The sequence below is a fragment of the Parasteatoda tepidariorum genome, chromosome 3, assembly GCF_982258835.1.
Source record: "Parasteatoda tepidariorum strain Cologne lab strain chromosome 3, Ptep-v5.0, whole genome shotgun sequence".
Lineage (NCBI taxonomy): Eukaryota > Metazoa > Arthropoda > Arachnida > Araneae > Theridiidae > Parasteatoda > Parasteatoda tepidariorum.
In genome coordinates this window covers 39715939-39860117 of record NC_141757.1, presented here as the reverse complement: position 1 = coordinate 39860117, position 144179 = coordinate 39715939, and the positions used below count along the sequence as shown (strand labels likewise).

At 28.8% G+C, this 144179-nt stretch overlaps 2 protein-coding genes and 1 non-coding gene across 5 annotated transcripts; 2 read left to right on the top strand and 1 right to left on the bottom strand.

The window, feature by feature from the left end:
- Positions 1–42422: 42422 nt before the first annotated feature.
- Positions 42423–42494, bottom strand: TRNAP-UGG (transfer RNA proline (anticodon UGG)). The gene has a single exon. It is a non-coding gene; the product is annotated as a tRNA-Pro (tRNA).
- An 18079-nt stretch (positions 42495–60573) lies between these two features.
- On the top strand, positions 60574–78514 carry LOC107440569 (putative polypeptide N-acetylgalactosaminyltransferase 9). The gene is made up of 12 exons (XM_043041372.3): positions 60574–60819; positions 62687–63170; positions 65758–65924; positions 66744–66908; positions 67920–68133; positions 70192–70309; positions 71655–71840; positions 73112–73129; positions 73817–73945; positions 76334–76444; positions 76648–76776; positions 78231–78514. Exons 2-12 carry the CDS (start codon positions 62743–62745, stop codon positions 78372–78374), a joined length of 1809 nt encoding a protein of 602 aa, XP_042897306.2. The 5' UTR covers positions 60574–60819; positions 62687–62742; the 3' UTR covers positions 78375–78514.
- A 1745-nt stretch (positions 78515–80259) lies between these two features.
- LOC107443565 (putative polypeptide N-acetylgalactosaminyltransferase 9) lies at positions 80260–101166 on the top strand. Of its 3 annotated transcripts, none has more exons than XM_087159128.1 (12): positions 80260–80397; positions 81723–81817; positions 83850–84016; positions 85052–85216; positions 90343–90556; positions 91517–91634; positions 93351–93536; positions 93659–93676; positions 96336–96464; positions 97461–97571; positions 98545–98673; positions 99844–101166. In XM_087159128.1, exons 2-12 carry the CDS (start codon positions 81750–81752, stop codon positions 99991–99993), a joined length of 1455 nt encoding a protein of 484 aa, XP_087015254.1. In that variant the 5' UTR covers positions 80260–80397; positions 81723–81749; the 3' UTR covers positions 99994–101166. The 3 variants fall into 3 exon arrangements, with proteins under 3 accessions (XP_087015254.1, XP_042897307.2, XP_087015253.1); XM_043041373.3 differs by having other exon boundaries at positions 81723–82207; XM_087159127.1 differs by having other exon boundaries at positions 80294–80397; positions 81723–82154.
- Positions 101167–144179: the final 43013 nt, after the last annotated feature.

Here is a 144179-nt window from a genome sequence, read left to right as displayed (position 1 = left end):
AAGATAAATGTTATCATATTATTATGATGCTAATATGATCATATGATCATCACGCATAGTGAAAAAAATAATTTTGTTTATCGTATATTCATGATATCATAATCTTTTCATGGATATAATAACCCTCTCCAAATAAAAATTTTAATTGTTTGTATTTATTCTTAAAATGAATATTTAATCTATATAGCATCGATTTCTTCCATTTCAAATATTTCTTTCATCACAAATAAGCATCCAATATTCCAAGAAATCCTCTTTTCTACTCGTTACCAAACCCAAACATTTTCTTATTCAGTTAATCTTGTTCTTACGTGATATCCTTCGTTTAGCAAGGGAAAAAAACTCCTGGAACTTAACAGACTGTTCTAATACTTTTCTACCAGGAATTACAGAAATGCTGGGTCAATGTTGCTAAAAAAATCCACAGAGATACACAAAGTTATATGATTCCCACTCTGATAAAACTAAAACTGAACCAATATACCTTTCTAACCACAATGTAACACCTGCTGCCGAACAAGTTGATGAGAATAGTAACAGTAAATTCTTACATTGTTTGTAACTAAAAGTGTAGACTTATTCAGCGATTTGTTACTATTTGTTTTACAAACCATAGTTTTAGCAAATTGTCTTGAATAAGTGTTTTCAAAATATGCAAGTACTATCATAATTTACTTCTCTCATAGATTTATTCGGGAACATTAAAAGTTACGAATTTATGATAAATATAAAAAGACAATTGCCTTTGAAAATATTTGATAAATGTCAAATGTCGGAATTTGCTGCTAATATGGCATCCCTCTTTGATTATCCTCAGGGATGTTTCCCAGACAGTCGCCAATAGCCCATTGTGCTGCTCTAGTGTGACGTAAATGAACAACAACAACAACGACATCCCTCTTTGAAATTCAAATGTATAAAACAGCTATAAATAGTGATGTAGTACACTCTAGATTTTAATACTTTATATTTCCCACTCATTTTTTGTTTATTCTATTTTTTTGTGTAGAGAAATTTAATCCTTATGAGAATCATTAGACTGCCAAACTCATTTAAAGCAATAGATATTGAAATATTTATGAAGCTTTTATTTTTTATATTAGATATTTTTATTTATCTTACAAAAGAACAGTTTCTCAGCACTTTAATGCGTATCAGGTATATTGACAGCGCGAAATATAAAATTTCTATGCTTAGAAAAAATTATGGCCTCAACTACTAGAATATTGCAAAATTTACCATGTTTCTGAATCTAACGAAACACAAAGAAAGCTCGGTAATTTTACCGAAGTTCTTTGGTTATGATTTTGTTAAAATGAACAATAAAATATGATTTTATAATTTTGTAAGGGATGATAAAATATGATAACTGTAACTTTATTCTGATACCTTAGAGCATGGCATAAAAACCATTTATATGGTTAAATTTATTTTAAATTTTGTATTTTTTACTAGAATTGTGACGAAAACAAAAACCGATACCGTTTGAACGAAAAAATAATTACCAGATGAGTGGCTTAAATACCGTATATTCTGTTTTCATTAGTCAAAAATGTTTTTTTCCCTTTTCATCTTTTACTAGAAATGACATTATTACAGATTACCGTAGTTACCAGATTTTTTTTCCGCGTGCAATTACTAGATTTAATCAGCAAATAACTATTTACATGACACTATATTTCCTGTTGTGGAATTTTAGTTTCTCCATAAAGCATCACAATCCTTATAATTCGGGGTTTACATACGTCAGAATAAGCTCTAAAGTTGAAATTCATAAATCAAATAAATATTTTCTCTCGTCTAAGAGAAGTTTTTCCTGACCAAAGAAATTAAGTTTCTATAAGACTCTCCAAAAATTATTTTTGCAGATAGTTGTGGTTCATCACAATGTTTTGTGCGAAAAATTATTAGTGAAGTATTCATTGCACGAAGGAGTTTCTTTAGTCGTGTTTATAGTTTTGATAATTTAAGGATAAAGTTTTTATGTGTTTAGTTAATTAGAAACTAATTTTTTTTAATGAATTCCACCTCAAACACTCTCAGAAATAAAACTCTCAATGTTGACGATACAGCAATCGTTACGCTGTATTTCGTAAACTTTGAGAATCATTTCGTCACAAAATAAAGTGATTTGTAATGAAGCGCGAACTCTCAATCATATGACGAATGTTATCTCGACTTGAAGTGTCATCGTTGTGAAATTGTGGTAGAATCTAACCGGAGTGAAGGAACTAGAATAAAGACTGGACAATCAAAAATAATTCGACAAAATAAACTAGCCGACTGCATGGTGGTCAAGGATTTGACCTTGTACCAGAAAGATCCCGGGTTTGAAGGTTAGCATCTCACTTCAGGCAATGGTGTAATTTATCTCCTTGTCCTTTTTGGGTTCTTGAGGTGACTTTGTGCAAGTACCCACGAAAGAATGATTAATGGAAAAGTTAGTACATGAGGTACTTTCTTTTTATTTTGGAAAAACATAAAATAACGAAATATTTCTTTAATTTTAACGAAATTCGTTTCCTTGAAGAAGCGACGATAGTTATTTAGACACTTTGACAAAACCTTTGTTTGAAGCATATACCGAGATTTTGAGGTGAGTTGGGTTCTTGAGGTGACTTTGTACAAGTACCCACGAAAGAATGATTAATGGAAAAATTAGTACATGAGGTACTTTCTTTTTATTTTGGAAAAAACATAAAATGACGAAGTATTTCTTTAATTTTAGCGAAATTCGTTTCCTTGAAGAAACGACGATAGTTATTCAGACACTTTGACAAAACTTTTGTTTGAAGCATATACCGCGATTCCGGTTCGACAAAAACGAAGAAGGTTTCGTAATATTTGACTATAAATTTTTTACAGTTAACTAAAGCTGAATTAATAACATAGATACTGTAAAACTTGAATAGATATGAGTAAAAAACAATGCAATTTTTAATTAAATTTGCTAACAATAAACGCGTTAAAAATATAAACTTATTAAAAGCATAATGACAGCGGTATTCATTCAAACACAAATTCAGATTTCTAATAAATATTGAAAAATGGACGGTAAAATAGCACTGAACATTTACTTCATAAATTCAAATTGGAAAAGCGCACAGTGGAGCTATAACCAAATTTGTATTTAGTAAATTAGTAAAAACACAAAATTACTTAATGATAAAAATAGATAAAAATGAAATATAATTGTGTGTTTGCGGAACAGTACTTCATCAGGGGACAATAATAAACCCAAACACACAATTATATTTTATTTTTATCTATTTTCATTATTAAGTAATTTGGCATTCATTATTAATTTAAATAAACTTTGTCCTTATAAACAGAAATACTATATTCCTTTTAGAAGAATCATTCGTGAACTATTCTATTTTTCTCAAAAAGCTCCAAGTTTCATCGAAAAAAATTTGCGCAGTATTTAGATCATAATATAACCTAATTTAGCGCATAAAATCTGATGACGATTAATCCGTACCCTTTAATAAAAATTTATATTTCCATCTTTTACGTAATTAGGCTTAAATAAGCGCTGTAAGTAAGGAATCTAATCATTAAAAATATGTAAAAAATGTTTACCAAGTTTCTTTAATGAACGGGCACAAAAAATATGGAGTAACCAAATCACTCCGGAACCTTTTATCTTAATGACTTTTTTCTTAAATGAGGCTTCCAAGCTAATTATTTCATTTTTTTCCACGCAAATGGTTCCTGTTCAAGAATTATGACGTGCATCAGGGAAAAAAAGAGACGAAGGTTAATATTTGGTGAATCTGGCTAAAGTAATAGTTTATCTTCTTCTCTTCACTTCTCACCAAGTGAATTATACTTTAATTTGATTTTCAAAAGATTAAAAATCTAGGAGTGAAATCTTTTTAATATTTTGTATTTTTCTAATTCATTTTTGCTTTGTTTCAATCTTTATAAATCACGTTGATATTTGAAATAAATTTTGCATGGAATTCCGTATTTTAAAAATTCACTGACTTATAGGGTTAACTCATCCCTTCCACCGTTAAAAACCCGTTACAAAACCTGTTTCACAGATTTGAGATGTAAGATCTTGGTAGCTTATAACTACATGTAGAATTATGGTGTTTATTTATGTAATATTTGTAATGAGTAATACGTTTAGGAAATATTTTAGCCAATTTTTATGAAAGAAATGGAACTTTTTAAATGCTTGTCGTAATTTCATTTTAATATTCTTTGTATAAATATTCCATTATATGATAAAACAAGGTATATTTTAAGATTTAAATTGCTTCTTTTTAGTTTATTTTTATGAGAAATTATTGCAATAAAAATTGAAAAACTGTTCTAAGAAATTTTTTGGAACAATAGACTTCATTGAGAATTCATTAGCTCCAGAAAAATCAATTGATGGATGCAAACTTTTTCCAATAATAACAAAATAAAATCAGTACTTCAGTTTAACTTCTTCAGTGTGTCTATGCTATACATCTTAGTTATGGAAAATTACAACTTGTATTTGTTATTTCCTCATTAGAAAAAACTATTAAAAACATAAAGTGTATAATATTTGACTGTATATGTAAATTCAAATTTTATTTATTATGAAGTCTATAATAATTGACTTTAAGTAAATCTTTATTTTCAAGCTTACTTGTGACTTGCTTTTGAAATTTTGTTTTACACTAAATAAAATTTTAGAGCATATGCCTAGATAGATTGCGCTTGTTTAGATCTTAATCAGCCTTCAATTAGCCCATATATGTTTTCATTGGTTATCAGCAATTCATGGTGTTCTCTTTCCTTTCAATGATAACCAAATTACAATTCGCATACACTTCAAAGACAAAGAGTGTTTAAAAAAACATTGAGTTATAAAAATGAGTTGTTCAAATGAAAAGAAAACGCATTTGATAGAATTAGAACTAGAGTAGCCATATTTACTAATACTGGTTATAAAAGAAATACACCATAGCAACCAGCATATAACTGACTAACCTGTCTCTGCCAGAGTATTTAAAGCGAATGTAAATGATGCGTTCAAAATGATGCATTTCAATGTGAAGTAATTCACATTTTAATGGGAGAAAGGGATTGCAATATTCCTTTACTAAGGTCAGAATTTATTGACTGCAAAGATGTCACGAAATCGTATCTTTTCAATGGCTTTTAATGACTTCCTCATCAGAAGCAATGGAATTTCAAAGCTCTTGCTTGTCCTGGGTCTTCGTAAATCTAATACCGATGCACGCCATTCAAAAAAATCTTCTATTCACAATCATTTGTTCACAGATATTTGAGCTAGGCAATTATCCCCGTAGACAGCAAAAATTTGACGATAAATTTCCATTCTGCAACTAAAAATCATGCTATGGTGATCTGAATAAAATGCAATATTTTGTTCTTGACGCATCCAATTTTTGAATGACTTTACATTCACTTTATATGCTCTCTTACCATTTAATCAGCCATTAGTAAAATGCAATCTGAGGTGCACATATCTTATCATTATTTATACTTTTAAAGAATGCGCTATGGCAGTTAATGAACTTTACTACAGTCATGCGTTTCTTTTCTTATTCAGGAGACCTCAATATTTATATTTTAGTTGAAATACCAAGAGTACTGCTAAATGATGACTTATATAAAAAATGCACAACTACAAGTTTGGAATTTATATAGCATTAAATTTTCAAAAGACTTTTACTTGAAGACAATTGATTAGAACAATTACATTTTCTTGAGAATATATCTCTATGACTCTATGCTGTCTCTAAGACAAAATCCGTCACTATTTATTTAATTTAAACCTAAGAATTTTACCCCATAAAAAGATTTATCACGCATAGAAAAGTGAACTTAAACTCTAATATTAATACAACCCAAAAATGAGAAATCCCACATTTTTCAAAGTAATTTCTGTAAAATATTTAAAATCATGGTAAGTAATAACCGTTATAATTTTAAGTTGGGAATGAAGTATTTAATACTCTGGTGACAGTATCTGCGAATAGAAAATAATCTGCGAATAACAACTAACGGAATTGACAGATAAAACTCAAGTAAAAAATAACTAATTGAATGAAGCTAACTTAATATAAATTTAGTTCATAAATGTTGGATGACAATCTGATCTCAATACATTTAATTAGAACCAGAAGAAAAGAGAGATTATATTAAATGAGTTTGAAAAAAAGTCACTAAATGATATCTTGAGAGTCGCAACTCTTATGAACATTAATTTAATTTCAAATACTAGCCAATTTGTCCAATTTAATAGTCTAGTAAAAATTGTATCATTTTATTTTGGCAATGTGATTATTCTTGTCTATTTTTTCTTATCCTTCTTCACTCAAGTACAGTGCATATACATTAATACCCCTCTTCATAATATATTCTTTCATTCAATTATAATACACATACGTTGAAATTATTTCCCTTCTTCGAATTGCAATGCATATGCATTGATATCTTCTTTCACAATATCTTCTTTCTTTCAACATTGATCACTCATTCTTGTAATTTCTTTTCTGTAAGTTTCCTTAAGTTTCTGTAAGTTTCTGTAAGTTTCTGTAAGTTCTTCTTGTAAGTTCTGGAGGGACGACAGGTAATGAAGAAATGAACAGGAATAAAATGGAGAGCCTTGAATTAATTTATTGCTTATTGTTTATTAAAAAGGATTTATCTTATATAATTTTGAAGAATTTCCTATATTCAAAACTATTACAACAAAGACAAATGCAGGGCTATTTCTCTTACATTCAAGTTAATCTGAAAACATTTTGAAACTGTGACAGCTTCTGCAAATCATTTGTTTAGAATAACTAGCAGAAGAATGTTGAATAATCTTATTAATGAAGTTCTGTAGCAAATCATTTGTGAGATGGAAAATGTTCGAAAAAGAAAAAGGTATTTTCAAAAGAGTTCAGGATTCCAAGCAACACATTTCAAACAATTCTGAAATAAAAAAGCAACTCACAATCATTTCTTGCTGTGGTTAATTTAAGAAATGTGCAGAAAATTCAACACTTATCTTAAACAACCAAGTATGAGTGTTTTTAAAACGATAATTTTTTACAAAAAGTAATATTTTTTAAAGGATTTCTTTTTAAAGAGGCTTGTAAAAAAATAATATTTTTTCGTTCTGTTGCAATATTTTTAACAATTCAAAATTTCGATATTTTGGATTTTTTTTTCTTTCTCTCTTTTCAAGTTTGATATATCGAGGTTTGATTTTATTAATACTCATTCACCTTACGTGGTAAAAACTCATAAATCAATGACATCAATATTATTTAAAATTACACAATCATTATCAAAACTTATGGCATATTAGTTAAAATATTGTTCTCTTTACTGAAGTAGGAGATAACGAAATTCCATTTTACTAACATAATGCCTATTTAACTTACGAGGTGAAAAAAAACATTAATCAATGAAATTGGTATTAATTAAACTTACACGATCATGCACAAAGCTGAAAGGCATGTACCGACATAATTTAAAATATATGAAAAAATTATATTTAAAAAATCATTTGTCTTTCCCAGTGACATTACTCTTCGAAGTTGAGGAAAACGCTTTTTCAGAACTTGATCTTTTTAAAAAAGATTAACTAAAACGTGGACTATTGTTCAGATAGACTTTCTTGACACCAGAAATGCATCATTGATCAACACAAGCAGCGTATTGTAAAGATTTACACTGTTAGAATTGCCATTCTGAAATTACGGTAAAATAGCCGGAAGCAGTCTGTCTATCCAATTAACATCAAATAATGCGGTAAAGAACATTTTTTACCTTTACGGTTTTAAAACCGTTTTTTCCCCGTCTTAGAATTTCCATTCTGAAATTACGGTAAAATAGCAGGAAGCAGTCTGTCTATCCAATTAACATCAAAGTTTGCGGTAAAGAACATTTTTTACCTTTACGGTTTTAAAACCGTTTTTTTCCCCGTCTTATGCCTGTTTTTAGGCAGTGGGGGTGCGATAATTCCTTTTTCTCAGTGGCGCCATCTGTGGCCAGGAATTCGACCTCTGCCACGCCATTCACACAACCACGACCCGCTTATAGGGCGGGTCACATTCACACACAAAGGAGAAAGGACATGGAACACACAGAGAGAAAAAAAAACATCCATGCCTTGCCCGGGATTCGAACCCAGAACCTTTCTGATGCAAGGAAAGTTCCCTGCCCCCTACACAGACCGGTCGGCTTTGAAACCGTTGACGAGTAGTATAGTTAAAAAACCATGAATACAAAACTATACGCTTTTTTACCATTTAAAACTAGCATGGTTTCAAAACCATGAAAAATAATTCTAACTTTACATTGGAGATACACTATTATGACACTGCCATCTATGCTTGAATGAGAGTAGGTATTCAAACACTCCAGGATCATAAATTGGGGAGTACAGCACATTAGATACTCTTCATATGTTAAAGGGAATATTTTGGTGCCAACTCTGGAACTCGCACCCCATTTCTATCGGTAATGAGATTCACAGATTAGCCCTCTCGACCATAACATGTACCATCATATACATGTACCCACTAAGTTTCTTCATTCGGTCAGTCTAATTAATGCGTTAAGATTCTGGTTGTTTAGCTGTATTAAGTGAATACGGTTAATAAACGGTTTTCTTATAGTTTACAGTTTGAATATCATGTTATTTTATGGCTATTTGATTGTTTCATTTGAATATGTTACGTTTAGAGAAATTGCTATTTAATCATTTTTCCCCGAGAATTTTCGAAAATTGAAACGCAAGCAGATTTCCCCATGAAATGGCACAGAATATGTAGTTTCTTTTTTTTTAATTTCATCCATAGTTGACTTTACATTAATTAGGCTTATGAAAAAATGTTTTAAATGCATAAATGAAAAAAAGCGTAGTTTCATGTTGTTTCTAAAATAATAATTCAGTGAAATTTGTTCAAACTGCTATTCAAAATGATTTTACTTTTGCTTATTTGATATAACATAGAATAAAAATATTTGCTAAAAAACGTGCGGTGAAATCATGACTTTGGTTAAATACAGCAATCGAAAACATCATCGATGTTTTCTAAATAATCAAAATAAAATAGTCGTCAGCAGTGTAACAAGTCCGTTTGAAGCAGTTCTTACAAGTCCGTTATGAATGAATAAATTAAAATGTTTGAATGACTTTCTGAATTGGGAACTAAAATTTTTACCTGCATCTGCTGCCTATGTTTCAGGATCCTATAATAAATTATTCTGGAGCTATAAGATACACACACAGATTTTTTTAGCACTAAAAATGTATTAAAAAATAATATAAGCAGAATTAGTAATGCAGCCCAATAAAAAAAAATAAAAAAGGGATAACTAGCTTTAATATATAATAAGTAAATGCATTTCTTAAAAAGAACTATTTTTTCATAACAGCAACTTTAAAATATGTACACTGATGTCAAGTAATGGAAGGCATTCAAAGCGCTAAAAGCGAAATTTTTAGATTGATAAAACTACTTAATACTAAAGTTTGGAAAAGCTTTATTAAGTTTTGAGTGACAGATGCAAATAAAATGCCGGAGGAGAAATATTTTCATAAGAAAAATGTCTTCGAAAAGTTTAAACAGTAATAACAGAACATCATTTAAACAAACTGTTTTTTATAAATAAAATAGCGAACGTGAAGTAATTTTTGAACATGCCTGTGTCTTTGTTATTAAAATTAAGCTTATTTGCATTTAAAAGAAATTGAGCTAGCCCTCTAGGTAAAAATTTTTTATTCTAACTGTCGTTGTTGCCATTTACATCCCAGGTAATCAACCCAAATTAAATTTTTTTTTTCAAAGTTTACTTAGTACTATTTTTTTTTGATAAGGAACGGATTTTAAATATATGTATATAAGTTCAAAATGAAGATAAAACAAAGAAAAATTAAAGACATATGAAAAAAAAGGGGGGGGGGAAATAATAAGTTATTTTTATTTATTTTTACTTTTTGTGTTTTTATTTCTTGTAATTTTTGTAAAAAAATTTCTTGAGTGCTATAATTATTGTATTGTTATCACTATTGTATTAATATATTGCGCTTAAACTTATCGGTCAGCTCAGTAAATCTACTATTCGATACGGGCGGTATTCCCTATTCGATGGTGGATACAACATCAGGTTGTGGACTCATAGGTTCCGGGTTTGATCCCAGCCATCATTGAGGAACAACTTTCACACGCTACATCTACAACGAAAAATAATTTCTCTCACTCCGCGACATATGGAAGCACTACTGTACATTTCGTTTCACGATTGCCTTGATTCGACAAATAAATTCCCAATATTTAAGATAGCATAAAAACACACTCTGACAAACATAATGCTTTAAGGCCAATGGCAATATGTTTTACAAAAAGAAATTTACAGGCAGACCTTTTTATCGTGATTGTGAATTTACAGGCATACTTTATTCAGGGTCAATAATTTGAGCACTTTTTAAGGATGATTTATTTTTCATTCCTTTTGATCTGGTCCACGTTTCAACAGAAGGTTTCTTTGTGTGCGTGGCTTATTCCTCAAGGTCTAGCTGTAAGCTAGTCCATGTCCAGGAGATCGTGAAGCCTCAAAACGCCATAGACAATAAATGTTGTAGTTTTAAGTAGGTTTCTATTAATTTTCAGTGCGTAGTGATTTTTAATTTATCTTAAATGCTAATTTTGTGACATCCTTTTTTAAGTATTGAAATTTTTCTAAGAAACTATTGAATCAATTTTCAGTTAATGTTCAGTCATATTAAAATACTTAAAGAAGTTTCATAGAAAATGTAAAAATTAATTTTCTGTAATTGGATTTAAAGTTTTAGATTTTTGTGCCAAAAAATTTGACTTTTAAAGTAAAGAAAAGTCATTTATCGGAAAAAGCATCCTAAAAATATTCACTATATCGAAATAAACAAACTATATTGAATTTATGTTTTTCACTGAAAATCTACCTTGAAAGGTTCTATAAAACTTGAAAAAAATATTATCCAAAATTACGAGTGAAAAAAAAGTTTTTAAAATCTTCATCATTTTTCACTGGTACGAGGGTTGCTATTTATATTTCTATCTTAATAGTGAAAAAACAAATATGTAGGATCAAAATTGGTTTTATTGTTTTTCAAAATATTCTCCATGATGATCAATACACTTTTGCATGCGTTTGAACCAATTTTCAAAGCACTTTTTCCAGTCCGATTGAGGTAACTCCAAAACATGCGTTTTGAATGCATCTACCGCTTCTTCGGGGGTCGAAAATCGTTGTCCACGTAATTTATTTTTGATGTGTGGGAATAAGAAGAAGTCATAGGGTGCCAAATCAGGGCTGTACGGTGGATGACCCATCGGTTCGATCTTTCGCTCCGTCAGAAATGTCTTTGTTTGAGTCAATGTGTGAGAGCTCGTATTGTCATGATGAAGAATGATTCGCCTGTTCTTCTGCTTTTTTCGAATTTCTCCGATGACTTCTGGCAAACAAATGGTCGTGTACCATTCAGAATTGACCATCCTGCGTTGCTCTAACGCCACTGTTGCCACATGACCGTTAATGCCGAAGAAACAGGCAATCATTTGTTTCGATGTGCTTCTTCCTCGAACAACTTTCGTTGGTTTTGCCTCTTCTTGGAAGACCCATACAGTTGATTGCTGTTTTGTTTCCGGCTCATATGCATAGATCCATGATTCGTCACCTGTGTAGAAGTTATACACAGCCTTTGATGTACCTTGAACGTATTTTTCCAGCATTTCCTTGCACCAATCGACACGAGGCTTTCTTTGAGCGTTTGTCAGATTATGCAGGATCCAACGCGAAATTTTTTTTTACGCCAAATGTTCATGCAATATTTTATTGATGCTAGTCATACTATTGTCCAAAGACGCCTCTATCTCACGGTATGTCACATGACGATCTTGCTTTATCAGTTCACGCACAGCATCGATCTTTTCTGGCACAACAGCGGATTTTGGACGACCTGCACGGGATTCGTCCTGGATCGAACATCGACCACGATTAAATTCGTTATACCAATTTTTACAGTGCTGTAGGATGGTGCTTTATCACTGAATAAAGAATTAAGTTCATCGAAGCACTCTTGTCTTGACAATCCACGTCGAAAGTTATGAAAAATAGTGGCACGAAAATGTTCACGATTCAATTCCATTTTTTGAAAGAGAAGAACTTTTCAATTTACGGTCAACAACACAAATGAAGCTATAATGGTAAATCGTCTGCTGAATTTATGTTTAAAAATATCAAACTTTCGATTAAAGTCGTCTGCGGTCACCTAGCAACACTTACTGTTGCCAAGGCCAGAAATATAAATAGCAACCCTCGTATACAAATGTTACCATTAAGAAATTCTGATGGTGTTGTTATAAAAAATGTAATATGTGTATCGTAAAAGACATGACAACAACTTCTGGACAGTTGTATATTATTAAAAATGCGGTAATAATATATAAATTGATATAACATAGAATAAAAATATTTGCTAAAAAACGTGCGGTGAAATCATGACTTTGGTTAAATACAGCAATCGAAAACATCATCGATGTTTTCTAAATAATCAAAATAAAATAGTCGTCAGCAGTGTAACAAGTCCGTTTGAAGCAGTTCTTACAAGTCCGTTATGAATGAATAAATTAAAATGTTTGAATGACTTTCTGAATTGGGAACTAAAATTTTTACCTGCATCTGCTGCCTATGTTTCAGGATCCTATAATAAATTATTCTGGAGCTATAAGATACACACACAGATTTTTTTAGCACTAAAAATGTATTAAAAAATAATATAAGCAGAATTAGTAATGCAGCCCAATAAAAAAAAATAAAAAAGGGATAACTAGCTTTAATATATAATAAGTAAATGCATTTTTTAAAAAGAACTATTTTTTCATAACAGCAACTTTAAAATATGTATACTGATGTCAAGTAATTGAAGGCATTCAAAGCGCTAAAAGCGAAATTTTTAGATTGATAAAACTACTTAATACTAAAGTTTGGAAAAGCTTTATTAAGTTTTGAGTGACAGATGCAAATAAAATGCCGGAGGAGAAATATTTTCATAAGAAAAATGTCTTCGAAAAGTTTAAACAGTAATAACAGAACATCATTTAAACAAACTGTTTTTTATAAATAAAATAGCGAACGTGAAGTAATTTTTGAACATGCCTGTGTCTTTGTTATTAAAATTAAGCTTATTTGCATTTAAAAGAAATTGAGCTAGCCCTCTAGGTAAAAATTTTTTATTCTAACTGTCGTTGTTGCCATTTACATCCCAGGTAATCAACCCAAATTAAATTTTTTTTTTCAAAGTTTACTTAGTACTATTTTTTTTTGATAAGGAACGGATTTTAAATATATGTATATAAGTTCAAAATGAAGATAAAACAAAGAAAAATTAAAGACATATGAAAAAAAAGGGGGGGGGGAAATAATAAGTTATTTTTATTTATTTTTACTTTTTGTGTTTTTATTTCTTGTAATTTTTGTAAAAAAATTTCTTGAGTGCTATAATTATTGTATTGTTATCACTATTGTATTAATATATATTGCTTTGGCTTTATTGATACAATATCAGAAAGCACTCTGTTTTGCGGATATAATCGTGTGGGCTGATGAAAAGATTATTTTTTTTCCGGTTTTTTTAAATAAAATTTAATCCTTTTTTTTTAAACTGCTGTTTGTTATTTTCTACTTATTATTTCCCCCCTTTTTTTCTTCATATGTCTATAATTTTTCTTTGTTTTATCTTTATTTTGAACTTATCTAATGAGTTTGGTTTACTTCCAGCTTAAGCGCAATAATTGAGACTCATCGTTTTTCTTAACATTTTTCGTGTTTTCTTGTATTTATATATATATATATATATATATATATATATATATATATATATATATATATATATATATATATATATATATATATATATATATATATATATATATATATATATATATATATATATATATATATATATATTGTTACTGTGACATATTTTTTTTTCAGTTTATTTTGCAGTTAGGCTTCCTCATCTCTGAAGTTAATTTCATACTAAGAGTTTAAACTGAAACCTTAAACAACATTTTAATTACAAACAAAACAAAGACCATCATGATTCTCAAATAATTTTTTTGTCTAAACTTCTAAAGAATAATAAAATGTTGAGGAATTAAATTAAAATAATAGATTATTTAATAATTCTAGAAATATTTCAATTTAAAACAACATTTTTAACTAAAGCCATATGAAAAAACTTAATTGATAGTGACTAATGAAAATGCAAAAAAATATGCTTTTTTGTTTTGCATGAAAAAGTACATTATTTCTAATAAAAAAAATTTTTACGACTCTTTGATTTAATTGGAGGTAAATAAATTAAAAATTATTCTGAAAATATATTAATTTATTCCTAAAAATTAGAAATGATAAATGTTTTAAGCATTAAGTAGATTCAGAACAATGACCGAAAAAATAATTTTTTATATTTGTGATGCGAGCATTGGAAAATGAAATGAAAGGGACTTATGGTATAATATTTTATTTAATGTATAATACAATTTAATTGTCCGGAGAAATTACTGGATCAATTAAAAAAAGGCCATTTTCTATACTTTGAAAATAAATAAACAATAAATTTGTATAATTTATTGTTTATTTATGCAGCCAGCTCTCTTATTTGAGAAAAAAAAACAGTGCTTGTATTTTTAATAAATATCAGTGAAACTAATGGAGTTTGCGCTTAAACTTATCGGTCAGCTCAGTAAATCTACTATTCGATACGGGCGGTATTCCCTATTCGATGGTGGATACAACATCAGGTTGTGGACTCATAGGTTCCGGGTTTGATCCCAGCCATCATTGAGGAACAACTTTCACACGCTACATCTACAACGAAAAATAATTTCTCTCACTCCGCGACATATGGAAGCACTACTGTACATTTCGTTTCACGATTGCCTTGATTCGACAAATAAATTCCCAATATTTAAGATAGCATAAAAACACACTCTGACAAACATAATGCTTTAAGGCCAATGGCAATATGTTTTACAAAAAGAAATTTACAGGCAGACCTTTTTATCGTGATTGTGAATTTACAGGCATACTTTATTCAGGGTCAATAATTTGAGCACTTTTTAAGGATGATTTATTTTTCATTCCTTTTGATCTGGTCCACGTTTCAACAGAAGGTTTCTTTGTGTGCGTGGCTTATTCCTCAAGGTCTAGCTGTAAGCTAGTCCATGTCCAGGAGATCGTGAAGCCTCAAAACGCCATAGACAATAAATGTTGTAGTTTTAAGTAGGTTTCTATTAATTTTCAGTGCGTAGTGATTTTTAATTTATCTTAAATGCTAATTTTGTGACATCCTTTTTTAAGTATTGAAATTTTTCTAAGAAACTATTGAATCAATTTTCAGTTAATGTTCAGTCATATTAAAATACTTAAAGAAGTTTCATAGAAAATGTAAAAATTAATTTTCTGTAATTGGATTTAAAGTTTTAGATTTTTGTGCCAAAAAATTTGACTTTTAAAGTAAAGAAAAGTCATTTATCGGAAAAAGCATCCTAAAAATATTCACTATATCGAAATAAACAAACTATATTGAATTTATGTTTTTCACTGAAAATCTACCTTGAAAGGTTCTATAAAACTTGAAAAAAATATTATCCAAAATTACGAGTGAAAAAAAAGTTTTTAAAATCTTCATCATTTTTCACTGGTACGAGGGTTGCTATTTATATTTCTATCTTAATAGTGAAAAAACAAATATGTAGGATCAAAATTGGTTTTATTGTTTTTCAAAATATTCTCCATGATGATCAATACACTTTTGCATGCGTTTGAACCAATTTTCAAAGCACTTTTTCCAGTCCGATTGAGGTAACTCCAAAACATGCGTTTTGAATGCATCTACCGCTTCTTCGGGGGTCGAAAATCGTTGTCCACGTAATTTATTTTTGATGTGTGGGAATAAGAAGAAGTCATAGGGTGCCAAATCAGGGCTGTACGGTGGATGACCCATCGGTTCGATCTTTCGCTCCGTCAGAAATGTCTTTGTTTGAGTCAATGTGTGAGAGCTCGTATTGTCATGATGAAGAATGATTCGCCTGTTCTTCTGCTTTTTTCGAATTTCTCCGATGACTTCTGGCAAACAAATGGTCGTGTACCATTCAGAATTGACCATCCTGCGTTGCTCTAACGCCACTGTTGCCACATGACCGTTAATGCCGAAGAAACAGGCAATCATTTGTTTCGATGTGCTTCTTCCTCGAACAACTTTCGTTGGTTTTGCCTCTTCTTGGAAGACCCATACAGTTGATTGCTGTTTTGTTTCCGGCTCATATGCATAGATCCATGATTCGTCACCTGTGTAGAAGTTATACACAGCCTTTGATGTACCTTGAACGTATTTTTCCAGCATTTCCTTGCACCAATCGACACGAGGCTTTCTTTGAGCGTTTGTCAGATTATGCAGGATCCAACGCGAAATTTTTTTTTACGCCAAATGTTCATGCAATATTTTATTGATGCTAGTCATACTATTGTCCAAAGACGCCTCTATCTCACGGTATGTCACATGACGATCTTGCTTTATCAGTTCACGCACAGCATCGATCTTTTCTGGCACAACAGCGGATTTTGGACGACCTGCACGGGATTCGTCCTGGATCGAACATCGACCACGATTAAATTCGTTATACCAATTTTTACAGTGCTGTAGGATGGTGCTTTATCACTGAATAAAGAATTAAGTTCATCGAAGCACTCTTGTCTTGACAATCCACGTCGAAAGTTATGAAAAATAGTGGCACGAAAATGTTCACGATTCAATTCCATTTTTTGAAAGAGAAGAACTTTTCAATTTACGGTCAACAACACAAATGAAGCTATAATGGTAAATCGTCTGCTGAATTTATGTTTAAAAATATCAAACTTTCGATTAAAGTCGTCTGCGGTCACCTAGCAACACTTACTGTTGCCAAGGCCAGAAATATAAATAGCAACCCTCGTATACAAATGTTACCATTAAGAAATTCTGATGGTGTTGTTATAAAAAATGTAATATGTGTATCGTAAAAGACATGACAACAACTTCTGGACAGTTGTATATTATTAAAAATGCGGTAATAATATATAAATTGATATAACATAGAATAAAAATATTTGCTAAAAAACGTGCGGTGAAATCATGACTTTGGTTAAATACAGCAATCGAAAACATCATCGATGTTTTCTAAATAATCAAAATAAAATAGTCGTCAGCAGTGTAACAAGTCCGTTTGAAGCAGTTCTTACAAGTCCGTTATGAATGAATAAATTAAAATGTTTGAATGACTTTCTGAATTGGGAACTAAAATTTTTACCTGCATCTGCTGCCTATGTTTCAGGATCCTATAATAAATTATTCTGGAGCTATAAGATACACACACAGATTTTTTTAGCACTAAAAATGTATTAAAAAATAATATAAGCAGAATTAGTAATGCAGCCCAATAAAAAAAAATAAAAAAGGGATAACTAGCTTTAATATATAATAAGTAAATGCATTTTTTAAAAAGAACTATTTTTTCATAACAGCAACTTTAAAATATGTATACTGATGTCAAGTAATTGAAGGCATTCAAAGCGCTAAAAGCGAAATTTTTAGATTGATAAAACTACTTAATACTAAAGTTTGGAAAAGCTTTATTAAGTTTTGAGTGACAGATGCAAATAAAATGCCGGAGGAGAAATATTTTCATAAGAAAAATGTCTTCGAAAAGTTTAAACAGTAATAACAGAACATCATTTAAACAAACTGTTTTTTATAAATAAAATAGCGAACGTGAAGTAATTTTTGAACATGCCTGTGTCTTTGTTATTAAAATTAAGCTTATTTGCATTTAAAAGAAATTGAGCTAGCCCTCTAGGTAAAAATTTTTTATTCTAACTGTCGTTGTTGCCATTTACATCCCAGGTAATCAACCCAAATTAAATTTTTTTTTTCAAAGTTTACTTAGTACTATTTTTTTTTGATAAGGAACGGATTTTAAATATATGTATATAAGTTCAAAATGAAGATAAAACAAAGAAAAATTAAAGACATATGAAAAAAAAGGGGGGGGGAAATAATAAGTTATTTTTATTTATTTTTACTTTTTGTGTTTTTATTTCTTGTAATTTTTGTAAAAAAATTTCTTGAGTGCTATAATTATTGTATTGTTATCACTATTGTATTAATATATATTGCTTTGGCTTTATTGATACAATATCAGAAAGCACTCTGTTTTGCGGATATAATCGTGTGGGCTGATGAAAAGATTATTTTTTTTCCGGTTTTTTTAAATAAAATTTAATCCTTTTTTTTAAAACTGCTGTTTGTTATTTTCTACTTATTATTTCCCCCCTTTTTTTCTTCATATGTCTATAATTTTTCTTTGTTTTATCTTCATTTTGAACTTATCTAATGAGTTTGGTTTACTTCCAGCTTAAGCGCAATAATTGAGACTCATCGTTTTTCTTAACATTTTTCGTGTTTTCTTGTATTTATATATATATATATATATATATATATATATATATATATATATATATATATATATATATATATATATATATATATATATATATATATATATATATATATATATATATATATATATATATATATATATATATATATATATATATTGTTACTGTGACATATTTTTTTTCAGTTTATTTTGCAGTTAGGCTTCCTCATCTCTGAAGTTAATTTCATACTAAGAGTTTAAACTGAAACCTTAAACAACATTTTAATTACAAACAAAACAAAGACCATCATGATTCTCAAATAATTTTTTTGTCTAAACTTCTAAAGAATAATAAAATGTTGAGGAATTAAATTAAAATAATAGATTATTTAATAATTCTAGAAATATTTCAATTTAAAACAACATTTTTAACTAAAGCCATATGAAAAAACTTAATTGATAGTGACTAATGAAAATGCAAAAAAATATGCTTTTTTGTTTTGCATGAAAAAGTACATTATTTCTAATAAAAAAAATTTTTACGACTCTTTGATTTAATTGGAGGTAAATAAATTAAAAATTATTCTGAAAATATATTAATTTATTCCTAAAAATTAGAAATGATAAATGTTTTAAGCATTAAGTAGATTCAGAACAATGACCGAAAAAATAATTTTTTATATTTGTGATGCGAGCATTGGAAAATGAAATGAAAGGGACTTATGGTATAATATTTTATTTAATGTATAATACAATTTAATTGTCCGGAGAAATTACTGGATCAATTAAAAAAAGGCCATTTTCTATACTTTGAAAATAAATAAACAATAAATTTGTATAATTTATTGTTTATTTATGCAGCCAGCTCTCTTATTTGAGAAAAAAAAACAGTGCTTGTATTTTTAATAAATATCAGTGAAGCTAATGGAGTTTGCGCTTAAACTTATCGGTCAGCTCAGTAAATCTACTATTCGATACGGGCGGTATTCCCTATTCGATGGTGGATACAACATCAGGTTGTGGACTCATAGGTTCCGGGTTTGATCCCAGCCATCATTGAGGAACAACTTTCACACGCTACATCTACAACGAAAAATAATTTCTCTCACTCCGCGACATATGGAAGCACTACTGTACATTTCGTTTCACGATTGCTTGATTCGACAAATAAATTCCCAATATTTAAGATAGCATAAAAACACACTCTGACAAACATAATGCTTTAAGGCCAATGGCAATATGTTTTACAAAAAGAAATTTACAGGCAGACCTTTTTATCGTGATTGTGAATTTACAGGCATACTTTATTCAGGGTCAATAATTTGAGCACTTTTTAAGGATGATTTATTTTTCATTCCTTTTGATCTGGTCCACGTTTCAACAGAAGGTTTCTTTGTGTGCGTGGCTTATTCCTCAAGGTCTAGCTGTAAGCTAGTCCATGTCCAGGAGATCGTGAAGCCTCAAAACGCCATAGACAATAAATGTTGTAGTTTTAAGTAGGTTTCTATTAATTTTCAGTGCGTAGTGATTTTTAATTTATCTTAAATGCTAATTTTGTGACATCCTTTTTTAAGTATTGAAATTTTTCTAAGAAACTATTGAATCAATTTTCAGTTAATGTTCAGTCATATTAAAATACTTAAAGAAGTTTCATAGAAAATGTAAAAATTAATTTTCTGTAATTGGATTTAAAGTTTTAGATTTTTGTGCCAAAAAATTTGACTTTTAAAGTAAAGAAAAGTCATTTATCGGAAAAAGCATCCTAAAAATATTCACTATATCGAAATAAACAAACTATATTGAATTTATGTTTTTCACTGAAAATCTACCTTGAAAGGTTCTATAGAACTTGAAAAAAATATTATCCAAAATTACGAGTGAAAAAAAAGTTTTTAAAATCTTCATCATTTTTCACTGGTACGAGGGTTGCTATTTATATTTCTATCTTAATAGTGAAAAAACAAATATGTAGGATCAAAATTGGTTTTATTGTTTTTCAAAATATTCTCCATGATGATCAATACACTTTTGCATGCGTTTGAACCAATTTTCAAAGCACTTTTTCCAGTCCGATTGAGGTAACTCCAAAACATGCGTTTTGAATGCATCTACCGCTTCTTCGGGGGTCGAAAATCGTTGTCCACGTAATTTATTTTTGATGTGTGGGAATAAGAAGAAGTCATTGGGTGCCAAATCAGGGCTGTACGGTGGATGACCCATCGGTTCGATCTTTCGCTCCGTCAGAAATGTCTTTGTTTGAGTCAATCTGTGAGAGCTCGTATTGTCATGATGAAGAATGATTCGCCTGTTCTTCTGCTTTTTTCGAATTTCTCCGATGACTTCTGGCAAACAAATGGTCGTGTACCATTCAGAATTGACCGTCCTGCGTTGCTCTAACGCCACTGTTGCCACATGACCGTTAATGCCGAAGAAACAGGCAATCATTTGTTTCGATGTGCTTCTTCCTCGAACAACTTTCGTTGGTTTTGCCTCTTCTTGGAAGACCCATACAGTTGATTGCTGTTTTGTTTCCGGCTCATATGCATAGATCCATGATTCGTCACCTGTGTAGAAGTTATACACAGCCTTTGATGTACCTTGAACGTATTTTTCCAGCATTTCCTTGCACCAATCGACACGAGGCTTTCTTTGAGCGTTTGTCAGATTATGCAGGATCCAACGCGAAATTTTTTTTTACGCCAAATGTTCATGCAATATTTTATTGATGCTAGTCATACTATTGTCCAAAGACGCCTCTATCTCACGGTATGTCACATGACGATCTTGCTTTATCAGTTCACGCACAGCATCGATCTTTTCTGGCACAACAGCGGATTTTGGACGACCTGCACGGGATTCGTCCTGGATCGAACATCGACCACGATTAAATTCGTTATACCAATTTTTACAGTGCTGTAGGATGGTGCTTTATCACTGAATAAAGAATTAAGTTCATCGAAGCACTCTTGTCTTGACAATCCACGTCGAAAGTTATGAAAAATAGTGGCACGAAAATGTTCACGATTCAATTCCATTTTTTGAAAGAGAAGAACTTTTCAATTTACGGTCAACAACACAAATGAAGCTATAATGGTAAATCGTCTGCTGAATTTATGTTTAAAAATATCAAACTTTCGATTAAAGTCGTCTGCGGTCACCTAGCAACACTTACTGTTGCCAAGGCCAGAAATATAAATAGCAACCCTCGTATACAAATGTTACCATTAAGAAATTCTGATGGTGTTGTTATAAAAAATGTAATATGTGTATCGTAAAAGACATGACAACAACTTCTGGACAGTTGTATATTATTAATTGAAAAATTGAGAATTACTTTCGGTTTATTTTAATATTATCAGAAATTTTGACAATTTTATAAAATTGTTAAATTCGACAGAATGGAAAGTTTAGTTACTGGAATGTAATTCGTCGAATAACATTTTGGTGCTTTGGACAGCCGCGTATTCACTTTCCCTTTATTTAATCTTCTTAAAATACTATTTTTTCATAATTAGAACCTTAAAACATTGTACTTTCTGTTCTAGAAACTGTCTTTTAATAAGTAGGACACAAAGAAAAATCACTTTAAATTTCTTAGAATTTCTAAAAAAATTTTTTTTTTCAGACGGACAGCAAATGACATACAAATATGCAAATTACCCAAGTATGAAGCTAATTAAGAGAATTTTGAAAACCTTTTGATACTCAGCATTAGTTGTAATCAAATTATACTCATTCCGTGATACATGTTTATCATATCTCAGAGAATTACATATTTTCCAGATTTTAAATATTAATTGCCGATTTTGTTTAGCTCTTTTAAAATCAATCCCTTGAACCCTTAAAACCGATTGCTCTTTAGTACAAAATAGTCTCATTATCTGGTCAAAAGATGTCTAATAATGTGCTATTTGCTTTTTTTAACATTAAATACCAAATTATCTGTTTTTTATTAAATGGTTTTATGTTTTCTAATACTTAAAAAATTTAGAAATCGTCTTAAAATGTTTAAGTCTTTATTATCGAAACCAACAATTTTTTACTGAGAAATTTTAACTGTAAAAACTTATTAATTTTAGCTTGTTCATACTTTGGGAGTTTTAAAAATAAGCTCCTCTAAAATATTGAAAATTTATAAACGCTATTCAAAACATTAAAATTTAAAACTATTTTTTGTCGATTACAAGAGCATAAATGAATGCAAGAAACAATCAAGTTGAAGCCGGTTTTGATTATAAACAAATGAGATAAACAAATACACAGAATTTAAAAGAACTTTTTTCTTAATTTAGTTTCGTTATTTGAAAAAAGATGTAAAAATATTTCTTAAAAGAATGAAGAAAACAAATGTTTTTTTTCATGGCATATTACCTAATTAGTCTATAATTGCTTAATACATCGATTTAGTTAATTATGCAAATAGTTAATTAACAAACCTTTTTCACTCTCTGTCAACAATCTTTTTTTTCTTTTAGAAACCATACTCAAAGCAATAATTCGCATTTTTTAAGCTCATTTTTGTTACTCCATTTTCCTGATTAAAGTTCGAAAAATACGAAATTTAATTACGGTTGTTTTTATCTGATTAAAGTTATTTTTTTATCTGAACAAAGCATTAAACTGAAGCAAGAATCAAGTTCCACACTCAAATGAAAAAAAAATCACTTTTAATTCAGTGCATTAATTCTAATTCAGTGCATTAAATGAGTTTTATAATCTTGGATGTTGGTTATGTAATGTCAGTTAATTCAATGAGCAAACTTAGACAATCAAATAATGGAACGCGAATTCTATATTTTTGAGTAGTTTCTTTAAAAGTCATAATGAAGTTTTTAAGTTAAAATTCATTTTCAAAAACTGTTTATGATGATTTAATAAATGAAGGGTCCAGAGAAACAGTTTAGAGTAAAGAATTTTAACAATTTCTTAGAATTTATCCCTCATCTCATATACAAAACACACAGAAACAAAATAACGTAGCTGTTTATAGCGCAGTCATTTACTTCTGCTGAACACTCTCTATCTTTCTGCTGATAGAGGGCGCTATTTGTGTTCTAGGAAAAGAGGGAGAAAGAGAGAGAAGTGCTAAACATTTTGGCAAATCATTTATTACATATTTATTATCATAAGCCATAAAAACGTTCAAAACTTGCTTTAAACCTTACTACGGTGTCAAATTAAAAACAAGAAACTGAAATTCTATTTTTGCATTTACTTTGGTCTTCAAAAGATAACTCAGCATACATTTTGCCATACATGTATGGCAAAATTTTGCCATACATATATGGCAAAAGTGTATGGCAAAATTTTACCAAAGTCAAAACCCCATAGGAATATCCTACGGCATTTTTTTACGGCAAACCTATGGCAAATTTTCCTAAGAGGCTATCCAAGACAACATGATATCTGATGGTATTCAGATACCGGAAATTTCAGAGATATATTTTATTGTACACAAACGTACAAAACGTACGTTTATTGTGCAATTACGTACAAATCACCTTTACCGTTTCCCGGCAAACGCATAAAAATATGTCATTAGCCACTATGCCATTTGTGCCCTTTGAGAAATGATAATTCCATATAATTAAAGATTAATAAATAGTATGATTAAATATTTAGGAATCGAATCACTGATATTCTGTTATTCTAATACCGACAATTCCACAGCTAAATCTTTGTACTGAAAAAGATTGCTGATCCATATGATTGAACGTTAATCAGTGTCTTGTAAATTAGTTCATTGATATTATTACTTACTAGTACCAGAAATTCCGTAGATTAATTACTGTACCTTACGAGATCGTGATTCCATATATTTAAATGATAATTAAAAATTGTATTAATTGTTCATATTATTTCTGGAACCAAAATTTCCATAGTTAAATTCTTGCTACAAAAGATGTTGCAAATTCATGTCATTAAAAGTGAATGACAGTTTTATAATATGATTCAGGACAATTTTATATTTCCATAGATATATTTTATAGCTATCCAAGACAATGTGATTTTTAATGGTATTTTGACACCAGAAGTTTCATAGATATATTTTATTGCTATCCGAGAGAATGTGATTTCAGATTGTATTCTTATACCAGATATATTTTATTTTTGATATTCTGATACCATAGATAAATTTTATTGCTGTCCAAGAGAATGTGGTTGCAGATGGTTAGAGGTACACCAGAGTTTTAAAAATTGATTCAAGAGTGTTTATATTTTATAATACCAGAAATTGCATGTCCAAAGGGATTTTATGCTGATTTGATTAAGTAATGCTTACTGTTTCTATTTTCCTTCCGTAATTTTCTTCTTAGTAAAGTATGTGTGAAAATTACTATTTTTTTCTATTTCTTAATTTATTAAAAAATAAGTACAATCTTTGTACTATAATTTTACCAAGCGTAACTCCAAACTTCCAAATTAACCCAAAACTAGTAAGTAAACGCTGAATCTGTAAGCTAACGCTGAACTAAAAAACTCGTTCACGAAAAGTTAGGACATAATTTATTTAGAATGATTAAAAGTGCCCTTTTTTAATGAACATTGTTTTTTTTTTAACAAAAACTTCATATTAATTTAGTTTATTTATTGTGTTTTTTAAAATTAAGCAATTAGTAAGAAAATGAAAAAGTGTATCAAATCCAAATTTCCTTTTTTCTCGTGAATAGCAAAGAATTTCTATTTTTAAAAACCTTTTAAGGTCATATTTGCAATTTGAAAAGCTTGATAAAATTTTGAATTCATTCTCTAAGATAACTAAACTAAAATCTCTAAAACACGAGTCGAGAACTATATAAAAAGTCTAGTTTTTCGTAAAGCTAAAACTGAAAAGGAAGTAATCTAAATATTGTTTTTTGAAGAAAAAAAAGTTACCTTTTTCAAAAGTCATTTTCTGTCAAGTTCAATAGAAACATTCATTTTTAGCAAAACTTATAAAAGTCTTCTCCATAAATAATTATTAAAACCTAAAAATAAATGCAAACGCCATTAGAAATATTCATGAAATATGCGTGGCCAAAAATAACTGTTGCTAAATTGCTTAAAGAGCAAAAACTAATGAAGCTAATTCCATTATATTTAGGTAAGCAAAAATCGTTTTTGTAACTGGCAGAAGTGGAATCATTCTTTCTGTCTCTAACGACATAAATAAAGAAACAATTCAGATAGACACTCTGCAGAAACCATTTCCCGAGTTATGATCCTAAATGGAATTCCTTCTTAAATGGCTCTTCTGGGTAATATTAATCCTCATTAGTTTTCTCTTAAAGCAACTCGGGAGCAATTAGTCAATTTTATTGCTTCATTTGTTACTTATATTAAGAGATTTCTCTGACTGTTTGAGTTGTTTCATTTTGTCTTTCAAATAAGTATTGATTCTAGAAAAAGTCTATATTTTGACATGTTCATTTAACGAACGTGTTTGAGTTTCGTTTTCTTTTCACTAAAACGTGCATGAAAATATTTTATTTTTAAGTACAAGGGGATTTTATGGATAAAGTTTAGTGTTTAAAATCAAACTGCTAGAAATGAATGTGTTAAATATTTTTCAACTTTGTAGCCAAGTATGCTGTACCTTGATGAGAATAATTTAAAAGTTTGATTGCAAAAGTATAAAATTTTTGTACAAAAAAGTGAGAAAATAAATAAAAATTAATTAGCATATTCTGAGAAATTATACCTTTTAAAAAAGATAGGCGTTTAACAATATTTGTATGGAAGTGCTTTTATTTTCAGAAAAGGATACACTGAAAGAAATATTCTTGCAAATTTACTGTACTCTAAGGTAATGACATTTCTGATAAAAAAAAATAAAAACAACATAATTCTGATTAATAAAATCAAAATTTACGGTACGAGTCAATTATGGTAATTTTTCCGATTTATGAAAATGGTTTACCGTAAATTCTGATTTTCAAAATTACAAAACATATTTATTGAAAATGAAAAACTGAAAGCTAAATTTAACCAAAGGAATGGTTTTTAAACTATGAATGCATCATGATAAAATTACCAAATTTTATCGCACATATATACAAACTATATTTAATATGAAATACAAAATTAAAAATAAATTGAACCGAATGACTGGTTTTATTTCCTGTTCTAAGGTATCATGATAAAATTTCAAAAATTTGCCACATTTCCAAATTTTGTAACACACATTTTGTACACATATATGCAAATATTTCATAATTAAGTTTACTATAATTGCAACCAAAGTCCTTTGGTAAAAATTACACAGCTTTTTGGTAATTCCACATAGCTAGAAACACGGTAAATTTTACGGTATTCCGGTAGTTTTGAACATATTTTTTTCATAGTTTTTTATAAAAGTGAAGAAGTGTTTGCTCGGTTCGACTTAGAGTTTATACATAAACAATTTGATATAGGAATTTCGCGATGGTATTGATAACAATTAAATCGGATTAATGTATCTTTAAAATCAGCATCTCTTTATAATTTCTATATATTTTATTAATTTAAAACAAATAAACTTTATTATATTTAGTCACATATCGTAGTAATAAAATGCTTACTTTTATGTTTTTTTCATCAAGGTTTACTCTTAATTCCTTTATCAAGTTAGTAATCGTAAAAATTTTTTAATTACTCATTATATTTCAGTTACAAACTCATTAAGAGATATAGGGGTTGGACAAAATAATAGAAACACTTTGTTACTAGCGCATTTTTCTACATTTCTCAACAAATGCTTAGAGAATCTGTTTATAAATTTAGAAGTTTCTAGACCAACCAATTTCTCATATATATTAATGAAAATGAAACCTTTTTGACCTTTGAGGGACCAACAATAAACTACAAAGGGAAAAAATAATTTTGAACAAAATATGCCAAAAATGTAGTAATAAACTTGTAACTCATAACTTTTATTTTGGTTATTATATACATTAACTGCACTAAATATCTTAAATATAGCTTAAATACTAATGGAAATATAGACATTTTTATAAAAAATTTAAGTTTTTTGTCTTATGTTTTTTTGTTGTTGCTATAACTGTAAAAATGTTCAATAAAACCAAACAAAACTTTTGGATCAATTTAAAATTGATTACAAAATTATTGCTTTAAAATTTGAGAAAATTTTTTTAAAAACTGATCAAGATAATGTAGTTTAATGTAGTTTCTTTATACTGCGCATGCGCGGACAAAAATTAATTCTTAATATCTTAAAAATTGAAAAAGTTTCAAGCAATTTCCTAAGTAGTTACCTTATTTTTTAAAAGAAAGTTCAAAGTGATAAGGGGTTTTCCCAAATTTTATTTTGTACTTTTAATAAAGATATATTAAAAATGACATTGGCATTTTTGGGGATCATCCCTTATAAAAGTGTCTTTTTTTCGCATGTTTTATCTCGTTATGCCATCGCACTTTGTTGTCCGGATTATTATTAAATGAGTATTTTTATTTGTTAATAAATCTTGTTTAATAGCAGAAAAGGAAATTTGTGGAAAAACCCTTATTATTTTGAGTTTTCTTTTAGAAAGTAAGAAAACTACTTAGAAACTTGCTTCAAATTTTTTAATTTTTTTCGATAGATATTCATATCGGAATTTTTCATTTGTCGCCAAATAGGATTCACTACAAAATTAAGAAAAAAAAATTTAATTTTTTCCTCGCATGCGCAGTATCAAAGAATTACTTGGTTGGTTTTAATCCATATCTTGCGCAGTTTTTAACGAAAGTTTCTCACATTTTAAAGCAGGAATTTTTAAATCAATTTTAAGTTGGTCCAAAAGTTTTGTTTAATTTTATTCAATATTTTCAAAGTCATATAAAAAAAAATTATTTCCACATTTTTCGGTATAGTGTGTTCGAAATAATTTTTTCAGTTTGTAATTTATTGTCGGTCCCTCAAACCTCAAAAAGCTTTAAACTTCATTGATATGTATGAGAAATTGAACGATTTAAACACTTCTAAATTTATAAATTGATTCTCTAAGTATTTTGTGAGAAATATCAAAAAAAATGTATCAGTATCGAAGTTCTTTCATTAACCCCTGTATACTTAAAACGCGTATCCAAAGCAGTGATGTATGAGAATAGTTCTTAACACCTGTTTCACCGCATATCATAGATAAATCTGATTTCATTTTTTTACTTTTAACTTTAAAAAAATCAAATTTTAACAAACATTATAAATTCTAAGTTTCAGGTTCTAAAAATATAAAATATATATATTTCGTTTTACTAATATTAAATTTTATTAATTTAATAAAACTTGTCTCCTATAAAAACCCAGTTTTTAAGATACTATAAGAAAGTTTTTTTAATATAAAAAAAGACTACTTTATGGCAGATCAGTTCCTTGGAATTCCGTTTTAAACAATTTCCAGTCGAGTGCTAAATTGTCTTTTTATCGGTTGATTTCATTCTAGTATGAGCCTGAATGAACATTGTTCAACCAAGCATATGTCGGTATAAAGGATTCGTGGCAGTCTAAAATGGCCAGCGACATCATTATAGTGACTATTTCTCGATATGTTATATGCTTTACATGTATTTCGCTAATATTTCAATTTTTTTTCTTACATTAAATGCTCAATGCGAACAATTTAAAGTGCAAAATAATTTAGTGCGTATCGACTATATTTGGAAGAATAAAAACTGTTAGGAAAATTTTCAATAATCTTGAGATTTTTTTTTCCTTCTGCTATTATTTAATTGGTTTTTATAATCAATGTAAAAAACAAGAACATTAGTAGATTTTTCTTTATGAAAACATTTACCATACATAGTTTTTAAAAATTAAGTAATAATAAATGGAACCCAATTATCATTGTTTCTTCTTTTCTGCTTTGCTTAGATTGAGGCAAACACGGAGAGAAAAAATTCTGGTAAAATTACCGTACTCTATGGTAATGACATTTCTAGCTAAAACAACCTTAGTTATGGTAATAAACCCGAAAATATACGGTTTTAAACCATTCATTTAGTGATTTTTCAATTTATATGGTAAAGGTTTACCGGAAAGTTTGGTTTTCAAAATTAAAGCTCTTATTATCATATATTTAGTGCAAATAAAAAATAAGAAGAAAGTAAATTTAACTGAGTAAATAGTTTTTATATCATGAACTAAGATATTGTTAAAATTGGCAAATTTTACATTTGCTAAATTTTTTCTCTTATCATAAAATTATATTTTATTGTAAATTTTACCGAAATCCTAATCAAAACCCTTCTGTAAAAATTACTGTTCTTTTCCTTAAAGCCAGAAAAGAGTAAAATTTTACCATATTCTGGTAGACTTGACCATATTTCTTTTCTTTGTGTATGAATATTTTTAAAAAAAAATATGTTGCACTGAAATTGTGTAAAATGGGCAGCCTAGATTTTGCTAAAAGCACAAAAATATCCAGTTATAACCGAAGATCCTTTATTCATAGATTTATTTTTTAAAAAGGTAATACAGGGTGGAGAATAACTTAAAATGTTAAATATACTTTAAAGAACGCAATAAAAAACCTGAAATAATCTCTAACAAATTATATAAATTATGGTTCCATACTGAACAAAACCCTAGCTTTTTAATGAATTTAGTTTAAATAATGTTTCAAGGAAAAGGAATTTCCGTATTTGATTGTAATATTTCCGTTAATTTGTTCATAAGTCATAAAGAGTCTATAAATCAATACAGACGAAATGTATGATTTTTCAGTTATTTCTAAAAAAATCAAATTAATTTTTTACATTATTATAGTAATCAATATGAACAGTGTGCAAAAACATAAATAAATAAACTGACCACTATGAATAATTTTTGATCTAATGATCGGGTCTTCACATTCTAGAACTCAATCTTGATGATTCGAAAGGCTGATCTCAAATACTAATGCTAGTTAATTAGTGCAGATTTTTTAAGTTAAAAAAATTAGACTCTAAAACGTACTTTCTCTGAATAAATATGCCATTTTTTTCGACAGATTCAGATTTCTGACAAGAAAAATAGAAAGGTTTGCCGCCCTTATGGAGAGATTTTCTGAATAGTTTTGTCAGGAGAGTGATTCAAAGTTTGGACCTCTGGATGTTAATTTTACTATTTGCATATTTCACCATATCTCGAGAACTTTTTAAGCGAATAGAAATTGTTTTAACAGAATTGTAAAAAACGTTTATTTAAAGATAATTTCATGCAAAATACATAACTTTTAGCAAATTTTTATTCATTTTTCTCATTTTAACAATTGCAGTACAATTTTCAAATCATTTTAAAGAATGTAATTTTAAATGGCGAAAGGCAAAATTTCAATGAAATCGCTCGTATCGTAATGAAACATATCGCTTCTTTGTATCTCTTCGAAATCGTATTTGAAACATATCGCTTCTTAAAAATTTAATTTCTCAGGAACTATTCCATAAATTTTGTCTCAAATTTTCTATTTTGTTATACCAAATTGCATTCTCTTAAAAGCTGTAGAAAACATACCTAAAAATAATTTTTTTTTCAATTGTTATTAAGTAAAATAATAAAAAATATATAAAATTTACAGAAAGTTACTTTTTGCACAGAATTACTTTTAGATAAATGGATTTTATAATTGTGTGCAATTTTTTTAATTCCCTAAGAAGTTCTCGGAAATACTCAAAAAGTAAAATTAACATTAAGGGGTCCAAATTTATGACAGTTCTCCTGACCAAACTGCTGGGACCATATTTCCCAGACTGTAGCTACCGAAATCAGAAATCCAAATCGCTCAACAACAAAAAAAATATCGCCACGTAAGTTATCGTATTATTTAGAGAAATTACGTTTTCGTGACTGATTTCGTAACTTAAAATATCGTCTGAGCTAATTAATTAGCATATTTGAGGGCACAACTTCGAATCATTAAGATTGAGTCCTAGGATGTGAAGAGCCGATCGGAAGATATTCAGAGTGATCCGTTTTTTATTTTGTACACTTTACACTGAAACAATGGATGGTAAAAACTACCGGAATAAGACAAAATTCACAATTTCTGCTTTGGGAACAGCAGAAAATTTAGTAATTTTTACCGAAGCGCTTTGGTAATGATTTTAGTAAAATTGACATAATATATAATGTTTGTGTCTATATATGAATATAATATACATACATATATTGAAATATGTATTTATAATATGTGTTAAGTTTTAGAAAATGTGGTAAAATTTAGTAATTTTATCACGATAACTTAGAGCATGACTTTTCTGTTTTGTGTTTTTACTAAATATGAACTATAATTTTGAAAATCTGAATTTCAATTGTATACCTTTACTATATGAATAGAAAAATTTCCAAATGAATAATTTAAATACCCTATATTTTAGTTTTATTATCAGAATTCTTACATTTTATCAGAAATGTCTTTCCCATATAGTGCGGTAATTATATGAGATATTGTTTCTCCGTGTATTTGGCCGAGCAATGTGCACAATCGAGGAAAAACCTACTTCGGGAAGCAAAACCTTCAACATGATATTTTAAATGGCATTTTTAAACGCATTAAATAAAATTTCATGTGTTACAGATTTTATATTTTTACTTATATTTTATTTTATTTAAAAAAATAATTAGTTACATTCTTTAGAACTTTTCTTGCATTTTCTTTGATACTATAGCAAAAATCGATATATAGGGGAGAGTGGGGTCAATTGTAACAGGGTACGATTGTAACAGAGCAAAAATTTCGAGTGTCGGGTTCTAGATTTGGTTCCTAAGTGGCGCACAAGGTGTATTTATTAAATCTACCTCTACACCCCGGTGGCAACCATATTTATGTACTTTTGAAAGAGTTACATCACAAAAGATATTTTCACGCTACGTAAGTACTTTTTTGGGTATTTGAATATTATATTGTAACAAAGTAATTTTGTTTAAACAAATAAAAATTATTAACCGGATATGTAAGCGGACACCTTATTTAACATTTCAAATAAAAAATTAGTTTTGTTAATTAGCTAGCATTGTTTTTAACAAATGAAGCTGAAATGGCGTCTTGGGGACGATTGTAACAATAAGTAAAGAGACGATTGTAACAGCTGAAAATAAATAATCTTTTGTTTACAAACCATTACTTAACTCTTTAAGAACCACCAATAGTTTCCTATATCATTTATATTATGTTGCATGTGCATTATTTTATTTGTTACCTTTCACAGCATGAATTAAAATTTTTAATCCCTTAAAATTAAAAGTTTAACCCTTTAGGTCTCTGCTCATTATTATTTTTACTCCTAAAATGTAACTACTATTTCGATCAATGAAAAAATATATATCAAAACTATGATAATACATGTAATTAACTATGTTTTAGTTGAATCTATGAACTGTTACAATTGACCCCGTAAGTGGGGACAATTGTAACAAGTGCACGACTGTCAAAAATTGTTAAAAACTAATGTAATAACACTTAAAATTAGGTATTTACTTTTTTTTCTAGTAGAGGATAGTCTACTTTACTCCTCTCTCAATTAATACTAATACTGCATTGGATTTTTTGTTAGTTAAAAATAGTTAAGTGAAAAATGTTACAATTAGCCCCACTCTCCCATACTTCGTAAAATAAAAGTCAATTGCAGTGATTTAAAAGAAATTAACAGGTATTATTGACTGAAACAAAGAAAATAAAAGCTAACAAACCAATAATTAAATTCAATCCATAAAATCCTATTAATGTTTACTTTGTACTTGAAAAATTTAAAGCTATTTTTCGAGTAAATAAGGAAATTCAGATGAATGCTTCAATTTATTTTATTTCTTTAAGGTTGAAGATATTGAAACTTTTGACGCATGAAGATGAAGTGATATCAGACGTGGAAGAGACTGTGAAAATATCAAACAATAATCTTGAAAATTTAATATTAGACTTCTATACTTCAATTTTTCCCCAGACAAAAAAGAATACATTTTATCCTTCTAAAATATATATTCAAAATTTTCGGAGAGTTTTTCAGATTTTTTTTCATTTATTGTTTTTCACGAAAGTATGAACAAATATTTGTGCTTCTCTTTCCTATGTATTTCGTATATTTTCAAGATTGAACAAAAAAAGTATTAGTAAATATATATCAGATATATTTCTAGAACAGGTCAAAATTGAGTTTAGAATCTAATATATTTATTTTGAAGTAGACTCTCATAATTAAGAAGAATTTTTTTCTGTTTAACTATATTGCCGCTAGTTTAATAATTATAATAATAATAGTAATAATAATATTATATATATATATATATATATATATATATATATATATATATATATATATATATATATAGTTTATCAACTGTTAATCGAATTCGGCAAATTTTTTTTTGCCATATAGAATTTTTTTTATAGTGGCCTAACGTGTATACCTTAAATGGACAGATTCTTTTAAAAATTCTAATAATTCAATTAACTTTCTATGTACTCAATGTTCAAAACTTTATTCACTTAAAATTTTTTTACAGATTTGAAACACAAGACATCTCTCAACGTTTGGCATTCTTGTACATAAATTTAAAGAAACTCATCTTGTTGTAGGTCTACTCCTAGCCTTTTTATAAACTCATTTCTTCTTATGTGCATTGTAATTCTTTTGCAATACTCGTTTCCCCATCTGCATTTTCATTAGTTTTTTTAAAATTCCCAAATTTAGAGTATTCTCAATATTCGTAAATTTTTTTGTGAATGAATCATTAATTTCATACTTTACAATTGTTCTGAAGAGTATGCGGACTTCTGCAATTCAAAAGAGAGAAAAAAACGAAGAAAAAACAATAACTTAAAGTTAAAAAAAAATAATTCTCAATCTGGATACAAAACAAGTAGGAAAAGCTTTAAAATATGTTGTTAATGTACATGGTTATAGAAGAACGAGAAAAAGTGTCAGAAATTTTACCAAAAATATGGAAAGGTATTAAAATAATATTTATTTCCGCTGAAATAATTCCATTATTCACTATACTTAGTTGTTTTACCCTCCCAATTTAGTAAGAAAAAGAGACATTCAAGTTTTTCGAAATTTTCTTCAATTTGGCGAAAACGTTTCCTGGTATATGCTCCGAGCAGACATTTCGTCAAAATGACGAAGTAACTGTCTAAACTCCTTCGAGGGAAATTTCGTCAAAAGTATAGAAATGTTTTGTCATTTTGTTTTCTTTTCCAAAAGAAAAACACCACGCGGCCTTATGGTATCTAACGGGCGGTATAGTTGATTATTTCTCCGAAGGCACCATACAGGAGAATCAATGATGCCCCAACTACGCAACAACAGATGGAGGAAAAAAAACATCCGTGTCCAAAGTCGGATTCAAACTCGAGATCTTCTTCATATGAGGCCAACTAATTGACATCATATTGGCCAGTGTGCTTGTTTCGTCACTCTAGTTTTGATCTTCTAGCCTTGATTCCAGTTAAAAATCTTCCATAATGCACTGCGATGAGGTTCTGAGTTTAAGAAGCAATTTCGCCTTACATTTGAGAGTTCGCATTTCGTCACAAATCAGATAATTTCAAGGCGAAAATTTTCTCAAAATTAACGAAATACAGCTGAAGGATTTCTGAATAACCGAAGCGTGAGTTTTATTTCTATTGATTAAATTGGCTTGTTATTTAATCTGAGTGTGGGAGGAGCAATGGAAATACATAAGAAAAAAATACTTCAAAAGTTAACCGATAAATTGCGCTGTACACGTCATGAGGTGTTTCAAAAGGGTGTTTAAAAAAGATGTAAGGTCAGTTCGTCGTGCTGCATCTTACAATATTTTTGTTACTTATTAAATGCATTTCTATTTAAATTCAAATATTTGATAATTCCAATACTTCTATACCAACCTTATACAATGAACAGAAGAAAAACAAGCTATTTGAATGCATTCTAAAAATATGCATAAAGCGGAAGTTTGAGAATTTCACTTATTCCATCTTATTCTCAATCTCATTTTCTATTAAAAAAAATAAGTCAATACACTTTAAATTGATAATTTTAACTACATACAGTACCGCTCAAAAGTATCAGTACACCTAGAAACTTATAAAAAAATGGCAAAATTCAAAGTGTCATAACTTCTTTAAAAATGATCAAAAATGCTTCTGCTTTAGCTCATTTTGAAGCTTAAAATCTCTACTTTTATGTACTTTTATTGTTTTTAATTAATATATTTTGCAACTATGTACAATTACACTCTAAACAATCGTAGAAAATTGTATTAATTTTTTGTGAAGTTTGACGCGATGTACGGGCACAAAGGGGTTAGATATTGTTAATTTTTATTATACCATTGAAAAATTTGTTCTTTTAGCTTTCATTTAAAAAGAAAATTCTAAAAAAACATGTTTTTTGACGAAATTATTGTCAAATAAAAAAAAAGTTTTTTTTCTAGAATTTAATGATGTTTCAGCAATTATAATGAATTTTAGTGTAATTATAATATGATATGAAAATTTTGTAATTAAAATAAATTAAAATTTAATATTTCTCGATAATATTATTTCATAATTTATCATAACAATTTTAACTTTTTTTTTGGAAAATATAATAATTAAATAAGAATCAACGTTTACAATTTAATATTTTGAAATTTATTTCTTCGTATTTTTCTCAGAAAAAATTTGAAAACAAAAATGTATGTACATTTTTGTACATTTTTATTTTAATTAAAAAATTTTCATATCATATTATAATTACACTAAAATTCATTATAATTGATGAAAAATCATTAAATTCTGAAAAAAAACTTTTATTTTTATTTGACAATAACTTCGTCAAAAAACATGTTTTTTTGGAATTTTTTGAAAGCTAAAAGTCCAAATTTTTCAATGGCATAATACAAATTAACAATATCTAACCTCTTTGTGCCCGTACATCGCGTCAAACTTCACAAAAATTTAATGCAATTTTCTATGATTGTTTAGAGTGCAATTGTACGTAGTTGCAAACTATATTAATTAAAAACAAATAGAGTACATAAAAGTAGAGATTTTAAGCTTCAAAATGAGCTAAAGCAGAAGCATTTTTAATCATTTTTAAAGAAGTTATGACACTTTGAATTTTGCCATTTTTTTATAAGTTTCTAGGTGTACTGATACTTTTGAGCGGTACTGTACATACATGGAACTATTTTGCATCGAGATACTTAAGTTTATAGATTTTCTGTAAGAAACTTTAAATTTTAATAATGAGTTCCAACAAATTTAAACTTCTTGCGATCTATATATGTAGGAAAAATGAAAATAGGCTGTTGTTCTGAGAGGGAAAAGTGAGTGATGTCGTGAGTTGTTGTGTGATGAAGTACCTTTCAACAGCAGTAAACGTATCTCAGGTAGCTAATTGGAGATTTTCCTTTCATAAGACAGTCACTCCCTGAAGTCAAATGAATCATGCAGTAAAATGTATAAAAGGGTTAGGGCGGCTTCAGGTGATTCAGTCCATTTTCACACTCATGAGTTCAGCATCATTTATATTTAATGCTGCAAGACGAAACATTTCATAACGAAATATTTATGGGTATTGTAATAATTTCTTAGATTAGAGATTCCCAATTTTTTGTAGTTACGGAACATTAAACAATCGAACGTCTTTTGTCGGAACCCTAATTTTTAAAAAGCATTCATTAGCAGACACAAATATGCTAATAAAAAAGCTAATTATTGCATTAACATTTAATATGCATGAAATTTTTTCATTAGTTTATAAATTAACCTTTAAAATTTGTTTTTATGTCAGATTGTTGAATTCACAAGTCTGCAGTGGCGGTTACGTTTTTGCTGTATAATTTAAGACTAGTAGTGCTTACCGAATACATAGAAATTGAATAAAATAAGCTGAATTATGGTTCTTAAAAAAGAACTGTTATACACTGTGAGAATGGTTACCAGAGTAAAATTTTTCTGTAACCATGAACTCGTTTATTTTCTTTTGAATTCCAAAACAGGATGTAAAGCTCATGCAATCATTTGTAAATGCATATTCTTTTTAGTAGTTTATTCAATAGATTGTTATTAAAAACTATATATACACCAAAGAGCCATTACATTATGACCACCCTCCATCTATAACAATGGGCTCGCCCAGGTTTTCTTGGTTTCCCGTCCAGGAACAATGTTTTCATGGGGCACATTAGGACCCATAATCCTCATAGAACAATCCCTGACATCTGTAAGCTACTTGAACATAGTTACAGACCAGGTTCACCCATTCATGGCAACAGTTTTTCCTGCGGGGGATGGTGTTTACCAACAGGATAATGCACCATGTCATAAGGGTCGAATCGTCATGGATTGGTTCGAGAAACATTCCAGTGACTTTCAAGTCATGTCTTGGCCCCCAAATTCACCTTACCTTAATCCAATAGAGCATTTGTGGTCCTACTTGGAAAACCAAATTCGTACTGCCACGCTACCCCCTCGCAATGTGAGGGAATTGCAGGACCAGTTGGTGAGCGCTTGGTACCAGATACGTCAGACTACCTATCAGCACCTTGTGGAATCAATGCCACGGCGGGTGCTAACAGTTTTGAGGGCTAAAGGTGATCCTACATGTTATTAGTAGGGTGGTCATAATGTAATGGCTCTTCGGTGCATAGATTAAAATTTACTTTTACGTAAACAATTTCATAAAAATAACCTTAATATTAAATAAGTAATAGATTATTGGCTGGTTACGAACCTAACACAGGCTTAAAAAAATCTTAAAATCCTAACTCACGAAACCCCTGCCACCTTCCTATGGAACTATACCATTCTACGGAACACTATTTGAGAACCGATGCCTTAGATAATTCTTATAATATATTTTAGCATTTAATAAATATAATAATTCCTATGATTAAGTTTTACGAAATTATTTGATAGAATTATCATCATTTTATTAAAAATGATAAAACGATTAGGATTTCCAACATCTTCTTTTAAACTCAATATTATTTTTCATAGAAATTATACTTCAATCTATATTTTTATATTTTCATATACAAATTAAAAAATTACATAATAATCATGTCTCAATGTAAAATCCTTTAAAACTAAATAATAAGCTCTAATAAATGTAAATGTCTTTCTGTGTTAATCTCTAGTCTATATTTGTTAGGAAAAGAAAAATGGATTGTTGTGGCTGTTGTTCCAAGAGGGCAGTGAGAATGACATTTTGAGTTGTGGTGTGATAAAGTACCTATCGGCAGCAGTAAACGTGTCTCAGGTGGCTAATTAGAGATTTTCCTTTCAGAAGACAGTCATTCCCAGAAGCCATATGAATCATGCAATGAAATAGGTAAAAGAGTTACGACGGCTGTAGATGATTCATCGCATTTTCACACTGATGAGTTCTGCATCACGTATATGGAAATAAATATTTGATGCTTCCAAAGCGAAACATTTTATTACGACATATTTATAGACATTGCTTTAATTTCTTTTTCAATGTTAATAAGAAATAAGAGATTTGTATGAATATATTAAATGTTTAATTTCATTACGATATATTTAGAGATATTGCATTAATTTCTTTTTCATTGTTAATAAGAAATAAGAGATTTTTATGAATATATAAAATGTTTAATTTCATTACATGTTTATAGAAATTGCATTAATTTAATTTTCATTGTTTATTAGAAATAGGAGATTTTCATGAATATATTTTTAATTTCATTGCGACATATTTATGGACATTGCATTAAATTTTTTTTCATTGCTTATACGAAAAAAAAGATTTTTATGAATACAATAAATATTTTATGATTAATTTCGTCTGAAATTTTAATAAGAATTGTTAATATTTTTGAGTAATAAAATTGTAATAAACGAAAGATTTATTTTTATTTATTTATTTCTCTTTCATTATTTTTGATAAATATATGCGTTATTCTATATCAGGTAGAGAATAAGAACTTACAATTTTACATAGTTCTTTTAGGAATATGATAGGATTTTTTAATATAATTGCACTTTGCATTAAAGTATTTTAGAGAAAAATGCATAGTTATAAAATATTTTTGAAACTAATGTATTAGTTAATTTATGCGTTGAGTGAGGGACAAACAATAGTATCGCTCACATGCAATATTTTTAAGTAATAAGCGAACTACAGTTCATTTTCCTATAATAGCTTAAGTAATAGCTTAAGTTTTTAGTAATAAGCGAACTACATTCATTTTATAGAAATATAAATACTTTACTGAAATTAATAATACTTTAAAGCAGCATTTTCTTTTATGCTGTATTTAACTGTATGGTTAATTTTTTTCGGAATTATTAAGGGGAAGCAACATAGAAAAATTTCAAAAAATTGAAAAGAAAATGTATTACATTTTCCGATAGTTTATCTTTTTAAGATTATTTTATCGAAATATAGAATTGATTTTAGTAAAAATGTAAAAGTAACAATATAATATTATATATTGGTGTTATATATTGGTATTATATATTGCATTTTATATTGGGTTAGGTAATTTCAATATCATACATATTTATGCAATACATTATTGATCACATAATTTTAAAGGCAAATTGCTTGAAACTATGTATATCTTACTTGCTGTTTATCTAATTAGAACTATTTTTAAATGATTTACGAAAAATTTTCTCTCCATGTTCACAATAAATACAGTTTTCATTACATGTAAAATTTTTTTAAATGGGTTGGCTAGTTATGGATAATCTACGAAATTATAACTTATTTCATGTCATTTTTTAAACTTTTTTTCAAAACACTACCATTTTATGAAAAAAAATGTTTTTTGAAAATCCTACATACCACAAAAATCACATTCATGTAGTTTGAAAAAATACAAACGGAATCAATTCGGATGATTTTTTTAAAAAAATTTATGAATACAAGTGACAGAAATTTTTTAAAACAAAAATAAGTTGTAAACATTGCGCTATATAAGCATTTTTTTTAAAAAATTTTATATTTGGAATATGATAAAATAATTATTAAAAAATGTACAATGCGATGAAAAAATGTAATAAAGGAATTAATCACAACCAATGTAGTATATATAAAAAATGTATTGACTACAATCGTAATCCTTCTTTTTTTTTTAAAGGCTTCTATTGTGCTGTTTCCTCTTATCATGCAAATATATGAGCATTATATTAACATGATAAACAATTTTGTCTTGTAATACTTCTTAGAAGCAAAAAGCGTTAAAATTGGCATTAAAATAATAAGTTTGCATAGCTGGATAATTATGTGAAGAACAGATTTGCCACTTATATGGAAGTATGTTTTTATTAGTATAGTGTTTGTCTCTTAATAACATGTATCTACATTAAAATAAATGTTACATGAAGCTTTGTTTACTTTTTTAATAAATTAATCCCATTAATTATTAACTTATTGCATAATTAACGACCTCAATTACAGATATACCAAATTTTCCGATTTAATCCCAATCGAATTTTATGCAATATTGTGTCATGAATATCTAAAACTTAAGATTGTTTTTACCAAGCAAGAAATATCGCTAATGCACAGGTAATGTAGGAAACTTTACTGTCTTTGAATGTGAGTTTCCCAGTTCAAAAACTAATCATGGTATCAACACATTCTTTTATTCAATTTACTTAAGTTCCTTCTCGTGAAAATAAGAAACTCTTAAGGATCTGATTTATTTTTCTGATTCAAAGAAAAAAGCACCAAAATTAAGTTGCTAAATAGTAAACCTTTTAAATTGCCTCATTTAATATTTATTTGACTAAATATTTAAAACTCGGCTAAATATTTTGAGCATTATTGGGGAGGCAGTGATTAGTTTAATTTTAGTATTTCGTTCTGGTAGCATTATTATAGTATTAAGCTTACTTTTGGCCGTTGCAGATACATTTTAATTTGTATGTGATGTAAGAATATTATCCCAGAAAGGAGCATCAAATTCTTTTTAGATAAAATTTATTTTTTAAGTAAATATTATATAGAATATGGCCACATTCAAAAATATAAAAATAAAGAAAAGAAGTCCATTAAGAGAATCAAGATAATAATTCTCTCAACATCGAGAATTTCTGTTACGATAGAAAGATAAGTATTCAACGGTTGGGACTTAAAAGCCCAAGGATCCCCCCCCCCCCAGTTACCAATAATTCCAAATTGAAAGTAAATGAATTGTTTCCAACGGACAGTTAGGAACATGCGAAGAGATCCATGTTTTAGCGATTTATCGAAAGATATTGTAGCCAAAAATGAAGCCAAGCCCCCATAATCAATATTAAATTTGAATATAATTTGGCAAAAGTGATTCACCGAAAAAGACTGTGAGAATTAGTATAACCATGTAAGTGAAACATTTCTGCGGTAAGAAGTAAGTAATAAACAGTTATAAATAGATTTTTGTTTTCGATTTAGTCGCGACAGTGAATTAATGAGTCTTACATTAGTATTAAAATAAAAAGTTAGCCGTTACATTGATTGTTAAGAAAGTAATAAAATATATATTTTATACAATCTTTTTGCAAATTGAAATAAAAATTAAATAATTGGTTTAATTTAATTAAAATTCGGTTAAGAATGATTAAAAAAATTAGTTTAAGAAATTAAAGAAATTTTAAAAGCTGGGAGATATATGTGTAATGCCTATTGTGACATCACATATACCACGGCTGGACACACAAAAGAAATATGTAATATTTTATTTTAATTAAATTTATGGATCTTCTCCGTGTTACAAAAAAAAATTTTATGCAATAGATTTTTGTTCTCGATTTAGTCGCGACAGTGAATTAATGAGTCTTATATTAGTAATGAAATAAAAAAATTAGCCGTTACATTGATTGTTAAGAAAATATATAATGACTATTGTGGCGTTGCAATTATTATTTTAAATTTGATTAATAATATGTTATCAAACATTTAAATATATCAATTATTTTCATTACATTTATTTGTGGGGAAAAATATTTAAATCTAATATTTCATTTTTAAACTTACTTCTAATTATTTTCTGTTTATTTGTGGAATCAAATTCTGACAAAATTAATTCTCCGCGGGCCCGGCCGGGATTTGAACCCGGGACCTCTCGCACCCAAAGCGAGAATCATACCCCTAGACCACCGAGCCACAGCTGTATTCGAATAAACACAAACAAGGCAGATAACAGAAAAGCTTTCAAAAAAATAATTTTTAGGTCTCCTGATTCAACAAACTAGTTTTACAATCGAAGCAGAATGAAAGCAATCTAAAGATCACATTTTGTGTGTGCTATATTTTTATTCTCATTATTTTTATCCTAATCATTCCGTGTGCTGATTTTTTAATACAATTAAGGCTATAATTATTTAAAATTAATATAAAGAATTTAAATCAGTTCAGTCATGCCAGAAAGTTAATTACATATACAAAAAAGGTGAATCATTGAAATATCTGAAAATTTTATGATATAAGTTCTTATTAGAAAAATTTATTTCTTACTAATCATTTATCCAAATATAAGATCAAATAAGGTAGAATAAGGGGTTTGATCATGTTGGATAATCAGTAACTAAAAAAACAACCTTTTTTAACATCGTTTACTTAAAAATATTATTAAAAAAGTAATTTTTTTGATGCTGTTATTTTTCAATTTATTCCTTTTGAAAGTATTGGAGCAAATTTTAATTTTTTCCTCAATTTTAATTTCTTATATAATTTTTACGACACCATGACCTTACTGCTAATTGTATAATTTTCAATATCAGTTTTAAAATATTTGTAAAAAAGTAAGTCCTGATGAGAAAAAAATTCTTTAGGGAATATTTTTATTGAAATCAAATTTATTCGTAAAAAAGTAAATCTTGATGAGAAAAAAAATACTTTAGGGAATATTTTTATTGAAATTAAATTAAGTGTAGTGTTAATTATTATAAAAATATTTAATGTTTTCCTGTCTTGCGAATCGATTATAATAAAAAAATATGCTTTGAAAAAATGTCGTCAGAATTCTTTTCTTACTAACAGTGTTATTAACAGTAGATAAAACAATTAAAAAGATAAACAAGCTACCTCTTTAAAAAGGAATAGTGTTTTTAATATTTTATTTCAAAGGGTATATGTTTAATTGTAAATAATGTAAAAAAAAGTATTTCCAATGTAAATAAAATATTAATAATTAGTACTTGTATGTTCCACCAAGGAATTAGTTTAAATATTTCATTGTTTTTTAAACAGTGTTGAAAGAAGCTATTGTGTATACTTTATTAACACTATATTTATTAATAACATATTTAGATACATTATCGTAATCAATATGCATAAAAACTGATTTTCGAGATAACTTCTTCTTCTTCTTCTCATTGGCACGACAGCCCAGGATGGACCTCGACCTTCTCAACAAGCCAATGCCAAGACATTCTTCCCTTAGCCAAGGTTCTTCTTCTCAAGATAACTAGAAGAAACAAAGTCGTGCTAAATTTGTTGTTACTTTTCGTGTAATTTGGTAGAAATATTTTTACAGTTTATAGGTTAAACATGATTATTTATTTAATTAAAAAGAACAGAAAAAAATATTTGCTGTTTACATTAGAAAAAAAAAGTATGGGTGAAGTAGTAAACTTTCGTGCTCCTGGCTCAGTTGACACATCGAAAAGCTAGGAATCTTTTACCCAGGTGCTTCGGTTATGATCATGGTAAAATTAACAATGAAATATGATTTCATAATAAATCATAAATTTTAAAATATTTGGGAAATTTTAATAATTTTCCTTAAGAACATGAGATAAAAACCATTACGTTTTAAAGAGATAAATAATTTTCTGTAAATTTAAAAACAAATATAAAATGAGCACGTTTAATTTGTTATAGATTTCAAAATCAGTATTGAATAATAATAGAATCCAGAACCACATAATCTTTGGTATTGTACTATTATTTTAAGCATTATTGCATTAAATTATTTTCTCATAATGGACACAAACATAAAGCACCATGTTATTAAATAATAGTATGGTATTAAAAAAGACTTAGCACCCACATAAAGTTTGAACTAGTGATCGGATCTTCCTGTACTAGGAGATTGAATTTTAATTGTTTAATGGGGTACTCTCATATATGCTTTTGTATCAATATCGTCTTAGAGCAGACGATTTTTCAAACTACATAATCAGACACAAAAATATAATTCTTTGAATGCTTGCATTTTAAAAAAAAATCAGATTTGGAATTCTGACCATCATAATGTAAGGGTAGTTACAGTCTGGCGAATATGGTTGCTGTGGTTTAATCGGTGGAGTGGTTGAAATTTATGTGATTTTAATATCACTTTTTGCCCATTTCGCCATATTTCCGGAACATCCTAAGCTAATCTAAAAGTTTTTGTACGCTATTATGGAATCTGTTTATTTTGTTTGCACAGATCTATGGATAAACAAATTTTATAGATGAGAGCAATTTTTTTTATTTGTTTAAAAAGTTCTCGAGATATGACGAAATACGCAAAATGTAAAATTAACATTAACGGGTCGAAAATTTCAACCGCTCTCCTGACAAAATTGTTGGGACCATACTTCTCAGTTTGAGACTATCCTACCTCTTATTATTTGAAGGCTAGAAATCCAAATCAGTTGAAAAAAAGGCATTGTTTTTATTAAAAAGAAGATGTGGTTTGTCAAAGCCATTTAAATTGAGTTTTAGTATGTTTTGATAATACAGGGTGTTCCATTTCCTTCCCTTTATTTATTAATTCGTCTGCGCCTTAATCAGAATTTTGTTTTTCGATTTTCATTTTTAAAGCGTTGTTCTATCTATGGAAGGGATAACGGCAAGGAAGCGGCAACCATGCATTCGAAACACTTTATGAATTTCATGTAATGTTGTATAACTTGTACGTATTGCTGTAAAAGCCACAGAGCATTCAAAAACTACGAAAAAAGATCTGAGAAACTTTACAAACAGTATTTCTCACTCCGATTAAAAAAAAAGGAAGTAAAAAAATGTATTTTAGGGTACTAAAGTTAATATTTAAGCAAGAAAAAAAAATTATTCAACTCTAGCGAATAAATTAAAGGGGTTATGGCACATTATACAGAGAGGAGTTGAAAAAACATTCTTAAAGTCATCTTCAAATTCAATACGAATATCAAACTGGTTTAGAAGGTTTCACCTTATCAGTGATTCGCACGGGAGTTCACCGGTTAACAGAATAATTACTATTACGTTCTGTTTCGATGTATAATTTTCTTAACCTATTACTAAATGTAGATTATTATAACCTTAAAATAATTTTCTTAAAGATGAAAAATATTAATACATCTTTCAAATATGGTAAAAATAAGCATGATTACAGAAATATTTATCTTTTTCTATAGTCTTCTTTGATCATGATCTTTTAAAATACTTACTATCACAATGGAACTAGCTAGTATACAGGTGTATGCAAGTATCGCGCGACTGCCAGTGCAATTTTCGTCGTTACTCCTCTGATGGGATGGCAAATTGTAAAGAGAACTTAATTAGCTTAGACTTAATTTTTTACTGCGAGTCTCATAATTAGATATTGAAATTCTTTCTCACAAGCAGTTTTTTTTTACCTTAAAACTGTTATTTCCAACTGTTTTCTTTAGAATATATTTAATTAACTACTCTCCTTTTTCTTAAAGAAAAAGTGATTAATTTAGGAATATAAGTTCTTTTTGCGTTGTATTGCTCAATGGATATCCATTTCTTCTTTTTTAAAATGTAAATGAATCTTTCTGAGCAAAACGAAGAGCTGATAACCGTTAATTAAAATGAAGCAATTTTTTTTTTCAAAAAAGGAAAGATATGTGAGACTAAATATTATTTTACACTTTAACGTAACTAATGTGAGGAATATTAAACAAAACATTATAAAATGAAAATGAAAGTGCTTTAAATTTCTATACAGATTACAGTTTTTCTCACTGTACCATTTTTCAATTTTAATATTAAATTTCTTAATTTATCTGATATAAAAGCATGTTTAATGTAAAATAAATGTTTGCGAGTTAAAATAATTACTTACTTATATTTTACATAATCATTGAAATAAACGCTGAATTCTTTTAAAATGAGATTGTAAGCTATTCAATTTCGTATTTTACATAGACGCACTAAATTAAACAAACTATTTACCGTGACTATGCATTAAAAGTACAAGACCATGTTTTATTGCGCTTATTTGAATTATGTTACGTTGAACACAAATCACTCCATCTACAAAATCACTGTTTTATTACATTATTGGGAGTACAAATTAATTCGGTTCGTTTTTTTGTGATCAAAAATGCATTTATTTTAGACCAAAATGAATGAACAGATTAATAAAATTACTGTACATCGCTGGCTACTACTTTTTCCCACCTCTCGGGCAATTTTCGAATTCCATCTCAAAAAAATGTCTCGTCTTTTGAGGCTATCCAAGTAAGGAGCCAAATTTCGATTTCTGCTAAAGAAGTGAACTGGTGACCTGCCAAATCGTACTGCATCCGTCGGAACAACCAGTAATCAGAAGGAGCAATGTCCAAAGAATACAGTGGATGCAGTAAAATGTTCCACTTGAGCGTTTCAATATAATTTTTTACGACTTTCGAGACATCAGGCCAACCGTTGTTATGCAAAAGAATAACTTAGTCATGTCTTTGCTCGTATTCCAGCCGTTTTTCTCGTAATGCACGACTCAAACGAATCAATTGTAGCTTATACCGATCCCCCGTAATGGAATCACCAGGTTATAGCAGCTCATAGAATACAAAACTATTCATCATTCTTGAAACGTTGAAACCATTCCCTACATGATTTATCAGTTGGAGCATATTCACCATAAACTTGTACAAGCATTCGATGCACTTTTCTTCCAATTAAAGCAGAAACATAAAACCTCCCGCAAGTGGTGCTTCGTTACCACAAAATTTGATATATTCAACAAAGTAAAAAACAGGGTTTTGGTATGAAACTCAAAGTTATATAAACTGAGTATTATTGACAGATGTTTAATCTCTCAAAATCGGGATTGAATAATTGAGATGTAGAATCTCTCAAAATCGGCTGTCACTATATAGCATTCATAACACCAGAGCCATCTTTTAAAAACGGACTGAACTATTTTGTACTCCCAATAAAATTAAACTTTTTTTAGAATACGTAAGGTATATTTTATTCATATTAAAAACGGAATAAGTATAATATTAGAGATCACCCCGGCCTGTTTCACTTGATTCTCAAAGTCTGATTAATGAAAAAGAACGTAAATATGGAAAGTAAATTAAAGGCACAATAAAATCAAGAAAATATAGCTATCATTTTTCCTTGAACTCGTTACACTTTTAGGCACACACCATGAAATGGTCTGGATGATATTCTTCTGGACAGTTGAATATGTGTAACCTTTATTAGAATGAACTGTATTTTCCTTTGTAAATGTTTATTCCATTAGTATTTCTATATCCATTTATGGAATATGATTTGATTCCTTTAACATTTTAATTCTTATGATCACATAGTTAAAATAATACTATTTCTTTTATATTAGGATTATAAATGAAGTGAAATTTTATAATTAATTTATATACATATTTAGCTAAATCAAATTCTTCTTCGAAATTATCTAGTTATATGTATCAAATAACAAAATGTTTAAATTTGATTGACAGCATTTATAATCATGAACTGTAATTTATGACAGCTTCATTATAGTAAGATATATAATTTATGTTACATTTAAGTGCCCAGATTTCTTTTATTTTTCTAATTTATCGTAACTATGATCTAGCTGTTAAAAATTTGGTTCAGTCGTGTTTTGTTATGGCTAGTTTTAAGAGAGTCTTGTACCTTGGATCAATTGAAACTTCATATTTTTTATACTATAAGTAATAATTCAAATTTTTTCGAAATTTTGTGGTAGATATATCATACGTATGCTTCTTAAAATATTTTTTTATGTAAATGAATTCTATAAGAACTTCATAAAAGTATTATTCAAAAAATACTTCAAAAATATTAAGAATGGAAAATTGGTCATGGAGACAACATAATGTTCCTTGCATCCTCTTATGGATACCTTGGATCATCGGATGTAACCCCTTAGATAATAGTTTGAGATAAATTCTCTTAAATTCAGCTACTTGAAATTTGATATTTATGAAGCTATAACTTTTTTCAAGTAGCTTGCAAAGATGAAATTAATCATAAATGTAATATCAAGGAATATTTCATCAGAATATTTAAAAAAATTACAGTTTTATAAAGAACATAAAGAAATTACATATTGTGTTTTGCAAGTTAAGAAGAAGAAGTATATTTCTGTTAACTGGGCTAGTTACCCATACCTTAAGCAAATTTAAGAGTCGAAACAGAGACCTGTCAAAAATAAAGGGATTTGGAATTTTTAAAGCCAAACAAAAATAAATTATTTCACCTAATAAAAGATTGAATATTATTTTTTTTAAGAAATGATATTTTGGTACTCATCTACATTAGTTCTGATTTTAAATGTTGTTGTTTCTAATGACACTTGGATAATCCAAGCTGGCCAGCTATTGACCTTTTGAAAATTAAGTCAGGAAGATACGTCTTTTTGATAAGAGAATACCGTAAGGATGAAAGTATGTCTTTGCTCAGAGCCCCGCGGATAGATGGCAGCACCAGTTATTTGTGCTGTCACTTCCTCAACATAGATTTGAAAGGGAATGGAATTTTCTCCAAATCACAGTACCGTTGGTACTGCTCATTGACCGATCACAGGACTTCCATACATTCCAGAACTTTCATCAACCACATATTTTACGAGCACGTGTATCGCATGTACTCGGTGGGTCTCAGTGGAGTTGAGAAACAAACACGGGCCGGTTCAGGACCGGAGTGTGATTTTCGAACCACTAGGCCACCACTTTCTAGTGGCAAGTACTATAGGACAATCAAATCTAAGTACTATAGAGTTTTATTTACCATTTAATTTGTTTGAAAAATTAAACAGCAATTAAAAACCATAAACAAAAAGTTTTCTAGCACATGAATGGAAAAGCTGAAACAATTACCAACACAGCCGATAGTAGTTGTTGTTGCATCAACTATATATAATGAATGCAAAATCTCTGTTCTGAGTAGGGCTGTTAATTAAACTGGTCTACAGCAAATGCGGATCAAGGTAGGCAATCTATAATATTTTCCTAAAATATAATATTTCCCAATTCTTCCCTATTCCCAAAAACATAAAATATACAACTCTAAACTTTCATAATAAAAGGGCTTTAAAACACCCAACAGATTTATTTCCAAATTTGTCTGGAAATAATATTAGAGAATTGCATTCTTCAATATTTATTCTTCTCAGTAGTAGGCATACAAGGATATCTCACAGGAATGGTGTTGAAGAGAATTATTAGTTTTATCTAAAGTATTTGTTAGACAAATAACATTAAGTATCTTCACTGTAAATAGCTTTATCTAAATCCTTGAATTCCTGTAGGAAAAAATCCGATCTAAAGTACAAAATAAATGTTTGTTTTTGTCTTATGGATTTGTGTAAGAAGTCGAAAGAAAATAAAAAGATTAGGCTCCGGCTAAGTATGTACAAAATGAAGCAAATAAATATTTCTTCTGAGGTTTTTGGAAAAATTAATGTCTCGTGAGAAGTGAAAATTCAATTTAATTTATGTTAACTTAGAGTTTTAAATGTAAGTAATTGTACGGAGATTTTAAAATCGTTTTTCTTTTGCTATTTAACTAATTTTACATAATTTTTCAAAGTTGTAATTTAAAATTGCTTAAGTGAAATTATGTAAAAAATTGTTTTACCTGTAGTTCAACTGAAAATTATTTTAGCAAATAATAAAATAATAAATAATTAGAAAAAAAGTATTTATTATGCCTAATTATAATTGCAAGAAAAAATTATTCGACTATCTAATTTATACGACTATCTAATCTAAATTATTTGACTAATTCCAGAGAGTTGGCAAAGTTAGCATAAAGAAGCCCAAGCTTTCTATTGCACTCCTGACTGAGCTATTGGGACCATATGATCTAGATTACTTTTACTCCCTTCATTTTGTTGGTTAAAATTTCTAATCCGTTTATTCAGTAAAAATAGATCTTTGATTTTGAATCCGAAAATCAATTGATAGCAGGCACTGAATAATTAGAATGTTTGTGGTTTTCCATTTAAAACTTTAAGATTGGCAGTTAATTCCTGAAAATTTATTCATTAGAATGCAAGTTATTGAGGGAGATGTATTATTCTTTATTTTGCTATCCTTTGGAGTAAATGTATTTTTATTCATAGAAATAAATAAATCAAAAATAAAACTTTCATTTCTGATAATTCAGCAATCCTTGAGCTATATTTTGTTAATTTTGAGAATTGCTTCGCCACGTGATCTGTATATCTCATGAAATCATATGTTTCGTGTGCTTCATCACGTGAATTGTGTAGAAACGGTTGTTGTAGTAGTTAATTTACGTCACACTAGAGCTGCACAATGGGCTATTGGTGATGGTCTGGGAAACATCCCTGAGGATGATCCGAAGACATGCCATCACAATTTTGATTCTCTGCAGAGGGGATGGCGCCCCCGCTTCGGCAGCCCAACGACCTGCACGCGAAGTCGAGCACTTTACGGTAGAACAGTTTAACGAGAACCAATACCGCACACCCTCGGTCCCTACGCAGACTGATCCAAGTGGTCACCCATCCGCACACTGACCGCCGCCAGTGATGCTTGACTTCGGTGATCCGCTGGGAACCGTGTCTTAGCGATCAGTCCACTGCAGGACCATTTTGACGAATCTAGGATGAAGATTAAACGATCGAAAATATAGTGGCGAAATAAACAGACCGGATTCTATGGTGGTCAAGGAGTTGGCCTCGCCACAGAAATATTTGGGATTCAGATCCCGCTTCGGGCATAGGTGTAAGTTGTCTCTTTGTTCCATTTGTCATGATATATGGTGTCCACGATAAAGTGATTAGAAAAGTTAGATAAATTAGCACTGCGAGGTTTTCTTTCGAAAAAAAATAGAATGACAAAAAAATTTCTTTACTATAGATGGAATTAATTTCCTCAAAGAAGTAACAATGGTTATTTCGTCACTTTGACAAAATGTTCACTCGGAGCATATACCAGGAAACGGCATCGTCGAAAACAAAGAGAGTTTCCTGAAATTTGAGTATATCCATATTTTTACAATGTATATCTGCTTTCGTTACTTAAAATATCGCCTGTGCAGATATTTTAGCATATTTTAATATTTCATAGAAATCGCATTCATTAAAGTAAACAGTACGAATATTTTTTTTAGTTTTTGAAATCTGTGTATAGATTAAAAAAGGGACACGTGTTTTTCTTTTTTATATTATTTGAATGTAAGTTATTCATAATTTATGTAAATAATTATTTGCAAAGTAAATGAGTTTTGTTTTAATGTTTTTAACAGAAAATAGAAACTTTAGTTAAAAAATAAAATCTTTTGAAAAAAAAAAATCTAGAGTTAAAATAAAATAGTACCGTGCTTCTATAAAACACTAACTTTCTAGAAATTACTTTAACTCTTCTTAGACAGTTTGTTAGAAATAACACATTTAAGAGATGCACTGTTAAAAGTAAAGTGGAAAAAGAACATTTTTTGTTTTGTTTACACTTTAACAAATTGTTGAGAGAACTTTGTTTGATTTTTAAAGTGTTTACTAACATTTAGAAACGAAAAAAAAAAACACTAAAACAGAAGGATTTAAAAAAAAGGAATGTTTCTAAAAACTAAAAAGTAAAAATAATAAAATATAGTCTGCTTTCAATTTTCAAGTACCTTTTTTGGCATAACTAAAACAGCTAATAGAAGTTTATCTGATTATTTTTTTGAATAAAAGTGCTATATATAAAATGAAGAATTTTAAACAACGTATTCATAGCGTAAAAAATAACGAAAATCATCAATCATAAAAATAATATTAATTATTAAATGCAGTTACAGTCTGAGGCTAAATTATTAGACGCACTATAGGATTCTATGCGAAATCACAATTACAAAGGGATACTATACAGCATCATTGTTTTTACTAAAACAGTTAGTAGAAGCTTATACGAGTATTTTTTGAATAAAACAGTTATATATAATAAAACAGTTTTATATAATATAGAATTTTAAAGAACGTATTCACAGTGTAAGAAATAATGAAAATCATCAATCATAAAAATAATATTAATTATTAAATGCAGTTACAGTCTGAGGCTAAATTATTAGACGCACTATAGGATTCTATGCGAAATCACAATTACAAAGGGAGACTATACAGCATCATTGTTTTTACTAAAACAGTTAGTAGAAGCTTATACGAGTATTTTTTGAATAAAACAGTTATATATAATAAAACAGTTTTATATAATATAGAATTTTAAAGAACGTATTCACAGTGTAAGAAATAATGAAAATCATCAATCATAAAAATAATATTAATTATTAAATGCAGCTACAGTCACAGGTCAAATTATTAGACGTACTATGGGATTCTATGGAAAATCACAATTACCAAGGGATACTATACAGCATCATTGTTTTTACTAAAACAGTTAATAGAAGTTTATACAAGTATTTTTTGAATAAAACAGCAATATATATAATGAAGAATTTTAAAGAACGTATTCATAGAGTAAAAAATAATGAAAATCATCAATCATAAAAATAATATAAATTATTAAATGCAGCTACAGTCACAGGTCAAATTATTAGACATACTATGGGATTCTATGGAAAATCACAATTACCAAGGGATACTATACAGCATCATTGCTTTTACGCTGCTGAAACCAGTTTACACGTGATATGTTCGTGCTTCAATTGGTTAACATTGCAATGCAATACGTTGAAAATAAATACAAGTAGGAAGTATGTAAAAAATCTATTACATGTGTGTTTAAATGTAAAAGTATTGCATATAAACTCATGCAAGACATGTAATTATTGAAGCACTACAGTGCGTCGAATAATTTGGTCTAATTATTATGATACACTAATATAATATCTGAAAAAATAAATATTCTATATTTATACAATACATCGTCTAATTTATCCAATTGCCGAATTTATATTTTATACAGTCCAATTTAACCAATTGATACACGAACGTAAACAAATCGGTTTTAGTCATGTAAAAACATTTAAGTTGTATAGTATCACCTGTTAATTAAGATTTTATATAGAATCTTATAGTGCGTCGAATAATTTGTCCAGGGATGTCAGCTGAATCAATTCTTTTTTTAAAAAAATGTTGAAATTATTATTAAAATGTATTCAGAACATGGATCTAAGTCAAATGTTTGATATACCATAACTATTGTAGAGATTCATTTAAATCTTAGCAGCAGATTACAGGTTCTGTCAGAAAACGTTTTCCACTGGCAATGGCATAGGGCAAAATTTGGAAATTTCCCTACTGACCAATGGTCAATTGTCGCAATCTTATAGGAAACATAACAATAAGAAGAAACAAGCGTGAAATAAAACAATTTTTATAATATTAAACAAATTTTGCATTAATTTCATACTTTTCTTAAAGAAAAAATACTGAAATGTACTCTTCCGACAAAAAAAGGGATGAGTAGGTGGCAAGCGGCAGACAGATTTTTTAATCACTCCTTACGTTTAGTCGCCCTGTGGACAGTGGCGACTGTTAATTTTTCCATATGGGCTATCTTCAATAGAATATGTGACACCTGCTGCATATCATTAGATCGACCCGAAATCGATCATAAAGTCGTCCCGAACGCTGATTGTCATTGGAGAATTGTCATCTGTTGAAAATGCATTTTTTACTCATTGCATATGATAATCTCATTATCTTGAGGCAGTTGAACATAATTATTAACTAAACATTATGTTTATCCGTTTGAACACTTTTAGTTACTGCTACTTCCCTTTCTCATTACATATGACACCCTATATCAGACTAATACACTTTGGTATCACGAATTCCTTGATAAATGCCGTATTTTGCGCATGAATTTTATGTATAAGATTGAACTAGACAATACTGTATAATAAAAGTGTGTGAAAAATGAACAAAATGAAAAAATGAACCATTTATGGTGAATTTATACTCGGTTTGAGAATGTTTTCTACTCTCGATTCGTATATGGTGATTCATTTTTAATTTTGGAAGGATTTTCTACCCTTGTTTTGTAAAGACAGATTCAATTTCGATACAAAAAGGGTTGTTTATTGAAGCTTAATGCGAATCATAGAGCGTGAACTTTCCTCGTAAGAAGGCTGTGGCAAACTTCAGACTCTCAACAGGCCGTGACTGCTTGGCAGAGCACCTCAACAGAATAGGTATCCTTTCATCTAGTGAGTGCCAAATCTGCAATTCGGGAACCATGAACTCAGACCACTTGCTTATACGCCCTTTACTGGACAAACAATCGCAAGAGCGGGGTGATCTCTGTAAACTTCACTGGGATGCCAGAGATTACATGAACTCTTTGTAAAGACTACTCCTCATTCTTCACTGTATGTATACTTATTTTTTCTTACTTTAATTTTATCTATGTGTTCTTTTTGTGCTAATATGCGTCTGTCATGTGTTTTCTTTGTTTGCTATTGTAATTTTGCTCCATTTTACTCCTTGTTTATGTCCACTTAAAGTTGAACATTGTATATGGATTAATATTTCCAATAAAGCCATATGTAGCAACATAGAGGGTAAACTAGTATAGGTAAATTTAACATTGTCTCAAGCTTGCATAGTTTAATTGCTAATCATTTATAAACCTCATGTTTGTGGTAGAGGTTGCTGTTGCATTAAAATCAATGCTATCTGGGATGCACCCTTTGACGATAACAATATTCACACTATATTTAAAGTTAGCATATGTATTGATTTTATAAGCAAGAAGGTATCACATATTGCCATTGATAAAGTTTTTAATAGAATTTATACAAATAAATCTGAAAAGGAGAAATGCAGGGTATGTGCTAGGAAGCTTACATACATCCATCATCGATTTTCGATGAATAAACTTGCTCTTTTTTTCGGTCCATGCATTAGCTTCGTCACACCCCAGAGATTTCCGGAGAAAAGAAAACTAGCTAGAAAGAAATGAAAAGAAAGAAGTTTAAGAACTTTTAGAAAAATAGGAATCTATATATTTACTGGCTGCCAGGTATTTTATGACGAGTGACGAGGAAAAGGAAATGGCTGCAATCTATGAAGCGTCCGATTGTCTCCCATCTAAAAGTATATCTGAGGATTTTCAAAGAAAGACCATTAAAGATTTTCTTATTTTTCTCTTGAATTCTTGCAATAACAATCTTTTCACAAATCATTATTCAACCTCTCAATTTTTTATTAAATTCGTATATCTTATATTAAAAAAAATCATGCCATATTTCAAGTTTAATCGATTGTATCTCAGTTAATTTAAAGTTAGTTTTGTAATACAAAAAAAAAAAAAAAAAAAAAAACTCTTCATTTAGCTAGGAAAAATCTTTCGCAATAGATAAGCCAACACAGCATCACAAGCATTTATTTCAATGAGGGTCTTATGGAGTTTGTAATTTTTATGTCGATTATATCGATTATGTCGATATGACGATTATGGAATAACGATTCTACGTGAAGATACTGAATTGAGATTTTGGATATACAGTATTTAGGAGAAAACTTGTTAAAACAAATGAAAACGGAGAATATTTTTCTAACTACATTAATGATTTTCGAAATGACTGATTGTCTAAACCAGGGGTGAGCAACCTTTTTAATCAACGGGCCAATTAAAATTTTAAAATTTTTCGGCGGGCCGAACATAAAGTAATACTTATTAATAATTTACAAAACTTTATTTATAATAAACATTAGAATAAAAAAATATATAATTTAAAAAAAGTTAAGATTTCATATACAAATTTTAAGGCAAAATAAAAACAAACAAGAAAAGAATAATAAAACGAATTTACTTGAAATTTTTAATGAGAAATTTGGCACTGTTTTTTCGATACAAGCTGATCAATATCAGCCGGAATTAATGAGGTAGCTACACGTACGCAGCTTTCTAATAGTGCATCACTGAGTCTTGATCGGTGGTCATTTTTGATTAATTTCACGGTTGAAAATAATTGTTCCCAAACATACGTACTTCCGGACAGAAACATCATTTGCTTTGCATTTCTCAGGGCTCACATACGATTTATAAAAATTTTCTATGTTTACTGAGAAAAATAAATTTTTTAAATCGGTATTATTCTGCATGTCAATCACTTTCATTTGAAAGTCTTCATTCCATTTGCAAGTATCCATATCGATATTAAATGGCGAGGAAAACAATTTCATGGAAACCACTGTCTTCTCAGCTTTGAACGTTTGGAATCTTAATTGAAATTCGTTGATTAAAATGTCCATATATTGCGCGTATTTTTGAGAAGTAGTAACGTTTTCTTTTTTTAAATGTGAAAAGTGAGACACATTATTCTGCAAAAGATGCTGTTTCCACAATTTTAATTCGCGCTCAAAGCCCTGAATTTTATCATACAAATCGTGAATAAACTGTCCTTTGCCTTGAAGTTCCACATTAAGATCATTGAGATGCTGAGTCATGTCGATAAGAAACCCAAAATCGTCACAAAAAATTGTTTCGGTTTAGTATGTACTACCATTTTATTATAATTAATTTTATAACAATACGATGGGCGAAAGTCGATTAAATAAATTCAATTTTAGAAATGCTTGGCGGGCCGCATAAACATGTTTAAAGGGCCGCAAGTGGCCCGCGGTCCGCGTGTCGCTCACTCCTGGTCTAAACTGAAGGTTTATTTTACGACAATGTAACAGATTATGCATTTGAATAACGGAAAATCTGATAAAAAAACCAATTAGTATTAAATAAAAACAACTCAAAAGTAAATCTAAATTAAATCTTTCCTTTTTAGCATTTGAATAACGGACAATCTGATAAAAAAAAACAATTAGTATTAAATAAAAACAACTCAAAAGTAAATTTAAATTAAATCTTTCTTTTCAGCGAGACTTATATTTTTATTTTTGTTATGATCTCCAAAAATAGAACAATTTAAATGGTTATACTGATTTGTATAGAATCATTCCTCTAACGCTAATAATCCCTTGTGATGAAAAATAGATAATTAGATAATGCATTATGTACATTGCGGAAAGTAAAAAACGGGCCACCTTTTGATGTAATGATCGGATCTTCACGTTTTAGGACGCAATTTTAATGGTCGAAGGGGAAATTTCAGATATGCTAATTCATTAGTGAAGACGATATTTTAAGTTACGAAATTGGACGCAAAAAGGATTTTCTCCAAATCAACAAGCCTATTTAGCGAGGGGTTTGGATTTCTAATCCCCAAATTAGGCTATATGTCCCTGTATGCGTAATATAGGAAATACGGTTTCAATAGTATGGTCAGAAGAGAGGCCGTAAATTTTGAATCCTTAATGTTAATTTGAATTTTTTGCGCATTTCGCCATGTCTCGAGAAATTTTTAAGCGTATTAGACTAGACTTTTTGAATAAAATTATAAAATTTGCTTGTCCAAAGTAATTCTTTTTCAAAAGATAACTTTTAATAAATATTTATTATTTTATTTAATATTAGTCAAAAATTTTTGAAATGTTAAGTATAAAATTTTTTACATCATTACGAAGAATATATTTTAATTTATTTCTGAGAAATAAAATTTTCAAAATACGAATTTTTTGAAAATTTGATTGCTTCAGATTCAACCGATTTCACTGAAATGTTGTATTCCTCCATGCAAAATTATATTCTCTAAAATAATATAAGAAATAGTATACCTTTAAAATTCAAATCTGTTTCGACGATCATCAAATGAAATAAAAAAAAGCAATAAATATGTACTAAAAATTATTTTTTGCTTGAAATGATCTTTGGATAAATGAATTTCCACAATTCTGTGCAAAAATATTGTGAAATGCCGAAAAAGTAAAATTAGCATTAAGGGGTTCAAGCTTTGGACAGCTCGCCTTACCAAACTTTTGGGACCATATTTCCAAGATTGCGGCTATCATCTATGTTTTGTGGGTCAGAAATCCGTATCCGAAGATAGAAAGGTATGTTGATTGCGAGAAAACTTGTTTTTGTTCCTGATTTCGTAACTTAAATTATCTTCTGCGCTACTTAATTAGAATATTTGAATTCACCCTTCTTGAACCATTAAGATTAAGTTATAGAACGTGATTGAGTTACAGAGCGTGATTGAATTATAGAACGTGATTGAGTTACAGAACATGTCCGTTACTTAATTTTGCGCAAAGTACTTGAAACCAAACAATAGTTTTAATTTTTTTTACAAAATCACCTTTACTTGTGCAAAATAATATATTTTGTAAAATAGAAGTATTTTAGCAATGCCGCTATACTAAAAACAAAATGTAAAAATTCTAAAAAAAAACGAACTGAATTCTATAGGTTTGTTCCATTAAAACATGTTTAAACAACCGAAAAGAAAGTCCTCCATTTAACTCTTTGCTTATTTTTCTGAAAAAAGTATATTTTGATAAAATAAATAACCTGGATATTTCCTTCAAATTTAAATATATTAAATGATTAAAAATAAAGTTAGAATTTTCGAATCTAATAAATTCAGAAATATCTGCTATAGAAACTGATTATTTATTTTCTGAAACTGATTATAACTTCAGCTAATGTTTACTTTATATTCTTAAAAAGCATCATTCTTCATAAAATGTTGAATTTGAATAAAATTATTTTGTTTAGCAAAGAGTTCATAAATAATTTTTTTAGTAGACATATGTATTTCGAAACTTAAATATTTTTCATAAATTATCTCTGAAGATCAAAAGTGCACAATGTAATCTAATTAAAAGGGGAATAAATATTTTTCCAGTGAAATTCATTGTTTAAATGTACTTATTTTTCAAACAAATAAGTAAACAAGATTTTAGCTAACATTTTTATATCTATGAAGTATATGAATTAAATTTCAGTTTAAAATTATTGCAAAGAAAAAAATCCATATCAAATTACGTTAAACAGTACTGGTACCCTGGATGCAGCATCAGTAAGCCCATTTTTACCTTTATCTCTTATCCTACAATTTTTAAAGTAATGTGTATTTAATTGTAGTGATTCAGTGATTTCAAAGTAAAAATGGATTCCATAATGGATATTCCAATAATGGATATCATAATGGATATTCCAATAAAAATTGGTTCTTCCTCAGGAATGGGTTTTACTGTACTGAGTTCTGGTATCCTTAGTATTAGTGATTTGTACCGTAATTTGAAGTATTTTTACCAAATTAAAAACATAAACTAATCATTTCATTACATAAAAACTTCATTAACTTCAAAAGTTCTTTCCTTCAAGTGCTCGAAATTAGGCACCAATTGTCCAGATTCACTAGACTCAGTTAATGGTTATGTTTCTTTTTTCAAAACAGATTTAAAAGAGAAAATGCGAAGCTGCTAACCGAAAAATGGAAAAAAAATTTCACATTATTAGTTATATTTTTCTTAGTTTCTTGGGTTTATTCATTTAATGAAATAATCATTGTTCATTCTTTGTCTTTTAACATTGCATATCATACTTACTCTGTAAAACAAAATTCCAGATGCAATTATGATAAAAAGTACCGGCACTTCGAATGCCGGTACGTTTACCGTAAAATCTATTTTTCCTGAGCATGTTACGGGACAAAATTTCTGATATATCGTAGTTTCTATAGTAATATGATCGTAAAATCACTGAATAGCTATAATTAAACAATTGTTACTGTAAGATTTACCGTATAATATTTTACAGAATAAAAGGAATTTAACGGTAAGATGGATTTTACGGATGATGCACCCTATGTACTTTATTCCGTAATTTGATCTGGAGCTTTTTGCAGTGCCAGCAGTTTGGAATGTATGTAATTATTTCAGACTTTGCCAGATGATTAACAGCTTTGAATGCAATCTCGGGTATACTTTACAAGTAATATATAAAATAAGTATCTAATTAAATTTTATATTAGTTATTTCGTGGTTTCTGATTAGTGTAAAATAATGACTTATTTTCATAAAGATATGAAAGGCACAAACATTCTACTGAACTCGCATTTTAAGTAAATTAAGCTAATTTTCTTTTTCGCCAAGAAACCTCTCATCGGTTTCATTGACGTGGCTTAGATGACATCACAGACCAAAAATATGATTTGAATTTATCAAATGTCTGATCCATTTATAAAGGTTATTTTGAACTAAAAACATTAAGAAGATTATATAGCCAACTGAACAAATATGCAGTTCGATTAATTGCCAATAACATGATGAAACAGCAACAACGGTGTCGTAAATTTTTGCTTTGCGTATACTTTCTAGTTTTTAGTCTTTTAAAAATGAGGAAACACTGGCAAGTAAATTAAAATGAAAATAAATCTATAATTAGATATTAAACTTTAGATTATAATTAAAGTAAATCTGGTAAGTTTTTTTTTATTTTCTTCATTCTAATTTTAGTTTCTGTATTTTGTGTTCTGTCTTAAATGCATGCCTGAAAAATGTTTCACTATGATATAAGAATTGAAGGACTTGAGACAATATAATGACAAGCCACGTATTCAAAGTAATCGAGTGATTCTGATGAAAAGATGCTTTGAATTTGCTTGCACGTGTTAATATATGTTGCGTTATGTGCTGTTATTTAGTGTAAATTGCGGAATCTTGCAAAATTCCTATCTCAAAATAATATTAAGGAACACTTTTCTGTAAAATTCTAATGTTAAAATGAAACGTGTGGCATATCACTACACGCACTTCAATTATATATACCTGCAGAGTAAAACAGCCTAGAATAAACACAATTTGTTCATTTTAGTAATTGGATTTTTAAAATTTTTTATAAAATATTCTCGTGTTAGCATAATACATTAAATTTACATTTTGCATACTATGTTTCATATACGAGAAAAAAGCGCATAAATCTTCACTACTATTTAAGTTTTGTTTTAATTCTATTTTATATGCTGTATTTCCATATGCTTATCATATGCATTATATGCTTTACATCTTACTGTATTTGTGAAGAGATGTTTTGCCTCCTTCCAAGTCTCATCAATTGCGTTTCGTTCATTTATAACCTTCATCTGGCAAGTTATCTTAGGCCTCCCTCTTTTTCTTTTGCCTTGTGGGTTCCATTAAAAAATATGTTTTTTTTTTCAATTTTTTTCAGATGTGCAGAGAATATGACCTATACAATTATGTTTATGGTTCTTAATTTAAAGTTTTATCAATAATTCAAATTTCATGCTTAATTTTAAGTTTTTATTTCAAGTAAACTTCTGCATTTTGTAAGAACTTCTTTGTTATAAATTGTATGTATGGCATAGATAAATTATTCTTAAAACGTTGTTGATGTAAATTTATCTAATTTTTGTTTTGAATGCGCTAACGTTGAAAGCTTTACTTTGAAACATATACTACATATTATCAAATATTCAATTATAGTATTATATTATAATTAGTATAAAATATTTAGGCTTCACAGATAGATATTTCGGTACATCTAGATATCTAGGTATATCTAGGATGGAAGAAAAGGCTAAGGAAACTTGATTGTACAAGGTATATATTGCAATGTTATTGACATTACTAAAGCTATCGGTGTCTTTCTGTCAAGCGATTTATTTTTTAAAGCGGAATTGCAAAAGAAAAACTACCATACCTTATTATATGTAATCAAGTCATCGAACTAAAGTAAAAAATAGCCCATTGTAAGATAATAATCTGAAATAATAGAGTATTCTTTTTAGTTTTTTAATTATTTTTCAATTTCGAAAATAAATTTATGGATGAATATACACGTGAAATTAGTTGAAAAAATACCCTCTAAACATCATCTTGCATAACAAATTATGAAGATATTTTTCAATAGCAAATAAAATGCTGAATTTCAAAAAGAAACAAATTTATTCCAGTTATTGTAGCTATTATAATTTTTTTGTTGTTGTAAAAACACCATTTCTTGGTAAAATGCTTTGATTGCGGTCTTAAAAATTAAATTATTTTAGAACAACTAGAGGAAAGGCACTGAATTTAAGAAAGCAGTGTTAATATCACTTTTCCCCATGCCTCCAGGAAAGAATCTGGTTAAGCATTGAACGATTCCTCTAAACATTCACTGCATAAAAATTTGTAATATAAAACAGACATGATACTTAGTATATTTTTATACTATATTAGTATATTTTTATATTATATTAGTATATTTATAGTATATTAGTATATTCATATTTTTTATAATGTTTATTATAATACATAGAACTATTTATATTTTCTGAAATTTTTTCAGAAGTACTCTAAAAACCATAAACACCAGAATTTGCAACACTTAACTAAAATAACGAAATGATTTGCCACCAAAGAAGGAAAGCATTTTTCATCAAATCTGTATTATGCATCGCATTGGTGTGGTTAACTGTTATGATTCTATTGCATCTCTCCAGATTCATTTTTGGAAATAGCAAGGATGAGGTTCCTATTGTCAGTTACTTTGACCCATATTCAAATATAAAAGACATGTTCGGTGGCGAGAAGAAACCGGAATTTGCACCACTTCATATCGATGCTCCACATTGGAAAGTTATGGCCCAACAAATGATAAACTTACCTGGATTCGGCTTAGCAGGGGAATATGGAATACCAGTTGTTTTTGAAAATCTTACAAGAGAGGAAGAAGCTACCAAAGCTGCTGGATGGGACTTACACGCTTTTAATCAGTTTGCCAGTGATAAAATTTCCTTGCATCGTCATTTACCGGATGTGAGACCAGAAGGGTAAGTTATATTGTCAATGAATTTAAAATTGCCAAGTTACTATGGATAAAGTAAATAAGGAGGTCATTTTCTTCATACATTAAACTATTTGCGATGACTACCATGGTTGTTTTCGTTTTCAATCAGAGTCAGGGTTGGATATGGGAGGATTTACTGTCCTGTTATATATATATATATATATATATACATATATATATATATATATATATATATATATATATATATATATATATATATATATATATATATATATATATATATATATATATATATATATATATATATATATATATATATATATATATATAAATACAAGAAAACACGAAGAAAGTTAAGAAAAAGAATCTGGCAATCTTTCTGCGAAAACATTTTTAAGTCATTCTTGAAAAATTTCCGTCCATGTAGGTTGATCTGATTTCGCTACTCTCTTTATAGTCCATTTTACAGTTTTTTCTTTTTATTTTATTTTATTTTCTGTTTTTACATGTTATTCTTACTTATTTTTACTTTTTGTGTTCCATTTTATTTGTTGTAATTTTTATAAAAAAATGTTTTGAGTGCTCCTCACACTATTGTATTTATATATTTTGCTTTGGTTTTATTGATACAATATCAGAAAGCACTCTGTTTTGCGGATATAATCGTATGGGCTGATGAAAAGATTATATTTTTTTTTCCGGTTTTTTAAATAAAATTTAATCCTTTTTTTTAATTTTTTTATTTAAAAAAATTGTCGTTTGTTATTTTTTTACTTATTATTCCCCCCCCCTTTTTTTTCATGTGTCTATAATTTTTCTTTGCTTTATTCTTCATTTTGAACTTATATATATATATATATATATATATATATTCAATTTTTCATTTTAATACTATCAAATAATATTTATATATATTTCTTTAAAAATTTTTTAAGAAACTCCAGCTTTGTTTGAAATAATCTATGTTACTCTGGTCATTATAAGTAGAGCATTTTATTGAAATTGTGTAATTGAATTAAATCTATCTAATTATAATAAAGCTTTTCAAATTATTTTAATGCAAGATTTAATGTACTAAAAATTGTTGGTTCTTAACTGGCATTAAATTTATAATTTTGCAGTGGCCGAAAATTCGTGTTATCATGCGTTATATATTTGTAAGACATGTATTTATGCATTAAATATAATAGCTTATAGTAGTTGCGTTTAGAATTTTAAGTGATGTAAATATTTTTAAAGCAATATGTTTGGGATAATATAGTAAGACTATTTTGAACAGTAAATCTCACAAGCTCTGTTCAAAATGGGCTTAAGATTTCCAAACTTCAAATTCACTAACAGGATATTTTTTTTTCAAATTTGATTCTTATAAATTTTGCATTAAGTACTTGTTTATTTCCTTTTCATTCAAATTTTAAGAAAGGCAGGGTGTGGTAATTATTTGGTTCATAATAAACACACTTATTCTCAAACGTATCTCTAAGGTGATTCTCTTAATATTTGGAAGAAATGAGACAAGTTTATTTAATTTTTCATTAATCCATTCGTTTTCAACAATTAATTTAATGAACGCAATCGTAAGAATAATTCTTTTTTTTTTACTTTGAACCATTTCGATAGTAGATTATTGGTGCTTAGGATATTTAATTGCCAAATTGTTTGAAGACTAACATTTTCTAGTTCAACCATGTCTAGAGTATTTCAATAGCGCCTACTATTTATCAGTGATCGAAAGTTTCCAATCAGGACTTAACTCATGATGGCTATTGACACAATCAATTAAAAACAACCACAAGACTATCTATAGATTAAGTTACTACAATGGTATTTTGTGCACATAAATAAGTTACAACGTAACTTATAATACATTTTCTATACTTCTTTATGTTCGACGCTTAGGACAGTGAATTTCTCTAGGGGTATTGTCCAGTGTATGGTGATAGTTTTCGAGCAATGTGGAAGACAAGTAGAGATTAGGCAGCAAGTAGAGCAAAATGTGAATAGCGTTGAAAGAATGAATATAGCTAGCGTAATAGCTATGTACGTAATGTATGCACTTACAATAGTACATAGCGAGCCGTGTAATTGGTTGTTAGTGAAGTCGAAAACATTAGTTCAAACTTTCACCGATTTCAATCATGGTTCTAGTCATAGAATCAATAAACCGTGCTACGCTCTTTCAACTGAATGGACTTCGGGAACCGTTAATCGAACCAATTATCAACTGATATCCCCAATTGAAACTCACATTGAAAGATTCGCATTGAAAAATAATAACGTAGGATATCATATCGGTAGCCGTTAGAGCTGCGATGTGTTTAATGTAAGATTAAATAGTACAAAATAAAATTTATTAAACCTTGATTGCCTAACATGTTAAAGAAGGTATTATAAATATCGCCAATAGCTTTGATAACTTTATAAGTGGCAAGCGAGCAAATCGAATTTAGATTTTGGAGAGATATTAATAAAGTCGACTTTGGGATTAGCTAACAGTAATTAACAGAGGTGGAGCTCTCTTGTACTGATTACAACTATTTTATATATTATATATTAATGAAGTATGTATTATGTATTATATATTAATGAAGTATGCGTGTATCTTGCAGATGCGCGAATGAACTTTACAATCGAAATCTTCCTAGAACAAGTGTCATCGTTTGCTTTCACAACGAGGCGTGGAGTGTTCTAATGCGAACAGTGCACAGCATTCTCGATAGAACACCCTCTAATCTTCTCGAAGAAATTATTCTCGTAGATGACTTTTCTGATTTACGTAAGTCATTCTTTCTCATATTTTTCATATTTAAATTGACTTGCTAATATATTTATGAGAGTTTGCTTTAAAAATTTCAGAAAAGATCTATCGGAGTAAAGGGCAGAGTTTATGTTTAAAACTATTTTACATATCATTACCAGAAAATTTATAGGCCAAATACTATAAGTTTTATCAATTTTGTTTCTAAATTTACAATGTTTAGACGCTTTAATTGCAATGCTCTGTTTTCATATTTCTGGGAGTTTTGAAGTCCTTCATTGTAATTATTTTTAATTTTATTTTATACATAATTAAATAAAATTTTGCATTGCATTAGGTATATAATGTATACAAATTTTCACTAGTAGAAAAAAGAATTTTCATTAATATTTTTAGCAACATTTTTTACAAAGTGCTTAAACATAATTAGTAATGACTTAAATATAAATAAACAATTTTTGCATTGTTTCTAATTAAACTAATTAACTGTGTAATTTCTCTAGAAAGCAGACATTAAAAGCTGTTAAAATTCTCAGAAATTAATATTTGTATTAATTAATCAGAGAAAATTTTAAATTTTTTGACTAAATTGCCCCAATATAACAATTTGGAAGTGCTTAAATTCATTTACTAAATTATTCACAACAATACAATAAATGATAAGAGTAATTTATTTAGGGACATTTAAAAAAATTTAATTCAGCAGCGCATGCATCTTTCGATATTAAACTCTATCCGGAAAGTCAAATTTTATTACATGCTATTTCGCTGTGATACATTATATTCTAAAACTCATTGCTTATAGCATGCATTTAATAACATCTATTTACTTTACAGCTCATTTGAAAAGAGAATTAGAGGACGCTTTATCGCCATTGGTCAAAGTAAAGCTTATAAGGGCGACTAAAAGAGAAGGCCTCATACGAGCTCGGTTAATGGGTGCAAATATTGCCAAAGGACCAGTGCTGACCTTTTTAGACTCACACTGCGAGTGTGCACATGGTAAAACTTCACGCATTCCTCTTTTTTTTCTGTCTATCCAACTTTCTTTTCTATCAAATGTTTTTTGAATGCCAGCAAACTTAACAAAATTGAAAAACTTTTTAAACTTTTTTGCTAAAACACCATATAGCTGGACTATAATAATCTAATAAGTTTATAAAAAAACGCACGTTGCATTGGAAAGTTTTCCACTTGCCAATGGTCAGTTTTGAAGCATTTTTAATAGTGGCCACTTTTTCACATGTGGCCAATTTTTGTTATGCATAAAAAAAGCATGAGAAGAATTTTTTTATGCATAAAATATTGATTTTTCCCTACCTGTTAAAATGATAATACTTATACTAATATGAAAAGCACTTGTGGAGATTGGGTAAAAATTATGGAAAGCAAAAGTGGAGATTGGGTGAGAATTGGAAGATAATTTTTTAATCACCATTTCGTCGTCATATATTTCGTCGTCTTGTGGCTGCACTGCAGGTAAAGGGTAAAATTAAGAGTAATGACCCTTAATTATGCCCTTTATTAAGTTGATTTCCAGAGGGGGAGGTTCGATTAAATCCATAATGTTTACTTTATAAAATTAAGCCAAAAGTTTTACTTAATTTATCTTTTTTCTCTATTTATTTTCATATTTTCAACGTCACCCATTTAATACAAGATAAAGGTCTTCCATATAGTAGATATTTGTGTAATTTATATCATATTACCACTAAATTATTTTATAGCAGTTTTCCACTAAATTATTCTATAACAGAGAAATTCATCAGTAGAATTACAGATGTACATCTTTAAAATAATAATTATTAGCTAATTAAGAAAAGTGATTTCCATAATGAAATGCAATCTAAATAAAATTACGATATATATATATATATATATATATATATATATATATATATATATATATATATATATATATATATATATATATATATATATATATATATATATATATATATATATATATATATATATATATATATATATATATATATATTTCTCTTTTATTAGGATGGTTAGAGCCCCTTCTTCAACGGATTTATGATAGTCCCACTGCTGTCGTTGCTCCAGTAATTGACATTATTGATGATAGTACTTTTCAATATAACTTTCGAGAAACAGATGACTTTGGAGTTGGAGGATTCAACTGGGATTTACAATTCGATTGGCACGTAATGCCTGACACAGAAGTTGCACGGAGAAAGCATCCTTGGGATCCAGTAAGGTGATAATATTCTACCCCAATATAAGTAATTAATATAACTTACATAATAATGTTAAGTGATATTTGTCTTCATGACATTCATAAAATGAAATAGTAATTGTATATTTTGAAGATCAATTGTACAATACAAAATTATTTTCTGTGTATTTATCCGATATGTTAATAATATTCTACATCAATATAAGTCATTAGAATGATCCTAAAAACTAGTTTTTGCAAAATTTCTTTTTTAGAAAACTATAAAACTAGCCATGCGATTGATATTGTCATGTATAAATGGTGCAATCAAAACACTTTAAAAATAAGGTTCTCATCTTGGAAATTAGTAGTACAATACTAAGCTGTTTTCTATGCATTTGTACAGTAAGCTGACAATATTATTCACCAAAAAAAGTAGTTGAAATTCCATGCAAATTACTTTAAGAAATTCTTCTTTTTTAGGAGAATATTAAACAAGCAATTGGATTTTTAATCTTGAGTATAAATATTTTCACCTGTCTTCTCGAATATTGAAGACAAAATATTTTTCGTAAAGTTATACTAGCTTGAATTTGAGCTAAATATTTTTTTATCAGATTTGCTACAGTTTCTATTGCATTCATAGTTTCAATTAACGATCTTCCACAATTAAAATCTGCAGTTCTTTCAGTAGCACATTTATCAATGTTTGTAAGTTTAACAGCGCAAAGCGTGTGTAGTATGTGGACTTTCAATAAACTAAATTTGGCACTTGAATGACTAATTTTTCTTGTTTACCTGCTTCACATCAATTTAGTAATCCAATGGAAATTTTATTCACCAATTTTTCCTTACTTTCAATCGTGTTTTCTGAATACAGCACGATATTCAAACGCTGATTCGTTTCTCCTGTAAGATTGCTAAATGCTGCATTGTTTAAAGTTAGAAATGGTGAGTTACCATAAACTAGTTTAATGAGCAATATTCCTTTATTAAAGGACGTCTTAAAGAGAGAGAAAAAAATAAAATAAATGTTTATCAATTTTAAACCTTCATGTTATTACTATCTTGCTATCGTTGCTAGAACCGAGCCAGTTAGAGAAAAAATGTGCAATTTTATGTTACATTGGTACTTTTGTCAAATATAAATTGAACCAATCAGCATAATATAATAAACGAATATTTTCAAGATATCTCCATTCGAGGCGGTATTGCTACGAAATCAACATTTCCTGGAAATACTCAATAGTACACACAAGCAGCAAAATAACTTGGGCCCTCATTGGACCATTATTCACGAATCTCAGCTCAATAAGAGTTCAAAGAGCCGTTATTTTTCCGATATTGGTCCAATATAGAATTGTCTGATTCATAGATATTTTATAGCATGATTCAGCCAATACCGGTCCTATATAGAGTAGTCATATTCACTCGATATTTCATATCCATTATTCAACCGATATCAATCTTATATAGATTAGTTCGATTAAACTAATATTTTATTGCCACTATTTAACCAATGTCGGTCCTAGAATAGTCCGATTCTCCCAACATGTTACAGCCATTATTTAGCCAATATCAGCCCTATATAAAATTGACTGTTTCAATTGATATGTTATAGCCATTATTCAACCAATGACGACCCTATTAAGAATTGTAGAATTCTCACGAATTTTTATAGTCATTTTAGCCAAAGTAGGTTCGATATCAAATGTTCTGATTCCCCCGCTATTTTAAAGCCATTTGTCAACCTATATCAGTCCTGTACAGAATTGTTCGATTCAACCGATATTTTATAGTCACAATACAACCAATATATGCGTTATATAGAATTGACAAATTTAGACTTCATTTTTAGCCCCTATTTTGTCAACTTAGGCTCTATATAAAATTGTGTGATTCATCCGATATTTCATAACTATTATTCAGTCAATATAGGCACTACATAGAACTGCTCGATTCACTGATTTATGCTTTTAAAATCACACAATACAAGATGCTGAAAACGCAATCGTTTGAATTTTAAATATGCAAAGGTAAATTACATATTCAAAGAGCATTAATCTATTCCTAAATTTTAAGTGAAATAATATTTTTCAGGACTCCTACAGTTGCTGGAGGTCTTTTTTCCGTCAGTAAAGAATATTTCGACAGAATAGGAAGATATGACGATGGTTTTGATATATGGGGTGGAGAAAACTTAGAGCTTTCCTTTAAAGTAAGCAAAAATTCAATTCTTCTTTTTTATAACTTTTTATTTATTTATTTATTTTATTTATTTTTAATTATTCAGAGTTTGGAAGTTTTAAAAATATTAAATCAATATTAAATTGAAATATTTAGGTACTCAAAACCATTATGTAGATCAAACTTGTTTTCTTCCTCACAAGATGTTAACTTTTTTTTCGGTTTCCGTCCAAGTTACTATATTATAGCACATAAAATGTAAGAAAACTAATCTGGTATGACTATAAAGTTATACTTAATACCATATTTGACTTAATCAAAAGAAATTTGGAACTTCTGTCATATTATTGCTCAACCAAGAGACAGGAAATGGGACTTGGGAAGTTAAACTGGTTCTAATTGACATCTTATCAATCTTCATCCATTATTACGAAACTAAGGATAAACAGATGGAAGTTAGTTGATAAATCTGGTTCTAATTAACATCTTAACTACTTCTAATACATTCCGTAATGAAGTTTAAAAATAATTATAATTGATTGACACTTTATTTCCACGGTATATAATATTATCGTGTAATCAAATATATGAAAAATCAACTTGTGAGAGAATATGCAAATTCTTAACTCCGTATTATCGCACAATTAAAATCAAATATGATTTGTAACTTAAAGAATATTAGGTATAATTTAATATTCATTTTCTAGTCCGACTTTTCTAGTTTTTTTGATCATTAAATCTGTTACTCTATTTAATGTTATTTGATTTCATACTTTATAACAATAAATAAAGTCAGAAACGTATTTAGTGAAACTTTCAAAGTGGATACCATTTTGTAAGCGAAAAAGTTAAAATGATTGAGGAGGTATTTGAACTGAATTGAATCGTCAAATTTTTCCAACTTAAAAAAATTTAAAATCATCAAACATAAATTGCATTAATTTTATTTTATTTAAAAAAAACTGTAATTTAACTATTATCTGAAGCTGACCAGCCTGTTTAGGTGTCAGGTAATTGGTCTTGCTTCAGACGGGTTCTGGGTTCGAGTGCCGGGCAAGACATGGATGTTCTTTCTTTCTCTGTGCTATCAGTCCTTACTGTGGGAGCAAACTTGACACATCTAATATGGTGCCCTTGTAAGAGTGGCCAACAAATCTGCCCTTCAAATGCCTATATGACTCAGGTCGTTCCCCAGGAAGTCGTTCATTGGAGAGAAAAAACTATTTTTTGAAAAGGGAAACGTAAAGCGAGACATCATATACACATAGTTGATAAAGAGTGGCCTTCACTGGTAAAGGTTGTTAAGTATTTTCACGTCGTAAACAATGAATTTTTAAATCGATGGCTTATTCATACTTTTTTCTTGTAACTTTTAGACATGGATGTGTGGTGGAACTTTAGAAATCATACCATGTTCTCATGTTGGGCATGTTTTTCGATCAAGAAGTCCGTACGTTTGGAAACCAGGGGAAAATGTGTTTCGAACTAATTGCATTCGTCTAGCTGAAGTCTGGTTGGATGACTACAAGCAGTTATATTATAAAAGAATAGGGGTAGATGCGGTAAGAAATTTGTTCTTAACTCTCTAAACTTCTCAGCTTTTTCAAAGGCATTAGAAAATATAATAAATTCATAAAAATTACAAATGCATTTTATTAGTAAACTCAATGATTCTAAAAGCTAAGTTCTTTGTAATATACAGTATGTTATTTTAATTATGCTAAAATAAAAGGTAACTTTAAATTAGGCTTTAAAAATATCATTCATAATGTTTGAGGTATTGTGTGAAAAATATTTTCAGAAACATTAAACATCACGGAGAAAATTTCTTGTAAAAATACCGAACTAATATGGTAATAATATTTCTGGTGAAAAAAGCACTTTTCTGCTAATAAAGCTAAAGTAGACTGTATTTAAACCATTTATTTGGGTTTTTTTTTCATTCGTGTAGTAACAGCTAACTGAAAATTCTAATTTCCAATTCGACTAAGTTATTGATTAAATTAGCACGTTTTTATACATTTACAATCATACATCATGGTAATAAAACCATATTTTATTGTTAATTTTACTATAAGTAATTAACAAAGCTCTTAGGTAAAAATGACTATGCTTTATGGCGTTCTCATAGAGCCAGAAACACGGTAAATAATACCATGTTCTGAAAATTTTTATCGTACTTTTGTACTTTTTTTCAGTGCATTTTTACCAAAATTATTTTAAAATTAAATTTAAACTGCTGAGGGAGAAACTTGTCTTTTAACGTTTGAACTAGTATCACACACTTGAACTAATATCACAGAATAACAAATTCGTTTTACAGTTGAATGAATTGTTATTGAGTTCTATTTTCTAGGAATATATTTATTTTTAAATTAAATAATATCAAGCACTATAGTAAATACTATTTTATACAAAGATTTAACATTAAAAATATGCAACGCTAAAAAAATGTAACATACATCATGTGCCATTAACATACATTATTTTGAAATAAATTTATTTTAAGCATTTTAAGTTACAATATTCAATTTAATATTCAAAATGTTATGCTATGTAAGCAAATCCTATTTATTAAAAAATCACACCTTTAATTATTATCCTCAGTTTTCAGCAGCAAAAAAAGTGTTTTTAATAAAGGGATAGTAACTTGTTAAGCTCTTTACTTATATTTCACAATACATTAGTCAGTAACTAAAAATTTTCACATATATTTCAATATTTCATAAATTTTAAATTAAAAATACAAAATCAATATTCTTGTTAAATCTCTTGAAATTCTGATTTTTTTAAAATTATTTATTTGAATTTAACTTTTGTCCTTTTTTTGCAGTACAGAGTTGTTCAACAGGTAATTTATAGTTTTTTTTCCACAATTTATTACAAGTACACCTTAGTCTGTTATGTGTTAAATAATTCATAATTGAACGGATTACTTTAAACATACTGTTTTATTTAAAAAAATTAATCTTGCTGATTTAAAGAGTACTATATCTTGGACTAAAAGCTAATATAACTAAGATCGTTTTTTTAAATGTATTATGTTTCAATTTAAAAAAAAAGTAACTAATTTCCTTGAGTACATTAAATATATGATGCATATATCCTACAAGTTGATATATTTTGTTATAGTCTAAAAGGAAAGCAAGAGAAAAATGTTTTGCTTAAAAATTAAAGCGTTGTTCTTAAACATCAAAATATTTGGTACGCGAACAAATTTATAAAACTTTTTGCATTTTAAAATTTTAAGCATTTCCCTGAAATTATAATGTCATGCACCTTTTTCAGAAACGTTTGGTAAAAAATGAAAGGACTTTAAAAACGTTCCATTATTTAGTGTGTGTATAAGTTTACAAAAAGCTTTGTTTTAGAAATTTCTATTTTACATTTTAACATTAGTTTTTAAAAAATATAAATTTCTTTTTGCACTAATTATAAAATCTTATATTAAAAATAATGTAAACAGTATTAACAGAATAACACTATGTCAAAGACATAAGTTTTATTAATGCAGAAAGTTATGATTCTTTTTTTCCAGAAAAAATACGGAGATGTGTCATCTAGAATAGAATTAAGGAAGAAACTTAATTGCAAATCCTTCGACTGGTATTTAAAGAACATTTATCCCGAGCAATATATCCCTGGTGATCTTGTTGCTGAAGGTGAGGTAAGGTTGAGAATATTACTTTAGGATTTGTGCCGCCTTATACACCGAAGAGCCATTACATTATGACCACCCTCCATCTATAACAATGGGCTCGCCCAGGTTTTCATGGTTATTCGCCCAGAAACAATGTTTTCATGGGGCACATTAGGACCCATAATCCTCATAGAACAATCCCTGACGTCTGTAAGCTACTTAAACATAGTTGCAGACCAGGTTCACCCATTCATGGTAACAGTTTTTCCTGCGGAGGGTGGTGTTTGCCAACAGGATAATGCACCATGTCACAGGGGTCGAATCGTCATGGACGGGTTCGAGGAACATTCCAGTGACTTTCAAGTCATGTCTTGGCCCCCAAATTCACCTGACCTTAATCCAATGGAGCATTTGTGGTCCTACTTGGAAAACCAAATTCGTGCTGTCACGCTACCCCCTCGCAATGTGAGGGAATTGCAGGACCAGTTGAAGAGCGCTTGGCACCAGATACTTCAGACTACCTATCAGCACCTTGTGGAATCAATGCCACGGCGGGTGCTAGCAGTTTGAGGGCTAAAGGTGGTCCTACATGTTATAGCAGGGTGGTCATAATGTAATGGCTCTTCGGTGTATTTTCGTCAATTTCAAAATATTTGAAAAAATGTTATGGAAGCAGCACTTAAAATCAACAAAATTTATTATTATATTTTTTTTTAAAAAGAAATCAAGTTTAAAAATATGAATGTAATTGAAGCAATGGAACGTGATGAAAAATAAAACAACAGTTGCAAAATATGGTATCTAAATAAAAAATAACAATTTGTTAAAAATACAAATTGTTTAGTAAGAATAACTCTAAGCAATTTATTAATTGAAAAATCTCATTTTAATGTACTGAAATGCATTGTGAATCCTTTAACGAATGCTATAAAAGTATTCCACTTAGTTTATTATACAACTGCTTCAAGCTATTAAATAATTACTTTTTTCAAAGGAATTATAAATACTTGCATTTTTTTTTATTTGGAAATATGAAGTGTGTCTGGAGATTGAAAAAAAAGTGTCATATAGCTTAATCAAAAGAGTGGTTTAATGTGTGAATCTCCATCATGTTATATTTTAATTCTAGACATTTGTAATGAAGGGAAAAGTAATTATACAAGAAATAATGCAAGAATAATTCATTAAAGCGATCCATCTATAACTTGTTAGCAGTCAAAGGAGGTTTGGAGGCTCAAGTTTCACAATTTTTAGACTACAGAATGTTTGTGCTAATATGTTTCTTTCATTTTTCATTTAATCAAGGGGTAAGCGTTGGGGTACCTCGTGTTCAACTTTTTTCAGAGTAAAACGTTATACCCTTTAAAATTGGCTAATCTGTATGGATATTACAGATATAAATATTTTTGTTTCAAATCAAATAACAACTTTTGTGAAAATCAGATTTTCGAATAAAATTATTAAAATTGCCACTAATTTTTGATAGGTTGAAAGGGTTTTAGTTTTGGGTTAAAAAATACCACTTGGGTAAAAGTCTGAAATTACAAGTCAAGTTAAATGCTTTTACTGCGGGTTGAAATAATTTTATTTTATAACCGTCATTGAGCAGTCGACCCAATTCTGGGTTTATGATTACCAATGTTCAACTCCTTATCCTCGTAATTTTGATCCCAATCCGGAAGACAAAGGAGCTCCTGTATTAGTACCCCCAGATATATTGATTTGTTATGGGAACATGGAGGCTTTTGTGACTCGACAAATTTAACGTGCATCAGTAGCCATTTACTACACGGGGAGTCTTCAGCTAACTGGGATCAAACCCATGATCTCTTCGATATGGGCTTAGTGCCCTACGAACCAGGCTATCCCGGACTTTTAATGTACCTATAATGAAGCTAAGACCTTTTTACTATTTTTAATGAAGATGGCGTTTTGATGATGACCTTAAAAAGATAATTCACTTCTTAATTTTTTTCGTTATGGCAGGAAAAGCAAAAAAAAAAGTTTTTTTTCCTAATTTTGTGCGCAAATTAATAAGCAGAACTTCTTGCCTGATGAGTACCGATCATGTTTGAAGGCTGAACACTGGGGTTTTCATGTTTGGCTGACCACCTAACCGGAGCATTTGGTCATACACCTCAGAGCGCAAGGACAAACAGGAATAAACACAGAAAACCCTGGTCTTCGTTGGTTGCACTGCCACTGAGTTTAGTTTAGTTATCATTGGTTTCACAAGATTTAAAAATAGGAAATGTTGTTCATTTCCTTTTCGTAAATTTGTTTCAGCATATATTTCGGTTTGATATGAAAGCTTAAAATTTTTTACTGATAATTAGTTATTTAGAATTAAAAAAACAGTTATTTATACAAATATTTAAAAACAATATGCTAAAATTTTAATTATTTATAATTTAGATAAGAAATCTCGGTGCTGGTGCAGATTCTTGTATGGATAGTCAAGCAAAAGGAGAGGATTTAGGTAAACCAGTTGGTATGTGGTCATGCCATCTTGAAGGAGGCAATCAGGTAATGTTAATGTCCAGATCATGAATCTGATTTTTAAATTATTTTGCTAGCACTTTTTCATGCACATATTCATTTTTTTCTTTTCTTTTCCTACTTATTAAATTTATTGAAATCTGTATATTAGATTAATTTGCCTATGTAAATAATTTATAATGCACTAAAATATTCTAATATAACACATATGCTGATATTTTTCATTGCAGTATTTTATGTATACCCAATTTGGAGAAATAAGAAGAGACATTGCGTGTATAGATTTTGCAGGACAAGACCTCATTATGTATCTATGCCATGGTGGCATGGGGAACCAGATGTGGATCTATGACCCGGATGTAAGGAATGATTTTTATTTTATCATTAAAGTAAATCCTAAACAGAAATGGCATTTATTTTTCATAATAATTATAGACAAAAACTATCCCAATGCTCTTCGAGGATACACAGTAGACGCTGGAGAATATCTGAAGTACTAAATTGAGGGATGATGAATAAAATGCATTTCTGTAAAATTTATAGTCAAGTTATATTCTTAAAGATTTTTCGTACAGTTCACTAAGTTCATATAAGATGTAGAATAATTTAAGTTTGGCAATATTTAGATCCTTCTTTAAGGATTTTTGATTATTTTTTATCACTTTATCAGTAAAGAAATCCAGGGAGTTCTATGAGACGCAATGTTTTTATTGCAAGATGAGGGAGAGACAGCGAAAATTTTTTTTAAAATTTATATATTAATATATATATATATATATATATATATATATATATATATAAATCTTTAACAGAAAAGATGTAAAAACACATTAGGTGTCGTAAATTAATATTTAAGCGAGGAAAACTATAAGGAAAATATTTCAATCGAACGAGTCTCTTCTAAGCAAGGTGATAGAGAACAAAACAATTTATTGCCAAAAGAAACAGAAAGTTGAATGGAGATTAAGATTCTTAAAAATATCTTCAGGTTTCCCCAGGTTCAATATTTTGTACTCCAACATCATAATGATACAAGAGGGTTCAATACCTTTTGTTTCCTACTTGTTTAAATACTTTTTTGTTATCCAAAATTTTAATTGTTTTACTTCATTTTTGTCAGTGATTCTAAAAGAATATATTATATTGCATGTAGTAATGGCGGAACAACTTGTGCATTAAAATTAAATATGCTTGCTCACGACATTTAATAATTGCTGATTTAATTCTAAATTCAGCGATTTTTTGAAAGTAAATATTTGAATAGTGGAATAGTATTTAAACTATTTCTTCAAAAATTCACAAAACATTCACTTTGTAAGGCTTAATTGCTTAAAAATATTTTTCAAATTTAGAAGTTCTGAGTAAATTACTGCTTCCAATACATTCAGCTCATACGATTCTTTAAATTTTAATCGCTACCCCACAAGGAGATAGCTTTTTATTCCTTCCTTTGATGATAACTCAGAAATTCATCATAAAATTAATATTTTGTTTCGATTAGATTATAGAAAATCTCATTTTCAACACTATTTTGTAAGAATTCAAAATTACAAAAATACGTATTTTACACAGTTAAAAAAATCATCTTTAGTAGTTCATTGATATCTAAGGTTTTAAATTGATAATATTTTTGAAAAAAAAATGAACCTCGTAAGTTTATTGATTCCAAAAATCCGAGTTATAAAATTTTTAACTTGAGATCGATTTTTTTGTCTTTTTTTTAATCGGCCAACCATTCTAAGAATAATTTAACTTAACATAACTTTTAATAATGATGAGTTTTTATGCTAACAATTTCTACTTTACTTTCAAGACACATTTCATCAAGCATGGTATAAGTGGAAAATGCATGGAAATGGCAGAGGACAAGATGAGAATAACGATGGAAATTTGTAATGGAAACCCTCGACAAATGTGGGGTATGCAGAACTTTGATGGCTCGAAGTTACTTGTATGAAACGAAAGGCTTAGCCTTCTAAGTTATTCTATTCCTACTCGTGTGTCAGTTACCATCAGATATTGTCATATGAAACTTATTGAACAGCATGTATATAACATGTTGAAATATTTCCAAATAAAATGCTTTTTTCTAAAAAACGTATAATGTTAGATTACTTTGTCGAAATGCTAAGTGGTAATTATTTATTTGGCCCAATTGTGTTGCTTTTTGATTTGTTTGATCTAAATTTTTTCTTAATTTTCACGACTTTGGCAATTATTTTTATTTCCTTCTAAGACTGAATTAAAATACGTCCATGAATTCTTCCAGTAGTTAGATTTCTTCTTAAATTTAGTTAACGGGATGACGATAGCTTCATGGAATACTATACAACAGGTTACTATACAACAGTTTGAAATCTTTAATTTCATTGGAAAATTACTTATATTTGTGTCATTTGAATGAATAAATGCCTACATGAATAATCTTTATATGGATTTAATCAATTAAAGTGTCATTAGCACTTTAAAATAAGTGGAGTAACAACAATTTACAACATCGCTGGAACAGTCTTTATGGAACTCGTCGTACATATGGTAAATTAGTTGTAAAATAGTACATGTTAAAATAGCTATAAAAAGGACTTATTAGCTTTTTCAAAGAGGGTAGATTAAAATATGTGCGATGAGTGAATAAAGTAAAACAACGTAAATAAAGAACAATAAAAGGTAAATAAAGTAATGGGGACAAAAAGAAGGGGAAATAAAAATAAAAGAACCTTACTAAATGTCTACCATAGATTAGACCTTTATCATGTCTAAACAGAATAGTACAATAGAAAAATAACACGACAACGACGTATAAAGTGATTTAAACTGAGAGAAAGAGGGAGAGGACTAAACAAGACTATAAAAGAGAGGTGATAAATAAAAAAAACTGTTGAGAGGTGATTGAGCTGAAACCCCAGGGATTTAGAAGAAAAAATTGAATCCGAATATATTTCCAAACATTCGGAGACGAGCAATAATAAAAAGTCCATTAATCAAATTATTATTTTTTAAAATATAGAATGATTCCCAGAGATCAAGGTTGATGGGCTCTTACTGCTTTTGGCTCTGTTTATAAGCTTTTTACGTCATTGATAATACTGAATATTATTTTAATAGAAGAGTTGCTAAAAATGAAAATATGCGGCATGTCAGATATATTGCAAACTAAATGTTGAGCCGGAAAACTCCTAAAAATACCAGAAGAATTCCTTTTTTCTAAGGAGAAAGATAAGTTAGACGGTGGTAGCTCATAAGTTTTCCTTATTAACATAGAGATTCCAAGTAGGAAAAAAAAATATGAAGTTACTTCCGTTTTTCACTTTGCTGTTTTGATACTAAAAAATAAATGGAATTATCTTCTACTATGCTTATTTTCGTAAAAATTATTCATTTAAACATCAGGAAAAAATATTTTTCTAAACAAAATTGCAGCTGTAGCGGAATACTAATTTACATTACTTAAGTTTTGTATCGTTAATATTACCATTTTGTTGATCTGGAAACCAAACTAACGGAATTCTCGAAATATGCCGTACTTGTTACATCGAGCTTTTTACTGCATTTGTAATATAATACCAACAAAGTAAAAAATAAAAATTGTAACTCCTACAGTCAAACCTTTTTATATTATTTATTACTTCATATTTTTTAAGTGACTTTGCATTAAGTACACCACATAAATAAAATGAACAATATTTATTTAAAAATCATGTGATGTATCTGTGCCATATCGCTTTTCATAAAGAAAAGTTATCTTTACATCCAAAGCCAATCATTTTCCTCTCAGAATGCTGTTCAAATAATGATTCCCAATTTATTGCGAATTTCATTGCTCTGAGTATTCAATAAAAAAAGTTTCAATGATTAAAATCAGAAAATTCTAGATTTATCATGGATTACCTAGGAAAGATACTGTAGCTTTTATTGTGTGAAATATTTTATGACGTGACCATAAAATTAATTTGTAACCATGCCTGAATTAATCAACTGAGGTAAGAATTTAAAATGCATTTTTTTCTCCACTTATATTTTAGTTATTTAGTTTCTATCTGAAAAGCAACTATAGCAGCTGCTTCAAGATTTTTTCGTTTTCGCTGGAATATTTTATCTATATTTCAGTTTGGTATGCTATTATGAACATAAATTTATAACTAAATGAATTACATTTTATTTATAACATTAGTTAATATAGTGAACTTGTCATGTGACAGTTCTCATTGACGTTTTAAATTTTCATTGTTTAAAAAGAAATGGAATGAAGGTAAAATTTATAAACCTAATTAATCAGACATGTCTGACTAAGTGATATACGCAACTTATATAATAACATTTAATAAAAATGAAATACAAAAGCTATATTTCAGCTTGGTATGTTGAATAGTTGCGATAAACACAATTCAAGCTACTATGGGACATAAATTTATAACTAAATGAATTACATTTTAACTATAACATTGGTAAATTAAGTGAACTTGTCATGTGACAGTTCTCAGTGACGTTTTAAATTTTCATTGTTTAAAAAGTAATGGAATGAAGTAAAAATTTATAAACGAAATTAATCAGACATGTCTGACTAAGTGATCTACACAACTTATATAATAAAATTTAATAAAAATGAATTACAAAAGCTATATTTCAGCTTGGTATGTTAAATAGTTGCAATAAATACAATTCAAAATACTACGGGACATAAATTTATAACTTAATGAATTACATTGTAAATATAACATTGGTAAATAGAGTAAAACTTGTCATGTGACAGCTGAGTGATATTTTAAGTTTTCATTGTTTAAAAAGTAATAGAATGAAATGAAAATTCATTATCAAAATTAATCAGACATACCTAACAGAGTGATTAACGTAACTCATATATTTAATAAAAATGAAATACAAAAACTAACTAAATTTAAATTTTAGTCGCTTTACAATCAATTTAATAGCTTGATTGCATGATAATAATAAATTTTCCTCCTTAAACTTTAGTATATTTTTGAAAAAAAAATAGTTCTGATGTTTCTAATCGTGTACTGGATAAATACTAACATTTCGTGAAATTTATGCTAGTAGGATTTAAATTAATTCTATAATTCTTTTTATCTCAAATACTAATGTATGTATGTAAAATTAAACCAAAAAAATAATAATAACTACTACTATTTCTTAAATCTTTCTAGTTAAATAAATGAAATTGTGTAGTCATGAAATGTATATTTAAAAAAAATATCATATGAGAATTTAGAAAATTTTTAGATTTACGCTTAAGCGCTTTAATTTGCATTGAGTTGTAATTAATTTCGAGTCTGTTTTATATTTTTAGGTGCCCACTTAGAGTGATAAAGGCATCATGAAAATTACAAGATCATCAAGTTATCCAAACAGGATTTGGCTCACCATCTGCCATCGAAGAAAGAAGTATTTTGTCCTCAAAATCGCTCTTTTTATCACTTCCATATGGTTAATCATCGCGTCTTTCGTTCGATTCATCAAACTTTTCCACCAAGAAATTGACGAAACCCTAATAAACTTCGATTATGACTTTATCAATAGAGATGATGCTCAGTCACGGGACAATTATAAGTCGATTTTCTTAGACGTACCTCACTACAAAGAAATGAATCAAAGTTCTCTGGAGTTGCCAGGCTTCGGCAATCCAGGAGAATATGGAGAGCCAGTTACATTGGTTAATCTCAGTTCAAAAGAAAAAGAACTTGAGATTGATGGATGGGAAAAACATGCTTTTAACGAACATGTTAGTAACATAATTTCTTTGCATCGTCGATTACCCGATGTTAGACCTAGAGGGTATACCTAAATATATTTATAAATTTTTTATCAATGGATCTTTTTTTAATGTTTTGTTTAATTTTCTAGTAAGCACGCATACTGTAAAAGTACGTAAAATTAAAAAAAATAATAAAATTATGGTTTTTAGGGACGCAGCTGTGAACCATATAGAAGTTATAAACTAAATTCGTAGCCTTAATGGTTTGTCATGCAAGAACAAGTTTCCCCCCCTAAAATTACGAAGAAATTCCGCAATCAGGCTGTTTTATTTTACCATAAAAAAGCAAGTATTTGCAATAAAAATAAATCTATTGTCTTCTGCCATAAGGGAAGTCATTTTCCTTGTAAAAGTTTCTCTACTCGCAAACTAGGTGAATATTTTACTGTGTGAATATTTCATGCCGGCAGAAACCATATTTCATGCCGGCAGAAATCCACCAGTCATCACTGGGATTCGAACCTGGGTCACTTGATTGGGTAGCGTGCGTTATGTCTCTTGAGACACTGCAGCCCAATAATTTTATTGCGAAGAAATTGTAATTGTGAGAATTTCACTCCAATATTGTATCAATTTGACAATAAAATAAAATCGCAGTTTTATTTATACGTTATTTAAAAACTTAAAGTAATTGATAAAAAGTAAGAACAAGTATTGATAATAATTATTGTAGAATGATTAGAAACAAAGTAAAGGTATATTACGGAACGCAAAACTGCACGGCAAAAGATAGAATTTTAATTAGCGGTTTGAATCCGTTTGTGATTGGATGGAAAACGGAGACAAACCGTTTTGTCAATAAAACGGCTTTAAACCGTTAAAAATGCGGGGAAATTCCAAAAAAAGAGTGTTTTTTTATAGTACATCAGTGAGAGATAAATAAGATATAGATTTTGTTCTTTTTGTATATCTGGCTTGATAACGCTGAAAAACTTTTTTTTACCTCTGCCTCCTTTTAATTTAGTTGTTGTCTCTTTTAAAGACATGTTTGACAATGCTCAAAATTTGTATCTCTTGTGCACCCTAAATACATTTGCACTGATTGCAATTTTGCCATGAAACTACTGTAGAACTAACTTCTTCTCTACTATATATAACTTTGTATTAAAATATTGCTTCTTTTTCATCTCTATTCTTTAATAACATAAATTTTCAATAAAAATAACAGTTTCAATTATTTTATTTTGAAATTTATTTAGCATATAGTTTGTCATTATATATTGTTTCGGTAATTATGCCTCATTCATCCTTTACTTAAAACAATGTTCAGATTTTTTTTTCTCGCAATTTCCGCTTTCCAATTACAATATGCTTTACTAATTACATTTCTTAAAATGCATGTTTTGTAATAGTGTATTTAAGAAATGCTTGGGAACATTTACGTTGCTTTAATGGGACTGCATGTTGGAAGGCTGTGTTTTTAAGCATTTTTTATTATTCCCTTTTTTGTTATATACAATAATAGAATAATGTCAGAAACAGCAAGTTTCATGTGTCTAAAAAGTAAGTTTATTGAACTTAAATATCAAAAAAAAAATGTAACTACATGAATAAAAATATACATATCTCAAATTTATAAACATCAATAAATGTAAGTTTTAATTAAATAATGTTACAAAGGAATGAAGATGCCTCATTTTTTACAGCTTTAGTTTATTGCAGGTGTAGAAATGAGAGATACAGTCCAAATCTTCCAAAGACGAGTGTCATCATTTGCTTTCATAACGAAGCTTGGAGTGTACTTCTGAGAACTATTCATAGTGTTCTTGATCGTTCTCCGTCACACCTCATTCAAGAGATTATACTTATTGATGACTTCTCCAATCTCCGTAAGAATGCTTAAATCTTTTTGAGATTCCTGTCAAAATATACAGGGTGTTTCGTAAAGATCACCTTTTATATATATTTTCAGAATCCTTATAAAAACTGATAGCACAAAGGTATGCATGTAAAGGTATTAGTCAATATTTACGCGAGGAAAGAACAGAAATATTATCGAAATCTTGCAAGTCATACTGCAGAGAGTGGTTAAAAGACTATTATTAGAAAATATCCGATACATTTATTTCAATCTCCGACTTATCGGTCTTCATGTCGATTTCATTTGACTTCCTTTACTGCGATACATCTGTTTCCGAAAGCGTTTTTTTTATTCCCTCTTCTTCAGTTAAATATTAACTTGTGGCCACTAATGTGTATTTTTTTGTTTTTCATTTTTGATTATGATTCTAAAAATGCAAGTAAAGCACTGCCTTTAAGGAAAAAATTTTGGGTACTTGAAGAAAATCGATTAAAAAAATATTCACTTTTAGAGTTTCTAAATAATTTCTGACCAAAGAAGAAATAAAGGCTCTGAAAAATTCAGTTAAATTCAGTCAGAGAAACGCGGGATGAATAACATCAAAACAAGTTTGAGGGCCTGATAAAAGAGTCTTGCATATCAAATGAATTTAATTTGTTTTATTCAACAATTAAACTGGTTTTGATGTATTTAGTATCACCTTCCTCAAGAGTGATTCATTATAAATCGATGCCTTTTAGATTTTATCCTCATTAAAATTATATGTTTATGACCTCTAGTGTGTATATTGTTAAGGTCCCTTAAGCCTAAATATTCTATCCAACTTAACTAAAAGGATTCAGAATTAAATGTTTTGAAAATATCGACCATATGTAAATTTTTTTATGTGAATCATACATGATCTATAAATTACATATAACTGCTCATTCAATACGTATTATTAACAAACTTTGTTGAGCTTGAAACATGAGAAATTTTACCATACTGTGGTAGTTTTAACCCTCTTTTCAGTGTGTAATGTGATGTAATATACCTTTCTAAAATGATGTAAATTTTATTTCAGCTCATTTAGATCAGCAGTTGGAAAATTATGTTTCAAGTTTGAAAAAAGTGAAAATTTTGAGAGCCAAGAAAAGAGAAGGTTTGATTCGTTCTCGCCTGATGGGTGTATCAGTCGCTAAAGCTCCAATACTTACATTTTTGGATTCTCATTGTGAGTGTGCTCCAGGTAGTATATTAATTAACATTTATTTAGTAATTTAAAAATTATTAGTCTTTTATTAGGAATGCCAACTGCTTTGCTTTATGGAAAAGATATTAGAGTGATTTCGAGTCAGTTCTGGTGAAATGCGCATGCACCAGTGGAAAAATATCAAACTTACTTAAGGGAAAATAAGAGACCTCAAAATCAAAGCAAATATTTACAATGGACTTAGACAATCTCAACAAAGCTGTCGCATACGACTCAAAATACTTTGCTTTACGTAAAACTGTGATTCTGAGAGCAGAAGAATTTGGTAGATTTTAATGAATTCAGTGATAAAGAATGAAGCTTATTATTCAAATTTGTGACCGAAAAGTGAAAAACTTTAGTTCATGCATGAGGTCCACAAATAACCAGAACTTACAGTACTTGGCTTTAAAATACACAGCAAGTAAGTAGTAATATAGCACGATTTATTTTTAAATTTCATCTATACATTTCTTCAAATTAGCATTTTATGTCTGTGTTTTTAGTTTGAGAGTCGGTTTAAACAGAAAACAATATTTTAGAGCTATAAACAGCGAGGTTGTATTTTGTCTCTGTAGCGTTAATTACGCCAACAAAACGTAAAGATACGTAGCATCTAAAATTAACGCGAGCATGAGCAGTTGCTTCAAATCTTACTTACGGAAGAGCACAGAAGCGGACAAGGAAGTGCGAAATTTCCCTATTATTTTCTAAAACTAGCAGAAAATTAGTTTATTTTGTATCACGATCAAAAGTTATCCGCCAACTAATTTGAACTAATTTGCTTTGAATAAACGTTTTATCTGAACTTTTAAATAATTTGTGCTCAATAGTGGGTACTTTAAATTATATTTTTGTACCAAGAATCATACATTATAGCATAAATTTTTCTATGATTCAAAAATGTGATCACACTGTGAACCAAGTTATTATCTCTGGTTTGTCATTTTAATAGCAATCATCAGTTCTTAACTAACTAACTCTAAGATAAACATTTACATTTGGTGGCAATATCCTTAAAACTTACAAAAACGACACTTTTAAACGCTTTTAATTAAGGAAATGTGAAAGTTCTCTCAAAAATAAGAATAAAAGTTAGAAGAATTGTTAACCCTTTAAGTTTAGCACGAAATCTGTTATTCTGGTCCACTTATTGCACCAGCCGTAAGCGAGAGGCTAATCTAATAACCTATTTGCCTGTCTCTCTCTTATGACATCAGTACCGTTTATTCAAGCGTCCTGGTGTTTGGACAGTGGATGAAAGTAGAAATTTACGTCACCGTTCCGAAATATTATTAAAAAATTTCAATTAGATCGTTTAGGAGAGTTGTTTGACAACTGCAATTTTTTAATTGGTTTAGAACCCGCCAATAATATCAAATTTATTGCAGACGATTAAACATTTTAAAGATAACATCAGTGATATTAGGCAGCTTATAGCTCTCATTAGTATGAAAGGTGTTTATTACACGCTTTGTAACATTTAATTATTTTTATTCGGTATTTTTGATAAATTCGATAACTATGAACGTGGAGAAATAAGAGGATTGTGTCACTAATTTAGTATTTCTAAAGTTATCTGAAACTACATACAAATTTTTTATGGCTCTTTTTTTTTAAATTTTATTCATAATACTAACTAATTTAAAATCTATGATTTTTGCGATAAAAAATAATAATTTATGTACTGAAAAGAAACTTTAAGGTTAATTCGTTTAGACGAAGCGGAAAAAATTGTCATACTATTTTTATTGGCGTGTAATGATGCTTGATTAGCTATCGTAATAGTTACTTCCAAAAGTAAAAAATAAAAATAAACTAGGCACTAAACAGCAAAATTAATGGAGAAATAGTACAAGTAGTTCAGGAGAAGCATGAAAAATCTCCATACTATTATTTTATTTTATGACCGCCGTTGAACAGTCGACCTAATTTTTGGGTTTACGACTACTAATGTTCAACGCCGTAGCCTTGTAATTTTGAACCAATCCAGAGGACAAGGAAACTCCTGGATCGGTACCCCCAGAGGTATTGATTTGTTATGGGAACATGGAGGACTTTGAGACTCGACAGATTTAACGTGCATCAGTCACCATTTACTGCACGAGGAGTCTTCGACCGGCGGGGACCGAACCCATGAACTCTTGGACATGGGCCCGGCACCCCACTGACCAGGCTATCCCGGCCTAGTAGCGATAATTTAATTTTACATAGATAAACTAGCAGCGTTACATTACAGACTCAAAGGATGGACATCGACAATAACAGTACAATATAAAATAGCTAGTCACGTCACAGGTATTTTTTTTAAATTTCATTTATTTATTTATTTATAATTTTTTTTTTGCATTTAACATAAATGGCCATCACGGGTAGCTGCAAGGCTCCGGACTCACTGTCTGTCCCCGGGGACTGGGAGCAGTGTCAGTGGTGTGGCGTGTGTGGTGATCAGTCACGTTGGCTGCTATTGTGAGCCAGTCCGTGGTTGATTGTGTGATATGTATGTTTTGTTTTTGTTGTGTTGTGTGTTTTACCTATTTTTACTATGAGTAGTAAATTTGGTAATAAGTTCTAATTAAGGGTACTTATTCTTTTAAGAAGAATTTAGAAAAGAAAACTGCCGTAGAATTATTGACGCCAGAGAGGCTTAACTTGTTCAGGTAGTAGTAACTCATTGTAGTAAAAAGAACTAAATATGGCATAACACATGCGAAAAATACGTACTAATTCATTTAATAGAGACATAGAAATTCACAAAATTATTAGTGACGATGATTATGCTTAATTTATTTGGAAATAAATACTAATTGAAATAAAAAATAAATTATGTACAAAAAAGCTAAATTAAGGCAGAAATGCAATTCGTTTAGGAGTAAGAAAAAAGCATTGCTATAATGTTATTGAGAATAATGATGCTGAATGAGTTTGGATGATATGCACTTCTGGTATTATGTTTTATTAGTATTATGTTTTATTTTATTTACTGGTATATTAGTTTTATTAGGTTCCAAATATGCTTACATCGAGACAATGCATTATTATATTAGTTTAATTGGTACCAGTTAAAACTGCATCCTTACTGTACAGTTTTAATATAGACAGTGTGCAAAGTGGTTCTTACGGTCTTTCAGAAGATATACGCTCTGGAAAAAAGTGTGTTGAAAATGTTAAATTTATGAATAGACCTGAAATAATGCCAAATGAATACAATTTAATGGACATACAATTGTAATGGAATGGAACATAATGAAATACAATTTAGTTGGACAGGATGATCTATTAAAAAGATGTTTCGCTTAATTTCATACTTTACCTATTAACGTAAAGCCACCGAGAAAGGCGAAGTACGATATTATTTAAAAACAAAATTGGAATTATTTTAGCTCAACTGTGTTGATTTAGCATTTCAGGTTTTTTTTTTTTTTTGCGTAATTTCTCAGTGTTATTCAGTGGTTATTTATTCATTATCTTCTTTTCACCCCTTAGGAGAAACGGATATTCGACTAGACTTTTGTATAATTAACTAGATGAATGTCTGTTCTCCATACGGGGTGAAAAAAATTAAAATCAATAATTCAGTACTGAATAACACCACAAAACCATGAACAAAAATGAAGGACATTTATACAAATAGAGAGACGAACAAATCATAAAGCTAAAATAATTAAAATATTATTTATTTATTATAATTTTTTCTCCTACATTTTTGGATTAAATAAAGCATATTTTTAGGATCTCACTCCAACAAAATAAAGATTTAATGAATTCAGTATCATTTGGCATAATTCTGCTGCTCAAGGTGAACACATGATAGTCAAAGTTTGCTACAATCAAGACATTTTATCTGGTATTTATCCATTTTGAGGGCCCAAAAAAACTTTTTCAACAGTATCGATATTGAAACTGAACAGTTTTAATTCAGTTTTGTATAGGTACCAAATATACTAATTGTACCCATATCTATTGAAGCTGCGATAATTGCTATGATGAAAAAGTGCCTAGTACCATTAGCGCTCATACTTATTAAGCAACATTGGAAGTGATTTTTTACTTTTTTCCTAAACGAATTCGTAACATCTTTCTATTTTTTTTGTACAGAGCTTTTTTTTGTTTCAATTAATACTTACCACTACAAACTGAGTATCATTGGCGTTAATGACAGTTTGGCAAATTTTGTGGTTCCCCTTAAACAAATAAGTACTTTTTCTCAGATAAATTCATTTAAGTAGATAACTTTTTTTTAAAAATGCTTTAGTTTTATATGATTTTATGAAACTTATATGATTTACTTTATAAAATTTAAATGATTTAGTTTTATATGATCGCCTTTTTGATAAATAATCTTAATAAAAATAGCCACGTGGTTTCAGATAAATTTAGAAATTCTAATATGGTGACAAAGACCGAGTATGTTACCACATTCACGTTGACCATTGAGTTTATTTGACATAATGAATAACAGATCCTTAAATAAAGAACATATAATAAACTCATCTTTTGATGAGAGTTATAAGCTAGAAAAGATAATTGATGTAATGAAATATTAAAAAAAATACAATCTTCTGCAGTTTAATTTTTATCATTGGCAAGTCTTAGACAAATGAAAAAAGAATTCACTTTTCAAACGTCTCTCCCGAAAGGTCTAATTGAAATTTTTGAAAGATTTTTAGGATCGCGGGCGAAAATTGCCCTTTATATTGCTGTCCAGAATTAAGGAGGCTTCATAATGTTTCTGGAGTCTCACTCACAAGTAGGCAGACAGAAATACTCTTCATTTTATAATTATAGATGTTAATATATTTTTCCTAGAAAATGTCACTTCGAACTAAGATAAGCTAATTTACTCATATGGTCAGAATATATGATTGCTGTTGTTTATCATAAATAGTTCAGGAAGTATGTGTTTTAATAATTTTTCCATTGGTCACTTAATTAATGAAAAAAAAACGAGTTTGAAAAAAGCTAAGTTTTAGGTTTAACCATAAAATAGATATTGAGGAGATGAAAAATGAAAATTTTGAATAAGGACTACAGGTATTAAAATGATTAGAAATGTTTTTCGTCTCTTTTTAATTTTTGGCTGTATTTTTTTAAACATAAGTAAACGTAAGGGTATGTTTTAGGATGGTTAGAGCCACTTCTGCAGCGAATTTACGATGATTGGATGACTGTTGTCTGCCCAGTGATTGATACCATTAATGACGAAACATTTAGGTACGAATTCCGTGAATCAGAAGAATACGGTGTCGGTGGCTTCAACTGGGATTTAGATTTTGATTGGAGAACTGTACCTGAAGAGGAAATGCTAAGAAGAAATAATCACTGGGAACCAGTTAGGTGAGTTCAATTATATTTTAAGTATATGAATCAGTGCCGAACACATGAACCTTTAGGTTAGAAGTTCTTTAATTTTTTTTTGCTTTGGCCATCAAAGAGAAAGCGAGCATAGCTCAGAGTGACTGTGCACTTACTCAAATGGAATTTTGAAAGAATATTCATAAAATAAGAAAAAAGACATGCATTCTAGTGTTTTTAAATAAACTTTAAAAAATTAATTAGTCGATAAACATTCACAATGAAATTTCACCCAAATAAATCTTATGATTAATTAGATCAAAAGGTATTCATTCACACTTCCGCATTTGTTTGACTTGTGCTTGATTCATGTGAATTGATGATAAGGGAAAGTAAAAATGAAATAAAACTATCGATATGATTGCTGGGTTAATTGGAAAATTTAAAATTCATCACTATAGCACTTCTTTTGCCATAACTTTGCTATATATTTGTCTAATATTTCTGAAGGATCAAAAGTAAATTTTGTAAATTACTTTAGTAAATATGCCCTTTAGACTTTTCATTAATAAATTAAGTACATAATCTTAAAATCAAATACTAAATGCAAGAAAAATTTCAATATTTTTTAGCACCATGAAATAAATTCTATTACCTATAAAAATTTTAGCTTGCTATTCTTTATGGGATAATCAATATACTAATGTCAACTAAATGACAGTGTGTCTAACGCAAGCACTTACGGTTTTGTACATTACAAAAGGGGCATTTTAACCGTATAATGTTATGCCGTAATTTTTAAAGTATTATTTACTTAATTAAAGTGATTCAACTATTTTAGTATAATTATTGCTGCAAAAGTTACAGTATATCTAATTTTTTGTTCTTCAGCATGTTAGCCAACAGTTAAAAAGAATTATATGTCCTTTATAGAACTATAAAAAAATGATTGTATAATTAAGCGAATAAATAAGGTTGGTTATTTTTTTAATGATTATTTAGGTCACCAACAATGCCCGGTGGAATTTTTTCCATCAGCAAAAAGTTTTTCTACAAGCTTGGAAAATACGATGAAGGATTTGAAATTTGGGGTGCTGAAAATTTAGAACTATCTTTTAAGGTAAGTTAAATATTCTTAAGATGCATTTTTTTCATAAATATCTAAAATTCAGTTAGCTTGTATCAGAAATAGAAATGTATAGTTACTGAATGGTTTTATGAAATAAATAAATCATCAATGGCATTATAACTATTTGTGCCGAAGAGAAATTCCCAAGAGAGGTAAGCAAGAAAAATAAATAAAGGACAGATAAAAGTTCTGGAAGGAAAAAAAAATTATATTTTCGACTATGTTACTTGTCTTCAGAGAAATAAGGACTAAAGAATATTTAAAGAAAAAATACCACACTTAAGTATGCAAACTAATCGATTAAATTTTAAAATAAATTTTTAAAGAAGAAGGAAAAAAACATTATTTATCATTTTCATAGTATTTTGTTTAATATTTTTACTGTGATATAATTATTTAATTTGAACTGACATGAAGTACATTCTGCATAAAACTGTTTTTTCAAGTTTTTAAATTAAATTTGCACCTTCATTCAAGTAATTATCATATCATATTAATGAGATATTTTACTGCTATCTGATTTAACAATTTGTTTTCCAAATTTATTAAGAAAAGAATGTTTTACATATTTATCAAGTTTACCAATAAAAGTTCATAAAGAAAAATTAATTAAACATACTTTATGAAATATGCTAAGAAATTTAATTTTATTTAGTTTTTGCAAATTTCAATAGCTTTTAAAAGTGGTTTTACCTATTAAAAATATTTCATTCTATTTACAAAATTCGAATAGATTTTTTTCTCAATTCAATTTATTTAGAAATAAAAAACGGAAAAAATCCAATTTAAATATTAAAAGTTATAATGAAATTAAAAATCATAATTAAAATGTAAAATTATGTAATAAAAATGTCACCTCTCATTTCTTTGATAGTATTCATTATATTATTAACATATTTTTAAACATGGCACACGCATTCTTTTCATGAAACCTAATCCTCACATCAAAGATTTTTCATTGCGAATTCATTCGTATCTTTTGCAATGAAGCTTAAAAATAAAACTAATAATTACAAGTTAAAAAATATGGAGTTAAATTTTCATACCTCGAAGTATAAAAATAATTTTAAAAGAAACGTTTGAGAAAAAATAGATACATTTGCATTTAGAATCATTCGTTAGCACTTTTGAAATATAAGTACTTATAAGTATTATATTAAAATCACTTATTAAATATAAGTACTAGTAAATAAATATAACATGAACAAATCTGTATGTTATCCCCAGAATACATGTATTTAGTGATTCCAAATTTAAAAGGGTCTGTATGTTATAGAATGTTATATAATGCTATTTTACGAATTCTATAAACACAAGACATTCTATAGAATGGCTGGTATTTTTAGTCAAAATGTGACATATGAGAATTGTTATGATTTCACTGAATAAAATGTTAATAGACTTTTTATTTGGCATTCTAGGGAATGCCAATACAAGGTAAGAATTATTAATCATTTCATAATTTCTAGTTTGCTAACCTTTTTATAGAATGTCCAGGCAATGGATAAAGCATTCGTTATTACATTCTTTTACCGGTTCATTTAAGGAATTCCATACAATGATGGAGATGATACAACTCATCTAATATCGACCCACTTCTGTACTTACATTTTTTGTTTTTCATTGTCATTGATATTACTAGTTAGCTATTTTACGTCCTTGAAATCAAATAAAACATTTAGTTTTTAAATTATTAATTATTTTCAGACTTGGATGTGCGGCGGAATTCTGGAAATTCTGCCTTGCTCGCGTGTTGGTCACGTGTTTCGAGCAAGAAGCCCTTATGAATGGAAACCTGGTGAAAATGTATTTGAAAGAAATACCATTCGCTTAGCAGAAGTTTGGCTGGATGAATATAAGCATTATTTCTATAGAAGAATAGGAGTTGATACCGTACGTTTAAAAACATGATTATTTAATACTTTTATCAGTTATAAAAGTAAGAAATCCACAGCCAATTCTAATGTCTAGGAAATTGAAAACCTATTTAAACATTACTTTGTTTTGTTTTTCAGGAAACATTGATTAAACAGGTAAAACATTTTTTCTTGCAATTTAAAAATTATGCGATTTATAGTTTCCTAAATTAATAACTATACCTTACAAAGGAAACTTTTTTTAGTTCTAAGTTGCGATTTCAAATTTGTGAACAGGAGATTTACTGTAAGTGATAACTATTTTTATGATTTCGTATCCCAAACTAATTTACTTTTTTTTAGATATATTTGAAAATAAGGAAATTTGAAAAAATATTTTAAATTTACCTGCATATATAGCTAATTATTAAACTCTAAATATGGAATCATCTTAATCATGGAAAAAAAACAGTAATTCTCACACTTTTGCACGAAAAAATTGCAAGAGTAAAGACATTTGTGATCTTAATAAACGCTCAATTCGGTTACCAAATCTTTCCTAACAACAAAATCAAATATTTCATTCTATGTAAACATATAACAAAAATAAGTAACAGATTTAACTGTGCTCTAAATTAATAAAATAAGAAAACATTGAAGTACAATCAATATGTTATTAAAAATCATGCGTTCGTCTTAGAACTAAGATAGGAGGGCTTATGATGCACGATAAAGACAGAAACTCAAAATTGCTTGACTTCAAAGTAGTTACTAATGTTTTTCAGTTAAATTACCCCCCTTGAACTCAAAAAACAGTTTTTACTTTATCCTATGGAGAGTTACACATTCGGGATTTTTTTATTTATTTAGTCAGTAACTAATACATATTTCAGAATATATTTTGTTTCGTCATATTCATTGAAACATGTTCTATAGAACTTCTATATATTTTTAAAATGTTTCAATACTTGCAATTTTTCGAAGCTCATACTTAAAAATCAAATCTTAAAATTCGGTAACTAATTTCTGTAGAACTCATTTTAATAAATAAAAGGAAATTAAGATAGTTTAAAAAGATTAATTCGTTAATGAATAAATAAGGACATTGCGGACTGATAATTTTCCAGAGGTTCAAAGGTACTCTTCAAAGTGCGATCACACCCTGCCTCAAAAGAGCGAGCTGCTTTTTGAAAAGTTGCCATCATACACTCCTCCTCATTAACTGACTGCGTAAGAATACAAGTTGCAAGGATGTGAATATTTCATTTGATTATGAATAAAGCTGTCATACAATATTACATAATTGCCAATATTACACCAATTACCAATATTACATATTGGCCAAAAAGGTCTGAAGGCTCTTCAGATTTTTGGCATGAACTATGTGGTACTTGCAAAGGTAAACAACGTTAAGGAGCACAAAAATATTATTAAAAGCAGACAGCTGTTTCGGATGATCAAAGGGCAACCTTCATCAGTGCAACAGAAAGAAATGAGAGAAAATAGGGTAAATATATAGAGAAAGGTGACGTCACAAGGGGGTTAGAGCAACGGCCAATAGGAGGGAAGGGTGAAAGGATGAAAGGGTTATAACCCCCCCCCCCATCTTTTTGTTCCCTGCTTCCCATTTGTCGTCATCCTTTCACCCTTCCCTCCTATTGGTCGTTGCTCTAACCCCCTTGTGACGTCACCTTTCTCTATATATTTACCCTATTTTCTCTCATTTCCTTCTGTTGCACTGATGAAGGTTGCCCTTTGAGCATCCGAAACAGCTGTCTGCTTTTAATAATATTTTTGTGCTCCTTAATGTTGTTTACCTTTGCTTGTATTTTAGCACAAAGGTCGCCCACTTGTGTATTTATTAATGTGGTACTTGTCAGTCAAAGTAACAAAATATTTTTCTGCTTTTTGTATCTATACCATTTGTGATTTAAGGATTTGGGTTGACTTCATGATGAAAATTACGTGCTTTTAAAACAATGGTGAGGTTTCATGCGAAAATATTATGAAGCATTTTTATTTCAGAGATGTTATATCATAGCTTTGCTTATAGTTATTAGGATAGTAGCCTACATATATGTTTCAACCCTAAATTTAGTGATTAACTATTAAAAATTTATGAAGGAAAATAAAGTATCATATTCAACTTTCTCAAAAAACAATTCAATTTTTTTTCACGTTCTCCATAACGGGAGTTCGAATCCAGCCAGCCGAAGATTCTCCGGGTCGTAAATGTTGACTGGTGCACGTTAAAATCTGTCAAGTCACAAAGTCTTCCATGTTCCCATAACAAATTACACCTCTAGCGACACTGAATTGGAAATTGATCGTTTTCTTCTTCGGGTCAAAATTACGATCTGTGAATAAATGAATGGATGTATGAATGGTTTCATTCTATGAACGGGTGTGGCAAAAATCGAATTCTTGTCCACAGATTTCACCACTGGGAAACAAAGAATCGCACCCCCTTGCCTTAATGGCCTACGGCAACAACAACATAAGAAACGATTGGGTTAGGTTAAATTAATATGCGTCTATTACTTTATTTTTGAACAGGGCAAAACTAAAGCATCATTACAGCTTCAAAAATAATTTATGATGTATCTTTTCGTAACATCTTCAAACTTTTTAAATATATAATCTAAGTATATCAGTTAGAAAAAAAATAGAAAAAAAAACATATGGTTAATAGTAACACATAGAATTCAAGATCAACAGAAATATTTTGTTATTGTTTTATATTTAAAACTTGATACGATTGTATATATTAAACTAGAAATGTACAATAGAAACGTATGTCTTTTTTTTATAATTAAAAAGAAAACTTTTATTTCAGGAAAGATATGGAGATGTTACATCTCGCAAAGAATTAAGAAATAAGTTAAATTGCAAATCTTTCGATTGGTATCTGAAAAATATTTATCCTGAACAATATATACCAAACAATACAGTTGCAGAAGGCGAGGTAACAAGTTTTCCAATCTTAAGTCAAGTAATCTTAATTTTATTTTTGAAATAAGTTCATTCGTTAGGCTAAAACCTGAAAGGAATTATTTAAGTAAAGAACTTTCCACCTGATTAAAATGAAATGTTAACTTAAAGTTATGATTTTAAAGCATTTCTTTTTTTAAATATTTCACCTGCGTGAACTGAAATTATGATTTTGTTGGTTTAATTTTAATTTATTCTTTCAAATTATTACATTGTGCCAAGAGTTTTCGTGTAAGCAAAACTATGACCCTTTACACTACATTGGGGATGGTTAAAAAACTAAATGTTTAATTTGACTTCCTTCATTATAAAGATATAAAAAAAATATTTATAACTAGTGTTATGTTACTTTATTAAAAATATATACTGTATTTTTTGATGTATAGCCCAATCCTAAGTGAAGTCGATTCTGTATTTTTAATTCATAATTGTGGGTCTCTATATATTCGGTTTATTATTCGACCACTTAATTTACATGTGTTAAAAAACAAACTTCCTTACTAAATATAAGACTTTGTTTTACTGATATATAAAGTAAACTGAAAGAATTGTTTTTATTGGCTATATTTTATATTATATATAAGTTATTATGGGCATAACTCCTTAAATTGGAAACACGTTTTCTTTATTGTAACTTAATTATGTTCAATTTTTTCATACCCTGCTAAGTTTTTTACTTTCTATCGTTTTGAAGAATTTAAATTTAAAACTAACATAAGTGAGTACCAATTTTGTTGTTTTTCTTATCTTTCAATTTAACTTAAAAATTAGGTAGGCTAAGCATCACATTTTTCTAAAAAAGTCCTCACTGTCTAAATGTGTCATGTGCAAACATATAAGTTGACCCTCTACCCCAAATGTCATTGCAATTCAAATGTTCAAAAGTCGAATAACACACTGGGAAATTAAATAATTTAATACATAATATGTTTAGTACTAATTAGCTTATTAGTAGTCAAAATTCTTCTAGATTAGAAACTTGGGTCTTGATGGTGATAGTTGCTTGGATGGTCCATCCAAGGTTGAACATCTTGGCAAACATTTACAGATGTCTGAATGTCACTCAGAGGGTGAAAATCAGGTAATGAATTGTTTTTTCCTAGACAATATTGTATTGGCTTGAAAGATATTGTTTTGTATTGACTTTTAGTCCTATTGTGTGGTTAGAATTTTCATTAAATTTTCTTTTAAATTATTAAAAGTCTCATTTGCAATATCAGTTTAGTATGTTTGGAAAACATTTTCGTGAAATACCTAATATAAAAGTTTCAATCTTCAATGTGAGCGCATCCTTTCCTTACAAATTACATTAGCAATAGACTATTATGAAAAATGCTGCATTAAAAATAATTTTTATATAAAAAATATCTGTACAGTCTTCGTACGTCAATACGAAACTGTGCTCTGCTAAGTAAAATTTCACTGGTATTAACCAAACTGCATGTCTTCGAATCATCCTCAGGGATGTTTCACAGACCGTCGCCAATAGCCTATTGTGCATCTCTAGTGCGACGTAAATAATAAACTACCTAACCATCCAATATTCGCTAATGAAATCGATATACCGATTATCAATTTTTTTCGTTTAACTGGAACTGTCCATCAAGTATTCTTTTCGAACAGCTCAGGATAGCCTGTAGCATCGTTACATTGAAAGTTAATTTTTTTTCGTTTTTAAGAATATTATTTTAAGAATTTACTAAGAATAATTATTATTCAACCATTTTCTTTTCTCTGAATTAGGTTGGAGCATTAGTATAATGTAATGTATTAGTAATAAGTTGTTTACATCAACCATCTTCTTTCTCATTAAAAACTATTTATTAAGATTTCAAACTTTTACTTCATACTTAATCGTTAAGTATCACAAAAAATATTAAATATCATGTCACATTATCATATTCTATTTCTACTCACGTTTGTAATAGAATATCATATTCTATCATATTCGTATCTGGTTCGAAAACTGAACTTATTTTATTTTAAATATATTTTTCACAATGATGTGACCACATGTCATATTCTGTAATAATAAATTATTAATCCACTTTCAGTACTTTATTTTTACCACTTCTGGAGAAATACGAAGAGATCAGGCATGCTTGGATTATGCTGGAGATGACATAAGCTTCTTTTTCTGCCATGGTGATAAAGGAAATCAACTTTGGCTATATGATATAGATGTGAGACTATTAAATTAATTTTATGCATACATTTGCCAAGATTGATAAAAATATTAACTAAGGATTTTACTGGTAAAATATTTTTATCCATTAAACGGTATTACCGAATTTTTTTAATTGTTTTTTTTTCAATCGTGTTAGATGGCAATTTCCCTTTGTAAAAACTCAAAATATTACTTCTTCATATTTTCTTATGAAAATGTTAGCTAAATGTTTTGATATTGAATAAGAATAAATATCAGATCTTTTGATACAAGTAAGCATTTTCTTAAATTAATATTTACGTTTCTAATCCTCACATATGCTATAGTTAAATATACTATCTGCGCAATAAAAATCTGTCAAAAACATATTGCCCCCTTTTTTAATAACAAACGTTAAGAAAAAAAATTACAAGGAAATACTCGCAGAGCTGCAATTTTATGCATGCCGTAGGCAAATTGGAAAACCCAGCAGGCTCTCTCCAAATTACCAAAGTCACTTTATTATGCACTTACTGAGAATTATTAAGAAAAGCTTAATCAGGGACGTCGGCATTTTGTAAAGAGTCGCATTTTCCAATTAGCCAAAGAAATTTTCAAAAACTTCAGTTGATCCATATTATCGATACCGTGAAACAAGTTGATATAACTTTGATGAAATGTTATTTGTATTATAGCAGAAGCTGAATCATAATATCGTTTTATAGAAAAATTAATAAAATTCAAGAAAGATAATCTTTTTTCATATTTAATAGTATTAATTAATAAAGTTCACTTGTACTATTATAGGGTTTAACTTCGGACCCTTCAAAAGTTTGCATCAAACCTAAACAATATTGCAATTAAAAGCGTTAAAAAATTAATTAATTAAATATAAAAATATATTTATATCATTCGTTGTACATCTAATTAATTCATGTTACAACTGTTGCAATTAAAGTTTAAAATATGTTCTGGTATTGACTTTTTAAAATAACCAGCAATTTAATATTTTCAGTTTAAGCATATTTTCACAGTAGTTAAAAAGTCGTTTAAATGTTTTATTTTTCTTGAGTGCATAGTATTTTTAAAATAATTAATTATAATAATAATTAATTATAATTAATTATTTTAATTGTAATAATAATGAACTATAATAATAATTAATTATAATAATTAAATATTTTTTTATTTCTTTTTTAAATTTCAGACTCAAAATATCAAGCATGCAACCAGTGAAAAGTGTCTGGAAATGACAGAGAACAAAAAGAATGTGACAATGGAAATATGCAGTGAGAGTCAAAGGCAGAGGTGGAATCTGCAAAATTTTGATCCATTAAAACTAAGGCAGAATTTATGATATTAGCATTTTTCTGTATTAGTTTTACTACTAAATTTTATTACTGCACTTCATTTAAACCTAGATTTTCCCCGAAATTATGTAATCCACACCATAAAAAAAAATCTCTTAGAGATATATCTGTGCTCCTTTTCATAAATAGTTTTCAATAACAATAGCTTTCAATCAAGTAAAAAACATGTTTAAGTCACAAAATTGCTTTCTAGTGTTGCATCTAATTCAAACGTTATGTTATTTATGTTAACGTTGTGCTTATTTATGTTTGGCAGCAATGGCATTTAAACTCATGCATTAACTTTAATTTTTAAAATATATTTAACAATAAATTTTGAAATGATATGCAAATGCTTGAATGTACCTGAACGTTTAATTTCAGCATTTGTGCACACAAATGCTCCAAGTAAAAAATCTTAAATCAACAACATTGGCTGAACGTGGTTTTATCATTAAGGTATAATGTTGATTGAGAAAATTGAATTTCATCTTGACAAAAATTCCAAATACAGTATATTTAGAATTCTTAAATATTTTTATATTAAGTATTAAGTTTTATACCATGCCTTTACTCAAAAGTCTAAAAAGCAAATTAATTCTGTTGATTAAATATAATATATGTTAATACATAATATATGCTTCAGCACAAAATTATATTTTCCTTTATACAAATTATTTTAGATACTTTTTTATGGATATTGACTCTTTCTAAGTTTTTATTGCCTAAATATTTTTTCTGTGAAATAGGTGTTGACTTTACTACATTCCACCTTCGCTTCACTTATTTTTGACTAATTTTGTAAATAAGGCATCTCCAGTCATGCGGGCAAAATCAGCTTTTTGCCTGAAAAATAAATAAATAAACATTTCACTCCTTCCTACTTCTGAAAAACATTCCAGAATTTTCTACTCTTGTTTCGTATGAAATTAATTTCGCATGATTAAACCTAAATTAATTTCGTATGATTAAAAATAAATGTTAACTAAATATTAGAAAATTCCAGAATTTTCTACTCCTGTTTCGTGTGAAATTAACTTCGTATGATTAAAAAATATATGTTATTTAAATGTTACATATAAAAGCAGCTGGTTTTAGTAAAATTATGCTTTTATTTAAAATTATGATGATTTATTAATAACTTCCATGTATACTTAAATAAATGTAAATTTGCTTTTTTTATTATTATCCTGTTATACTTTAATTTAAAGCTTCATCAGTGGTAAAGATAACAAAACATATGATGCGTAATCTCTGACTCTATAGTTGTCTCATAAGTAAGAGATATTGTTAGTAATAATGAACACAATTAAATATAATCAGTAATAAGTTTACAATTAAAGGACATAATTGTATTTATTTAAAAAAAATTTTTTGCATTTTGATGTAATAGTTCAGTCTTATGAAATTCCGAAATATGTTGCAATTTTAAAAGTGAAAATAACATTAAATAATCATAATAAGCAAGCAAAGATAGAAAATCGCGGCGAGCAATTTAATAGCTCATTTAACTTTATATTCGTCTAATTTTTGTTTAAAAAAATAGCTAAAATGGCAAAGAGAAACCCATTATTTTTGTCCTCTCACCAAAGTTGTCGTTGTAGATTTTCGAAGCTTTTTTTCCTTTTAGTAAGTGAAGCAGCTTGTAAAATTGATGTTTAATAAATGCATGTACTTGCTGTAATGGAATGCAAAAATAGACCACTAATAGGATATCTTTGGGTTTTTATGATCATAACTTTGAACTGATATGGATTAGTAAACCTATTCTCAATAACTTCTATACTTTTGTTAGCCTCTCTTTTGACTACACTGATAATGCGTAATCTCGCCCTTTAAAAGACTTATGCACTTTCTCTTTTAAGTAAAAGATGCACAAAGTTTACCATTTTGTAGAAATGATTAAGTAACCTTTCATGATTCTACAAAAAATCCCCTATTGTATGTGCTGTTCACCAATGTTCGATATCACTTCCATTCGACAGAAATTTAGAAGAGGAGCTATGAATATTCAAGTTTATACACGTATACAATCCAGAATGAAGATCTTTAAATTTATGAGATTCTTCTTAATTTCAGGAGATACTCCAAGATAAAGGCTTCAAATTTATGAAATTCTTCTTAATTCTAGAAGATACCACAGGAGGAAAATTTTCAAATTTATGAAATTCTTCTTAATTCTACGAGATACTAAAATGTGAAAGTCTCCAAATGAAAGAAATTCTTGTTCATTTTAGAAGATGATCTAATACAAAGTCTTTAAATTTATGAGCATTTATTTAATTCAGAAAGATACAACAGTATAAAAGACATAAAATTTATGAAATTCTCTTAGTTCATTCTTAACTCAAGTATAAAAGTTTCCAAATTTATGAAATTTTTGTTGTCCTGAATGTATATAGATAGATTGATATAGATAAATTTATGTTATTTTGATATAAGAAAATTAAGAAACATTACGTTTATGAGTTTTTAATTACCATTTCCCAATTACCCATAACTCAATAATAAGAATTACATTTATTCTCTAAAGCTCTGCATTAAACCGAAGTTCATCAATAAGAAGCTCCAACAAAATAAAAAAAAACTACTTGGTTAAGATGAAAAAATGTGAGCAAGGGTTATTTGTTTTCTCTTTTATCAATATTTGCGAAAAGACTAAAATGGTCAACAATGAATTTTTTTTTTTGATTTTGTACTTAAGGATTCTAAAAGAAGAAAAAAATATGAAAGTATTTACTTTTTGAGTAAACATAGATAACTTATTTTCTGTAAATAAATTCTCTGTAACTAAAGTAAACATTAAATTCTTCAAATCTTGTAGAAACATTATTGAAACGAAAGTAGATCCAAAATACTTCTTTTTTCTTGCTGTTTGTGTAAATTATTTAGCTTCATTTTGGATCCTTAGGTGTTTAGGATGTCTTTAATGTTAGTTTGTCTCTGAAATTTTAATGCTGATATTTGTAATATTAAATTACCTATCACCATTTTCTAAATTTCTTAAATTTATAAAAGAAAATGGATATTTTTATGACTATTTTGCACACTAATAACTACATTTTTCTTTAAACAATTTTGCATTTACAACACAATAATAATGCAAGGAAAATATATAAATTTCATCCTTATTATTGAATCTAATGAAATACAATCACGTTCTTTCTACTAGAATAATAATTTATAAAAATGTATCAAGAAAGACGTTCTTATATTATGACTTTATTAACTACAAAGTAACATCTATAGATCCCTTTTCATGCATAAATTACTTTTCTATAATAACAATGATGAATAAATCTTGAAATCATGCATTTATTCATACATACATTTCTAAATTTACGAATATTAATTTGTTTTTTAGCAGTTATGCTGTATACTTTGTTGAGATTAGCATATATTTTGCAAAAAAATAGTTTAAGATATTTAAGATATAATATAGTTTAAGTTATAATATTGAGACATAATATTTAGTATATAATATAGTTTAGGATATAATAAATAAATAAATTATGTCTAAAAGTGTTTTAAATTAATTTAATGTGCCTTTTCTTTTAATTTTTTAGAATACAGAACTGCATTAATATTTTTAAAGCTTTAAATTATTTATATTCTCTACTTTGGTTGACAGTTACGTAACCAGACATAAATTATAGAAACCAAGTAAAAAAAAGTTAAAAATACTAATTATTGAACTGTCATTCGGGAAATGTTTCAAGGGGGAAAATTCCGGTAGAATAACCGTATTGTATGCGAATGACATTCCTATTTTTTTTTTTTAAATTTTATGAAAAGAACAGAAAGGATATTAAAAAGCAAAATATACGGTATTTAAATCATTTATTAGTAGTTTTGTCCGTTCACATGTTAACGGTTAACCGATCTGGTTTTCAAAAATATAGTTCTTATAACCACATCTTATAACCAAAAAAATTGAATATTTGAAATTAAATTTAACCGAATAAATTGTTTTAATGCCAAACTCTAAGTATCATGATAAGGCTACCGAATATCACCATATTTACTAAATTGTATCACATATAATTAAACCATACTTTATTGATTCTTTTGCCAAAATCATTACAGAATCATTACTGGGCTTTTTAGTGCTCCCAAAGAGACAGAAAAAATGTAAATTGTGCCGTATTCTGGTAGTTTAAAAAACATTTTTTTACCGGTTAATGAGGTTTTATGCATTTTTCTACAAATCAGAAAACATCTTAAATTATGTATAAATAATTACAAATTATTTATTTCAATCTTTCAGAAACATCTGCTTTCTAATACATTTTTATAGTGCTTTTGTCTTTTTATCTGCTGAAATATTTTAATTTCCATCTTCATATTTCTGCAACTATAATAAAATAAAACAATGCAGGCAGTTACTAAAATAACATTAGGCTAATTGAGTTTTCTATAGATACATTATTTACATAAAATATCTCACGTATCTTACTTTCTATGATTAATTTCCAAATCACGGCAGGTTTAGTATTCTTACGAAGATAATGAAATTTTCTTATATGCGTGCGAAAGGAAAATATTTATGTCCCAAATATTATTGATCTAACTTCTTTTTCCTGAAAACGTTAATTCAATTTCTATCACCACAATATTTACTTTAGGATAATTGTTCTGGAATAGATATACAAATAAAAGTACAGAAAATAAAGTAATAATACATTCAAACATATTATTCATTAGTGCCTGTATTTAATGTTCTTAACGCGCAATAAATATGACTTTTGATTTAATTTACTTTTATTTTCTTTCTTCTTATTTTTACGGCATGTTTTGACAAATGAAGCAGAAATTATTTCTGCAATTGTATTAATTATAAATTTGTAATTAAATGTTCCAAATACTAACTTATTTTTATAATATGTTCATTTATTAATTCGTTTTAAAATATTGTAATGTGAATATAATGAAGCTTTGGCTATAGTTACATTTAGAACAAAATTAAATATTGTTATTAGAATTTATGACGTCCGGTGATTGAGTAGTAGCGCTTCGTGCTCCCGTGCCACAGGTCCAGGGTTTGATTCTCGGGCTAGGCAAGGTTGACTCAGCCTTTCATCCCTTCAGTGGGTCGATAAATGAGTACGAAACATACTTGGGAACTAAACACTGGGGGTTTCGCTTTCGGCTGACCACCTAACCAACCGGAACGTCTGCTCCTGCACCCCAAAGTCAAGAAAACTGAGATAGGCACAGTAGGCCTTGACCTTCTATGGGCTGTCGCGCCACTGAGTTTAAAGTATTAGAACTTATTGTTAATATAGCATTTTGCACGTTAATTACTGAATTATTACAATTTTTTAACACAGCATTTGCATTTAGGTAATTGTTCCGAATTGAAAAGAAGCAAGCATAATAATTTAATATAATACTTTGTAGATAGGTGATATTCATTGCAAACTGAACAATTTAGAAAGAGTGCGTTCTAAAAAATTTCATTTTGTCGCAATCTTGTTTTACATGCTCATTTTCCTTATTCATGACACATAAATAAATGAAATAAGTATTAATATTTTTCAAAAATCATAATTATAGACTGAGAATTAATAACAAAAAAAATTTGCTAAGCCTAATAAGTTCATTATTGATGTTCATTCATTGATTGTCCCACACTTTACTGATCGTTAGGACACGGTTCCCAGCAGATCACCGAAGTCAAGCATCACTGGGTGCGGTCAGTACGCGGATGGGTGACCACTTGGATCCGTCTGCGTTGGGACCAAGGGTGTGCAGTATTGGTCCTCGTTAAACTGTTCCACCGTAAAGTGCAGGTCGTCGACTTAGCGTGCAGGTCGTCGGGCTACCGAAGCGAGAGTGCCATCCCCTCTGCAGAGGATCAAAATTGTGATAGCATGTCTTCGGATTATTTTTAGGGATGTTTCCCAGACCGTCGCCAATAGCCCATTGTGCAGCTCTAGTTTGACGTAAATGAACTACAACTACAACAGCATTCATTGAATAATGTTAAATGTTGTAATTGCTTTAATGTTTTATAATATATTCATATATATTAAAAGAAAATACCCGAATAATTTGACATTTTGCAAAACATATTTTTCATGAATTTTAAAGCTTAAATTTTTATTTAAAGATAAAATAGGTAGCTATAGAATTTATATATAAAAAAAGATATAGGATTTTACGAATAGACTCTCCATAAGTCCAGCTATATGATTGTTTCTGAAAATTATAATTCAAGTTTATAGTTTGTGCTTAATACCTTTTAAATAGAAAAAATATTCTGTAAGCTTAATTTATTTTAATTCTCATTGCGCAAATTATTTAAATAATTTGTTTACATAATACAAATTAAGCACAACAAATTCAACAGAAAACAAATTTACTCATCAAACTCTGATGCAACTGTACATATTAATAGGTCAAACCATGGTACTTTTTGAAACACTTTCATTGAAAGAAAATTCTTATTAATAAAAAATCATAAATTATTAACACATACTTCAGAAATCACATATTTTCAGAAAAATTGATTCATCATTGAAGTGAAAAATGTTTACCTAATTTGAACCTGCACTGAAAGATTCCCGATCAAATTATGGTATAGAGAGCTTTATTATGAACCTTGTTATCTATGTTTAACGTAAATTTTACAGTAATATTCATTTAACTTGAGTAATTAAATGATTTTAAGGTAATTTTTACCGTAAAAACTATGATACTTTAGATTTTTTGCTTCGCAACATGTTCCGGTAACAGTATATTTTACAGTACAAAGTGAGTGCCGGTACTTTTCACCGTACTTTGAGTCGGAATTTTTTACAGTGTAAATAAGGTAATAAATTGTATCTTATTTCTATTGTTTCAGATTAACGATTTAGCATATTTCTAATGATTTAACGATTAACAATTTAACATATTTTAGATAACATATTTCTATCGGTTAAGTTTAACGATTCCAGAAAGTAACTAGTTAAAAAAAAAAAAGAAAGAAAATCCACTTGTCCATGATAATACTGCTGAATTTTTAACTTTTGATTAAGATTGTAGCAGATTTTAAAAAAAAAAACGATATTATACCACCCAAAATTTCTAACAGATGTATTGACATTTTAAATTACTTTACTCAAGTTTGTCTGTTTTCAAATACACGATCGTATCTCTCTAAGACCATGTAGAAGGACATTTTTAACAACTCTACACCGTGACTATTGCAGCACTGAAACGTGGTTAGAAATTTAATTTGCTTTAAGCATTAGTTTCTTCTACTGGGTCAGAATAAGAGATTCGGTGGGGAAAAAAAGGGATTTTCCAGCCGATTCTTTTTACGATAGCACTCAATTGTTTCTGTAATTGCAAGCGAAAAGCATTAGAGCTTCCTCTCCAACTCAACGAGTCCTCCTTTCAATAAGAAGAATGGCTTTTTTGTGCAAGACAGGATTAACTGAATTCAAAGTTGTTTCTTATCCTTTTGCCCCGAGGGAAAAAGAAGGGATTTCTTCTCATATACCAAGCCTTGTTTGAGATAATAAGAAACTTTGTCTTGTGGAAGTTTGTGGTTTGGGAATTCCATAAGAGATTTGACTTCCAATAATCAACAGGTTAACCCAACTTTTCATTTTGATATTTTAGCCGATTTACTTTGGGCTTATTACTAAAACTGAATTAGCTTCGAAGAAAGATCAGTTTATTTAATGACTTTGCATGCAAAATTTCGATGTTTTTCATAGGGTTATTAGAAATATAATTTGACTTAAGGAAATATTCTTAAATTGTCTGTTTTCTCGTTTCTCAAAGTTAATTTCTTTGTTTATATTATATTATCTAGGAAATGTATGACTCCAGCGTTTTTCTAAGTTTATTAATGAGTACATCTGAAGTATTTAGCTCGAAAATCCTTAGTTTGGAGGTTTAGGAAATGTCTAATATATGCATATATATACATAAATATTATTTGTTTTCTGTGTAAACACCATCATTAGATTCAGTATGTAATGATGATGAATTTTGAAGCAAAATATTATTTAAACAATTTGTTCCGTAAATGTCAACATTTTGGTAATTTAGATCACACAGATGGTGAGTGTTAGGACAGAAATTTTTGGTTTTAATTTCAGTAAATTTTACTTAATAAACCAAAATTTGTCATAGGTGAAAACTTAAACAAAATTCCTTGTAAATAAAGCGTTTCACTTCAATTGTTAAAAAATACTACATTTTCACTTGAGAATCTTTGAAAGACAATCTTATCAAGAGTCTCATAAAAATTATAGAAAATTAAACGTTTCTGTAAAGTCTCTTCTGGAAACTCAGTAATTTGTTTGGAAATAAAGTAAGAAAAACCTGGATAAATTACATTACCGGTACTTAGAGATTAAGATTTTTTCAGCTCTGAAACTGCCAAGTAAAATGCAAATATTATATCATTAATATAACATTATTATAACATTATAATATAACATTAGAGTAGAATCCAAATTACAATCACAAATTTGAAAATCAATCAGACATTCAAGTTTTAGCTGAAAGAATCCAATCCTAATGGATTACGTGATAGTACTCATAAGAGCGACTATTGTGATTTAATTCGATAAAATTAATCAATTCATAAACACAACAAACAGTTCATAATAGGGAAGCTCTTCGGGAGAATAGGGTGGCCTTTCCGAGGAAAAGTGTCTGTGCAATTTTAATTCGAATGATGTGCAATAACTCCCCTAAAAGATAGTCTCCATATTTATGCGACCCCTGTTATATAAGACGTTCTCATTGCACATTTAGACAAAAATCGACTAAAATGTAATTAAAAAACTGCAACTTTGAGAGAGAAACCAATTTCAGATTTGAAATCAGTGATGCAAAAGTGTCTAAGTTTCGTTTAAATATTTCATGCAACAGAAAAAAATTGTTCCCAGTGTAGTCAACCAAAAAAAAAAGTAACAATACATTGAAAATCTGAAAGTCTCTTTAAGAGAAATGCAAGGAAAGAAAATATTATATTTTCCGAAAATTTGTTTACTAGAAACCTGTTTATATATGTTTGAAAATGGTATTAAATAAAGATTTTGTCTTTTTCTCTCTATATTTCAACAAAACTTTTTTGGAGCTAATCTGAAACCCTGCACATTCTTTAGATCAGCGGAATTTTTCTTTATACAAAATATTTCTTCCAATAACGCTATATTGAATAAATAATAAAGATTATAATCCTGGTGTTATGTATAATAGGACGCTGGTGTTATATTGAAGACTCACATGGGTCCCGAGAGTTTTAATTCCTTAAATCAGTAATAATTTTTGAAACCGGTCATTATATTTATATCCAAGCAACAAACTATCATTTATTTGATATTGTAGTTAGTTTTTTGAATGTATAGAAAAATAACGTTTAAAAATAAATTATAAAAATTATAACCCTGGTGTTACGTATAATAGGACCCTGGTGTTATGTAAAAGGCTCACGTGGGTCCCGAGAGTTTTAATTCTTTAAATCAGTAATAATTTTTGAAACCTGTCATTATATTCATATCCAAGCAATAAACTATCATTTATTTGATATTTTAGTTAGATTTTTGAATGTATAGTTAAATAACAACTAAAAAGAACTAGCAACTTTTTTTTTAAAAAATATTTCTTCCAATATTCAATAAATTATAAAAATTACAACCCTAGAGTTATGTATAATAGGACCCTGGTGTTATGTAGAAGACTCACATGGGTCCCGAGAGTTTTAAATCTTTAAATCAGTAATAATTTTTGAAACATGTCATTATATTTATATCCAAGCGACAAGCTATCATTTTTTTTATATTTTAGTAAGATTTTTGAATGTATAGTTAAATACCAACTAAAAAGAACTAGCAAAATTTTTTTTTCAAAATATTTCTTCCAATATTGAATAAATTATAAAAATTACAACCCTGGTGTTATATATAATAGGACCCTGGTGTTATGTAGAAGACTCACATGGGTCCCGAGAGTTTTAATTCTTTAAATCAGTAATAATTTTTGAAACCTCTCATTATATTTTTTTCCAAGCGACAAACTATAATTTATTTTATATTTTAGTAACATTTCTGAATGTATAGTAAAATAACAACTAAAAAGAACTATCAATTTTTTTTAAATATTTCTTCCAATAATGAATAAATTATAAAAATTACAACCCTGGTGCAGGATACTCACATGAGTCCCGAGAGTTTTAATTCTTCAAATCAGAAATAATTTTTGAAACCTGTCATTATATTTATATCCTAGCGACAAACTATCATTTATTTTATATTTTAGTAAGATTTTTGAATGTATAGAAAAATAACAACTAAAAAGAACTATAAATTTTTTTATAAAAAATATTTCTTCCAATAATGCTATATTGAATAAATTATAAAAATCAAAAGCATTTATAAAAATTGCATTATTAATTCTCATAATTTCAAGATCAAATTCTAGAGTAAGGAATTATATTATTTTATTATCCTTCTCCACGTTTATAACAGTTATTTTACGAAAACTATAATTCAGTTTGCTTCATTAGTTTTCAGCTTCTGCAAACACCAAAAAAATTTCAGAACTAGTCTAAATGTCAGTCAAGGAAAGCAAATTTCACTGTTTGACGTAAAACTCATAATTTTATGTCTATTATTGGTAAAACGATGACCGAATAAATTTCATTCCTTACATTAAATATGATCAAAACATTTTATAATTTAATAATATTAATTTTTGGTCACAGTTACTAATTTCATTGATGAACTTGGGGTTGCACCAAGACATGCTCTATAATTTTGGGGTTCCGAAGCGGCATAGAATTTTGAAACGCTGCTATGTATACTCAGTTTTTAGCAACGTTTCAATCTCTTTCAGCTTTGTCGAGTTTATTCGGACATGTTCTCAAACTCATGTGCTTGTTCTCATTATACATGTTTTAATAACTGAAATGGTTAGAGCATAGTATAAGAATTTAATCAAGTTACTCGGTATACCACAGTAAAAATTTTAACCCTATATTTAATATTCGGTAGCTCATTTTATTAAAACATATTTAAAATAAATTATTGTGGCGAGGCAAGAGTTCTGTGTGTTGTTTTATTAATCAAAATGAACATTCTGAATTACATTTTTAACGTGTTTTGCTTTTGATGAGTATATTAATTATACGTTTTTAGGAAAATTAAGCAAATTCTCATATACTTAACTTGGATTAAAAAAAGAGCAGGGGAGAGCCTGGTTCGTAGGGCGATGGGCTCAAGTCAAAAATGTCATGAGCTCGATACCCTCCTAAGAAATGGTATCTGGTACTCGTTAAATCAGTCGGGTCACAAAGTTCACCATGCACCTACGACAAATCATACCTAAGGGGGTACTGAATTGGAGATTGACCATTCTCTGGTTCAGGTCAAAATTACGATCCGTGGATGAATGAGTGGCTGCGTGAATGGGTCCACTCTATAAACGGATTGTGACGTGTGTGTGGTTTAAACTGAATTCTTGGCCATAGATAGCCTCACGCACAATAAACGCACACTATGCCTTATATACGCTTGATTTCATGAAACAGAATTACTGGATTGGCAAGGGGCATTAGCAACAAAATTGCTTCTTTACATATAATATCTAGACTTATATTAACATTAAATTGGAATATGTTATTTTGAGCTTTTACATATACATTTAAAAGCAAAAAAGGGAGTAAATTATGGAGAAATAAAATGTTAAGCTAACAGAAGTATTCGTACATATAAACAATTATCCTTATAAAAAATTACTTGAAATATTGGGAAAAACTTTAAGCAAATCCTTTTGTTTACATGAAAGCATATAACTAATTATATTCGCAGAATGTAGGGATAGTAATTGTTTTGAATTTAATTCTTTTTAAAGACTGCCTATCCTATGTTGATTCATTAGTCGGATTTTGTAATTGTTTGTTTCAGAACAAATATAAAAAAAATACCTTCAATACTTTTTATTCTAACTTATTGGTAGTTTTTGATCCTTTAATGTATTATTATTTCTTGAAAAATAATAAAAGATATTTTAAAAAAAAACAGTATTCAAGTTTATTCGTTTCCAAATAAATGACTAAAACAACTTTTATTCAAGGTGATGATTCTACCAGTTAAAATTTTATATTAAATTGCTTAGTTGTTTAGTTTATAGATAACTTACACTAGGTTTGTTCCGTTGAGAAGACGTAAAAAAATTAAATTAAAAACTTATAAATAAAATGATTTAGGATTTACCATTTTAGGACAATTTATTTAATTGTTATAAAATTTGAATTTACGATAACACGCACAGTAAGTAAGTCTAATTTATAAGAATAAAAGGACGATTTAAGAGACGATAAGCACAATTTCGACAGTTAGGAAAATAAATGAAATATGTTTAAGAAAAAGATATTTTTTTCGATAAGATTTATTACAATAAAAATGTTTTTAAATTACAAATTAAACCTATATTGTGTAACAAAAGCTTAAAGATTTTCTGAAACAAATGCTTACACTCAGAAAAAAGAAATAAACTGATAGGATATGGTAAAATTTACTGTGCTTCTGTTTCTATGGGAACAGTTTTGTATTTTTTATTAAATGTGTAGCAATAAGAACTATAATTTTGAAAATCCAATTTTTCTGGTAAACCATTACCATAAGAGCGGAAATATTACCAAATGAAATTCTTAAATGGAGAATATATTGGTTTTTATTACAAAGCTATGCTTTTTTTGCCATAAATATCATTACCATGCAGTAAGAGTTTTATTCTCCGTGTACGTCGGTGTATAACTTGAATTCAATTAAGCATAAAGGTAAGGGAAACTAAATATATACTGTTTACTGTGTTCTGTACAGCAAATCAGATAGTTATTGTCAGCAATGTTACCTCTCTTATACGACTTTAATGAGCAGTTAACGGTAAGCTATTTACATGATTATTTTAATTAAAATATATATTAATGATTGAAGGCTTAAGAACAATATAAGCAAAACTAGATTAGGTAACTATCATTAATAAACGATCAATACTTAATTTTTTCCAGATGTCCGAAAAACTGACGGAGGATTTGAGAAATCTATTTTTTAAAAAAGGATAGGCAATAGACATGTGCTATCAGCAGCGATCTACTTGGAATTCAGCTTAGTTATATATTAAAAAAAATGTTATAAATTTCGTCCGCAGAGGTCAGTGCTAACTAGAAATATAATATATTTTGACTAGAATCTAAAATGTATTTTTTAGCACCTGTCATTTTTGCTTACAAGTGTCACATTGTTAATACGACAGGCACCTATTTTAGAAGCGATTCTTTAAAGTCTTCTCTACTAACTACGTCATCTTTAGATGAACTATATGACAAATTTTTAAATTTAGTGAAATTATATTCTTATAATGCATTAAGCCCCATTTTTGCTTCTGTTATAGTTTTTTAATAAATCACTTTACCTTTTGTTACTGCTCCTTAATTGAATATTTTAAATTATCATACCAGTCATGTATACGCCATTAAATTAATAAGAATTTTTATTTTTGCTTAGCATATTGAAAATAATTATTTAAGGCAAAATAAATAAAAATATACTTATCAAACGAAACATCTATTAATTTGGGTGTCTATTAAATTTGTGTTAAAATGACAAGAATATAATAGAAATATAAATTTTTTAAAAAGAATATTTTTCAGGCCGCGTTGGTTATGAAATCAAATGTCTGATGTACACAGCAAAAACCTACACAAATATTTTATTGTTCATCTTTAGTCTTTAAGACTAACACAAGAAGTGACTTTTGAACATGAAAGTAAAAGAAAGAAGCATATTTCTTTTTTTTTTTTTTTTGCCTGTTCTTTCATTTTTAGCATATGTTGTACAAAAGGCGTGACATCAGTCAAATTAATTGCTTTAGGCAATGCTTCAAAATAAAAATAAACTCGTTATCCCTGAAAAACATTCCTGAAAACGCGTTATTTTAAGTTATCAAATTTGTTTAAGCTTGCGTTCGTTAAAAATACTGCAATTAAAAGCTTCGTAAAATTACTTGTTTTAATTAAGGGTCTAGAAAAGCGTTTGAAGTTGACGAAAGTTTCGTTTTTTAAATTATTTCCAGTGTTGTAAAACCGTTTTGATAATGCATAGAAAACATAAATTTGTACGAATAATTTTTTTTTCCTAAAAAAGTACTTTTAAGTACACACAACTACTTTCTGCATTCAATAGATAAACTGTTTGAGAAAATTAATTCATGCCCTTGCATAAATATAGTTAGTTCTTATCTTTGAAAAGTTTGTTTAGTTGTTTGGAATATAGCGTTCACTATGACGAAATTAAATAAAAATGCACTCCCGTTAAATTTTTCGACAGATAATATTTCATTTCTTTTAGTTTAATTATTCTTTGAATCTTGCGTATATACTTGAAAAATACAATTTAATGCTTTTATTAAATTTGTATGTTAAAGTATTTTCCAATTTTATTAAATCTATAAGCAAATAGTTAAGGCTTAATAATTCTGGTTTTTAATAACATTTTTTAAGCAAACTCTTTTTTTTTTATTAATATTTTTTGAAAATATTTTATTGCACTAATTTTTCTTCTATTTTCTTTTTTCTTTTATTAATCATTTATATATTATTTATATATATATCTTTCTATATATATATATATATATACTTTTCTTAGATGCGTACAAACACTTATGTATTTTTTTTCTTTATAGTCTAATAATATAGTCTTATATATCTAATAATTAATTTCAATAGCACAACACCCCTATTTTTATGGTGTAATCAGTTGTTATCAATTTTATAGCTACTGAGTTTTTGTCACAAAAAAAAGTTTTTTCACATCTGCAAATAATGTATGTTCTAACTATAGCATGACAGTAAATAAAACCATAAAAGAGTCATAAAAACCAAGCTCTAGTCGTAAAGTTAGATATTTCACTTGGTGTTTTCTAAGAAAAGTGTTAGTAGGAAGTCTTTCGCAGCAAAGCTTATTGCTGTCTTTTAATAAATTAAATTAACGGATTCAGGTTAATTGAAGGATATAGGTAAGGGAATTTTTACAAAGAACCAAACTGAAAGCAATGTTGGCCATTATTTTGAAAAGTTTTTTCTAAAATTAAATCATCCATTATTTTTATAGCCCAAAATATTTGTTTCAAAATATTTTTATTAGTTATTCCCTTACTCTTAAACATTTCAAGCTTCCTTTGCAAATATTAAAAGGAATACTCTACACATAAAGTAGGTCAACTATATTATCTGCTTTAGATAAAAATTACTTAATAAAGCAAATTGCATTTTCTCTTAAATAAATAATTTCCTATAAAACAATTAATCTTACCCACTTTCAGAAATAAAACTCATAATTCCGTGAAGCCCTGAATTTTATTTCGCTAACTATGTCAGACATATTGCTTCAAAATCATAGAATTTTAACAACAAGCTAACTTTCAATAGCTTGACGAAACTGTTTTCTCATTCACGTGTCATTGCAGTGCATTTTGGTGGTTCTCCATTTTAACTTATCTGACTTTCACACCGTTTGCTCAATATGACAAAATGGCACTGAGATTAGTTACTTTGCTTGGCAAGTAGTTTTCTGTATGGTGAATTTGCATTCATTTGCCTATTTTCACTTTGTTCTAATTTGTTTACTATTGCAATTTGTATTCGTAATTTAAATTGCAATTTTATTTGTTTTGAATTGCTTTAATCGGTATATAAAATTAAGACTTATACGTTTGATGGGTCGTATTTTAAAACAAAAAAAAGATAGTTAATTCCTCATTTTTACAAAATGGCCACTGTGTGAATTTCTTCCGAAACTGCTTCACTAAAAATATTGATGCCTAATACGTGAAACAGATACTTTTGAGGAAATTTGTATTCTGGTTATAGAAAAGATTGTTAGTTACTCAACTTGAAGAAATGGTCACTTGAAGAATTTGTCCAAAAAAATTTCCATTAGAAATATTGAAATCTGTAAGAATTTTTTCAAATCCAATTTTTATTGTGCAAACGAATGTCTACAACCTGTTTGAAATACATTCAAGATAGGTATTTTTAAATTGAGTTTATAAGAGAGATTTAGATTTTATTTTTTAAAAACAATTCTTGCTCCTTGTCTTAGCAGAGTAATTATGCAAAAGGAAATATTTTTAGCGGTGTAAACTTTCCTCAACTATTTACATTGATTATGTTTCAATTAGATTTATTCAGTTAGAAGTTGCGTAAAAGGTACAATGTGCCAAAAAAATACCCGGACCATTTTTAATAATTTTTGATTTAATGAAAGGATCTTCCCGTACTAAGACTCAAGCTTATGATTCAAAGGTATGATTTCAGATATGCCTATTAATTAGGGCTGACGATATTTTAAGTAACGAAATCAGACACAAAAACGTACTTTCTCAGCATAAAAATACCTTATTTAAAACGTATTCAGGTTTCAGACCCCCAAAATATAGAGGGTATCCGCAATCTGGAAAATAGTCCTCATATTTTGGTCAGGAGGTTTGGAGCGCCCTTACCGTTGATTTTGCTTTTTGCGTATTATACCATATCTCGAGAAATTTTTAAGCGAACTATAAAATTCGCTTATCCGAATTCCATGCAAAATATAACTTTTGTAAATATTTCTGCATTCTGCATCATTTTATTTAATACTAGTCGAAAACATTTTGAATTTTGAGGCATCTAATTTTGTACATAATTTTAAAGTATGTAAATTAATATGGTAAAATAAAAAATAAGATCGAAATCTGTTAAAAAAAATTGAGCAAAATAATAGTTTCTAAGAAATTGAATTCCCAAAAAGTTGTGAATCGGGAATTCAATACCTCAGGAACTATTTAATCGATTTTGATCAAATTTTAGATTTACCATGTAAAATTAAATGCTCTAAATTCGTGCAAAAAAACTTTTTCCGACCATTGATAAATAAAAAAATAACAAAAAGATAAATATTTACTAAAGTTTTTTTTTTAGGTCTTTGGATAAGCGAGTTTCATAATTGTGTACATTTTTCTAAAATTTATTTTGTTTTAAAAATTCGCAAGATTTAGAAAAATAACTGCAAAATTAACATCAAAGGGTCTGAACTTTGAATCGCTCTCTTGAACAAATTATGGACACCATATTTCCCATATTGTGGCAACATCCCCCCCCCCATACATTGGGTATTGAAAACACGAATCTGTTGAAAAAAAGTTAAGTTTATTCGAGTAAGTTTATAGAAAATATGCTTTTTGGACTAATTTTACGACTTAAAATATCGCCTGCACTAGTAAACTAGTATATTTGAGGTCACGTCTACTGAGCTTGAGTCCTAGAACTTGAAAATCCGATCATTAGATCAAAAGTAATTTAGTATAGTCCGCTTTTTGGCGCACTGTGCATAGTATAAGAAGCCCAACATGAATAGTTTCTTAGACTATTAATTAAATGCATGATTAACTTCTAAACGTCAATTTTTTTGTAACTGCAAATACTCATCAATTTTCATATGATGAATTCATTATAGTAATTGTACCTGAAAAGAAACGAAATTCTTTTGGGAAATTTCCAGTGCATCTAAAATCAGAACAAGATTTAAAATTCTAACTTAAGTTGTCCTTGTTTTATTTATATTTGTGACTTTTTGATTTAATTTTGCAAAATATTTGAAACATAATGATAAAGTTGCGTCTCCTGCTGAAATAATTTTATGTCATGACAAAAGCTCTATGTTTTAAAAGAAAGTTCTTTTTAAAAAATATCTAAATTGCTTTTTGCTGCTTAGTTCACAATGAGTTTTTTTTTCTTTAAACAAATTATAAAAGTACAACACTGACGAAAAAAAATAATTCCGTAGAATTAATTCTTTGAGATGCAAGCATCCTTCTCACATTTTAAGATTTTAAGTAAGTTGTAATTCATCTAAATTTAATTTACATTGTTCGAAGTATTTTTTGCCTTAATTTCATTGCTAATGTTTGCAATAAATTAATAAATTCCAATTCAAATTTATAGCAATTTATTATAGGAATTACTTGAGAATGTCCATAAAATTGGCGTGGCATGACTTATTTAAAAAATAAGACATTCTCCAGAAATTATTTTAACTATATCGAATAATTAATCCATGTTATTTGTTTTTACGCAACATTTATTTTTTAGTAATTGCTCATAAATATCCATATAAAGTTAATATACACTAATTCGGTAAGAATATACACCGAAGAGCCATTACATTATCACCACCCTGCTAATAACATGTAGGGCCACCTTTAGCTTTCAAAACTGCTAGCACCCACCGTGGCATTGATTCCACAAGGTGCTGATAGGTAGTCTGAGGTATCTAGTACCAAGCGCTCACCAACTGGTCCTGCAATTCCCTCACATTGCGAGGGGATAGTGTGGCAGCACGAATTAGGACCACAAATGCTCGATTGGATTAAGGTCAGGTCAATTTGGGGGCCAAGACATGACTTGAAAGTCACTGGAATGTTCCTCGACGATTCGACCCTTATGACATGGTGCATTATCCTGTTGGTAAACACCATCCCCTGCAGACAAACTGTTGCCATGAATGGGTGAACCTGGCCTGCAACTATGTTCAAGTAGCTTACAGACGTCAGGGATTGTTCTATGAGGATTATGGGTCCTAATGTTTCCCATGAAAACATTGTGCCTTTGTGGGAAACCATGAAAACCTGGGCGAGCCCATTGTTATGGATGGAGGTTGGTCATAATGTAATGGCTCTTCGGTGTATAATACAATAATAAGTGTAAATAAAACAATTAAATGGCAATATTTCGAAAATGAAAAATATTTCCAGCAATAAAATGTTTTTTTTAAAAACAAATTCACGTAATTTTGTTTAAATATAAAACAAAATGTGCCAAATATGGCCAAGAATTAGAATTTAAAATACGCAATACTGATGGAGAAAAATTCTGCCTAGTTATCATACTGTATGGTAAACGCATTCTTGGTAAAAAGAAGAAAAAAAATAGCTTATTCTGGTAATAAAACCAAACTGTACGATACTTTAAACCAGTGGTCAGGTAATTATTTCGTTCTTACAGTAAAATATTTTCCAGTATTTCTAATTTTCAAAATTATTGATCTTATTATCCCACATATAATAAAAAATTCAAAGTTGAAAATTAAATTTTACCAAATAAATGTTTCATATGACATGCTCTAAGGCATCATGATAAAATTACGAGTTCTTACCACAGTAACCGTATTTTAACACTTAATATAAAACATTAATTTATTGCTAATTTTATCAAACACATTAAGAAACACGTCGGTAAAAATTACCGTTGAAGCCAAAAACACGGTAAATTATATCATATTCTGATAGTTTTGAAGATAATTTTTTTCTCTCAATGTATATTATAGGGTATTTGCGAGGAAAGACAGTTATTTGCGCTTTTTCAAACTGAAACATAAACCGATATTACAATATTTCCTTTATTTAAAAAAAAAATCAAATTATTTTTAAAATCTATCCACAATTCTTCATTTCTTTATGCTTTAAAATAACGTTCTTATCTCCTTTTGCGTATTCAAAAGCAACAAATAAGCTAGAATTTTTATATTTTATTTCCTTCAATATTCCCCAAGAGCCTGAATTCTACCTGAATTTATCTCAAACAAATGCAAACATCATTATCTCGATAAAAAGCATTTCTCTTTATGAAACCAATGCTTTAATAACAAGCTGAACCTCAAATTCAATTTAGGCTGTCTTCCTTTTTGAATCTATTTTTTTCTATCTCTAAAATTATTTACTCAAATTCTCAAAGGTGAATTGATTTTCGTAACGTGAGAAAACTATTTCCATCTTAAATAGTGTGAAATGAAAAAAAAAATATATATATATTTTTCGACATCCTTTGGGATTTCGTTTAAGCTGTTTAGATAAGAGGAGCTGTTAGACACATTAGTAGATAAAATTCTTTTTAGAAATATAGGAGTTGCATGTATTGATATTATTTCCAAGTTAATAAATTTAAAAAGTATCTTTTCTTACATTAAAACCCAATTTTGTATTTTTAATTTTTATATATTTATATTATTTTTCTATCTAACATAAGGTATTTACTCCGAGAAAAAAATATGGAAAGTTGAAACATGGAAACCCTTGGAAATGTTAAGGGTGAGTGAAAATTAATCATGAAAATGTGATAGCTCGATCAAAAGTTTTTAAAGTGTTTGCTATATTTATAAAGGTATGAAATCAAGCAAAGTCATGCTTGAAGTCTGATGATAAAACCAGAAACAAATTTAGATAAATTTATGTGTTTATGTATTATTATTATTTAATTTAAATATTTTTATTTTTATGTATTTATTATTATATATTTATTTTTATTTACTTATTTTTATGTATTTATTATTATATATTTATTATTATATATTTATTTTTATATATTTATTTTTATATATTTATTAAGCATAAGGTATTTACTCGGAGAAAAAATATGGAAAACAGTATGGAAGCCCTTAGAAATGTTAAGAATAAGTGAAAATCAAATAGGAAAATGTGATAGTTCAATCAAAAATTATTAAAATGTTAGCTTTATTTATAAAGTATGAAATTAAAAACAGTCATACATGAAGTCTGATGATAAAACCAGAAAAAAATTTAGATAAATTTATGTATTTAAGTATTATTAATTTATGTATTTTTATTTTTATATATTTATTAAACATAAGGTATTTACTCTGAGAAAAAGTATAGAAGAAAATATGGAAGCCTTTGGAAATGTTAAGAGTAAGTGAAAATCAATTATGAAAATGTGATAACTCGATCAAAAATTATTAAAGTGTTTGCTTTATTTTTAAAAGTATGAAATCAAACACAGTCATACATGAAGTCTCACATGAATCTTCATAGAGGAAAGTATCCACACCAAGGTAAGCAAGCTGGCTGCCTTGACTCCTTAAAAAGTGTTAGATTTTCGAACTGAAAAAAAGTAGGATCAATAGGCCAAAATTTAACGCGTTTCTCTCGCTATGCGAACACCAACAAACTCTGTCATTTTTATAAAAGCCCTTTGGCAATGATTTTGGTGAAACTAGCAATGAACTCTGTATTTATAATTCGTTATAAAATTTAGTAATTTTATTATGATACAGCAGAAGATGGCATAAAAATCATTTGTTCACTTAAATTTACTTTTCCGTTTTGAATTTTTTACTAAATGTGTGAGTACATAAACCATAATTTTGAAAATCGGAATTCCAGGTAAACTGTTAGCATTATAGAGGAAAATTTACAGAATTAGAGATTTAAATACTGTATATTTTGTTTGTTATTACTGAAATTCTGATTTTTTTAAACCAGAAATGTCTTTACTATAATACAGTACGGTAATCCTGCAGAAATGTCATAACTAAACATTACGCTTATTTTACCGGATTTCTTTCTACCGTTTATATTTATCAAGCTATATAAAACGACATTTTTAATTCCGTATTTAGAATTTGCTTAAATTTTAGGCTATTTTAAATATTATATTTATAAAGATTTTTTTTACCAGAAATGCCATTATTTTCAAATAATTTAAATATTTTTCAGTTTAGAATGTCTCAAACCTAATGTTAAACAAATATTAAGTTAAAAAAGGTTTTCTTATGCTTAACGATACATTACGATGCATTAAAGAAAATAGTAATTTTACAGAAATGCTCCTGTAACTTAAAAAAAATACATTTCAGCTAGATACTCAGTTTTTAGCACATGGAATCAAACCCCAATGAAAGCCGTGATTGGTGAATATTCTACACACTGCACTGAGTGGAAGAAAAACTTGCATAAAAATAAATATCAATACATTAAAATATTCGATTAAGAGAGTTGGCACAGAAGAAAGCTGGTATTTTTCATGATACATCATATTAACTAGAACTCGGTATTATGACTTTAAACAAGAACTTAAATGTTTTCACCGTGATTTTTGTTCTTCTCTCTGCGTTTTTAAAGAAAATATTTTCTGCGCACAGAAGTTTTCGATTAAAATTAAAAGTAAAATTACTGGCGAGAGTTCCAACGAATTTAAACCTGCTTCTTATGCATTAATTTTTTGTCTAATGAGATGTCAAAATGATGTTGTTTTGCCCGATTAAACTTAAAGTAAATTAATAGCTGCAGAAATTTCACTCAACTAACTTACATTAACAATAACACGGATATATTATACATAATTCCAGTGTTTGAATTACTCAGTATTTAAATAAATAAGAAAGCATTATTACAGTATCTAGCTTGAGTAAAACATTTAGAATCTTTGTAACTGAATGCATTACAATGACTACTTGTTTTATTTTATTGTCTTTGATGAACTGGCTACCGCTGCACCAAAACAAATTCTATCTAGTAATTTCGAATATGAATGCGAACCGGCTTTTGGTGTTCGACTTAGAAAACTTTTGAGATATATACGGGCATACGTTTGTTCGTAACCAACTATGTCTGAAAAAACTACAAATTTTCAATTAAATTACAATTAAGGAAAAATTCAATCTGCAATGCAAAGTGACACTAAGACCATTTTAGAGGACGCAATACCACGAGAGAAATTCTTCGTCCTAAATTCTGATTCCCTTCCCTAGCTATTTTAAAATTTAAAGTACAGGAAAAGTGAGTTCTTGCAAACTTAGAGTAAGGCATGAATTTCTGAAAAAATTTCACAATATCAAAATGCTGACAAAATATTGAAATAGAACTTCCCTAATGCGTAATCCTAAGTAATCTTTTCAAAATTTGCATTATTAAAAATCACTATTTGAAACTTCAGGACTTAATCTGCTTTTTTCAATACTTCAAACTTTAAATTACTTATGAAGGTAAAACAGAATTTGCATTAAACAGTTTCTTCCCTGGTATAGTGTCCTCTAAAAGCATTTAGTTAAACAGATATAGAATTCTTATTGTTATAAAGCTAACTGCTATTGAGTGTATTTCGAATTTGCACTGTAATTGGAGTTACATTTAAGGTCCACAACTGTTAATCAACTCAGTAGAACTTTCAAAAGGATTTCAATTAACGATTTTTCAAAAGATCAGTTTCAAAATTGTGTTTTGAATTAAGCACTATTAATTCTACCATCCGATGCTTGACGTCAAACAAGTTATTCTTGATTTGCTTGTTGTTGTTTCTAATGCTACTTGCCGATACCAGCAAGCTTGCTTGGTGAAGCCAGCAAAGTTTAAGCAGGAGGTGCGCTTCTTGTTCTTCAGTGACGTTATTTACGGCCAAGAATACTACTTAAGCCACATACGCACGTCACAACCCTTTTATATGGCGTACCCATTCCTTCATCCACAGATCATAATGTAGACCTGAACTAGAGAACGATCAATCTCCAATTCAGTACACACAGAGGTATGATCGGTTATAGGAACGTGGAGGATTTTGTGCCCCGACAGATTTAACGTATTCCAGTCACAATTACTTGTTTGGGGAGTCATCGGCTAACGAGAATCGAACTAACGACTTCTTGCATATAAAAATGAGTGGTTTGGGCTATAAATGAAACAAAAAATAGCATTTTTGATATCTACCACTCACAGAAAACTTCAAATCGAAAAGAAAATAATGGCTGAAAATAAATTAACTGCTATGTATAAAAACGAAATGTTTCAATAAAATAAGTTTCTCAAACATATTTATATAAATTTAAATTCATGCACTCTATTTATTATAAATACTTACAATCTTTTTTATAAACTAATTTGTAATATTTCTAAGGTTTTTTTTTATTTCAACTTGTTCAATTATCATCTCTGGAAGTAAAAATTTTATGAAATACAGATTTAAAATTTTCCCAGCAAATATTAACAGTGCACAGAAACGTGCCACTGATTTATTTTAGTCAATATTGGCTTAATGACGAAATCTCTCCTAAATTCTAATTATCTCCACCAATGGCTTTAAGTATGTGAGAATGACATCGAGCAATTTTGAGAGGATCAAACATAAAGCTGCATTTGTTTTCAGAACAGTTTTCTCCTCAAAATGCCGTTAGTTATGCTAAAACGGAAAGGCATGATAATCTAACCTCATCTGAAGGATAAGAGATAAAACACCGACAAAATATCCTTTAACAGAGCTCTATTTTCCGCTTGTCTTTTCACGTTAATTACGTTGTCAGAAGACTGTGGTAGTTTACTTAAAATCCTCACCTTTTGACACTGTGTTCAAAAGTAATTATGTTTACCTTCACATTTGTTTGATTATGAAGGTAAGAGACTAGTAATTTTGTGTTTTAAAAGTTTAAATAATTTATTACTTTTTTTTCTAAACTGTAATTTGTAAAAGGGACAGACTTCTCCTACATTATTATTCCATTAGTTTATTGTAGGATATTTTTAAACAACTTTTAAAACATTTGCCAAACATTAGTTGGATGAAAGAAATATTGAGTTATTAAAATGGAATATCTAAGATTAAGGGGATGTATTTTTATGTGCGATATTTAAAATTAAAAAAAAGTCTACTTAAATTTTTATACAAGGTTACTAAAGTATTTTTCGAAGAGAAATAATTTTGAAACCTTCGAGGCTTTTTTTAAATCAGCTAAATATTTGTAAATAAAAAATACTATATATGTGCTATTTATGCCAATTTTTGCACAGACACATACCCCTAAAGAATGGCCACCCTACTCTTCAGTTCTAAAATTCACAGATTACAGTGCACGGTCCATGGTTTTCATTAAACCATTAAAATGCATGGACTCTCCAAAGCAATCGCTTCTGCAGAAATGGGACCGATTGAAGGTAGAAAACCTGTGGCCCATTTGTTGAAAATCTTATATGCATTCTGTATCGCTGAAAGAGTTGACCACTTTGAAAACAATAAATTTATTTATAAGTGAAATCTTCTATTATTATTTTTTGTTATATTTTGTTAATTTAATTCTCATTAATAAAGTTTCATTAAAAATGTTTATCTGAATATTTTTGCCGCAACCTGCAATTAAATACCTATCAAAAGTATATTTTATTTTTAATGCGCTAACATTAAACTAGATTCATAAAACAAATTTTACTAAAAAACTTGAAACTTAAAATACTTGTTAACTAAAAAAAATATTTAAAAAAAATTTCACATTTAAAAACATCTATTACGTTACATTGATTTAAAGTTAAAATATTTACTTTAAACAGTATCAAACATAGTTTTCAGTAGACCATAATAAGGAAAGCTGACTATAATTTAAAATACTTGTTAATTAAATAAAATTATTTAAAAAAAATTTCACATTTAAAAACATAAATTGTGTTACATTGATTTGATATATCGATGTTAAGTTAAAATAATTACTTTAAATAGTATCAGATGCAGTTTTCAGTAGACCATAATAATAAAAACTGACTATATTTCCCACAGTGAGAAAAGGTATAATGCCTTATGTATGGTTTTATAGCGTGTTCTTTCAACCTAATGGGGCACACGTGCAGCATATTTGATCTTATTTTATAGTAGCATATTTGATCTTGCTTTGAAATCCTTAAAAAATAAATATTGGAAGTCGGCTTCCTAAGAAACTAAAATTTATTTTATGCTTGAATATAGTTTCCTCTCTCTTTATAGTTGAGTTCGGAAACTTTTTCTGCAAGTTATTTATTTCAATTATCTTTCCTTCAAAACGTTTCTTTTATAAATGACTAGCTTGTTCAACAAAAACTTTGATGAAAGAAACACCCTTCATTTTTTTTCTTCCTTTAAAATATTGGAGAAGAAATAGCTGAAGTGCAAAATAAGCATTCTTTTAAAATTCCCAACACAGACCCCAATTTGATGGTAGACAAAAAAGAAATGCTTCATTGATTACCTCAATTTCTTATTTTGGCAGCTCATCATAAAACCTATCACAACTAGAATAAATAGCCATAGAATTTTCCAGTGGTTTGGGAAAACCTTTCTTCTTCTTTCCGCTGCATTTATATCCTGAAAGACAAATTTTTAAACAGCCAGGATAGTGTGCGGTAAAATCGTGAAAAAATAGTGGTTGCCTTTTAGGTTTAATATCCTGTTTTTCTGGCTAGAATCGTATTAAATACGCAAACTATATGGCAGCATTTTTAGAATTAATACTGTGATGCCACAATAGGCATTACATATTTCCAATCTCTTAAAATATCTTTCATTAATAAAACTTATTTTTTTATTCATTATTAGTCGAATTATATTTAAATTAAATCAATTAGTTAAATTTTATAAAAAGCGAGCATGAAATATTTTATTCTTTTCTCATCGATCTATGTAACGGCTAACATTTTATTTCAATACTAATGTAGACTCATTTATTCACTGTCGCTCCTAATCGAAAACAAAAATCTATTTATAACTCTTTATTATAAATTTTTTATTATCTTTAATATGTTTCAGTTACATGGTTATATACTAATTCTTCTAGTGGCAATTCGCAATCGCCAAAGTATTTTCAAACCTGATATTGATTATGGGGGGTTGGCTTTATTTTCGGCTATGTAATCTTGCGATAAATCCCCAATCTTGGATCTCTTCCATGCTTCTAACTGTTCGTTGGGAAGCAATTCGATCACTTTTTAAATTGGCTTTTGTTTAACCGATCATGGGGGACATATCTCCCATGGCCTCTCCTTATTAATATTATTATGCTAAATTAATTTAACTTACAAAGCCTTATGGATAAAATTATAATTTGTATCCCGAGCTCTACAAATACTACTAAATAAAAGCATTATTATATTCCAGCTTTCTTCTTCAACTGTCACTCTCATTATCACATTTTCACCGCCGCGATCTTCAATCAGTCAATTATACCAATTCCAACTTCGAACCACACCTAATTTCATCTCAACGAATACATTTATAACTTCAAAAATATATTATATTAATAAAATAGTACATTAGGCCAGTTTTGAAAACGTTTGATGATTTGAAGAAGTAACTATTTGTTGAAGATGTTGATTAATGGCGTTCTAATTGTTCACTATTTCATTCCAGAGAGATGCAAGGCAGCAAATTATCTTTAATTGCCTAATGAAGAATCAAATCTGATAAATAATGAAGAAAAATGTTTTATTTACAAAATGTATGGAGCTTCAAAGTAAAAAGGAATCTTCATTTTTGTGTGCATAAAAATTAATAAAATTATAAATTTGGACTAGAGGGTGTGGCTGCAAGGCTAAGTCCCACTGGGTATTTTTGTCTACTAAGATATCAAAAATGCAAGTGTCATGCTATTGAAATAATTTTAGCCAAAGAAAGTTAAGAAACCCATGCATTGGCTATTAATTGATTCCGCTTATTGCCAAGGCACTCTTTCTGGACCTTATGCATTCAAACGTGTTGTCATAAAAGAAAGTGTGGGAATTAATAACGAATTTTAATGTACTTAAAACATTAGCAATCATACAACGGTTTTCGAGTTCTATGCTAAAGTTTTAGGCAGGTGTAGAAAAAATCTCAAAAAATGAATTTTATTCTGCCCCTAATTCAAGGTTGTGCTATCAAAAAGATCACAGATATATATTGAAAAGGGATTAAATAAATAGCATTTTTGTTTTTAAATGGTGGGAAATATGTCATGCATATTTCAGCAAGACAAGATCATCTATTTTACAGAGAAGACGACAGTTTTTCCCTAAGAGATAATTTTTAATAACCAGTAAATGCATAGTTTCTAGCAGTAAATGCATAGTTTCTAGCAGTTAAGAAGCATGGGAAGAGTTGCAAAACTTTGCGAGATATATTTGGCTATATTATCTTTAGATTATATAGCCAAAAATGAAGCTAACCTCAAGTCATTATTATTAAATTTTAATTAATATGGTTATAAATTAATCACCAAAAAGAACTTTAATAGAGCCTAGTAATCGAAAAAATTCTTGTAGTTAGAGAAAGATAGCACCTTAAAGAAAAATTAAGTTAAAAATAGATTTTGATATTCGATTTGTCGCGACACTGAGTTAATGAGTAATACTTTTGTATTGAATTAAAAAGGCTAGTGTTTCACTGATTGTTAAGAAAAGAACTAATCTATTTATTCGCTTTTATGAAATGTGATAAAAATTAAATAGTTGATTTATTATAACCGTCGTTGAACAGGCGATCCAAAATTTTGGGTTTACGACTTCTAATGTTCAACTCCATGGCCTTGTAATTTTGAACCCAATCCAGAAGACAAGGGAACTCCTGGATCAATTACATGGAGAGGAAGACCACGTGAATCTCCCACGGTTATCCTGAAGGCAAGGGGACTCTTAACTCATGATCCGTCTATCACTGAGGATATTTCACGTCAGCACTGTGGTCTGTGCAAACCGGATGCGGAATTCGTATCGACCAGCCATCGCCTGGATCGAACCCCGGTTCACCTCCTTGGAAGGCGAACGCTCTATCCCCTGAGCCATCATGGCTCTAAAAGCTATAGTTGATTTGATATAATTATAAAAGGATTAATAATGACTAAAACAATTAAATATTTGATATTAAAGATTTTATGAAAGCTATGAAGTATGTAATGCCTTTAATGGCATCTCATTTAAATAATACAACGCCATGTTTGCCAAGAAAAAATATTCAAAATTTGTTTAAACAACAATGAATGTTAATAGGTGGCCTCAAAGTTAAGTCACTAGTAAATGAAGCATTTGAAATTGATAAAATATAATATCGATTTTAGAAAATGTTTAACGAGCCACAGTATTTAATTTTAACAATATAAACAATTGAAGATCAAGAGAAAATTCGTACTCGTTGGTGTTCACGAAGGACGTAATTCAACATTGATAACAACACAGTAGCAGCGTTTAGTGTTCGACCCTACATTTCGTTCTTAGCGGCAAGCTTTCGGAAAAAAATATTACATACGAAAATGTAAAATACAGACAGTTAAAAACATTGTTTGAGCTACCATAATCAGAATTGCATTAAAAATTATGGTTTAAGGAAAATACTTGCAATAAAAAATAAAATGATCATGAGAATCGGTATATTTTTTCCTCATGTGCAAATATAAAAACCAAATAATATCGTTATAAAAGGAAGAAGACTACTTTAAAAATGGGTATCATTAAAGAGGGTTTTCGGAAGCTTTTATTTAACTTGAATTCAATTACTTAAGGGTCGAATATTATCAAAAAATACTAGCAAACAGAAAAGTGTAAATGTTAATAAAAGTTGAGTAAGTAAACACGCAGTTGTATGTGGTCTTTTGAAAAAATTATCAAATATTTTATTCAGATGACACGTTGTTAGTACAAATAAGTGCTTGTTTGAAACTAATGTACTTTTTGAAATGATTTTAAACTCCATTCTTACATTGGATGACTATACTCCCATTTCAATAAAAAGTGGTACATGAATTATGTTTACATTTTATAAAGTATTCCTGGCATATCTTAAGTAAAATAATAAAAAAATATATATACATTATCTGTGAAATTATTTTTTGTATGGAATCATCTTTGGAGAAAAATTATAATTGTGGGTGAAAAATATTTTGATTTGCTTTAAAAGTTCATGACATAAGGCGAATTTTGCAAAAAGTAAAATTTATTTTTCGATTCAAATTGCGAAACATGGTAAGGGTGAAATTAACGGTAAAGATTTCAAATTTTTAACCCCTCTCCTGTAAAAATTAATGGCACCATCTTTTCCAAATTGTAGTTACCCCCATATTTTAAAGCTCAAAAATTCAATATTCTTGAAAAATGAACCGATTCTGTGTCTAGATACTTCGATTGCATTCATTAATTAACATATTTGTGGTCAGATGAAATTTTAATACGAATGAAAATGCTATCCTTCGATCATATATATATATATATATATATATATATATATATATATTGATTGCCCTTAACCTTAAATTTTAAATTTTAAAATTACTTTTAAAGTACAATTTTCTTGTGTTCAAAGAATTCAAATTTATTGAATCATGAGTATTATTTCTATTTGCCCAGATTCTGTTGATTTGCCATTGAAGAATGGCACGAATATTTTTTTTTCTCCCAACGACATCGATTAATAAATTCAAAGAGTTTATATAAATTGCTATCAAGAGTAAAACAAGAATTTGCACTTAGAAATAGGAATTGTGTTAAAGTAGAAATAAAATATGTAGCCACCATCCCACTAAGTTTAATGCGAACACTTCAACTTAAGCTTTTTTTTATATACATAAATTTCATATATTCTTATAGCGTATCACTTGTGATAAATTGCAAAACCTGGAGTATCAATGGTATAAATATATTAGATTACTATAATACATGCTATAAGTTAGACAGCATATATCATGTATACGAGGATATTTGATGAAATTATAATAAGAACAATTGTTACAAGTTTTTATTCCTTTATTTTTACAATTATTTAATAGTTTTATCGAAACAGCAATCATATTTTAAAACTAATATATGAAAATATTAATTAATTATAATAATAAATGTATTATTTTAATACATGTATTATTATAATAAATGTATTATTATAATAAATGTATTAATCATAATAAATATATTATTAACATTTCTTATAATGAAAACATTATTATAATAAATGTATTAATTAGTTAATAATAATAATAAATAGTGAATGTAAATTTTTACTTAATTTTTAAAACATAAATTATTGCTGTTTTCTTGTATTAATTAAATACTACAATACTTTTCATGTCATTTATTGATTTAGGTTGATAACTAAAGGGAAAACTTTTAAAATATCTGATTGTTTCAAATTTTCGATTTTAAATGGAAATAAAAAAAGACTAAGAAAACATAATTAGTGAAATACATTATTCATATTTAACTGTAAATACTATATTCAAATTGCTCAAGGAAGTATTTTACGTGAGAAACACCATAATTTTCATGTAATCACTAAAATGAATCGGTGTATTATTTTGTTATCTAAGGGAAATACAGGAAAATTTTAAAGTCCATATCTTATTGAAAAAATACTAAATTTGAGTTTGAAGTAAAATTGGAAAAACTATACTCCTCCAAATCCTTTAGTTAATTATTTATTTGTTACGTATAAGGTGTGATAAATTGTGATTTAGTGCAATTATATTTTTTTATATCTTTAATATGAATTGAAATATATTTTTATGCCAGCTAACTCGAAAGGAAAATATTAATTTTTATCGAAATTTATATTTTATTTTTTCATTGAAAGCAACTGAAATGCTTAAATATAAAGATTAAAGCGCAATGACAGGTAATAAATATTTTTGCATTGGATTTATAATTACCTGTTGAAAAATTTATGAGTATTCGAAAAGTTGCAGTTGCTTTTTTTATAATTATAATATTTTGAAAGCAAAGATAATGAATAAAAAATTATGGATAATTTGTTTTATGTTAATACTGTTGATAGTTAAACAGGCGTGCATATTTTAAAATTTATATTGAAAAATGTGAACTAAAAATTTCGAAATCATATCTGTTAGCATTTGAACATTATTTTCTATTTTCAGATCTTAAAAAATTTGAATTTGATATTCAAAATCAGTATTGCTAAATCAATGCTGAAAATCTAAAAATATCATTACAAAATCTTAACCTAATTTTAGCCATTTAATTTTTTTAAGCCATTGTTACATAATATTCAAGTAAATATCTAATAAAATGAAAAGTCTAAACTTTAATTCCATTTTATTTAAAATATTTTTGTTATCTTTTTGATCTAAAAATAAGATTCAGAACAAGAGCTTTTCTTGTTAGTTTGAATTTAGAAAGGAGGTATTTGCAAGAGTTGTTTTCATTCTTTTGTAACTCGAAAATTGTCAATAAAATTCACTTAGGATTAGATTATTATTTACATTTAGTAGCTCTTTTGCTTGTAGCGTTATATTTCATCAGGGAAATTTTTCGTATTGAAAATAAAGTCATATGAATAAGCAGTTTGCCTACAGTTTTTTTTCATTTTGAAAATTACAAACACGACGCATTCAATTTAATACCATCTAAATTCATAAAAAAATATTTCTTTCAAAAATAAAAATAAGGAAAAAATATTGTAGATTTTATTACATTCAATTTTCAACCTGCCAGTGCGTGTTTTTTTCTGACAATTTTCTAATAAAAACAAATCAAAGATAAAAAAATATGTCAATATCGATAGATAAAATTTTAGACCAGGCTATGTATATTAATTCGCAAACTTTTCTTTATAAAAATAAATATTAGAAAAGAAATAAATAGCACATCAATTTCAATGTATCTAATTTCAAAACATCCTAGGTTTCTCTTATTCGGAAATTTTTCAGAAGAAAAGTAAACCTGAGCAAAAAATAAATAACACCAATTGTGATACGTCCAATTTTAAACTATCCTTTGCTTTTTATGGATCCTTTTTCCAATAAATGATTAGTTCGCAATCCCTTAAAAGTCCTTCGTTAAAATCTTTGCAATCAATGCAACTTTCAAACAACGGAGTCTTTTTTGTACGAAAGTAAAGACGAGGGTTTTACTTATAAAAAAGCTCCTAAAGATTCTATTTCTTAGGCTTTCTATTAACTACCGTCTCTGAATTTTCGAGTCTTCCTACAAATTTCAGATTGACTGAAAAAACTTTCTGTCCCACAGAGAAAATTTAGTAAAATTCTACACGACTCCAGCAGTATCTCAGCTATCACTAAAGAGTTTTAATTTTTTTTCGAGTCTACATAATAGTAAATTTAACAAAACTCTGCAAGGGTTTCTATAGTTCCTTTCATTTAAATAAAGAAAAAAATATATTTCATTGAAGTTTAAATTGAGAAATAAGTAAAAAACATTAAAATTATAATCGCATTTTAAATGCTCAAAACTGTTTGTAAAATGTACAAATTAATATTTATGCAAAACATACATGAATTAAATCAAATAGTGCCATTGTTATACTGATTACTGTTCTCTAGAATAGATCAAAAAGTCAAGGAACCGCAAAAAATTTGTGTGGAAAAGTAAACAACTACCGCACTGAGAAAAAGTTCGGACAAAAAAATATATTAAAAACTAGAATATCCTTTTATGGTTTAGAAAATTGTGATTTAAAAGATGAGAACTCTGGTAACTAACACCGAAATAAATGGTATTTAAATCCTTTCTTTAATGCGATAAAATTTCATCCAACATTCTAGTTTTAAAACTACAGTTCTTATTACCACACAATAAGCAAAAATACAAAGTTGAAAAGTAACGGAAAAATTGTTTGCACCCCTGATCTAAAGTATCACGAATAAGATTAACCCTGTAATCTATTTGCCATGTTTCGTTTTATTTGAAACAAGATTTTTTTAGTTCCTTCTATTTAAATGAGGAAAAAAGAAACAAATTTGACTGAGTTGTAAATTGTGAAATAAGTAAAAAGCCTTAAGATCATGATCAAATTTTAAATGCTCAAAACTGTGTGTAAAATGTTCAAATTAATATTTTTACAAAAATATAAATTAATTAAATCAAATAGTGCTTGCGTCATCTCCCATAGTGCTAGTGTGTTGTCCCCTAGAACGGACCAAAAATCAAGGTACCTTGGAAAAGTTGCGTGGAAATGTGAACAACTATCACACCGAGAAAAAAGTTCGGACAAGAAAAATAAATTTAAAAAAAAAACATTCTTTCATGGTAAAGAAATTTCTGATATAATTTCTGATTTCTAGTTCTTAAATTCAGTAAAAAAATACAAAATTGAAAAGTAACCGGAAAATAGTTTTCACCCCTGAGCCAAGGAATCACGATAATATTACCAAACTATTCTTCTGAATTATCCTTCATTCCACCATTCATTTGTTCATTTTAACAATTTGACGTTGATGTCTTTTACCAAATAGAATGGTAATTGACTCTGTAATCTGTTTGCCACGTTTTGGTTTATTTGAAACAACGGTTAATTTTAATGGTTGATAGGAGTTAAGTGAAGGTTATTTATTTATTTTCCTAATGCATTACTCAATAATAACAATGAGAAAATTAACCTGAATGAGGCAATTAATTTAACGATACTGAATTGGAAAAAAATCTGGTATAGTGTCTGTTCTATGCATCTTTTCGACAGGCCTGGGCTTTAGTTATTTATTCAAATACACATGCGGAAATGGAAAATAGAAGAAAAAATGCTTCAAAAACCAAAATGCTTCAAAAATGTTTCGAAACCTCAATGGTTCAAAAATGCTTGGAAGAAAATGTATCAAAAACAATAATTCGAAAAAGATCGGAAGAATATGCAATAAATCTACTGTTAAAGCAAGATTCGATCCAAATACATTCACGCTCCAGAGCATTTAGCTGAACTGTCATTCTGCACAGCGAGGATGGCCACTAGAAAATTTTGCTGGGAAAGCAATTGAACATTATTTAGTCCTTCTTGACCAAGAGCATAGATATAAAGTCATATAAAGATAAATCCCCTATATTAGCACTTCAACTCAGAAGCACATAGACCAATGTTGTGCTGCTATCTTTTCGTTGTGCTGCCTTTTTCAATGTTGTGTTATCAGAAAATCTATCGAGGCTGAAAGTCCTATCTTTGTTTTTAGTTGTGAGGTCAGAAAGAGGAATACCAGCTCAGGAACTGATTGGAACAAAAATATGCAGAACTCTCAAATATAAAAGATAAAGGTCTGAAAAGCGAGACTAGGTAATTGAGTCTAGGTCAGTTTTTAGCTGATGTGTGTGAAGTTATAGATGAAGTCCTTACTGACTTTGTTTTTAATTTGTAATGAATTCGTTTGTCATTTAGTGAATGATTTTGACAGAAATGACGAATTAATTGCAACAAAATTTAAATTCAGGCATTACAAAAAGGAATTTTCTCCTGATTGGATCAATTGGACAATATTTGAAGCGGAAAAATAGTGTTTTATCAATAACTTCGCAAGAAATTAATTGATATCCAAAGTTATATCATTAAGATGATTTTTTTTATTTAGAAATGGATGTTATAGGCCTTTTTGGTACCAAGTAATAAGCAAAAATTACTTATCAAAAATTAAAACTACATGTAAAATGTAATTACAGATTTTCAACACTTTGTCCACTTCAAGTTTCAGGAAAAGTTTTTAATTTTTTTATGTTTAATTAAATCAAGTTTTAAAATTGTAATGAGTATGCGTGAGTGTGACACGATATTTGTGTAAGCAAACAAGATGTTTCAGTGTTTAGTATTGCTATCTGCGGGAAATTAAGGAAACTTTTACAAAATAGTCTGGAAACAGTACTACGGACCATTGTCATTTATAAATATTATCTTTGAGAAAAATTACTTATCACGTATCAAGTATTATACTAAAAAAATTACATGAAAATGAGCATTTCTTCTAAACGTAAAATGCTTAGGATCTTTATAGCTGAAAGTAAAGTTTAATGAAAAAAAAGAACAATCAAAAACTTTAAATTATTTTTTGCGTGCGTAATCTTAGCTTTAAAATAGGATTTAACTTGTTTTGAACATTTCATAAACGACTAAAGTGCTTAATTATTGCAAAAAAATATCAAATTATTGCGTGTTATATGAATATTTGTTATTGCCATTAAATGTAGATATTTTCTCCGTGCTGTCATTCTTAAGAAACTACAGCGTTAATAAACGCACTTTATACTTACGAAGTTTCAGACTTTCTTTTGACAAAGGCATTTTTTACGCTATAACTTCGCGTTGTTTAAACATATGCAGGATCATTTACTAAGTCAGGAAAATTTTAGACATTAGCCCAAGTATATTATGAATTCCGATAGAAAGTACTTTAACTCGCCTTTAAAGTACATGCAATCAAAGTATAACTGAACCATTAATATATTTAACGATAGTGTCTAGGATTAAAGTTATAAACTTTCCTCATCTATCACCTTTAAAAACTACTTTAAAGAGAGAACATCGAAGTGTTTAATATACAGTCATTTGAAAATGTTCTCATCCTTAGAGCATAGTAATATTTGAGTTTGCGCCATAAACCTAGTGACCTGCGATAAAATCTTGAAAGACCTTATGGAAATTTATCTTAAGCGCGCAAGTTAAATTATGAATGAGTTCTTTCAACTTTAAATTGGCTTTAAATGGTAATTCATTTCAAAACTTAATAGTAGATTTAATAATGACATAACGACATAAAGTTTTGATAACAAGAGAGCATATATATTAGTTAACGTTGCGTTTTTCAAACTTATATCTTAAGTTCTAAGAATAGTTAAATTTATGCCCGTATATTTATGAATAATATATATTTAAAGGCATCATCGTTTATTCCTCTACTAATAAGGTGGAATATGTTAAAAATTTGACGAAATTAACTTGAGAAGTATTACTTTCTTAGAATATTCAAAATATTTTAGATATATACATGGTACCTCGTACTGACCTCGTACTTAACATGCATTTTCAGAATTCTTATCAAAAGCGAAATGAAAAAAGTAAATATAGTCTCGAACTAATATAAAAACAGGGAAAAAAGCAAAAGCATATTCGGAATCAAACTAACTAGTGAAGAAAGTAGGACTTAAAACATCAAAACCTCTTTGATTATGGTAGAAAACCGAGAAGGGAGGAAAAACGATCATTAGAATTTTTATACATCAAACTTACTTAAAAGTGACATATATATGTAATAGGACTTAGTCTTAAAACATTAGTGTTGGCTATAGGAGCAAACGTATGCCAGGCAGGGACACTTAACCTTGAAAGTACATCAGCATAGGGCATGCCGGGCAGGGGCACTTTAACCATAAAGAACATTGAAGGATTGACCGGGCAAATGTATACCTGTCAGTGACGCTTTGCCTTGAAAAACATCAATGTTGGTAAAACAACGCAATGACTCTCACATCAAGTGATTAATCAGATTATTAAAAATAAAAGACAGAGGTTATTATTGATTTATTATTATGTATATTGTATGACTTGGCGAGAAAAATTTAACCATGGCCAATGACCTCTTTTAAAGGAAGAGTACCATATATTGTATTCAATGTGTCTGTAAAAGGTTAAAACATAAAATATTTTATATTTTTAGCAAAAAAATTAAATCGTAAGAGTAATAAGTATGATTATAATATAGAGTATGATTTGAGATTATGTCGATAGAACTGTCTAACAATTATTTTTCAAAGAATAACAAGAAATTAAAAAAAATAACTAATTGACTGTTCTGCACGTAAAATTTCGTATTTACCCAGAAACTATTCGACAGTCTTCTCCGCATAGCAATGCTGGTTTTTCCATATGATTAGATATGGAAATGGAATATTGGCGAGAAACATTTTTCCAATTTTGCTAAACCGCCAGTGGATTAAAGCCTTTTTACGAACAAGATCTCGTGTAAAAAAGCTGAAATAATTTACAAGTTTCTGGATATCTACTTAAGAGATTTCAATAATTCTTAATAAGATATTTCAAGAATTTTTAATATGAGATTTCAATAATTTTAATGATAAATTTTAATAATTTTGTCTGTAGTTTAAAAAAACTTCCTTCTTTGAAACTTTTACCGGTAGGTGTTGGTAACTCCTGGTTTTAACCTCAAAGTAAAGTTCGAAATGAAATCATATTAAAGCATACTTAAGAGTTGTACCAAACCACTTTGGTAAATCCTAAGTTTTACCGATAAAACCTAGGATCTGCCCGACTTCGAGCTTTTAAAGTAGTATAAATACATGAGATCAAACTAACTATACATGCTCTATTAAATATTCATAAATGTACTCAAACTAACTTAAAAGTGATGATAAATAATTTTAAACAAAATATAAATGTAAAGATTTTCAAGATGTCCATTACAATCGTAGACAAATGAGCTAGCGTATATCAAATTATTTTAATTATCTGAATTAATCAAAAATAGCGTTCGTATTTCAAATATTGTGCATGATGCGTTAAGGGAAACAAACACAATTTGTAACAAAAAAAATTGGGTCAAGTTTAAACTAACCTTTAAATCAAATGCTACTTAATAATAAAATACATCATGAAACTACAAAAAAAATCTTTACTATTTATGATAAACTAATTTTAAGTTATGCATCATTTTAATTGTGGCATAATCTTTCAAAAATACAAATTTCAAGTTTTATTACTAATATTAATAAATGGGAAAGGATATGTTTTAACAAAAATTATTGTTAGTATGAAAATTTAAATAAAAATAAAAATAATTATAATTCCTTGAAACAAAATGTTCTTTCTTTCCACAAATAGCCAATTTATGATGCGAAAGCAGGAATTTGAATCTCCTAGAAAATACCTAAAATATTTTCGCAAGGAAAATAAAGGGAGAAATAACGAATTATGATATTAATTTGAGCTTAATTTCAAACAAAACTCAAATGTCAATTATTTGATAAAGATTCTTTCATTGTAATCTTCAATCTTCTTAATTAATTTTATTCTCTTATAATTTCGACTGCGACTTGAAGATTACAAATTTTGTCATTCAAATTCTAAAAATATTTTTGAAAGGAAAACTAAATGCCTTTCAAAATTTCTCATTTAAAATGATAGAGAAGGTTTAAATTACTTCATTTATAATTCTAATTAATTTTTTATCACTAAATCTACTTATTTCAATAACTTTATCAGAATATATTACATTCGAATTTAACTTCAAATGCCAATTTTTATAACATTAAAATATTACCTTTTGTAGTTATACTTTATCATCTAAAATGCAGAAAAATGCTTACTTTCATCGAAACCAAAGATTTAAATTAATTAAATTTTAATTTATTAAATTCAATTCAATTAAATTTATTTAATAAATTAAATTTTATATATATATATATAATTATTTTTTATGAAGAGGATAATTTTTAAAATTTATTCAACAATATAAAAATACGTCCCAACTTAAATAGTGTCAATTCCCCTCTAAAAATTAAAATCTCGTTTTATTCCGTATAATGCCATCAATCAGTATAGAATATAATTTCTTAATATTTCTAATATTCAATTAATTGCTTTTTACAGGAATGCTTTTTATCAAAACTATAAAAATGTAATGATAAAATATTTTCCTTAAGAAAATTATTCAAATAATTAAATTTTAATAATTAAATAATTAAAATTATTTAATTAATTTCATATAACTTTATTAACTCAAACACGGTGTGTGATACGTAAAAGAAAACAAACGTGGTTCATTTAAAAGTAGAAGGTAGGTTGGTATGTAAGTACTTCATTTACGTCGCACTAGATCTGCACAATGGGCTATTGGTGGCGGTTTGGGAAACATCCCAAAGGTTGATCCAAAGACATGCAATCACAATTTTGATCCTCTGGAGAAGGGATGGCTCCTTTACTTTCGTTGCCCGACGACCTGCTCGCAAAGTCAAGCCCTTTACGGTAGAACAGTTTAACTATGACCTATACCGCTCTCCCTCGGTCCCTACGCAGGTTGATCAAAGTGGTCTACCCGCTTACCGAACGCAGCCAGTGATGCTTGACTTCAGTGCTCTACTGGGAATCGTGTCTTTACGATCAGTGCCCTCCGGGACGAAAAGTAGAATTGTTGGTTCATTTTTAATGTAGTAAGAACAACACTTTTAATCAGATGCAGCTTAGTAGTGAAATATAACTGTATTGAGGCATTATGGGCCTGTGAAATACAACATAGAACTAAAATAATAAATTAAAAAAATTATAAACAATCAGTTCTTTCTTAATAGTTTCTAATGTCATTTTATTCGAATTAGAGTATTATGATCAAAAAATATTATTAATGTAAATTTTAAGTATATTATCAACAATAAAATATGATAAAAAAAATTTTTTAACATAATACTTTAATATTAAAACTTATAATGGAAATAAAACAAATTGTACTGACTAAACGTGAATTGATATTCGTGATTTTCCTAATTTATGATAAGGCTGCAGAAAATATGATTTAAATTTTCCTTTCATTAAAGACAAAATACCTAAAATATTTCTGCAATTAAAAAATTAAAAGAGAGATGCGGAATTATATTATTAATATGAATTTTATCTCCAGGGAAATTCAAAAGGCAATTGTTTGATGAAGATTACGTCGAGATTCGTTTATTGTAATCTTGAAACTTTTAATTAAGTTTATTCTTTCCTAATTTCGACTGCAACTTGTAGATTACACATTCCATCTGTCAGGGTCACGTGATGTAATAACACGCATTTTCTGATGTTGCGAGCTAAAAGCTTGATATTATAGATATGATCATTTTTTTTGTTTTGGTTTTGGAACGATGGATGAAAAAGAATAATAAAATGGTGAATTAGTTTTTTGTAGAATTTTGCGTTATTTCTTTTGTAAAAGGTTACGACTGACAAATGCGCGGGAAGATCCCAATGGATTTCAAATAAAAGATTGGTAGTTGTTTGTTCTATGAATTTCAAGTTGTTTGATGGAAGATAGTGAGTTATTTAGATTGTCTTGAAATTGGTTTAGGAAGTGGCATTTTTTTTTTGTAAGAAGGTGCAGTTTAGAAAGTAGTAGGTGAAAAATGGCATTTTTAGGAAGAGCTTTAAAAGTAGATTTGAAGTGTTTGGCGGAAGAGTTAGGAGAAACGGCAACGGAAGACATGAGAGTTACCGAATTAAAGAAGATTATATTGGCAAGTACGGAGTACGAAGAGGAGTTTGTGAAGGAATTATTAAAAAGAATAGTTAGTGGAAGAGAAGAAATAAAGCGCCAACAAAAAGAAGATGAAATTAGGCGACAAGAATATGAAATTAAGCAACAGGAAAGGGAAGACGAATTAAAGCGGCGAGAACAGGAAAGGGAAGATGAATTAAAGAGGCGAGAACAGGAAAGGGAAGGTGAATTAAAGCGGCGAGAACAGGAAAGGGAAGATGAATTAAAGCGGCAAGAAAAGGAATATGAATTGGAGAGGTTGAAGATAGAAGCTTCATTGGTACATACTGGTACTATAGGAGAGACGAGCAGCTCTCGAAATGAAGAAACAAGAGAACATGTACCTGGTGGATTGCAAAAATTAATGCGTACTTTTGATCCAAAAGAAGGTGATATAAGTTTTTATCTAATATTGTTTGAAAGACAAGCACGAAGAGTCCATATAAAAGAAGAAGATTGGGTAACGCATCTTGTTGGATTATTGCCTCTAGAAATGGCGAATTTAATTGCAAGGGAGCCTGAAGAAAAAGCAAATGATTATAAACATGTAAAATGTATGTTATTGAAAAGGTTTAAATTGAGCCCAGAAGCATTTAAAATAAAGTTTAAGAGACATTGTAAAGCGGCTGAGAGCACTTGGCGAGATTTTGGATTTGAATTGGCGAACTATTTTAACGAATGGGTTTCGGGACTAAAAATTAATGATTTCGACAGCCTGAAACGACTTGTCATTGTCGAACAGATAAAAGAACGAGTACCTGGAGACATACAAAATCATTTTATTGATGAGTGGAGTAGAATTTGCTCAGTTGACACACTTGCTGAGAAGTTAGATGAGTACGAGAATGCAAGGAAATATAACCAAACTACTAAATTCATTGCTTCTCAACCATATAGGAACTTATACCGGCAAAAACCAAACATGGTTAGTAGAAGATATCATACATTTGGTGAAGGATATAAACATGAGCATAACAACCATGGCAGAATTGATAAGCGGAGTTCTTCCCAAAATCCAGTCACATGTTTTAATTGTGGACGAGTAGGACACTTGGCACGATTTTGTCGAGATAATAAAGAGAGGAGAAGAAACATTGAAGGCAAAGTGGCCGAGGTTCAAGTATCGGAAGGGCAAGTATCCGAAGTTAAGGTACTCAGAAATGGAAATATCGAAAGCAAAGTAGTCACTGCAAGATTTAACGGTGAAGTCATGATAGGAAACAAAAAATGTAAAGGCGTTCAACCAAAAATAGCTGCCCTTAAGAAAGTTAGAATTTCATATAATGGAAATGAATACGAAGCTGTAGTAGATTCTGGTGCACAAATAAGTGTATTTAAAAACGATATAGTGGGTAAGGAAGTGGATTACAAAGGACATATAATACTACAACCTGCGTTTGGCGAAAGTCTAAAAGCTGAATTAAAAGAAGTGGAAATCGCTTTGGTAACGGAAGGATATATTACGCCTATAATTAAAACGATGATAGCAGCCGTCAATGGGTTAAATGCTGACATTTTGTTGGATGCTGAAACTTATGAGGCATTATTAGAACAAAAAAGAGTATACAATCCCAGTTTTACTGCTGCTATGAAGCTAAGATCAGATTCCCGAAAGGAGCAGTTATATATGAGTGCAAGTGACGGAGAAGAGCAGCAGGAGCCAACAGTAGGTGAATGCGGTGATAAAAAGAATGGAAATGAAACCGAACGATTCAAGATACAACAACAAAGTTGCGATACTCTCCAAGAAGCATGGAAATTGGGGAAGCAAAATAAAGGAGGGTATGTGATACAAAATAATATACTATGCCATGAAGAGCTGTTGGACGGGAATAGAATACAACAATTAGTAATTCCCGAAATTAGAAAAGGTAAAATACTAGAAATTGCCCACGAGTCAGTATTCGGAGCACATCTAGGAGCTCGTAAAACAATTCAAAGAATTAAATTTTCCTTTTATTGGCCAGGGATGGTCAAGGAAATTAAAGCTTATTGTAGCTCATGTCATGGGTGCCAAGGTAGAAGAGTTGTTCGTTCAGTAGACAAAATTCCGATAACACCTGTGTCACGTCCTGAACTTCCATTCCAAGTGGTGAACGTAGATCTAATTGGTCCTCTAGATCCAGTATCAGCACAAGGACATAAATATATCCTTTGTTTGATGGACCAACATTCAAGATGGCCTGAAGCAGTCCCACTCAAATCGTTAACGGCAAGGAATACATGTGAAGCACTGCTCGAAATATTCTGTAGGACAGGAATTCCAGAAGTAATCGTGGTGGATAATGCGACAAATTTTACGGCAAGTTTAACGCAAGAGTTTTTGAAGGTTTTAGGAGCTTGTCCGCGATTTTCAACGCCATACCATCCGGAAGGGAACGGATTGATTGAAAGATGGAACCAAACTTTCAAAAATATGCTACATCACATTATTAGAGAAGTAGGAAGAAATTGGCATCGACATATACCATTTGTACTATGGGCTTATCGAGAAGTTCCAAATGCAACTACAGGAGTACCACCTTTTCTGCTAATGTACGGGAGAGAACCGAAAGGCCCGTTATCTATATTGAAGTCAATTTGGGCCGGAGATATGTTTTTACCTTTGAATATGAAAGGATCAGCGGAGGAATATTTAAAAGAGTTAAAAGGAAAATTAGAAATAGCAACCGAAAAGGCAAGGTTAACAAGTGATGTGCAACAAAGTAATTATGCCAAATATTACAATAGAAGGAAAAAATACCGGGAATTTGCGCCAGGAGATCAAGTACTTGTGCTAATGCATGATTCATCCAATTCATTATATGCCAGATGGATAGGTCCAGTAAAGGTAATTAGAAGAGTGAAACCGAATTCGTATTATTTGCAAATGCCTGAAGGAAATTTAAGATTATTGCATGTTAACAAAATGAGAGAATACAAAGCGAGAATTCAAACAGTTGGAGTTGTCTATGATATTGATGATGAATTTGGTGAAATATACGAAACACCAACTCTTCCTACAGATGTGGAAAGCTATGAAGCATTGAAAGGATTAAATTTGGATTACTTACCCAACATGCAACAAAATCAATTGAAAGATGTTTTACATAGACGCAAAACGTTGTTTTCGGGGAAGATAAGGATAGCTAAAGTTGGGAAACATGCGATAAAGCTGAAAGCTGAGGAGGATACGATGAAACCAAAAACGTATAAGATACCAGAAAATTTAAAGGGGAAAGTGGATGCACAGATCAATGAATTGCTAGCGTTAGGACTGATTGAACCGGTGGTAAGTGAGATAGCACACCCGGTAGTATGTGTTCATAAGAAAGACGGAACAATCAGGTTATGCATTGATTTCAGAAGTTTGAATGCTCTTACCGTTCCGGATGCATATCCAATGCAAAATATGATGGAGTTGAATTTCTTAGTAGGAAAGAAGAAATTCATTACTGTGCTAGATATGTTGAAGGGATATTGGGCTATACCGATGGAGAACGGCAGCAAACACCTCACAGCATTCCGAACTCACCGAGGCCAGTACCAATGGAATGTATTACCCTTTGGATTAAGAAATGCTGCTGCAACCTACCAAAGAGCTATGTCTAAAGTGGTTCAGTCCATGTCTGATTTCACTTGTGCTTATATCGATGATTTAG

Excerpts from the sequence above, each read along its gene's own strand:
- LOC107443565 (XM_043041373.3), top strand. The coding sequence starts at position 81,750 with ATGAAAATTACAAGATCATCAAGTTATCCAAACAGGATTTGGCTCACC. Across the intron at positions 82,208-83,849 it reads CCCGATGTTAGACCTAGAGG|GTGTAGAAATGAGAGATACA; the intron begins GTATACCTAAAT and ends AGTTTATTGCAG. Across the intron at positions 97,572-98,544 it reads ACTCAGAGGGTGAAAATCAG|TACTTTATTTTTACCACTTC; the intron begins GTAATGAATTGT and ends ATCCACTTTCAG.
- LOC107440569 (XM_043041372.3), top strand. The coding sequence starts at position 62,743 with ATGATTTGCCACCAAAGAAGGAAAGCATTTTTCATCAAATCTGTATTA. Across the intron at positions 73,946-76,333 it reads ATCTTGTTGCTGAAGGTGAG|ATAAGAAATCTCGGTGCTGG; the intron begins GTAAGGTTGAGA and ends TTTATAATTTAG. Across the intron at positions 76,777-78,230 it reads TGTGGATCTATGACCCGGAT|ACACATTTCATCAAGCATGG; the intron begins GTAAGGAATGAT and ends TTTACTTTCAAG.